The sequence below is a fragment of the Geotrypetes seraphini genome, chromosome 14 (assembly GCF_902459505.1).
Source record: "Geotrypetes seraphini chromosome 14, aGeoSer1.1, whole genome shotgun sequence".
In the NCBI taxonomy this organism is placed as follows: domain Eukaryota; kingdom Metazoa; phylum Chordata; class Amphibia; order Gymnophiona; family Dermophiidae; genus Geotrypetes; species Geotrypetes seraphini.
In genome coordinates this window covers 58,303,324-58,447,502 of record NC_047097.1, presented here as the reverse complement: position 1 = coordinate 58,447,502, position 144,179 = coordinate 58,303,324, and the positions used below count along the sequence as shown (strand labels likewise).

The 144,179-nt window shown below is 44.6% G+C and overlaps 1 protein-coding gene across 3 annotated transcripts; it reads right to left on the bottom strand.

Moving 5' to 3' along the window:
* Nucleotides 1-80,233: 80,233 nt before the first annotated feature.
* RTN4RL2 (reticulon 4 receptor like 2) lies at nucleotides 80,234-128,973 on the bottom strand. Of its 3 annotated transcripts, none has more exons than XM_033920033.1 (3): nucleotides 128,420-128,973; nucleotides 84,188-84,675; nucleotides 80,234-81,890 (listed from the first exon to the last, which is right to left on the bottom strand). In XM_033920033.1, exons 1-3 carry the CDS (start codon nucleotides 128,448-128,450, stop codon nucleotides 81,048-81,050), a joined length of 1,362 nt encoding a protein of 453 aa, XP_033775924.1. In that variant the 5' UTR covers nucleotides 128,451-128,973; the 3' UTR covers nucleotides 80,234-81,047. The 3 variants fall into 3 exon arrangements, with proteins under 3 accessions (XP_033775924.1, XP_033775923.1, XP_033775925.1); XM_033920032.1 differs by lacking the exon at nucleotides 128,420-128,973 and adding an exon at nucleotides 91,834-91,957; XM_033920034.1 differs by lacking the exon at nucleotides 128,420-128,973 and adding an exon at nucleotides 85,351-86,246.
* Between the last annotated feature and the right edge of the window lie 15,206 nt (nucleotides 128,974-144,179).

Here is a 144,179-nt window from a genome sequence, read left to right as displayed (position 1 = left end):
GGCCGAAACACGATCGTGTCGAGCCTTGAGATACAATACAGGTGATTGGACACCAGAGTCTCCTTTGCTGTTTGTTCTTTCTTTCCATTCTTTGGGAAGTTGTCAGCTCCGGTTTCTCTAAGACACATGCTAATGTTGTTGTTAGCATGTGGCCATTTTCAAAAATGAATGCATGAATCCTTACCATCAACGGCGTCTTAAGGGCAGGAGGCACCCGGCATCACCGCGCCATGCAACCCCTGCATTCTTTCCCATCACGCTTGCCCCCCCTGCATACCTCGCCAAAATCTTCGGTGACAGCGAGCAGCACCTCCTAGCCGCTGCTCGCACTGGCCTCAGCTTTTCCTCTGATGTCATTTCCTGGTCCTGCAACCTGAAAGTGACATCGGAAGGAGAACTGAGGCCGGCGCATCCTTTGCATCTCTAGTTGTTCACCACCGTGAGCAATAAGAACGTCAACGTGCCCCTCGCGATCCTGTCGGCTCTCCCTCTGACATCGCTTACTGTGCGCAGCACCCGGAAGTGACATCAGCGGGAGAGATGACCCGGTTGCAAGGAGCCACATTGAAGTTGTTGCTCGTGGCAGTGAACCATTAGAGGTATGGGGAAGGGAAGGGGGGGTGCACACGTGGCGAGGGGAAGAGGGGAGGAGGGATGCCGGCACCCTCACCAACATAGTGCCTGGGGCAGACTGCCCCCCCCCCCTCGGTACACCGACAAATCCATGCAGGACAATAGCACCCTGACAACGGCGCCCTGTCAGTTGTGGCCAGTGACTGAATCTGCCATAAGTGGATATCTGGAAGGACTGATTTGCTCAGACTCCTCAGGCCCCGTCCCTTGGGAGGGGCTTGAGGCGCCTCAAGCCCCTCCCAAGGGACGGGGCCTGAGGAGTCTGAGCAAATCAGGTCCTTCCAGATATCCACTTATGTAAAGTGTTTCCATAATCATATGTAAATCTTACCCTAACAGTAAATAGGAAGTGAATTTTTTAAGTGTAGGGGGGTCCCCGGTCCCCCCCTCTAAAAGACAAAATAGTATCCACTGTCGGGGCGCATTTGAAGGCTCATTCAGTGCGCACATTTCTCATGCGTGCAATTGTCGGGGTGCTATTGTGTGTGGATTTGATGGGTCACCGTCCCCCCTTAATACGCCACTGGGTGTCACAGGCGGGAGGTGGCTGTGGTCATCCTCCAAATGTGACATGATAGAGCTTAGCCACAGAATTTCCCCCTTCCTGCTCTTGTGACAGTAGGAGTTGTCCTTCCCTCCCCTTTTTACCTCCCTTTACTTTTTATTTTTCCATTTCGATGTATTTAATAATTTTCCTCTCCCCTTGTTTCCCTTCCGTATCATGTATGTATAAGCGCAAGTTTAAAAGTCTCCTAAAAAGTTGGCTTTTTAAGGACGCTTTTAACTGATTCATTTAAATTTTGTGATTTTACATTGGACTAGGAACACTGCCAAGTGAAAATTAAGTGGGTAACGTTCCCCAACCTCTTCTTTCATTACCTGTCCCTTTTTATTTGTTTTTGAATTGTATTTAAGCCACTTTTTTTTTCTCTTCCCTTTCTCAAACGTATTATTTTATTATAATTAGTACTAATTGTCCTGTTTTTTTTGAGTTTTATATTAACCTAATTTTTAACTAAATGTAAATCGCATTGGATTTGAATTTTGCAATTAAATCAAATATTTTAAATAAACTTGAAACTTCCCTTCTTTTAGCTTAAATGTTTTTGAGCCTATGTATGATTTTCTTGTACACTTGTTGAATGATTAAAAAGGAATAAGAATAGTGTTGAAAGGGAGGGTGGGTGAGGGGTTTATATATATATATATATACAATTGTTATTATGTTGATGGATTTATCAAGTGTTAATTTTGAGCTTCTGTATTACTTTTTATTGTACACTTGTTGAATGATTGAAAAGGAATAAAGAATTAAAAAAAAATAAATAAATTTTTATATTCTATTTTATTGTTAACCGTTTAGATTCTTGTATGATAAACGGTATATCAAATATAAAGAAAACTTGAAACTTGGTGGCGCCAGTAGCCCTTCCTGCCCATGTGGCAATAAGGAACGCTTAGGCCGGAGTCCTATTTCCATGCCCTTGTGACTGTAAAACCCTTTCTCCTGCTCATGGAAGCCCCTGTTTTCTCCTCATACTGCTCATGGGTGTCTGGTTAGCGCGAAGACTCCACCCCTCCCCCCCTCCACAGGTTGTTTGTGCCGTTTTTCATTTTTCTGCTCAGCTTCTTGTGGTTTCCTGCCTCAGCAGCAAGTTCTCATCTTCCTCTGATCCTGCATTTTGCTCAGCACATTAGCTTTTGCACGTACCGCGGCCACCCCCACAGCCCAGCTCTAAAGTGCCGAAAAACAATCCATACCTCACCCTCAACATAGTCTATTCAAGAAAAGGATAATTTAAAGAACCTATGAAAAGTGTGTCATCAGTGAGAAGGGACAGATGTTTAGCATTTCAAATAGTACAACTGCAGGACCTTCTACTTGCGATGTAAATAGTTGAGGGGGCTGGTGGACAGGCGAATTGCCTGGTGGAAAGGTGGCAGACTTTATACTTCATCTAAATAGGAACCCGAGGTACAACTATGCGATGGGAGGGATGTTATTAAATGAGAGTACCCAAGAAAGGGACTTGGGGGTAATGGTGGACATGACAATGAAGCCGATGGCACAGTGCACAGCGGCTGCTAAGAAGGCAAACAGAATGCTAGGCATAATCAAGAAGGGCATTACAACCAGAACGAAAGAAGTTATCCTGCTATTGTATCGGGCGATGGTGCGTCCGCATCTGGAGTACTGCGTCCAATATTGGTCGCTGTAGCTTAAGAAGGACATGGCGTTACTCGAGAGGGTTCAGAGGAGAGCAACGCGTCTGATAAAGGGGATGGAAAACCTTTCATACGCTGAGAGATTGGAGAAACTGGGTCTCTTTTCCCTGGAGAAGAGGAGACTTAGAGGGGATATGATAGAGACTTACAAGATCATGAAGGGCATAGAGAGAGTAGAGAGGGACAGAAAGAGAGAGAGAAAGGGAGACAGAGAGAAACAGAGAGAGAGAGATAGAAAGAAAGAGAGAGAGAAAGGGAGAGAGACAGAATAGAGAGAGATAGATAGAGAAAGATTGGAGAAACTGGGACTCTTTTCCCTGGAGAAGAGGAGTCTTAGAGGGGATATGATAGAGACTTACAAGATCATGAAGAGCATAGAGAGAGTAGAGAGGGACATATTCTTCAAACTTTCAGAAAATAAGAAAACAAGAGGGCATTCGGAAAAGTTGAAAGGGGACAGATTCAAAACAAATGCTAGAAAGTTCTTCTTTACCCAACGTGTGGAGGACACCTGGAATGCGCTTCCAGAGAGCATAACGGGGCAGAGTACGGTACTGGGGTTCAAGAAAGGATTGGACAATTTCCTGCTGGAAAAGGGGATAGAAGGGTATAGATAGAGGATTACCGCACAGGTCCTGGACCTGTTGGGCCACTGCGTGAGCAGACTGCTGGGCATGATGGACCTCAGGTCTGACCCAGCAGAGGCATTGCTTATGTTCTTATGAACCAGAGATAGGGTTACCAGAGGTATGGGTTTCCCTGGTCAGGTCCTTTTTTTGAGGGCTCCATTGGGCGTCCGGGTGGCTTTTTTATTTTTCTGCTTTTGTCCAGATTTCAGCAACAGCAAGAAGAAATACATGCGAAGCTGCACACGCACGTGATGTCATCACGGGGCAGCCGCGCATGCGCGGACTTCTTAACTGCCCCGGTCTCGCTGCCTGTTTCAGGGGCTGCAGAAGCCCTGGGGCAGAGGGGGGGGGGGGGGAGAGCAGTGACTGTGCGAATCGGACAGTTTTCAAGTGTTGGGGGTTCTCCAGTACTGCCTGGAAGATTCAGGAATGTTGTAGGACCGTCTTTGAAAAAATCTCTAAGGAGAGAGCTCCCAGTTCGCTATAAAGTAAACCTTGCGTGTTTCCAGTAAAGGGCAGCATGCGCCCGGAAGTTTCCAAACAATTATGCTGCATACATCTAGGGGCTGCCCAGACTGATCTCTGCTGCCTTCCCTGCAGTGCGAACCCGTGGGTTTAAAGCAGGGCTGCACGCCACAGTGCAGCCCTCCTTTAAACCCACGGGCTCGCACCGCAGGGAAGGAGGGAAGAGGCTTCCATTGCTGCCACCTCCAGGAAGAGGCTGCTGCCGGCAGAAATAGAAGCAGGAGAGTTGGGCCTGAAAAAAAACTCAGTTAAAAAAAAAAGGACATGTTTCCAGGCAGATTTTCTGGGACACCAGGCCGCTCAGTGGTATAAAATATTATCTAATTATTTGAATAAGAAGCCAAAAAAATGGTCTTAGGGATATTTGGAGCATTGAGATTAAGTATCAGATTAATGCATCTCAATGGCCACGTATTTGGTCTTGGAGAATGAATTGTACAATGTCTGCATCTATGAGACAAACATGGTATTTCCTGTTGCATAGAGCATTCTGGACCCCTTTTCATTTACAAAAATCGGATTGCTCTAAGTCAGGGGTGTCAAAGTCCCTCCTCGAGGGCCGCAATCCAGTCGGGTTTTCAGGATTTCCCCAATGAATATGCATGAGAGATCTATTATCATACAATGAAAGCAGTGCATGCAAATAGGTCTCATGCATATTCATTGGGGAAATCCTGAAACCCGACTGGATTGCAGCCCCCTAGGAGGGACTTTGACACCCCTGCTCTAAGTCTAATAGATGTTGGCATTGTCATATTGAAATTGGAATTTTAGATCATTTATTATTTTATTGTCCATGTATTAAGGCTTTTTGGTACTCAATATGGGACCAGGTTAATCTTATGATGGAAATTCATGTGGCAATGTCTTATGATACGATTTTGTTTGGAACACATATGAGAGTTAAGCCTCAAATATCTTCTGCTAATAATAAGCTCTTAATGATCCTTACGGGTGTGGCTATTCAACAAATAACGTTTAATTGGAAAAATTATCCTAGGTTAAACTATAACTTTTGGTGGAATTCAGTATGTCATCTATATAAAATGGAAAGATTGTTAGCAATACAGAAAGGTTCTTTTAATATGTTTAGGGATGTGTGGGGGCCATTAATAAGATACTGTAATGATTAGTAAGATATATATAGTTTTTACATTGAATACTGATTATTTAATATGTTTCCTTATGGAATATTATTGAAGGAGGGGAGGGGGGTATGATAATTTAAATATTAAAATGATTAATGTTATTGTATATGGTATATATTTGATGGGTAAGAAAATAGTTGGGGGGAGATAAAGTTCTTTTCTATTATTATTGAAATATTTCAAGTGATGTGATATATTAATATGTGATCTGTAGTACACTTGATTTTTGAAAATAAAATGAATAAAGATTTTTTTAAAAAAGGACCCAAAACGCATGTGCAGACCATCTGCAGGGAAAGCAGATGGTCTGCGCATGCACGGGGATCGCAGACCAGCGATCTGGGCAGGCAGATGGGGGTGTTCCTCCGATCGCCCCCATCTGCATATTTCACTTTTCTGAATTCGTCGGACCTGCCCGGATCGGGCCCGATCGGGCAGGTTCGTGAATCTAGCCCAAAGTGCCGAGTTTTGAAAAGCCGTCCGGACCCCCAGACATGTCCAGGAAAATCCGGACATCTGGTTCTTAGCATGGATTTTAGTGGCACCAGCTTCGGGCGTCATTAAATTAATCTGCCCCATTGTCCCTTGTCAAAGAGCATGTAATGGGTATCGTCACAGTTTACATGTGCATTTGTCAGGGGAGGAATCACTTCATGTAGAAAACACAGGGGTAAGAAACTTCTTGTGACCATCTGCACTTCTCACTAACATTTGAAGCTGTACGCTAAGGGGGCATATCAGAAATTATACTAATACGAAAGAGCAGCTAATGAATATCCTTCTGGTGGACTTTCTGGGTGAGATGTTTATCACTATTTCCACTTCAATTAGGGAACTCCCCTCGCCCCCATCACTTGGCGTTTTAAAGTCAGATTTCCATTTGGCACCCAATCTGCAGTCACAGAATTTTCTTGTCACTTTATTTTTTTTAAGTCTGTGCTAGATTATACTGTAATGTGAACAAGAGTTCCTCCTAATGGTAAGCTTTGAGAATGACACTGTGGATGGGCATTTTCAAAAGAATGTTTATGTCAGAATTGGTGTATTAAAATAGCCCAATGTTGTTTATGACGTTGTCTATGTAATATACACCATCAATCCACAACGGCATATAATGAACTTCAAAGTGCCTAATTTCTAAGTGATCTTTTTTTCAGATAATACCTTTCTAAATACCTCTATGGTCTTCAGTTCCAGCCAACCACCAGCCAAATTATTTGAAGGCTTGTTTCTCTTTCTGGCTTTTATTCATCATCAGACCTTAGTTTTTTTTTGGTTTTTTTTTTAAATGCTTGTGCTCTAAACCAGTTTTGCCCAAAGGCTTTTTCAAGAACGGGTCCCCCCTTTTGTTTTGCTCCACAGCATCCCGACGTGTGTTCTTCTATGTCAGAATTGGGACATTCTGCTGATAATGTCCAAAAAAACCTGTCCATCTCGCAGTTATTTTTGAACAGGAAAAAGGCTAGATTTCCTGAAGACATTCTTGTGTTGAAAAGGTCAAAAATGAACATCCATTTTCCCAAAACGAAATGTCCAAAATATGAACGCCAAAAAAGTAGGTACCAAATATCTTTTACTACATATTATTGTAAACTGTTTACATACCTGTATGATAAACGGTATATCAAAAATAAAGAAACTTGAAACTTGAAGGCGTCTGCACTAAAATCAGGTGCGATTCTGGAGGCCGTGCCAACCAGCGATCAACACGCGGTCAGTGCTTATTTTACAGGCACCTACCACGGCAGGCACTGTTTCCAGAATCAGGCCCAAAAAGCACACTAAGGGCCCCTTTTCCAAAGCCTTGAAAGGACTTTATTGCATTTCTCATGCGGGAATCTCTACCGTGGCTTTGCAAAAGGGGCCTAAGCTAGTATTCTAAAGATGTTGCATCATGTAGAATGGCCTTTATAGAACTTGTGCTTAGCACGGATCATTCTGGCGCCAAACTATTGGCGATCTATATAGAATCCCCCCAACAATGTCTAATTTTGCACTGAAAAAGTTTCTTATGGATAAAGGTTTGGGGTCATTTATAGAGGTGACAGAACATAATTCTTTAGCTGGGTCATTATGAAATTTTTTTCCTCTTATCTATATATTTTAATCCATTTTCACCAAGTGTTAACAATTATAAAGAGGGAATTAAAACATAACAAAGAAGGCCAAATCTCATATAAGGGTGTATGGGATGAAGTTAAGAGGCGATAGGTTCAGGAGTAATCTAAGGAAATACTTTATGCAGAAAGGGTTGTAGATGCCTGGAATAGTCTCCTAGTAGAGGTGGTGGAGACAAAGACTGTGTCCGAAGTCAAGACAGGCAGCTGTTGGCCATGAATTTAAGGGAGACTTAGGGGTCCTTTTATCAAGCCGCGCTAGCGGGGTTAGCGCGTCGGACATTTCATCACGCGTTAACCCCCGCGGCAAGCAAAAAAAACTAACGCCTGGTCAATGGAGGCGTTAGCGACTAGTGCGGCAGGCGGTTTAACGTGCGGTATTCCGCGCGTTAAACCCCCTACCGCGCCTTGATAAAAGGACCCCTTAGTCGCACCAAATTTATAGCGGTGAGGTGTCACTCCAGCAAAGGTTCATGGAATGGATAATATTCAAACAAAACAATGAATTTACAGTGTTTATAGTATACAGGTCACAGTATAGAATAAAAATTTACAAATTTGCATGTTTCTTAGTCCTAACCTATATGTCTTTGTCCGCTGATGCTGCAGAACTAAGCCGGAAGGATTCAAAGAAATTAGCTCATTAGCTCTCTAATAAAGGAGTTCCCGGGAAATAAGGAAGAGTTGGTCATCCTAGGACAGGGATGTGGTTAGGTGATGTATTTACTGCATGTCTTCTGATGCCTGATATGGCTGCCACTGGAATTTCTTTGTTCTGCCTAGAGAATGGCACAGGGACAAATTTTTCTACATCCCCCGTCCCGTCATCGCAAGTTTTGTTGCTGTCGCTGCCCCATTCCTGCAAGCTCCGCTTTAACTGCACAAGCCTCAAACACTTATGATTTTAAAGTGTTTGAGGCTTGTGCAGATGAGGATGGAGCTTAGGCATTGGTGGAATGAGGCATTATGACATCACAATCTGAGCTCTAGGATGTTGCTACTTATGATGTTAAAGTGTTTGAGACTAGTGCAGATGAGGACAGAGCTTAGGCATTGGTGGACTGAGGCATTATGACATCACAATCTGAGCTCTAGAATGTTGCTACTTATGATGTTAAAGTGTTTGAGACTTGTGCAGATGAGGACAGAGCTTAGGCATTGGTGGAATGAGGCATTATGACATCACAATCTGAGCTCTAAAATGTTGCTACTTATGATTTTAAAGTGTTTGAGGCTCGTGCAGATGAGGACGGAGCTTAGGCATTGGTGGAATGAGGCATTATGACATCACAATCTGAGCTCTAAAATGTTGCTACTTATGATTTTAAAGTGTTTGAGGCTCGTGCAGATGAGGACGGAGCTTAGGCATTGGTGGAATGAGGCATTATGACATCACAATCTGAGCTCTAGAATGTTGCTACTTATGATGTTAAAGTGTTTGAGACTTGTGCAGATGAGGACAGAGCTTAGGCATTGGTGGAATGAGGCATTATGACATCACAATCTGAGCTCTAAAATGTTGCTACTTATGATTTTAAAGTGTTTGAGGCTCGTGCAGATGAGGACGGAGCTTAGGCATTGATGGAATGAGGCATTATGACATCACAATCTGAGCTCTACTTATGATGTTAAAGTGTTTGAGGCTTGTGCAGATGAGGACAGAGTTTGCAGGGATGGGGAAGGGACAGGAAAAGAACTCGCCGGGATGGAAGAATGAAATCCCACGGGGACGGGGAAAAATTTGTCCCGTTGTCATTCTCTCGGTCTGACTCTGGGATGTATATTTTGGGAGCCAGCAGAGGGAGACACAACACCACAAACATTTACAAACCACACAGAAACAGCTGAGTGGGGCTTCTGTTGACTTTTCTTTCTCCTTCCATGCTTTTTTTTTCCTTTGACATTCTTTTGGGGAAAAGTCACATTAAAACTTCACAGTGAAAACTATGATATAAGCAAAACTCTCAACACTTATTTATTTATTACAGAATGTACTATATCACCTTTAACTGACGGCACAGAGAAAGGCGGTGAACAATTTAATAACACATGTAGGAAAAGGAACTAGAAATCCAAATAAAGCATTAATCACACAACGATCATACCACAATGTGACAGGACAAATAACAGTAAAGGAAAATGGGGAGAACCCTGGTATTGGACCCAGCAGCAGAACGGGGTCTGAAGAGCCATCCAAACTCAATCAATAAATGCCCGATTGAACAAACATGTTGTAACTGCTTGTCTGAACTTCTTTAAAGACGTTTTGCCTTGGATAGGCAGAGGAAGAGAATTCCAGTGACAAAGCCGTGAAGAAGAAGAAGGGCGCAGTGCCGAGTAGACTGCATGTGAGCATGCCAAGGGGAGGGCACTACCAACCGGTGATCATTCATAGAGGAAAGAGAGAGGGACGAGGAGGGGTCACAGGGAGTGCTAAAGGCAGTGTGTAGAGTTGGGAGGTATCATGGTGGGAGGAGTTAAATCACAGGGAGTGCCGAGAGCAGGTGCATTGGTCTTTGGGAGGTATCATGGAGGGTGAAGGGGGTAATTCATAGAGGTTGCTGATGACAGTACCAGGAAGGGGTTATTTCACATGGAACAACCACTGGAGATGAGGTGGTAAGGAAGATGGATATTTAGCAGGAGAGTGCCATGGTTAATGCAAGACTATTCCAGTACCAGTGCCAGTATTTGGACAACTATCCAGGCAAGTAATGGCAGAGATAATAGTCCTAATTTGCTCGGATAGTTGCTAGCACCCGGATAGCGTCCGACGGCCATGCACGATGGAATATTCCGTGCCGGTGTCCAGATTAGGCCCAGCATTAAAAATTCTGCCCACAGCAGTCAGCATCTTGAAAATGACTGACCACCATGGCTGAACACTGGGGCCAAGTTTTTTATATGGTTGACTGTATGGGGTGGGCAATTTTATTGATTTGTTGATGCTGTGATTTTTGCCTTATTGTATATTTCTTGTTTTATAGCTGAACATTGTATTGAATTGATGCAATATAATAGGATTCATAAAATATACATGGCATTATAGGGAAAGATAATTCACAGGGAGTGCCGGATGCGGTGCATGGAATTTGGGGGTTGGAACCGACATCCCAGCCAGGAGAATGCAGACCAGCAGGAGAGCCTCGTCTTCCGCATGGTCCTGATCCAGCCCCCAGAGACTTGGAGTGGAGATGATGGAAGGAGGTCTCTGCCCCAGAGGACGCTCTTTGTCCAGTGAGGGCTGTGTCCAGCATATATAAGGAAGTCAGCCCAGCACACCCTTACTGGTCAAACAAGTCTTCTGATTGGTCAGTCCTGTGCCTGGCTTGTGTCCAGCTCTGATTTTCCCTGGCTGCTACCTGCTTAAGATCTGCTTTCTAATCAGTCTTCTGTTCCGGGTTCCTGTTGTTTTTACCTCCTTGTCTTCTCTTTCCCATCCTGATTCCTGCTCCCAGTCTGCCTACCATTCCATCTCTACTCAGAACCGTGTCTACTACTGATTCACTCCACCATCCTAATCAGGGCTTCTGTTCATCAGCATCACACTCTGGTCCAGGGGAAGGGGTTATTTCTGACAGGATAGGGCAAGGGTTTAGTCATAGGGCGTGCTAATGGAAGCATGGGGAGGAGCTTATTTACAGGAAATACTCATGACAGAATAGGGGAGGGCTATATTACAGAGAGTGATGCAGTGCATAGTGTTGGGAGATATCAAGGTAGTACAGGGACAAATTACAGGGAGTTTTGATGGTAAGGTAGAGAGGGGCTAATCAAAAGGAGGGCTGATGGTAGGATAAGGGAAGGAATAAGTCACAAGGAGTGCTGATGGCAGTGGGGAGGGAGAAGAGTAGCATTCACAGAAGGTGTTGATGAGGGTGTGGGAGAAGGAAAATAATCACAGCGGTCAGTGGCATAACCAGGGCATGTGAGGGGGGTGCAGACGCCCCAAGTGGCATCTTGGCGGGGGCGCCGGCACCTCTCCTCCACTCCGCCCACCTACCTACCTCTTCAAATGTTTGCCAGCAGCAAGCAGCAACTCTTACCTGCTGCTTGTGCCGGCCTCGGCTCTCCCTATGCCAACACTTCCTGGACCCAGGACCAGGAAGTTGATGATAGATGGAGAGCTGAGGCTGGCGTGAGCAGGTTAGAGATGCTGCTCACTGCCAGTAATCATCTGAAGAAGGAGGGTGTGCAATAGGAAAGGAATATCGGGAAGGGGGGCGGGGATCCACCGAGCGATGATGTCGGGCGCCACTGCCCCAGGCACCTCCTTCCCTCGCTATGCCACTGGGAGTGCCAATGGCAGTTGGAGGAGGAGAAAGACTAGTATTCACAGGAGGTGCTGATGAGGGGCTACGGCAGTGGTCTCCAACTCCAACCCTTTGCAATGCCACATTTTGGATTTGTAGGTACTTGGAGGGCCTCAGAAAAAATAGTTAATGTCTTATTAAAGAAATGACAATTTTGCATGAGGTAAATCTCTTTAGAGTTTATAAATCTTTCCTTTTGGCTAAGTCTTAATAATAATATTGTCATTTATAGCTAAAGAGACATGATCAAGAAACTGTTTTATTTTACTTTTGTGATTATGATAAACATATTGAGAGCCTCAAAATAGGACCTGGCGGGCTGCGAGTTTGAGACCACTGCTATAGGCTAAGGCTCTTTACACCTGCATTGTGATGTCATAGAACTTTATGGTTATAGAAACACGATGGCCATCCACAGCATTCACTATCTCCTCCTCTCCTTATTGGCTAAGGCTCTTAACATTTGCATTTCCTTTCCCTATTGGCTAAGGCTCTTTACACCTGCATTGTGATGTCATAGAACTTTATGGTTATAGAAACACGATGGCCATCCACAGCATCCACTATCTCCTCCTCTCCCTATTGGCTAAGGCTCTTAACATTTGCATTGCCTCTTCCTATAGGCCAGTGGTCTCCAACTCAAACCCTTTACAGGGCCACATTTTGGATTTGTAGGTTCTTGGAGGGCCTCAGAAAAAATAGTTAATGTCTTATTAAAGAAATGTCAACTTTGCATGAGGTAAAACTCTTTATAGTTTATATATCTTTCCTTTTGGCTAAGTCTTAATAATAATATTGCAATTTATAGCTAAAGAGAGATATGATCAAGAAACGGTTTAATTTTACTTTTGTGATTAGGATACACATACCGAGGGCCTCAAAATAGGACCTGGCGGGCCGCATGTGGCCTCCGGGCCACAAGTTTGAGACCACTGCTCTACGGGGACTCTTCACCATTGGATTACATTGAACGTTGCCACTAAACAACTAGCCATTTCTTTAAGTGTCTGGCCTCTATTGGCTGCTAGAAGTGTCAATTAAATAGCTTTTCTGCTCATCAAATTTTTCCTTAATTAACAATTTCAGTGTACAAGTAGCAGAGAAAATACATAAATCATCCTCCGTAGCAGTTGGTTCTTCACTGCTTGGAGAAGCCAAGCTCTCATTTCAAACTGTTTTCATTTGTACTGCAGCCTTTTGGAAAGCTGTGAACATTTTGCTCATGGGGGTAATAGCCTGATGGCAGCAGATTACACTGTTATCTATCCTGAAGCTCTCGGGAGGCTTCAACCAAACTCAACCGTTCTCTTATGCTCTCATCTCTTCATAAACACACATCTGTAGAGAGCACAGTGACGCTGCATCTGTGCACACAACAGAGAGGAGAGACGCACCATTGCGTGACTCATGCACGCAGACGCAGGACTAGATTCACAAAACTTACCGATGGGTTTGCGATCGTTTCCCGACCCGAATGTTCCCTGACCCGATTCACTAAACAGCTGCGCGATCAATATCCAATCCGCACGTGCAAATGAGGGGAAATGCCATGCATAAGTAGGAAGCCATCGATTCACTAAACAGAAGAAGGAACACCGATTGGGTATGCCGATCCGAAATGAAGCGACTACTGAGGACCAGTCGCTACTGTCCTTGCCGACTCTCCCACTCTCTGCTGCTCTGAAAACAACCATCAACATAAAAAACAAAAAACTGTACATATGCATACTCCTCTCCCCCCCCCTTTTTATATATTGTGGAAAAATGTGAGCTCGTGGTTTTAACCCGCGGGTTTAAAGCGTGTTCTGTTTTGGCGGTGACGGGTCTTAAGCGCACGAGACAAACGCGCGCTGACAATTCAGCGCAAAACTTCAGCGCGCTGCAAAAAAACCTTCTTTTAAAGGGCTCAGACGGGGATGTATGGGGGGGAACCCCCCACTCTACCTAATAGGGATCGAGCTGCCTTGTTGAGGGGTGTGGGGGTGTAACCCCCCAGAAATAAATACTCAAGGATTAGGGCCCGAATATATCCCTTATTCACTCAAAAACAAGCCCCACACGGACAAACGATACACACACCCAGCAACACTACAAGGCCTTACTTACAACATTCACACTCCCCAAAGAGAAAGGGAAAAAGGAAAAAGAAAAGAAGTGGAGAAAAAGGCCTCAGTTCAGCTTTTCTTTTTCCTTTTTCCTTTCTCTTTGGGGAGTGTGAATGTTGTAAGTAAGGCCTTGTAGTGTTGCTGGGTGTGTGCATCGTTTGTCCGTGTGGGGCTTGTTTTTGAGTGAATAAGGGGTGTAACCCCCCCCCCCCCATTATACTGAAAACTTAACTTTTTCCCTAAAAAATAGAGGAAAAGTTAAGTTTCCAGTATAATGTGGGGTTACAACCCCCCAACCCCCCCCCCCCATGCCAGCGCGATCACTATTAAGTAAAGTGGGAGGGGGGGTTCCCCACCAACACCCCCTGTCGGAGCCCTTTAAAGGGTTTTTCTGCGGCGCGCTGAATTTTCGACGCTCGTTTGTCGGCGCGCATCTGTCTCGTGCGCTTAAGACTATGAACCGTTTTGGCTGCAAAGCGTGCTCTGTTCCATTCTGCGCTGTACCTATGCCACCCCTCCCCCTTTGTTTTGACCTCGCTTGTGTGGAGAGCAAGCGCACGTGCGGGTCGCATCTACAGCCAACCGGGATGGCCTGCACGTGCGTCGCGATCACTCTGCAACGATCTGTGGGGCGTGCGTCCGATCCAATCTGCACATGCAAATGAGGACTCTTTAGTGAATCAGTCGCCTGCCAGAACTTGGCCACAAATCGCCCAACAATGATCCAGAGCAATGAGTTTAGTGAAAGTAGCCCATAGTCTGGTCCTCATCCCTATCCATCCCAGCCAATTTTTTTCTGTCCCCACCCCGTCCCCATCATATAGCCACTGTCCCCTTACCATCCCCACAGTTTTCTTCCCCATCCCCGTACCCAACCCATATTTAAAAGATCTTGTAAATTCAAACAAAACATAAAACGTGTCCTATAATTTGCCTAAACTTAACACAAAACAATAGGTATAACTTTGTTAAAACCCCAAGAAAAAAACATTCTTATTAACATGGAATGCAAGAAAGCAATCATTTCAAATTATGTAAACAAACCCCCAAAAACCCAATATCCAAACAAACTGCAGCTCAGAGTCGAAAGACCAAAACAAAGGAAAAGCTGTAGATACGATGTACAAGGTGTAAAAACTGATCTTTATTAAGGAAAATTCAACGTAGCATTCAAAAATGAGCTCTCTCCAACTTTTCCGCAAACATCTGAAAACCTGGCATACTAAGCCCTCTAAATATTCTTCACACTTTGACCTTTAACCCTTCATTGGAGTTCCTTTCTCTCCCAATTCCTGTAAACCGTGCCGAACTCTACGATTGTAGAGAGGATGCGGTATACAAACCTAAGGTTTAGTTTAGTTAGTTTAATTTAAATGAGTAAAAGCAAATAAAAATATAGATAAAAATTATGGTTCTCAGGTGTGAGTCCACAGGACCCGCCACGGTCCGTGTTTCAGAAAACACTCCTTCCTCAGGGATCCGAAATATGCACATGAGAAAACAAGTGAAGCCTGGAAGGCATGTGAATTCTCTAATCCAGCAGCAGGTTCTCTGTGTCTTTACATATGCATATTTCATACCCCCTGGGTTTTTTTTCCTGTGCTTCATCCTTTTTGTCTGCCTTTGTCGCCCTGGACTTTTTCCCTCTTTCTGTCTGTCTTCCACTTGCCATGATGCCTCCCTCCTTTCTCTCCCAGTGATCACGTTTCCTCTGCTTTCTCCCGGTGCATGTGTCTTTCCCTTTCCAGCGTTGAGTCAGTGACAGTGACTGAGGCTTTTCCTCCCACTCCTCATTCTGTCTCCAAGAATTAACTCTTCAGTGATGCACCGTTGCTTTGCAGCTCCCACCTTATGTAAAAATGAGGCCCCGTCCATTTCAGGAGACGTGGAACGTTCCAGGACTTGCCTGGGGGTCCATCGACAGGAGAGTGAGGGAAAGGGATTTGATACTCTGCCTTTCTGTGGTACAGCCAAAGTGGTGTACACATTACATACAGGTCCTTTCTCTGTCGCTAGTGGGTTCTGCAACCTAGAACAACCAAGGGTTAAGTAACTTGCCCAGGGTCACAGGGGGCTGCAGTGGGAATCAAACTCGGTTCCCCAGGTTCTTAGTCCACTGCACTTGCCATTAAGCTACTGCTCCAGCGCATATGTGGACAGGAGAGACCAAATGAATAATAACTTTATTCTTTTATACCGTCATAACCAAAAGTTCCAGACAGTTTACATTAAAAAGAGTTGGACAATCAGCGAAATACAATAATACAGTAAAAAATACAAATATTAGTAAAATAGAATTTCAATAATAAAACTCACTAAGTAATAAACTTATTGAACAAAGTGGTCTTAATTAATTTCCGATAACATAGTTTGCTGAATACATTTACCTAACCCAGATTGTTGCCTACCAGCTTGAAATGCTAGGGGCCTATCTCCTTCTTAGCCCCAAGCTGCTCCTTCCCCCTCCCCCCCATTCCACACTTGTGTTCTCCCTCCCCTCTTAATCTTCACCAGCGTGAGTGGCTTCTGCACATGCTTCTCGCACCAGTGCTGAAGTTCCCTCTGATGTCACTTCCTGGCCCCGTGTCCCGGAAGAAGTGATTCAGAGGGGAACCAGGCTTGCACGAGCAACAGGCAGACTTTGCTCGTGTAAGCGAAGATAATACTTTACGGGGTGGGGGGGGGGGAGCGATGGCGCGAAGGTGGAATGATGTGGCAGGGCAGGGCGGAGATGTGCCAGCGCCACCACAAACTTGGCACCCAGGGTGCACTACTGAGCATATGGAATGACTCTCCTCTTACCCCCCGGAGAAAAGCCCCAGATGGTAAGAGCTGGGTTAGTTCTACTGGTGAAACCGAGAGTGTGAGTGAAGACAGAAGCCCGGGACTGAAGGAATAGACAGATTTCAGTCCGAGAATGTTGGTCCCCTCCATGGCCGTACTGGAGTACATTGGTGATCCAGTTTGGAGGTCAAAAAGGGAAGCCCAGCATGTGCTGGATGTACAGTCTTATTGACTCTGCCCTATGGAGACAGACTTCAACCTGGCAGGTGGAAAGAAGGAGTAGGTCTTCACAGGGTGACTAGAGACTGACTGTACCCCAGGGGAGATATGCAGGGCAGGGTGCAGTCTGCCAGGAGACTGCCTATCCCAGGTACCCTAGAGGAGGAGGGGAGTGAGAGTCAGGATGCAGTCTGTCATGGGGAAGACAGGAACAGACCTGGCCCTCACGTGCTTCAGGAAAAAGCGGGGTGAGGGTGCTGCCCCCTGCAGTGGAGTTTTCTGGGGGTGACTGTGCTGTGCCCCTGTTGAGAGCAGTTACTCCCAGTGCTGGGTGTCTTCATATGTTGCTTCTCCCCGGAGACCTCTTTAATTTGTGAGTTGTTTTTCCCCTGCGGTTGTTCGGCCCCCGCAGTTGCTTTGCCTTCACACCATCTGTTACTTGCTAAAGGAAAGAAGAAGAAGAAAAAAAATAATCCAGCAGGCTTTTTTATTCCCTTCTTAATGAGGCCTTTGAAACTATTTGCAAATCTTTTTTACGCTCTCCTGCCCCTGCTATTCTCCTACCCTCTCCACATCCATCTCCCAGTGGAAACAAGATGGCCAAAAGAGGGGTGTAAAGGGGTCTCACAAACTGACCATATTCAGACAGTATTTGCCTTCTTCTTAAGGCCCACTTAGAGAGCCCCTGTCATGAAAAGGGGGTCTGGGGGCAGTCTCTACGAGTCTTGTCTATGTGCAAAGTCCAGAGAGAACAGAAAGGGGAGTCTCGGAGTTGCAGAGCACACTTGTTGCACACAGATCCTCACAGACTGTCGGTGTCTATCACACACACAAATCTGGTGGTAATGGCAGCAGTGCTTTCTGCTTACAGATACACAGTCATTTGCCAGCAAGCTTGATCTCACCCACTGTCACTCTCTGATTTCCAGCACAGTGTCTTTCTCTCTCTCTGTGCTCCACGTTTCTCTGGACTTTGACAGATACTGGAAGCCGCTGTCTCTCTCTCTCCAACCTAGAACCAGATCCACATACCTGCCCCACGTCTCTTTGAATTCTCAGCGAGGAGTCGCTATCTTTTCCTTATTACTGCCCCAGGCCTGGGTGCTGGGCTCTCAGCAAGGAGTCCTCGTCATTTCTAAACTAAACGAAACCTTAAGTTTATATACCGCATCCTCTCGGCACGATTTACAGGAACTTTAATATAAGGAAGAAAATCCATAATAAGAGTTAGTGATTATAAAGAGGGTAGCGAGATTTACATTTTTGAGAATAGCCAAGTTTTCAGATGCTTTCGGAATAATTGAAGGAGCCCAGATTCCAAAGCTCAGTGATTTTGAAGAACAGAGATTTCCCTAATTTTCCAGCATACATGATGCTTTTTAACGAGGGTAAAGATAGTTTAAGTTTTTGGGTGGATCTGGTAGCATCAGGTCTCGCAGAATTCCAAGATAGTAGAATTAGAGGAGGAAGAGTGCCATGCAAGATCTTGAATGTTAGGCAGGCACACTTAAAGTGAACCCTAGAAATTACTGGAAGCCAGTGAAGTTTTGACAGAAGCGGGGAAACCTGTACTGTGTCCAGTACTGGTCGCCGTACCTCAAGAAGGACATTGCAGTATTTGAGGGGGTCCAGAGGAGAGCAACTAAACTGATAAAAGGTATGGAAAACTTTTCATATGCTGACAGGTTGAAAATGCTGGGGCTCTTCTCCCTGGAAAAGCGGAGACTTAGAGGAGACATGATAGAAACTTTCAAAATCCTGAGGGGCATAGAGAAAGTGGACAGGGACAGATTTTTCAGACTGTGGGGAACCACTAACACAAGGGGTCACTCGGAGAAATTGAGAGGGGACAGGTTTAGAACAAATGCTAGCAAGTTCTTTTTTACCCAGAGGGTGGTGGACACATGGAACGCGCTTCCGGAGGTTGTGATAGCCCAGAGCACATTGCAGGGTTTCAAGGAAGGTTTAGATAAGTTCCTAAAAGATAAGGGGATTGAGGGTTACAGATAAAGAGAAGAGGTAGGTTTACAGAAATGGACAGGAACCACATCACAGGTCATAGACCTGATGGGCCGCCACGGGAGCGGACCGCTGGGCGCGATGGACCTCTGGTCTGACCCAGTGGTGGCAACTTCTTATGTTCTTAATTTATTTTTTGCGAAGATCAACTTAGCCGCAGTATTCTGGATCTCAGACCTGGGTGGTTCTTCCAGAAAATCAGCTTTGATCTAGGTCAGTGCTTCTCAAGCTGGTCCTGAATTAACTCCTCCTCCAGTCTGTTGTTTTTTTTTGGATATTCACAATGGATAGGCATTGACTAGATTTGCGTGAGCAAACGGCTGGGCAGGATGGACCACCGGTCTGACTCAGCAGTGGCAATTCTTACGTTCTTCTGTTCTCTTCCCTACTCAGGCCCCCTGTCAGACTCCACCACTACCAGCACGTATGCTCAGGTTTTCAGTTATCTGTGAGATATTTCAGCCCTTGGGGCCCCTTAAGAAGACTTTGGGATAAAGATGCAGTTGGGCGCTGGCTTCCTAAGCATGACTGGCAGTGCTGGAAATAAAGGGCTTGGTCACTGCTGTCCTTGAGTTGAGGTACTATGATGTCATCAAACCAGTTGTGATAGAGCAACTCTGTTAAAAAAATGGACTTGGCTGCTGCTTATTGCAAGAGGGTTAGTCAGTGGCTTTTGTATCCGAGCCCCAGCTGAACAAAATTGAAAAAGAATGTCACAGCATTGTGTTTACCTGTCAGTGCTTTCATCTTTATTAAAATTCGATATGTGGGAACATAGGATGCAGTGCGAGTGAGGACACATTCCTGGGCCTGGGCCTTGATGAACCTTGCTAATTTGCAGCCCACTTACTTGGAGTTGTGCCTATGCAGCCGTCTCCATCATATGGCCAGATTTTTTGAGCAAATCCGGGGGTGAGATGTCAGGGAAAACATTTTTTAAAAAAAAGCGAGAGTCGAGCCGTGACCCAGCAGAGAAAAAGGTAGAAGCGCAGCCTCCTTCGCCCCCCAGAGTTTAAGGAGACTCAGTTATCACAGCTGACACATCAGGTGTCTTGGACACTGGAGCCTCAATTAGAAACATAGAAACATGATGGCAAATAAAGGCCAAATGGCCCATCCAGTCTGCCCGTCCACAGTAACCATTATCTCTTCCTCTAAGAGATCCCATATGCCTATCCCAGGCTTTTTTGAATTCAGACACAGTCTCTGTCTGCACCATCTCTTCCGGGAGGCTGTTCCACGCATTTACCACCTTTACCATATAAAAGTATTTCCTCAGATTACTCCGGAGCCTACCACCTCTTAACTTCATCCTATGCCCTCTCAATGCAGAGTTTCCTTTCAAATGAAAGAGACTCGACTCATGCGCATTTACATCACTCATTTATTTAAACGTCTCTATCACATCTCCCCTCTCCCGCCTTTACTCCAAAGTATACAGACTTAGATCTTTAAGTCTGTCCCCATACACCTTATGACGAAGACCACAAACCATTTTAGCAGCCTTCCTCTGGACTGACTTCTTCCTTTTTATATCTTTTTGAAGGTGCAGCCTCCAGAATTGTACAAATTCTAAATGAGGTCTCACCAGAGTCTTATACAGGGGCATCAATGCCTCCTTTTTCCTACTGGCCAAAGCTCTCCCTATGCACTCTAGCATCCTACTAGCTTTCGGTGTAGATGGGACATCTTGAATCTCTGCTGGCAGATACTATGTGGAGAACTGGGGAGCTGGAGAGCAGGGTGTTGGCTTTGGAAGACTCTTCTCAAGCAGTGTTGCCAGAGCTTACAGACATGAAATCGACACTTCTGGAACGTGCCACTAAGCTCGAAGACTCAGAGAACTGTTCCAGGAGGGGAAACCTGTGTTTAGTCAGCTTTCTTACACACCTTCATGAGCAGCAGCTGGGATCCCTCCTGGAGCAATGACTGCCAAAAGAACTCCTTGTAGATGCTGGCATGGGCCCTGTGTGCCTGGAAAGGATGCATTGGGTAGGCCGCCAAAATGGAGAAAGGCAACGGCCCAAAGTGATACATGTGGAATTTCACAATGACCTCCATAAAATTGAGCTTCTCAAGAGTTATAAGTCAGGAAATCTCTCTAATCCTACCTCTTTGATAAATTCCTCTAACCCCCGCCCTCCCTACCAAACTAATAATCCCAACCTCGCCTCCCTCCCTACCTTTCCTCCCCTTCTTCCCCGGTTGGCACCCCCCATGCAACAGCCATTGGATCATTTTGTAATTGTCACTGGTTTATACCATACACTTGTTAACTAATTCTCTGCACCTGCATTGCATAAATTGCTCTGAACTGTTTTGTGGTATTGCGGTATACAAAAATAAAGTTATTATTATTATTATTAAAGCGGGACACTTTAACCCATGAGAATAATCAGACTGAAATATTCCTAAATTATTCTCCTATTATGCAATTTAAGGCAGAGTTTAAAACATTTCTCTTTGAAGACACCTACATTTGAATATTCAATTTTATTCACTGATCCCTCCACCCAGTACTGAAGCCCAGTTATGGTCGGGGAACTGGCCTAAGAAGATGGAGAAATTATATCCCTCTATTCTTAAGCTTTCCTACTGACTATTGTTCAAATTTTTCTGCACCCTCTATGATCCTAGAGCACTCCCCTCCTTTATACAGTATACCCCCGACGTTTGCGGGGCTTGCGTGCCAGGAGCACCTGCGAACTTTGAAAAACTGCGATTATTGGATGTGGTTTAGGAGTGGGGATCAGAGGCGGGAGAGGGCTGCAGGGGCGGCGGTTGCTGCGAGTGCCGATATGGGCGGTGGCACTCGTGGCTCCGACCCGGGCCGGGATCGCTGGTCAGGCCGAGCAGATTGGGGGGGCCGGAGGATGCGCACGGCAGGGTCCCGGGTTGTGAAAGAGGCGGACGGAAGATATTTTTCTAAATAACTGCGGAGGGAAAAAACCCGCGAACGACTGGGGCCGCGAACACTGAACCACGACTGTATATAAATTTACAAGTCTAAACCGCTTAGATAAATATTGATAGGTGGTATTTCAAATAGTAAATAAACATGAAACCAGAATTTCGCCAGTTGTGTTCTATGGTCAACTAAAAAAGTACCGTAGTTATAAATCAGACATGCCTCAGACTCAAGGACACCCTCAATTACAACCTTAAAATCTGCAGGCCAAACTTCAATAGTTGGGAGGAAATAGCCTTGGATAAGATCAGACAGAAAGCAGCTCTGTCACTTAGCCGTCAAAAGCTTGGAAATGAAGCAAACGCAGACGCAAGAGGAAAATATGGAGAGGTGGATGGCCAGCTCCACATCGCCTGTGGTCTCCTCGGTGGATCAAAGACTGCAGTTATATCATGTTGGCAGACAGATGAATAAATGTAGTCCAAAGGGGTTGCTGACAGTTCAAGATATTAATTTGTCACTGAGGAGAGGTTCCACCATCATCGCAGAGGGAGGATTAAGGCCTGTGATTAAGGACTGTGACAGGATGCTAGGCCCCAGGCAATTGCAAATGGACAAACGGCAGTTTTTGACACTGTTTGTCTTGTGAAGATTATTAGAGGGTTCTAATATGAATGGAGCAATACTGAATTGTTCAAATCATTGCTAAAGGGCACAAAGCAATTAAAGGGGAGAGACCATTTTTATTACTTAACTAGCTGATGCCCCGGCGTTGCACGGGTATTTAATAATAGCAATAACACAGTAAACGGATTGAAATAAAGATACTTTATAGTGGTGAATGAAATTATTGTTTTACAGCTTAATAAAAAGTACAATATTCAAATTATAATGTGAAATATTTGACAAAATGAATACAATACAACTAACGCAAAACGTGATTATAAACAACAATTTTAGTTTCACCTCCTGGAGCAAGAACAAATAAATTCTTGGGTGAACCCACCCTTGAGCAAGCAACATAGAGTTGTGGGCCGTGAGACCCCCAGAACATATCACCCCAGGTAGTGAGGGATCTGCATACCAAGTTTCGTTCAAATCGGTCAAGCCGTTTTTGCGTGATCGCGGCACATACATACATCCATCCGATTTTATATAGATAGATTGTTAGAGTATGGAGTTCCACAGGGTGGCTGGTAAGACAGTTGCTGTCCCGTAGGAAAAGATGATCCTCAAAAAGCTTATTCCATGGGAAAAGGATATGGGTGTACCAAGATGTTCCAAAAAGTACCCAAGAACAGAGAAAGCAATTTTTGGCTTTAAGAACAGAAACCAAAAGGGAAAATTCTATAAGAAGCGGCCAAACGTTAGGCGCCGTTCAGCGCGATTCAAGCACAACTGGGCGCTGTTTAGTGAATCACCCTGAGCGGCACCTATTTTGGAGGCTGTAGAAAGAGACAGAAAGTAAGAAAGAGAGAGAGAAAGAAAAAGAGAGAGAATGAGAGAGAGAGAACATGTATGCTGCCTGTGCTGTATTTTATTGTGTGTGTGTGTGTGTGGGGGGGGGGTTATACATTGCCTGTGCTACGTCAGTGTGTATGTGTGTGTGTGAGGAAGCCTGCACTGCATCTGCCTGTTCTGTCCCTGTTCTTTGGAGATGCAGAGAGAGAAAGACCGCGTGCGCCGTCTGTGCTGTGTTTTGTTCTGTGGTGGGCCTGTGTGTTTGTGTGCGGGCTTGGGGGGGGGAGGGGGGCTTCTATTGCTGCCGCCTGTTCCACACGTTTTCTTTTGGTAGCTGCAGAACTTCTGCTTCATGTTGGCTTCCTTCACTTGTACTTATTAAAGTCAAATAAAAGGAGAAGAGCCAAAATATGATTCATCTATTCCGCCTCCGATGTATCTAAAAGCACCATGAAAATAATCTGTGTGATCGGAAGCATCGGCGGTTAGGATCGAAGCATGGGGGGGAGGGGGGGGCAGGGCTGTTATCACACCTGCTCAAAATTACATTTTCACCTTTCCTAGCAGTGGGGCTGCTTCACTTTAGGTCTAGGAAGAGACAAGCTACCTGTCAGGCCCCAGGTGTCCTGTCTGGCTCCCCTACGGTGGTCATTCTGTACAGGAAAGGGGTAAAACGCGGACCTCACGGACCTCGCGGATCTAAACCCGTACGGCCTTAAAAATCTGAGGTCTGTGTCGGTCCGTGTCCGTGGCGCTTGTAGTTTCTGTCGCTGACAGACCTTGATGAGATTTTTGCACTGACGGGGAGGTCCGCGTTTTACCCCTTCCCCTATGTCCCCGCTCTCTTGGCTTCTGCTCTGCCGCTCCAGCACTAGTCTCTGGCTCTGACAGACCTGGAAGAGATTTTTAGCGCTGACGGATCCTAACACTTTTCCCTCCCTATGCTGAGACAGATCCGTCAGTGCAAAAATCTCATCAAAGTCTGTCAGTGATAGAAACTACAAGCGCCACGGACACGGACCTCAGATTTTTAAGGCCATACGGGTTTAGATCCGCGAGGTCCGTCAGGTCCATGAGGTCCGCGTTTTACCCCTTCCTGGGACATAGGTTTTGGGCGGGAAGGGGTAAAACACGGACCTGAGCGACAGAAACTACAAGCGCCACGGATATGGACCGACATGGACCTCAGATTTTTAAGGCCGTACGGGTTTAGATCCGCGAGGTCCGTCAGGTCCATGAGGTCCGCGTTTTACCCCTTCCTGGGACATAGGTTTTGGGCGGGAAGGGGTAAAACACGGACCTGAGCGACAGAAACTACAAGTGCCATGGATATGGACCTCAGATTTTTAAGGCCATACGGGTTTAGATCCGCGAGGTCCGTCAGGTCCGCGTTTTACCCCTTCCCTTCTGTACAGCCTCACTCTAGCATGCTTCTTGTCAGCCTTTACCTCTGTTGTTCATCAGGCAGACATCAATCATATCCCCTCTCCTTACAGCCTTGCTATTTGACAGGAAGAGGAGCGCTTTGCTCTTCTCTCTATCCCGAGGCCTGTGGTTACCACTTCACAGTCCATGCTTTGAACCCAAGAAGCAAGACGTATAGTACAGGTCAGGAGGGCATCTGGATTTCCACTGTGACAGGCCACTGGACAGAGCCAAGTACAGGAATATTCTGCATGATTAGGGTTACCAGACTTTTTTTACTTTAGTAAAATCCAGACCTCTAGACCCACCCCCCAGGCCGCCCAGTTCTACCCATCCCTGTCCCATGACACCCCATCCCTGCACAAAGCCAATCTGGTTTTCAAGACAGCTACAATGAATATGAATGAGACAGATTTACATGCACTGCCTCCCTTGTAAGCAAATCTATCTCATGTATATTCATTGTGGGTATCATGAAAACCTGATTGGTTGGGTGCGTCCCAAGGTCTGGATTGAGAACCCCTGCCAAGCCTTCGAGCAGAAATTTTCAACCCAGTCCTAGGGACATACCCAGCCAGTCGTTGTGACTGGCTGGGTGTGTCCCGGGTACTGGGTTGGAAACCCCTGCCATGGAATAAGGAAACAGCGGACATCACCACAGCCACAAAAAAAAATGCTGCATGCAGTTACCCCACAGGCAAAGTCTTTACTATAGAATAAGTAGCTTGTGTGGTGCCATACTGTCAGAGGGGTGGGGCACCTCAGTCTAGGTGGCTTTTGTGTTGATACAGTGATTTAAAGGCAATATTTCGCTGGGGGTTGTGGGAGGCTCATGGGAGGATATGCAGGTTTGAAGTTTCTATCCTAGTAGGAATGCATCAACCATTTCGTGGGGCACGAGAAGCAGGAGGAAGCACTTCAATGTTTTCTTAAATAAAATAAAGCAACCTTGGTTTTTGGATTTTATTCAAGCCACCGCTCCATCACAGTTTGTTTAAGGAAATTGCCTTTTCTTTATACAGTAAAACCTTGGATTGCAAGTAACTTAGTATGCAAGGAAAGGGCCTGAAATAAAGATGGGCCTATTTTATCGCCCACCAGGGCAAACCAGAGATATCAATGAGGAAATGGAAGCCGAGATGAAGCGTGAATGCAAAAGCGGCAACACGGTTATTATGGGAGACTTCAACTACCCTGGGATAGACTGGAGGCTTGGAAGCTCAAAATGCGCTAGGGAGACAAAATTCCTGGAAGCTACACAGGATTGTTTCATGGAACAGCTTGTTAGAGAACCGACGAGAGGAAATGCCACTCTGGATCTAATCCTAAATGGGTTAAGGGGACCTGCAAAGGAAGTAGAAGTAGTGGGACCGTTGGGAAACAGCGATCATAATATGATCAAGTTCAAGGTTGAGGTAGGAGTGTCAAAAGGCAAGAGATCCATTGCGACAACTTTTAACTTCAGGAAAGGAAACTACGAAGCAATGAGGGAATTGGTAAGGAAGAAACTTAGGAACACTTCCAAAACATGGCTAACGGTAAATCATGCCTGGTCCTTCTTCAGGGACATGGTGAGCGAGGCGCAAAATCTGTATATCCCCAGATTAAGGAAGGGGTGTAAAAAGAATCGAACAAAAGACCCGGCATGGATAACCAAAACAGTGAAGGAAGCGATAGGCAATAAGAAAAAATCATTCAAGAAATGGAAAAAGGACAAAACTGAGGGGAACTGGAAAGAGCACAAGAAACATCAAAAAGAATGTCACTGTGAGGTTCGGAAAGCCAAAAGAGAGTATGAAGAGAGGCTAGCCAGGGAAGCAAGAAATTTCAAACCATTCTTCAGATATGTTAAAGGGAAGCAGCCGGCTAGAGAGGAAGTGGGACCGCTGGACGACGGAGACAGGAAGGGAGTGGTGAAGGAGGAGAAGGTAGTGGCAGAAAGGCTTAACATGTTCTTCTCGTCTGTATTTACAAACGAAAACACGTCCAACATACCGGAACCTGAGCAATTCTTCAACGGAAGTCAGGCAGAAAAATTAACATCCATAGAAGTGAGCCTTGAGGACGTTCGTAGGCAGATAGAAAAACTAAAACCTGACAAATCCCCGGGTCCGGATGGCATACATCCAAGGGTTCTGAAGGAATTAAAGGAGGAGATAGCGGAACTACTGCAGCAAATTTGCAACTTATCCCTGAAAACAGGCGAGATCCCGGAAGATTGGAAGATAGCCAACGTTACGCCCATCTTTAAAAAGGGATCAAGAGGTGACCCGGGAAACTACAGGCCGGTGAGCTTGACTTCGGTTCCGGGGAAAATGGCAGAAGCACTGATAAAAGAAAACATCGATCAACATTTTGAAAAACATGAACTTCTGATAACCAGCCAGCATGGTTTCTGCAAGGGAATATCTTGCCTAACGAACTTATTGCACTTCTTCGAAGGGATCAACAAACGGATGGACAAAGGAGACCCCATAGACATCATATATCTAGATTTCCAAAAAGCCTTTGACAAGGTGCCCCATGAACATCTACTCCGGAAACTGAAGAACCATGGGGTGGAAGGAGACGTACATAGATGGATCAGAAACTGGTTGGAGGGTAGAAAACAAAGGGTAGGAGTGAAGGGTCACTACTCCGACTGGAGGAGGGTTACGAGTGGTGTCCCGCAGGGCTCGGTGCTCGGGCCGCTGCTATTTAATATCTTCATAAATGATCTAGAAACAGGAACGAAGTGCGAGATAATAAAATTTGCGGACGACACCAAACTATTTAATGGAGCTCGGACTACAGAGGACTGCGAAAAGTTGCAAAGGGACTTGAACAAATTAGAAGAATGGGCGGCGAAATGGCAGATGAAGTTCAACATTGAAAAATGTAAAGCAGAAACTCGAGGTACAACTATACAATGGGAGGGATGTTATTGAATAAGAGTACCCAGGAAAGGGACTTGGGGGTAATGGTGGACATGACAATGAAGCCGTCTGCACAGTGTGCAGCGGCCGCTAAGAGAGCGAATAGAATGCTTGGTATAATCAAAAAGGGTATTACAGCCAGAACGAAAGAAGTTATCCTGCCGTTGTATCGGGCGATGGTGCGCCCGCATTTGGAGTACTGCGTCCAATATTGGTCGCCGTATCTTAAGAAGGATATGGCGTTAGTCGAGAGGGTTCAAAGGAGAGCAACACGTCTGATAATAGGTATGGAAAACCTGTCATATTCTGAGAGATTGGAGAAGCTGGGTCTCTTTTCCCTGGAGAAGAGGAGACTTAGAGGGGATATGATAGAGACTTACAAGATCATGAAGGGCATAGAGAGAGTAGAGAGGGACAGATTCTTCGAACTTTCGAAAAATAAGAGAACAAGAGGGCATTCGGAAAAGTTGAAAGGGGACAGATTCAAAACAAATGCTAGGAAGTTCTTCTTTACCCAACGTGTGGTGGACACCTGGAATGCGCTTCCAGAGGACGTTATAAGGCAGAGTACGGTACTGGGGTTCAAGAAAGGATTGGACAAATTCCTACTGGAAATGGGGATAGAGGGGTATAGATAGAAGATTACTGCACAGGTCCTGGACCTGTTGGGCCGCCGCGTGAGCGGACTGCTGGGCACGATGGACCTCGGGTCTGACCCAGCAGAGGCATTTCTTATGTTCTTATGTTCTTAAGACAAGCAAAACATTTTATTAAATTTTAACTTGATAAACAAGCAATGTCTTTCCATACAAGTACATATAGCACAGTTACTTACTGTAACAGGTGTTATCCAGGGACAGCAGGCAGATATTCTCTACATGTGAGCCCCGTCGCGGACAGCTTTTCAAGCAAACTTGATTGAAGATCTTAAAGTTTGCTAGTGCTGCACCATGCGTGTGCCTTCCTGCCCCCACTAGAGGGCGCATCTCCTCAACGTGGTCCTCAGTTCAGATAGCTAGCCAAGAAGCCAACCCGGGGAGGTGGGAGGGTTGCGAGAATATCTGCCTGCTGTCCCTGGATAACACTTGTTATGGTAAGTAACTGTGCTTTATCCCAGGACAAGCAGGCAGCATATTCTCTAAATGTGGGTGATCTCCAAGCTAACCAAGATGGGATGGTGGGAGAATTGGCATGTTAAGAGAACAGATTACGCAAAACCGACTGGCCGAAAAGCCGTCGCGTCTGGAAAAAGTATCCAGACAGTAGTTAGAGGTGAATGTATGAACCGAGGATCAAGTGGCAGCCTTGCAGATCTCCTCAATAGGCGTGGACCTGAGGAAAGCGACAGATGCCACCATCGCTCGGGCTTTATGCCCCATGACCTGACCCTGCAGCAAGAAACCAGCCTGAGCGTAGCAGAATGAAATACAAGCAGCTAACCAGTTAGACAAGGTGATCTTGGAAACAGGACGCCCCAACCTATTTGGATCGAAAGATATGAAGAGTTGAGGAGCCGTCCGATGAGATTGGGTGCGTTGGAGGTAAAAAGCCAACGCCCTCTTACAGTCAAAAGTGTGAAGCGCCACCTCTCCAGGATGAGAGTGGGTAGGGCTTAGGAAAAAACACCGGAAGAACAATGGACTGGTTGAGGTGGAAATCCGAAACCACCTTAGGCAAGAACTTAGGATGAGTACGAAGGACCACCTTGTCATGATGAAAAACAGTAAAAGGCGGGTCCGCAACTAGAGCTTGCAGCTCACTGACTCTGCGAGCAGACATGAGGGCAATCAGGAACAAGACCTTCCAAGTGAGATACGTCAGATGAGCCTTATCAATGGGTTCAAATGGAGGCTTCATCAATTGAGCCAGAACCACATTAAGATCCCAAACCACCGGGGAAGGCTTGAGTGGAGGATGAACATTGAAGAGGCCCTTCATAAATCGGGAAACCACCGGATGGACAGAGAGCGGTTTCCCATCAAGCGGCTGATGAAAGGCAGCAATCACACTGAGGTGGGCTCGAATAGATGTCGATTTGAGACCAGACCGAGACAAGTGCAACAGATAATCCAGCACGGAAGACAAGGAAGCCGACAGTGGCTCCAGGCGATGCTCAGCACACCATGCAGCAAATCTAGTCCATTTCTGGGAGTAGCTTTGTTGAGTAGAACCCTTCTGAGAGGCCTCGAGAACATCCCTCACCGACTGAGAAAAACCGAAGGAGGACGTCTTGTGGAAAGGAACCAAGCAGTTAAGTGCAGAGACAGCAGATTGGGATGCAGCAGTGACCCCCGACTCTGAGACAGCAGAGAAGGAAATACAGGCAGAAGTTGAGGCTCCCTGACACTGAGTTGGAGGAGAAGGGAGAACCATGGCTGCCTGGGCCACCGAGGAGCTATCAAAATCATGATGGCGTGAGTCTATTTGAGCTGCACGAGAGTCCTCAGAATCAGAGGAAAAGGAGGGAAGGTGTAGAGGAACCTGCCCGTCCAATCCAGAAGGAAAGCATCCGCTTCGAGACGATCCGGGGAGTAAATCCTGGAGCAGAAGTGAGGCAATTTGTGGTTGAGGGGTGAGGTGAACAGATCTATCTGCGGCGTCCCCCATCGAGCAAACACCTGACGCAGAGTCGCGGAAAGGAGCGACCATTCGTGCAGCTGGAGAAGGCGACTCAATTTGTCCGCAGGGCAGTTTTGCTCGCCCTGGATGTAAACCGCTCGAAGGAAGATGTTGTGGCGTATCGCTCACTCCCAGAGCCGAAGAGCCTCCCGGCAAAGAGACAGGGAACCCGTATCCCCCTGTTTGTTCACATAATGCCTCACCACCTGGTTGTCCATGCGTACCAGGACCAAGCAATCCTGAAGCAAATGCCGAAAGGCAACCAGCGTATTGAAAATGGCTCGAAGTTCCAGCAGGTTGATGTGGCAGAGACAGTCTGCACTCGACCAAAGACCCTGAGTCCGGAGGCCGTTGAGGTGAGCCCCCCAGGCATACGCGGAGGAGTCCGTTGTTAGGACCTTCTGTGGCGGGGGTGTGAGAAAGAGAACACCTCTGGAAAGATTGGAAGAGAGCATCCACCAACGGAGCGAACGCCGCAAGGAGGAAGTCACCGCAATGTGCTGAGAGGCGGGATCCCGGACTTGTCTCCACTGGGACGCCAGGGTCCACTAGGGTACCTGGAGATGAAGTCTGGCAAAAGGAGTCACATGAACGGTGGAGGCCATGTGTCCCAACCAGAATCATCATCTGCTTGGCCGAGGCCATGGGCTGAAGGGAGATCTGCTGGCACAAATGGATGAGGGCGGCCCGCTGAGGTTGAGGCAGAAATGAGCGGAGGCGAACCGTGTCCAGAATCGTCCCAGTGAACTGCAGAAACTGAGAGGGGCACAACTGGGACATGGGGAAGTTGACCTCGAAGCCCAGACGCTGAAGGAACGTAATAGTCCGTAGGGTCGCTGAAATAACCTCCCTCCGTGACGGTGCTTTGATAAGCCAGTCATCGAGGTACGGGAACACTTGAAGACCCTGCGACCGCAGGGCTGCCGCCACCATCACGAGGCACTTCATGAAGACTCGCGGGGATGAAGCGAGCCCGAATGGGAAGACTCGATACTGCAGGTGAAGGTCTCCCACCTGAAAGCGAAGGAACCTGCGAGAGGCCGGATGGATCGGGATGTGAGTGTAGGCCTCTTTCAGGTCCAGGGAACACAACCAATCTCCCTCGTCCATCAGGTGATACAACGTGGGAAGAGAGAGCATATGGAACTTCTCCTTGACCAGGAACTTGTTCAGCACTCGGAGGTCCAGGATAGGGCGCAGGTCCCCGGTCTTTTTGTGGACCAGAAAGTACCGGGAATAGAAGCCGGTGCCCTGATTGAAGGACACTCTCTTGGGCGCAGGTCCAGAGGAGGTGTCCGGAAATGAAGTGAATACCCCTCCCTGATGACCGAGAGGACACAGTTGTCCATAGTTATCAGTTCCCAGCGGTGACAAAAGGCCTGAGGTGGCCCCCTATAGGCAGGGGAGAAGGCTCGAGGATGGAGGGGGCCGGCCCGCTCCAACAGGGACAGTCAAAAGGACGGCGCAGGTTTAGCCGCCGTAGGGGTCTGAGGCTTCTGAGGAGCCTGTTGCTGCTGCGGATGCCAAGGAGGCGGCCGGGAAAAAGCCGGCGTGGACTTCTAGGGATAACGCCGGGGAGGCAACTTGTACGACTTAGGAGGAGCGGGCTTTGCCTTGGGTCTGATCAAGGAGGCAAAGGAGCGCTCATGCTCGGAGAGGCGTTTGGTGGCTGCCTCGATGGAGTCGTCAAACAGTTCGTTGCCCAAACACGAGAGATTCGCCAGCCGGTCCTGCAGATTCAGGTCCATGTCAACTATGCGGAGCCAGGCTAGGCGGCGCATGGCTACCGCAAAGGCAGAGACCCTCGAGGAGAGTTCAAAGGCATCATACATCGCCTGAAACAGATAAAAATGAATCTGCGACAGCGTATCCAGAAGCTGGCGAAATTCCGCCCGGCGATGAACAGGCAAAGAGGAGACTTACCCGAGGCCGAGGTCTTCAAAGCCAGAGCTGCTGAGGCCTTCGAAGCTGAGGGAGACTTGCTCGGGACCGAGGTCTTCGAGGCTGACGTCGAGGTCGAGGCCAAGGTCTTATCCGCTGATGGGTCCATGTTGAAGAGTTCCACAATCCTGGCCCGCCATCGACGAAGAGCCCGAGGCTGAAGGGTGGCACAGCGAGGGCAAGGGTCCGTAGGGTGATCAACACCGAGGCAAAGGATACACCAACGGTGCGGTCTGTGATGAAGATTACCCAACCGCACTGCGTGCACTTCTTAAACCCAGTAAGAGTCCGGGACATAAGGCAGGAAGGAATGCCATGGCCACTGTGAGGCATGGCGGCCAAGGAAAAACCGGGGTCCACCGGTCGCAAACAAAGAAAAAATGTATTTATTTATTTTTTTTATCGGTAAGAAAATAATAAAAGACATGGGGCACAGGGACTTCCGATAAAATAATACAAATAAAAGAAGCCGCGGTGCAAGAAAGGCACTTAGAGTCGCAGAGAAGAGAGACAGGGATTTCTGGCTCCGCGGAAAACTAAGAACTGAGGACCATGTTGAGGAGACGCGCCCTCTAGTGGGGCGGGAAGGCACACGCATGCCTGGTGCAGCACTAGCAAACTTTAAGATCTTCAATCAAGTTTGCCTGAAAAGCTGTCCGCGACGGGGCTCCGTGGATGACGTCACCCACATGTAGAGAATATGCTGCCTGCTTGTCCTGGGATAAAGTATGCACACATCACAACTGAGCCGATGGTTCTCTCTCTGATGCTGCGGGAGTGTAGTGACTGTTCTAAATGAGCGAGGTCTTGTAATACGAGTACGTATAGTATTTTGTATTAATGTTTTTGGGTTGTGGAGCGAATCGTCTGAGTCTCCTATGAGGAAATTCGCTTTGATATACGAGTGTTTTGGATTACAAGCATGTTTTCAGAACAAATTCTGCTTGCAAACCAAGGTTTTACTGTATTTTGCAAATAGTATTATCTTTCTCCACCCGCCCCGTCCCCCCAAAACCCTCTGTGAATATAGTCACTGCAAAACTTTTCAAAACTTATTCATCATTTCCTAACAAATCTCTGTAAACAGCTGACCGCAAAAAGGTGGACATGAAAGGAGGAAAAGGTTAACTATTTGTATCCAGGACCCCTTTTTTGATCATCGGCATTAAAACCTCCTTCCTTTCGTTTAACTTTGCTGTCCCAAAGAAATCATGCACTTATCTATTTTTATTTCTTTTCAGCAATTCTTTTTTGCAGCACTGTAGACTTATTTACCAAACTCAAACATGTATATGCTCATAGAACTTGTCTTCCTGAAGCATATGTCTCTCTGCAGTCTCAGTAATTCAGACGGGAAACATACTTCTTTCTTTTAGAGATTTTCAGACTTTCCAGTGCATCGCTCTGGCATTATCTACTTTGTAAACTTTCATTTTGTACCAGAGGAAGCCCATTATTAGAGTTCGTGAATCAATTACAACAGCGCCATCTAGTGGACTGACCATCACAGCCCTGAGGCAGGCCTCCGACTGGAGGCCGAAACATGAACCGTGTCATGTCATCAAGACAAAGCACATTATATTTGTGCACTTATATATATGTATTTGGTTTTAAATTTTAGTTTGTATAAATAAATATTGTTATCTCCAAGGTTGACGTGTACTGCCCCACACTCCACTCTGTTCATTTTTCTGTTTTGCTCTACGTGGGGTGGTTTTACCTATTTTTTTGTGTGTTCCAAACATACTTCTCTCAACAGGGCCTAACAGAATATAGTTATATTGTATGCTTCTGATGGATTAGGGAGGATTAAACGATAATTGTTTATGGAATGGAGAAATCGAGGTGGCAGCAGTAAAGTTAATCTAGCAAGATAGCCAGGTGTGAAGAGTCTTGTGAGTAAGGGTCAGGATTTTAAATTGTATCCTCTGTTCAACATGACCAAAGCAAAAGGAATGAACTTGTTAAAAACACAATTAAAGCATCTTATCACACAGTGAGGTACAAAGAAAAGGACAGTGGCAAGTTATCCAGCTCCAGGCTGGAGATTTTGACACTATCCTACATTTCTGACCACCCCATCCTGGTGCTTTTTAGGGCTTGCAGCACTGATTTTAATTCAAACAGAAGTAAAAAAAACAACAACACTCAATAGGTGTAATAGTGAAATTAATACTTCTAGAGCGCACACTTAGAATTCAAAAATATGCTCAGAGACATGAAGGCAACAACATGGAGCCGCAGCCCCAAGAGAAAATGGCCTCACCACCCAATCATTGCTTATTGTAAATTCCAGTGGAAAACAAAATGCATTGCTGCAAACTAGCATAGAAAAAGTTCTTATACTTTGAACTGTCACAAGCAAACACTTAGGGGCTCATAATCGAAAGAGAAAAACATCCAAAAACCAGCCTTAAGTTGCCACTTGGACGAACATTATCCAAATACGTCCAAGTGCCGATAATTAAAACGGGTTTTCGACGTATTTCTAAACGACCTAGGCCTTCATAGGGCCGCTGAACGACCAAAGATAAATGGGGCCTTTCAGGAGGAGTGTCGAGGGCGGGAGTTGGGTGGGACGTGGGCCGGCTTAGACTTAGTCGTACAGCATGTATAACCAAAAGTTATACAGGCCAGGATCGACAGAACTTGGCCGTTGTGACTTAGACCATGTAAAACATGGTCTAAGTTTTAAAAACCCACCTAAAGTTACCAGATAAGCACTGCAAACACATAAAACAGACACCCCCCCCTCATATTACCCAGTGATCAATGCTGTGTGCGCTAAAAACGCTAATGCAGCTTAGTTAAAGGAGCTCTTTGTCTCCGAATTGAGATTTGAGAACTGATCCATATCTGTTTTAGTGGTAGGTCCTTGTGGCTTTCAGACAAGTCTGGCTTTCATGATAACCGATGTGTGGAGATCTGGCTCATACATATTCATTGCGGGCATCTGAAAACCAGACCTGCTCTGACAATTCGGGCTGGCACTGCCAAACGCTGCTGCAGAAATTCTGATGCAGGTGCAGGTGACTGTAGGTTACCCCAGAGAGGCTGAGTAGGCAGATTGCATGGCTGGCCAGTGGCATGCCAATGAAAGGGAGGAGGAGGGAGAGTAAGTCGAGATGGGAAGATTGTGTTTTGGAACATCTGACACTATCAGAGAAAGCAATGAAATATTAAGAAGGGAAATAAAATGCCAGAGACCTCATCTGTCCATCCCTGCCTCAGGTTTCAAATGAGTTCAAATGCAGTAGCGCCTACTTCCCTGTCACTTGCCACTTAGGAAGCCAGTGATGTGAGCTTCCACAAAGCGGTGCCAGTCAGGACTCTGGTGTCGTCAGTTTTGCCCTGTCACCTGCCAGTCAGAACGCTGCTGATATGAACTTCCCATAATGCAGTTCTCTTGTGCGTGACAACCATCCAAGGATCCTACAGCAGTGAAAGAATGAAAGTAAAAAAGACAAAGGGGAAGAGAGAGAGTTGTAAGTACAGGACAGAATGAGAAGGAAGGTGCGGCCTTGTCTTCTTGGATGGGAGTGGCTTATGCAAATTTCCTTGCAGGAGACTGTTACCTAGCATAGGAAGCGCTCTCGCTGAATGGCTGGGAAATAGGTCGCAGGGATCCCAGGGTGTCATGCACATTTCAGAGCTGTGAACTACCGACTACTCATTTAACTGCTCCTCTTGCCTGTCTCCCCCAGGCTGTAAGAAATTAAATCTCTGCCAAAAATACACAACCGGCTATACTTGTGCAGCTCTAATATATGCAGGATATAACTGAAGTTCCTTTCTAACATAAACTGGAGTTCTCATACAAAGCAAATGCACAGCATGTCACACATATAGCTCCCTTATAACCCAGGAGTTCTTATAGTGCTCTAACACAAGCAGCATATCACCTGAAGCTCCTCTCTAGCACAGTACTGGAGTTCTCACAGCGTGCAAATATAAAGCATGTCACCTATAGCTCCTATATAACATCAATGCTCTTATAGGGTTCAAAAGCAAGCTGTGTATCACCTACAGATCCTCTCTAACAGTACTGGAGTTCTCACAGAGTGCAAATATAAAGCATGTCACCTATAGCTCCTATGTAACATCAAAGCCCTTACAGGTTTCAAAAACAAGCAACATATCACCTACAGCTCCTCTCTAATATAGCACTGGAGTTCTGATACAAAGCAAAAGCACACAGCATGTCATGATCTATAGAGCCTATATATTGATCATCCGGGTTTTACGTCCATTGAAAGTGATGGAAGTAAAACCCAGATGTCTCAATTTGTCCTCTTTACTTTCTATTCCTTTCAATGGATGTAAAACCCCGGATGACTCAATCCATTCTCCTTTTTCTGGAGCCATAAAGTAACCCTATATAACATAGGAATGTAGTCCTTATACAGCTCTAACACATGCAGTATATCAAGTCAAGTCAACACTCTAGCACCAGATGAACAGTCCCTTACTTGGTAGAGAAGTCCTACAGGTGCTATAGCACCTATGGCAATGCCCTTCATAGCAAGTCTCTTTCAAAGCAGTTGGTTCTAGTTAACTGCAGTACAATCCTCCAAGCTGAGAGGGCGCCGTTTTGCTTTAACCTCAATTAGCCTGTGCCAGGGCTTTCTTGGCCCACCTTTTACAACCTTCTGGCCAGGAGGCTGATGCTGTTGTAGTAACCATCTTGGGGGTTGTGATGCCTCCAATCACATGACCAAACCAGCAGAGGCACAATTGCTTTATATTTTCTTCCACTGTAGGTCATTTGTTGCAAATGGCAGGAATGTTTTCACTGTATCAGTGGTTGAGCAGTGAGATGCCAAGAACTGTGCACATGTAGTATCGCCAGCCGCTCTTTGACTTCTCTTATAAAGAACTGGAGTTCTCCACTAGTGGCCAAAATTGTGGAAATGAAAGGTCACTTTGGTCAGCCACAAAACTTAGAGATTTGAAGAAAGCACAGATTCAGCATATGCGACTCCTGAGCCCCCAAGCTGGCAGTGAGGACATGAAGACTGCCAAGCAAGTGGAGAAAGCTTCATCTAAGGCAAGACAAATCATAGGTTGTATACGTAGGAGTTTCGTCAGGCTTAAGCCCGAAGTCATTATGCCTTTGTATAGATCCATGGTGAGACCCCATCTGGAATACTGTGTTCAATTCTGGAGGCCGCATTACCGCAAAGATGTGCTGAGGCTTGAGTCGGTTCAGCGAATGGCCACCCGGATGGTCTCGGGACTCAAGGATCTCCCGTATGAGGAACGGCTGAATAAATTGCAGCTGTACTCACTTGAGGAACGCAGAGAAAGGGGTGACATGATCGAGACGTTCAAATATCTCACGGGCCGTATTGAGGTGGAAGAGGATATCTTCTTTTTCAAGGACCCCACGGCAACAAGAGGGCATCCGTGGAAAATCAGGGGCGGGAAACTACACGGTGACACCAGGAAATACTTCTTCACCGAAAGGGTGGTTGATCGCTGGAATAATCTTCCGCTACAGGTAATTGAGGCCAGCAGCGTGCCTGATTTTAAGACAAAATGGGATCGTCACGTGGGATTTCTTCGCAGGGAAAGGTAGGGGAGGGTTATTGCGGTGGGCAGACTTGATGGGCCGTGGCCCTTATCTGCCGTCTGTTTCTATGTTTCTATGTTTCTTCGGAAGTCCCGAAACCAGGAAGTTACAGTGATATTTGTCTTGTTAAAATGTTTATTTTATTTTTCCTCTAACTCTACTTTTCACTTCTCTATTACCCTCCAGGTACTTTAGTTAGATTGTGAGCCTTCGGGACAGTAAGGGAATTTTTCAAGTACCTTTCTTATTTCTAATCTTAATGTATATTTTCTGTAAACCGCTTAGAACCTAACGGATGTAGCGGTATATAAGAAATAAATTACATTACATTACATTACATATTTATACATTTTCTGGCTAAACAACTGAATGCTAGAAAAAAAACTTCTCATGTGTTACTTTTCTTAACAATCATTGGTCCTAAGCTCACACTAGCAGGTCACTTATCTAAGCCCTGCAGTCTTTCTGTTACATGTCCAGGAGAGCGAAATACAATACTGTGTATGCTGAGATAACCATAAGAAGCTAAAACGACCAAGCTACAACACCCAGTGCAGGCAGGCTAGAACATGAGATAAGTCAGGTCTTCAATTAAACATAATTCAGCATTTTATTAAGGAGAAAACTTAGTTCAAGACTCAGGAAAACCTGTCCCAGACTCCTTCAGAAACACTTTCAAGTTTTTCGAGATCGCAGAACGTTAGTCAAGCGTTGCTCCAGTTACTTATTTAACGCTGAAACATATGATATTTATAAACATTCTTTGATTGTTTATAAACATTACTGGTAATATTTGTGTGGCAATTTTGTTTATTTTGTGGTTAGGCCCGGATTCTGTATCCGGCACCGATATCAGCGGCTGCGCCACTGGACATGTAGGCCAAGGTTTTCCAGGCCTACATTTCCGGCACCTAACTTTGATGTAAATTGCACCTCTGTGGGCGTGTAGGCCGCCAAACGCCACTTCCAGCGTTAGCCACGCCCACAGTGGCGTTAGGCAGCCTAAAGCATCTAAGGAGACCCGATTCCAGGGCTGATCTTTTAGGTGCTGGGAGGCACCTTGAAACTAAAAAACATTGTTTAAAAGTCATTTTTTTCTGAGCTTGGGTGCCTATTTGTGCCTAAAAATCGGTGCCGGTTAGAGAACCCGGGCCTTAGTGATTTGTCATCAAAAAGGTAAGCAATCGGTCTTGTTTCTTTTGATATGTATTGCTTAGATTTTGACTGATATTTAAAGATGATGGACCTTAAACCACCCCTTAATTACCCTCAATTTCTCGTTTATGCAATAATCTTCAGACCCTCAGAAATGCCACCAGATGTTCAAAATCTTTCATGACAACTGGCTTTATGCATCCAATCTTCACCGGGTCACTTTTGACACTATTTTCATTCACTAATTTCACTAAATTCACTGTATTAAACCTTCAACTTAGCAAGTTTTTTTCGCTGCTTTATTCATACTTAACTTAGGTGGTACATGGTAAGGGATTAGTTCGCCGACATGTTTCACCCTTAAGGGGTTTCCTCAGGGCCACAAACAGAAAATCCAAACTTAGTGAAGATAAAATGAACTTATATCTAAAGCCTGACTGACTTGTTCTTACCTTAGCTGAAGTTTACATATCGCGACGTGACCACCAAATAACTGTTTCCAAGATGGCCACTGCTCACTCTTAAATACCGCCCGACTCAGCTGTCTGATGATGTCATGGGGCGGGGCTACACCTACCTCTCGAAATCAGCATTGGCAGATGAAATAGTCAGGAAGGTAACTTCAATACCCTATAATAACAATATTTAAACACTCCAAAATGTACATTATAATTGCTTAGATTTTGAGCACATAAGTAGGCTGTTATAGGAGAAAGCATCCCCCAGAGATTCAAGAAAAGGTTAGATAAGTTCCTGCTGAACCAGAATGTACACAGGTAAGGCTAGACTCAAGTAGGGCACTGGTCTTTGACCTAAGGGCCGCCACGTGAGCGGACTACTGGGCACGATGGACCACTGGTCTGACCCAGCAGTAGCAATTCTTATGTTCTTAAGCTCTGATCTTCAAAATGTGGTCCTGTTTCTTAGAACCTGTAGGATGGAAAACAGGTAAGCAGACCTCCTGATGAACATGAAACGCAAAAGTCGCCGTTGGCAGAAAAGAAAAGACAGAGCTGTTAAGGAAAGGCTTTCTCGAAGAAAGAGCCTGGAGCTTCGAAACTCGTTGCGCTGAGGGTACCACAACCAGAAAAACCACCTTCGGCGTCAAGACCAAGAGGGACGCTTTTGCCAGTGGCTCAAACGGAGCTTTGGTGAGACCTCACAGAACCAGGTTAAGATCCCATGAAGGGAATGGTGGCTTGATCAGTAGTTTGGGGCAAAGAGCACCCTTTAGAAATCTGGCAGTTCATCCCACACTTTTTTGAATTCTGTCACCATTTTTAGAGATGAAAACGATGGAGGAATCCAAAAAAGCATGGGGGTAAACACAGCGGATTTTAAATTACAAAATGAATGGTATATAAAATGAAGAACTAAAGCTAGTGCTAGGAAGACTTGCAGGTCTGTGCCCCATATAGAGCAGTTCGATTTAGGATGGGCTGGGGAGGGCGTTGATGGAAACTCCAGTAATTTGGTAGACAAGGATGGTGCTGAGCAAACATTTATGGTCTGTGTCCCGCAAACGACAGGATGGTTTAGATCAGGGATCTCAAAGTCCCTCCTTGAGGGCCGCAATCCAGTCGGGTTTTCAGGATTTCCCCAATGAATATGCATGAGATCTATGTGCATGCACTGCTTTCAGTGCATATTCATTGGGGAAATCCTGAAAACCCGACTGGATTGCGGCCCTCAAGGAGGGACTTTGAGACCCCTGGTTTAGATAAACTGGAGTGGGATCCAATGGCAATTCCAGTAGTCGGAATCTAAGGACAGTACTGGGCAGACTTCTATGGTTTATCGCCTAGAAATATCAAAGAAATAAAGAAAATTTATTAGTAGTTTTTTCAGTATATTATAGTAATGTATCATTAACAGGAAATAATAAAGAAAAGAAAAATCTAGAATAGATCAAAATTACATAATTTAACACGGCAGCCCACATAAATGAATTGAAGCTCCCTTAATTATTCAAGAAACACCAAAAGGAAAATAAATGGAATAATATAATTCAAATTTAGCTTGTCTTTACTAAATTAACCCCCTAAACCGCAACTATGTCTAAACATTCTTTGGGAGTGTTATCCGTCAGGAAATTTTCTAACTGAGGCGGATCAAAAAAGATATACTGCTTCCCTTGCCTCGAGATCATACATTTACAGGCGAACCTTAAAAAAAAGTACCCACTATGGCCAAAACTTTTTCGGAGGTGTTATTAATAAAAGAAGACGTTAAAGTTTATCCGTTACATTATCTTTCCCAAAGATCTCGTGTGGTGAATGAAAGGGAGGGAGCATTTGACCCCCCTGGAGGGGAGTAATTTCAATTTGACAGAATTTCCTGAATCCTCTGCGGATAATATTTCTGCTATGACTACCCTCTTTGTGACGTATGAAATCGTATTTCAAGAAGACAGAATATTCTTTTTGTGGTCAAAGGATTTGTGTGTTTCCTGACATGGCTTGTGCCACCCAGGCCAGGATGACTTTACTTCTACAATTAAAAAATAAATCATGAATTTATAATGCGTGTGACTATTGGACCATTCAGGCCTTTACCTGCTGTCATTTACTGTTGTTACAGAATTTGCACTTAGCACACGCCATTCCGACACCTAAATTTTGGCGTTTTCTTGAATCTGCCCTATAGTGTACAATATCGCTTCTCAATCTTTTTGTGCTTGTGACCCCATGATTGTGGACCAATAAATCTGTGGGGTTCATAGACAAAACCGCGGAAGACAAAGGTGCGCGCCGACAACTGAGCGCAAGATGGAGGCGCGCGCCGAAGAAAATGACAGTTTTTAGGGGGGGACTTTACTTAATACAGATCGCGGCGGCGTTGTGGGTGGTTTGGGGGGTTGTAACCCCCCTCATTATACTGTAAACTTAACTTTTTCCCTGTTTTTAGGGAAAAAGTGAAGTTTTCAGTAAAATGTGGGGATTACAACCCCCAAACCCCCACAATGCCCCCACAATGCGGCGCGATCTGTATAAAGTAAAGTGGGGGGGGGTTCCCCCCACACACCCCCGTCAGAGCCCCTAAAAACAGTTATTTTCTTCAGCACACGCCTTCGTGCTGCGCTCAGTTGTCGGCGCGCGCCTTTGTCTTCTGCGGTTTTGACCTGACACCAATCTGTGGAGATGCAGCAAGTCGTGACCCACCAAAACATAGAAACATGATGGCAGATAAAGGCCACATGGCCCATCTAGTCTGCCCATCCACAGTAACTATTATCTTTTCCTCTCTCTAGGCTAAGGCACTTTACACCTGCATTGTGAGGTCATAGAACTTTGTGATTATAGGCTCACGGCTCTCAATATTTGCATTGTGATGTCATAGAGCTTTATGGTTATGTAAACATAGAAACATGATGGCAGATAAAGGCCACATGGCCCATCTAGTCTGCCCATCCACAGTAACTATTATCTCTTCCTCTCTCTAGGCTAAGGCTCTTTAAATCTGCATTGTGAGGTCATAGAACTTTGTGATTATAGGCTCACGGCTCTCAATATTTGCATTGTGATGTCATAGAGCTTTATGGTTATGTAAACATAGAAACATGATGGCAGATAAAGGCCACATGGCCCATCTAGTCTGCCCATCCACAGTAACTATTATCTCTTCCTCTCTCTAGGCTAAGGCTCTTTACACCTGCATTGTGAGGTCATAGAACTTTGTGATTATAGGCTCACGGCTCTCAATATTTGCATTGTGATGTCATAGAGCTTTATGGTTATGTAAATATAGATTCACTATCATTGATCACCTAGAATTACTAAACCTTAGAGAATATTCATTTCATAAATGTAACTAGTGTAAAGTGAACATAGAAAACATGATGGCAGATAAAATGTAAACATAGAAACATGATGGCAGATAAAGGCCCATCCGCATTTAAGGTCTCAGTCTACAGTCTGGGAAGCTCTGGTGTAGAGTCTGTGTAACTAGAGTAATATGCCATGTATGCTTGGAAAGCACATATTGTTCTAATGTAACGCACCCTATGTGATGCACTGCTCAGACTTTTGGCAGAGCCGGAGATAGCAGGGTAGGAAACAAAAAAAAACTTCCTTAGCAACACACATCAAACTGCAGCACAAAAAAAGATGAGGGATCGCCAGATAAAATGGATTTATTTTGGAAATAAAGGCTTTGTCGGCAGCAGTTTGGGCTTTATCTGTATGAGTAAGGGATGCATTTCGTATCTCATAAATCCAGTGTGGAGCTGAAATGTAGAGGAAAACAAATGATCTCACTGGGCGGCAGTGCTCTAGTGCTTATTTGCTTGCCAGCAGCTGGTAAATGAGCCTCTACCAGTTCTTAGGACAGAACAAAAACAAGGTTGCATTTTGACCTTTTTAATCTTTTGACAAGTCCGTAGGTGAGATGACACCTTTGGGTGTCTGGTGACAACAGTAGGTGAGTGGAGGGATCATTATTCACCTTTTTGCCACCTTCTTGATTGGCAAAAGTAGACCCTCCGGCACTCTGGTGGTCCTTGACAGACCATGATGCCCAAAATACTGCCACTTTGAGATCGGTGGCAGGGAGAAGCCATGCAGAATTGATCTCTCTCCCACATCAGGGAATGACTTCCATCTTAACATTTTGGATCTGATAATAAAATAGCTTTGGTGCCTCTGGCTTGATTTCCTGGTTCTATTTCCTTTTCTCTCCTCTATTCCTTTTTTGTTTGTTTTCTCTCTGTCTGTCTCTTTCTGGTGTCCTCATTGCTTTTTTTTTTTGGTTTTCTGTTTCAGTTTTGTCTCTTTCTTCTTTGACTCGTTAATACCGTGTCTTCTTTAGCCTTTCACCCTTCCTGCATCTCTTTCTCCTATACTATGTCTCTTCAATTCTTCATTTTCTTCCTCCTGCCTTGTCACTTGGGATTCCTGCTCTCAGCCCTCCTGAACTCAGTCCACGCTCTATCTCCTGCCAACCCTGCTTCTCCCTTTCATTTAACCATAATATAACATTTTCTTTGCATACCGCAATACACCAAGAAGTTCGATGCGGTTAACTTCTCTGGTTCCACCAAATCATTTCTCCTTTTCTGCCTAGCTTCCACTTTCCTCTGTGCAGACTGGTAGCGGCCAATCCATGAAAGGGATAAAAACCTGAGGCAGCTGCGGCAGCTATCGTACTGTCTCCAGCCTCTGATTGGTTCTGGCCAGCAGCAAGAGGCAGGGGAGGAAGCGGGGAAAAGTAGAGCAGAGGGCAATAGTGTGACTGAATGAATTGGAACGAGGGCATGGAAAGAGGAGAACAAGAGTGCATATGTGAACGACAGAGAAGTCAAGGATGGGTGAATAAGGTGACTGAGGGGAGAGAGGGAGAGAGAGAGAAAAAGTATGGTAGTGGACATCTTAGATAAGTGAGGCCGAGGATGACGACCAAGGCCTACACTCGGACCTCTCATTCTTTTTTGCCCGAGCACCCCAACTGGTTAACCCTTTCAGGACCATAAGGATCGTAGGCCAATTTTTGTGGTTTTGACGACATTTTTATGGTAAAAAGGGCTTGCAGATGCCAAAAAATTGATTTTTTTTTGTGAAATATCATTATTTTTATTTAAAAAAATCACACTTCTGGCTTATGGACAGTGTGGCAAGTGAATCTTCTCGTCAATCTGGCAACGACGCTAATGAATGAATGTCGGAACCAGTTTGTTTACATAAAGGCAGTCTCATATGGAATCCGTACATATCAAATTTAGAACTGTAGACTATCCCAATCAAAATGGATAGGATTTTAAAGTTATGGGACAAATAGGTCCCTTGGTCCTGAAAGGGTTAAAGGTTCATCTGATGGTTATTTACTTAGAATGAAGGGCTCCTTTTACAAAGCTGCGTTAGCTAGAACTAATGCTACTAGCTACGCGGCTAGAACTAAAGCCAGCTCAATGCTGGCGTTAGCATCTAGCGCGCGCGTCAGTTTAGTGCACGCTATTCCGCGCGTTAATGCCCTAACGCGGCTTAGTAAAAGGAGCCCAAAGTCTCTAAAAGGCACTGAAATTACACGTTTAATTCATTTACTTAAATTTCCTATACCTTTCTCCCAAGGGAGCCCAAAACAGTTTACATTCATTTATTCAGGTATTCAAGCATTTTTCTCTGTGTGTCCCGGTGGGCTCATTATCTATTGGGGGGGGGGGGGAATTAAGTGACTTGACTACCAGCAAGTAAGATGAATTAGAAAACCAAACTAACAGCACAAGCTAAAGTGAAATTATGGCTTCTAATAACAAATAAAAGGTGTTTAATTTTATATGAGAGGAAAAGAAACTGAGTTAGAGAAAGCATTATTTTTATTTATTCATTCAATTTTCTATACTGTTCTCCCAGGGGAACTTAGAACGGTTTACATGAATTTATTCAGGTACTCAAGCATTTTTCCCTGTCTGTCCCGGTGGGCTCACAATCTATGTAATGTACCTGGGGCTATGGAGGATTAAGTGACTTGCCCAGGGTCACAAGGAGCAGCGCGGGTTTGAACCCGCCACCCCAGGGTGCTGAGGCTGTAGCTTTCACCACTGCGCCACTCTGGAAATCAAAATGTTTTAGAAGTGAGCCGAGTAAAGGACAATCAAGCCATTGTGACATCACTGATGAGGTTGGCTCTTATTGGAGGAATGAGGCATTGTGACATCACAGTATCAGCTCTGGTTGCCAGAAACTTTTCATACTATTTATTCAGTTTTCTATACTGATTCTCCCAGGGGAGCTCAGAATGGTTTACATGAGTTTATTCAGGTACTCAAGCATTTTCCCCTATCTGTCCTGGAGGGCTCCCACTCTATCTAATGTACCTGGGGCAATGGGTGGGATTAAGTGACTGAGGCTGTAGCTTTAACTACTGTGCCACAGGTACTTTTGAGTATGAATCAAACCACCATTGATTTTAATCCTTCCCAGGTGCCATAATATATACAGAGGAAGAATATGAAAATGAAACTTCATAAAAAAACGAAGTAAAGGAGTAGCCCAAAATATCAAAGATGTTCAAAGTGTTAACCGTTCAGGGCCTCTGAGACGTTATCAGGCCTCTACTGGACGGATCGCTTTCTTATTTATTTAGTTTTTTGAGTTTTACAGCCCATCTTCCCCAGGAGCCCAGAATGGGTTACAATGATAGCTTCATCAAATCAATCCAGAGAATTCTTGGATTAAGGCTTGGGGTTAACTCTGACCAGTGTTCACTGTGGCTTTCCCTCGCTGCTAGAATAAGGCATAGGTGGCCGATTAAAGACATCCACACATTTACAGGGGAACTTTATAAATAGTGATGAATGCCCTGAAGTGTATTTTGCTGAAATGGCTCGAGGGGGATGCACCGGACTATTCCATTTGGCATTGCCGGATGATCACTCTCCTGATGTGGGAGCGGCGTGATGTGAGGACTTTTCCTCCCTCCCAGGCCGTACATTTCAATGTGTTTGGGAACCATTTTGGACTACTATGACTCCTGTGGCTCGTAGCCGTTTGCTCAACTGTTGACTCCCTGTTTTTGTCACTTATGATGTACCTGGTATGCCTGTTTTCTTTGATACTTTTCTCTTTGCTATTGTTGTACTATGAAGGAGGACCCAAAAAGGGGGGGGGGGTTGGGGGGGTTGGGTTGGGTGGGGTGGTTTGGTGGGGGGGGGGTGCGGGACTTCGGATTTGTATTATCAAAAAGTTGAGCATATCAGCAGTTTGTTTTGTATCCTTGTTTGCTATTTTTTATGAGCTCAATAAAATATACAGTGGTGCCTCACACAACGAACTTAATTGGTTCCAGGAGCAAGTTTGTTATGCGAAAAGTTCGTTATGTGAAACGCGTTTTCCCATAACAATACATGTTAAAAAAAATAATTCGTTCTGTAGCATAAAATATGCTAAGATGACATAAAAAAAGATAAATTTTTGTTATTATTTTTATTTAGATACATCTAAAAACATAATTGTTTTTTAAAACAACACACATTTTTTAAATTTAAAGACAGACTAAGTAGAGTCTAATTTTACAGTGAGAGAGGGCAGAGTCTCAGCGGCAAAAACTGGGACTTAACTGTTCATTTTTTTTTTTTTTCTAGCATCGGGGAAGCAGCGAGAGTAGCTCCGCCCCCCCCCAACGCATCAGCAGTAGGCGCCGGGCCCCTGCGAGCCGACGGTCCGCCACTGCACAGGGAGCCAGGCGGAGAGAGGGCAGTTAAGCGCAGTGCCTGCGCGGAAGGATGCAGCTCGGGCGACTTCGTTGTGTGAAACGAAGTTCGTTGTAGGAAGCAAGACATGAAGTTCGTTGTGCGCAGCGTTCGCTGTGCGAGGCGTTCGTTATGCGAGGCACCACTGAATTTGAAATAAATAGTGATGAATGTTAGACACTGTTTTGACACTGAATTTTCTAATGGATGCAAGGCACAGAAATAAAGCAGAAACAGCAGATAACACACGTATGTGCCCATTTGTTAGAACAGTTCCTATCGTGTTTCCGCATGGATCTACAAAGGGGACACGGCCATAGGAGGGGCTTGGGCAGGTCAGAAATGTTCTCCTAAAATGTTTGCAGTGTTATAAGATAGAAAGGATCCTTGCCTGGACGTTCACTCACATCTGAAACAGCCCAGAAACGCCCTTATTCCCATAAAGGGGAGTGGGTGGTGCAGTGGTTAAAGCTACAGCCTCCGCACCCTGAGGTTGTGGGTTCAAACCCACGCTGCTCCGTGTGACCCTGGGCAAGTCACTTAGAGGCTCCTTTTACTAAGCTGTGTTAGGGCTTTAACGCACGGAATAGCGTGCGCTAGACCTTAACGCCAGCGTTGAGCTGGTGTTAGTTTTTCCGCGTAGCGCACGGTAATTTCCTGCGTGCGCTAAAAACGCTAGCACACCTTAGTAAAAGCAGCCCTTAATCCCCCCCCCCATTGCCCCAGGTACATTAGATAGATTGCGAGCCCACCGGGACAGACAGGGAAAATTGCTTGAGTACCTGAATAAATTAATATAAACCGTTCTGAGCTCCCTTGGGAGAACGGTATAGAAAATTGAATAAATAGTGTGAAAAGTTTCATAGCTAATAGTGTGACATCATAATGCCTACAAGCCAACCTCATCGGTGATGTCACAGTGGCTTCATGGCTCTATACTTGGCTCACTTCTACTACATTTTGATTTCTGGAGTGGTGCAGTGGTTAAAGCTACAGCCTCAGCACCCTGGGGTGGTGGGTTCAAACCCGTGCTGCTCCTTGTGACCCTGGGCAAGTCACTTAATCCCCCCATTGCCCCAGGTACATTAGATAGAGTGGGAGCCCTCCAGGACAGATAGGGGAAAATGCTTGAGTACCTGAATAAACTCATGTAAACCATTCTGATCTCCTCTGGGAGATCAGTATAGAAAACTGAATAAATAGTATGAAAAGTTTCTGGTAACCAGAGCTGAAACTGTGATGTCACAATGCCTCATTCCTCCAATAAGAGCCAACCTCATCAGTGATGTCACAATGGCTTGATTGTCCTTTACTCGGCTCACTTCTAAAACATTTTGATTTCCAGAGTGGCGCAGTGGTTAAAGCTACAGCCTCAGCACCCTGGGGTGGCGGGTTCAAACCCACGCTGCTCCCTGTGACCCTGGGAAAGTCACTTAATCCCCCCATTGTCCCAGGTACATTACATAGATTGCGAGCCCACCGGGACAGACAGGGAAAATTGCTTGAGTACCTGAATAAATTAATATAAACCGTTCTGAGCTCCCTTGGGAGAATCAGTATAGAAAACTGAATAAATAGTATGAAAAGTTTCTGGCAACCAGAGCTGATACTGTGATGTCACAATGCCTCATTCCTCCAATAAGAGCTAACCTCATCAGTGATGTCACAATGGCTTGATTGTCCTTTACTCGGCTCACTTCTAAAACATTTTGATTTCCAGAGTGGCACAATGGTGAAAGCTACAGCCTCAGCCCCCTGAGGTTGTGGGTTCGAGCCCACGCTGCTCCTTGTGACCCTGGGCAAGTCACTTAATCCCCACCATTGCCCCAGGACAAATAGGGAAATACTTGAGTACCTGAATAGACTCATGTGAACCATTCTGAGCTCTCCTGGGAGAACGGTATAGAAAACTGAATAAATAGTATGAAAAGTTTCTGGCAACCAGAGCTGATACTGTGATGTCACAATGCCTCATTCCTCCAATAAGAGCCAACCTCATCAGTGATGTCACAATGGCTTGATTGTCCTTTACTCGGCTCACTTCTAAAACATTTTGATTTCCAGAGTGGCGCAGTGGTTAAAGCTACAGCCTCAGCACCCTGGGGTTGCGGGTTCAAACCCACGCTGCTCCCTGTGACCCTGGGAAAGTCACTTAATCCCCCCATTGTGAGCCTACCGGGACAGACAGGGAAAATGCTTGAGTACCTGAATAAATTAATATAAACCGTTCTGAGCTCCCTTGGGAGAACGGTACGTAAAATTGAATAAATAAATAAATTTCATACCCATAATCCAGCACTACACTTTTCTGGGCACTTGTTTGTTCCTTTTAATGCTGTCTGTCATAAAACCTTATCTACCACGGACCGTGTCGGGTCCCCTGTTTGGTAATAAGGTTGTATATACCATTAAAGTTTGAAATAAACAGTGCCTGCCTCTTGTACATAGTCTGCAGTTGTTTTTGGGTTTTTTACTTTGCTATTTGGTTTGCTGCAGTTCCTGTTGGATTTTTCTTTTGTTTGCATACCCAGATTATGACACATCATCCCCTCCATCGTTAAACAGTCTATGGAACTTCAGGAGGGCCTTGAAACCCTTCCTGTTTGCCAACCCAGCTCCTTAGCTTACGTCTGCATCCCTGACTGACCCTTATGTCGGGACCACCGGACCAAAAAACCACCATACTTCAATGACGCTCAAACCTACAAAGCTATTTTACCTTATGTTCGGCCATGTCCTTACGGAAAATGATGTCATTTAAACCACAATAGGCTCGCGTCTTTTCAGAAAATGCTGCAATTTTAAAACACCCTATGTCCACTACGGGGTCCTTTTATCAAGCCGCGCTAGCGGGGTTAGCGCGTCAGACATTTCATCACGCACTAACCCCTGCGGCAAGCAAAAAAAAACTAACGCCTGGTCAATGGAGGCATTAGCAACTAGCGTGGTAGGCGGTTTAACTGCGCCTTGATAAAAGGACCCCTAAGTGTGTATTTCCAAATCTGTATGGTATGACTAGACTGTAAAAGCTGAAATTTATAGCTCTATGTACACCAAGATGATTGGATTCACCTGGACCGGAGCCATCTGGTCTCCTGGCTAGGGTTATCGGATTTGTTCATACCAAAAAGAGAACAAGTGGCCCCGCCCTGTTGCACCTTTAGCTCCACCTCATTCTACCCTTAGCCCCACCCACCCACAAACCTTGTCTATTCTTCCCCAAGTCCGGGCCGCATCTGGAGGGCCTCCGAGCACACGCGGATGTGAAGCAATGACATCACAGGCTTGCACGCACGCATGCGACATCATTGCATCGCATCTGTGCATGCTCGGTGGTTCTCCAGAACCCAGGGAGGCAGTTTGGATTTGAGGACCTGAAATGAAAATTATTTCAGGGGAAGAAAAAGGATTCCTGGCTTATGTATCGGTGAGGTTAAGTCTGCAGATCTGCAAAGCATGCCACATGTCAGACGGTATGGTGGCTTGCCTAATGGTAAAAGCCAGCCCTGCCTAGGATGGGGGAGCCCTGTGCTACGGCGGTGTCACTGCTGGGGAGAAAGCCAGGGAGAAGTGAACAGGGATTGCAAGGATGCACCAGCTATGTTTCTCCCTGTTTCTAGTCTTGCTTATGCTTTATTGCTTTCTCAAAATAGCAGCAGTTCTGAATGGGACATGAATTTTTTACGAGAACAAGCTATTTGACCTCAAATAGCTAATAACCTCCTCTCCTTCCCTCCTCTCTTCCACTCCCCATGCCCTCTCCAATTCAGACTGAGGAAACTTTATGGGCATGCCTACATGTCCAAGGACTGCCAAAATAATATGGATAGTGGTTTAAAAATAAAAGAGAAATAGGTAATGTTAACAGTAAAATAAAATTACAAGGTACAAAAAGGACATTAACAAGATAATGTTCACTGCAAGCAGATTATGTTTCTAGTCCCCTGACAAAATGTAATATTTTGCGGCCCTGGCTGCTGTTGTCTCCTGTTTCCCTGATTCTTCTTCTGTGGGATGTCGTAGTCTCTCTGTCAACTTTGTGAAATGTGCAGCTCTGATGTCTTTTCGTCAGGAGGAGATGCATTTCTGCTTCTTGTTTCCCAGTGTTGCACAGTAGAGAATGACACAGTGATAAAATTCATCACCGTTCCCGTCCCCGCGGATAACCGCGGGAAACCATCTTCATGTCATTCTTTAAGGAGAGAGGGAAGAATCAGAGTATGAATGGCCAAAACCACTGACCCGCAAGCTTTGCTTTGAAGAATGCTGAGATTGAGCAGCAACATTCCAGAGCAGATATTGTGATGTCATAATGCCTCATTCCACCAGTGCCTAAGAGCCAATCACATCAGTGATGTCACAATGGCTTCATTATCCTTGGCTCCCATAAGAATCAGAGTATGAATGGCCACAACCACTGATCCGCAAGCTTTGCTTTGAAGAATGCTGGTGTAGAAGGACTGAGGTTGAGATAGACACTAAAGAATGACAGTCTCTAGTATCCAGAGCAGATATTGTGATGTCATAATGCCTCATTCCACCAGTGCCTAAGAGCCAATCACATCAGTGATGTCACAATGGCTTCATTATCCTTGGCTCCCATAAGAATCAGAGTATGAATGGCCACAACCACTGACCCTCAAGCTTTGCTTTGAAGAATGCTGGTGTAGAAGGACCGAGGTTGAAATAGACACTAGAAAATGACATGGGATTATTTCCCGCGGTTATCCGCGGGGACGGGAACGGTGATGAATTTTGTCACCGTGTCATTCTCTATTGCACAGCCTAAGTCAGGGGCATAGCCAGGAGGTGATCTTGGGAGGGGGCAAGGGTAGACTGGGGGGGGGGCTAAGCAGTTTCTCTCAGTCTCACTTCTCCCTCCCCCTGCTGCCATCGCCTCCCCCCGCTGTCATTACCATCCACCTCCCCCCACTGTTGCAGACCCTCCCCATCCCGATTATACCTTTGCTGGAGTTTCCCTGCTGGAGCCCAGCCCACATTGCCTGAGCAGCTGAAGTTGTCCAGCTGCCCTGGCCTGTGACTCCCAGCACTTCTGCACATACTCAGATCATATGTGAACTGAGCATGTGCGGAAGTGCCGCATCAGCTGCCAGAGCACTCTGCCAACTTTCTGCTGCTCAGGCATTGGTGAGCCGGGCTAGGGTTACCAGATTTTCGGAAATGAAATCTGGACCCACGGCCCCGTCCCCCAGGCCCATCCGTTCTGCCCGAGTCACGCCCCATTCCTCCCCCCAGCCCCGCCCCTCAACCCATTTGCTTGTCAGGACGGCATCTGCGCTGGTGTGACGCGATGACCACGTTGTATCTGCACATGTCCAGATGCCATCCCGGCATCGCTCGTTGCTAGAAGCAGAAGTGTTAGAAGTTAGAGGAATGGTCTAATGCCTGGCAACTAAAATTCAATGCAAAGAAATGCAGAGTAATGCATTTGGGGATTAATAATAGGAAGGAACCGTATATGCTGGGAGGAGAGAAGCTGATATGCACGGACGGGGAGAGGGACCTTGGGGTGATAGTGTCCGAAGATCTAAAGGCGAAAAAACTGTGTGACAAGGCAGTGGCTGCTGCCAGAAGGATGCTGGGCTGTATAAAGAGAGGCGTAGTCAGTAGAAGGAAGAAGGTGTTGATGCCCCTGTACAGGTCATTGGTAAGGCCCCACTTGGAGTATTGTGTTCAGTTTTGGAGACCGTATCTGGCGAAGGACGTAAGAAGACTTGAGGTGGTCCAGAGGAGGGCGACGAAAATGATAGGAGGCTTGCGCCAGAAGACGTATGAGGAGAGACTGGAAGCCCTGAATATGTATACCCTAGAGGAAAGGAGGGACAGGGGAGATACGATTCAGACGTTCAAATACTTGAAGGGTATTAACGTAGAACAAAATCTTTTCCAGAGAAAGGAAAATGGTAAAACCAGAGGACATAATTTGAGGTTGAGGGGTGGTAGATTCAGGGGCAATGTTAGGAAATTCTACTTTACGGAGAGGGTAGTGGATGCCTGGAATGCGCTCCCGAGAGAGGTGGTGGAGAGTAAAACTGTGACTGAGTTCAAAGAAGCGTGGGATGAACACAGAAGATTTATAATCAGAAACTAATATTAAATATTGAACTAAGGCCAGTACTGGGCAGACTTGCACGGTCTGTGTCTGTATATGGCCATTTGGTAGAGGATGGGCTGGGGAGGGCTTCAATGGCTGGGAGGGTGTAGATGGGCTGGAGTAAGTCTTAACAGAGATTTTGGCAGTTCGAACCCAAGCACAGTACCGGGAAAAGCTTTGGATTCTTGCCCAGAAATAGCTAAGAAGAAAAAAATTTAAATTGAATCAGATTGGGCAGACTGGATGGACCATTCGGGTCTTTATCTGCTGTCATCTACTATGTTACTAAGTGTAGGACTCCGCGGCTCAGCTGATCCTGGCAAGGAGAATCCCCATCAGCCGAGCTGCCAGGAATCCCCGAAACTGGCTCAGTTGGTGGGTACGTCTACAAAACTTGCTTTTGTAAGTTTTTCACGTGGACGTTTTTATTTTTCAAAATGGGCAAAAAAGGTGGATATCGTAAGGCCCCAAATTTATACCTAGCTCATTTTCAAAAATAAAAGATAAGACGTTTGAAAATGGACATTTTTCCTTCTGGGTTTGTGGATGTCTTGCACAAAATGTCCAACCTCAGACTTAGGCACCCTTTCGATTATGCCCCTCCACTTGTATATAACAAATAAAAATACCAACAAAAATGTTTTCTAAGTATAAAATAAACAAAACCATGGAAGCCCATGAAGCAATTGAAAAATAATATATGACGTGTTTGTTTCTATTAATGAATTACAATGGTACCTCAGAATACGAACGTTCTAGAACTCGAACGATTTGGAATCCGAAATTTTTTTTTTCTTCATTTATGCCCCGGAATCCAAACGCTGCTTTGGAATCCGAACTGCAAGCAGTGCCCAGCCCAAAGCTTCCTCTCTGATGCAGCTTCCTGTTTCTGCCTGGGAGGGAAGCTTTGGGCTGAACACCACTTGCAGCTGCTGTTGCCGACAGGGCAGGATTAACCAATAGGCCCAGTAGGCAAGTGCCTAGGGCCCGAAATGGTCAGGGGGGCCCGATGAAGGAGGGCATCAACATTGTTTTTTCCAAATGGCGATGGGCCCCTCCAGCATCGATTGGCAATCCGTGCCCCCCCCCCAATCGGCAACGCGCACCCCCCCGATCAGCAACGAGCCCCCCCTCATCGACGGAAAGTAAGACAAGCAAGAAACACCGGTAAGAAAGGCAACGGGAACTGTAATTTTGCAAGTGGTGCTGCTTGCCCAAAGCTTCCTTCTGACGCAGCTTCCTGTTTCCACCTGGGCGCATGGTGGGGTGGGGTGGGGCTAGGGGCCCAGTGTACTTGTGTGCCTAGGGGCCTTCGACAAATTAATCCTGCCCTGGTTGCCGATCTTGCTGTCTTGCCGCTGGGGATCCTGATCTTGCTGCCTCTGCTGCTGGGGGGGTCTCGATCTTGCTGTTTCTGCCAGGTAGGCCCGATCTTGCAGAGTTTGTGGGACCAAGGAACGGATTAATCCAGTTTCTATTCTTTTCAATGGGAAAAATTGCCTTGGAATTCGAACGTTTTGGAACTCGAACAGGGTTCTGGAACGGACTAAGTTCGGATTCCAAGGTACCGCTGTATTTCTATTATTTCAAGCTGTACAGGTAGCAACGTGGCAAATACCCAGGAAGAGTCGCGCTTCAAAGAATGGTTTTCCTAGAGAGAGGCTGATGAAAAAAATCCCGTGTGTGCAGATTCTCAGACACTACTCTGCGCATTGAATTGCTTTTTGCTTTCTTGTATGGATTATGCCAGACGCAAATGTACAGTTTGCCAAATTGTTCTCCTGCATCAAGTAGCCCAGTAAACAGTTTAATTTAAAAACAACTCCATTAGAGTGATTGTATTTGTTTTTATATTTTACGGGAAGGTGCCAGCCAGTTTCCACAAGCCTAAGCATCTTGAAAGGCTATCTATTTCCCTAGACAGGAAAAGACTCAGGAGCATGGGTTATAGTTCCTCAAAGAGCCTCCGTGTGTGGACTGAGGATGGGTCAGGGGCTATAGACAGTTAATTTAGCAGTTTCAATTTAGCTTCTGCTTAACCATTGTAGAGTTCATGGCAGATTACGAGAAAAAGAACATTTTGGTTTACCTATTTTCTCCCCTCAAGCCCAGTGGATCTCAAACTGTGTGCCTCCTTAGATTCCAAGTGTGCCGCGGCACACTGAGAAGGAAAAGAGGCGCCTGCCAGCTGACTGCCCTACACGGCACAGCGCCAGCGCTGCCCAATTCACCGAAGGCCTGCATGTTTCCCCCTTCATTCTAGCATCGTCCGGCTTCCCCCCTGGCCTCCTGGTCTCATCTTTAAAGCTAATTACAGCAGCCTGCAGAGGATCGCTGGTAGATGAAATGATTTTATTTTCAATATAGTGAACGAAATCTGTCAGTTTTTAGAATTTATATCTGCTGTGTATATGGAAAAAAAATTGCATTACAATTAGGAAAGGGGATGGGATCTGGGGCAGAGCTTGGGTGGGCCTAGGGAGGTCTGTGGTTGGGGTACTCAGTTGATATATGTTAGACTTAGGGGGTACTTAGCTTGAAGTAGTTGAGAAACACTGCTGAAGGCAATCAGCTGGCGCCAGTGCCTCTCCTTCTTTCCGGCCCTCTTCCTTGCTGGCACCCCCTACTGGCGTCTCAGGGCCCATCTTCAGGGCCTCTGCACATGCGCGGATGTTGATGTGATGAGGTCACACATATGCATGATGTCATCATGACGACGTCCGCGTACTTCCGGGTCCCTCAAGCCGTGTCCACTATCTTTAGTGTGTCCCGGCTCGAGAAAGTTTGGTCTTGCCATCCCAAATTCTCTCTCCCCATCCCTCAGCCTTCCCTGGCCCCCCTTTACTCCTCCTAACTCTCCCCCTTCCATATGTCTTCACAAATGGGAAATGACTCTTCCTCTCTCTCATACAAACTTAACGGTATACTCTGGCTGTTCGGTCCCCATGTTTATGGAAGCAGGCTGTGGATTTAACAGTGCTTTTAATAATATATATACACTGCCTGTAGCAGGTCAATTTACGACGAGTTCCTCCAGCTACCCCTGTGTATTTTGGGGCGCTTTCTAGTGGTTGTTGACACCCTAACACTGGGGGCTGGCAGCTGTTTTTGTTATTCTCTACTGCTCTTCTTTGTCTAAATACTCTGTATGTTTTAGCAACCACATGGCTTATAGAAAGCACTGTCCCATTATAAATCTTTTCACCCTTAGTACTCTTAATCTCTAAAATCACAGCAAAATCCTCAGCAAGCAGCTGAAATACCCATCCCAGTCCCCAAGGCAGGGAATTACTCTGGTAGAGGTGGACATTGGCAAGAGCCATAATTCTGTACAAGCAACAAACTGTGAGTTCAAAGATTAGCTTGAAGAACTGAGTCCATCTGGTGATGTTCTGAGACTGCAGTGCAGAAAGGGTTTACCTGACGGTATTCCCAGGGAGAGACATAACGTTTGCTTTGTGTGCAGCTCTCATCTTCTGTATACCCCTTTGGAGTCAATTCACAAAATTTGAGGTCAGAAAGTAAGCCGTGATAAATAGCAATCGAGAGGGTTGGACAAATGGTTTAAATGTTATCCTGATATGGAAAATGTTGATCTTGGGAGCCTGAACAGCAGCAAATAGGCCATTAATGAACAAGTTATGAGACTTTTGGTTCTGAGCCAAGGGATGCATTAGGAGGAGGATTGCCTGCTATGTTCATTTTTTTTTTCTGGACAGGCTGATCCATTTCAGGTTTAACCCCACTATATGAATGGACTGAAGACATCCTTCTAGGAACATACCTGAATAAGATTTCTGCTTAATATACGTACCTGGATAAACTTACTCAGACAACTGTCTCTTATTTCTGCAGACTTACTTAGCCAGATAATTTTGTACACAGGGCCGGATTTTCCTATAGGCTAACTAGGCTTCAGCCTAGGGCCTCAAGATCAAGAGAGGCCTACATTCAAATTGTAAGCAAAATTAAAATTACACTATTCTAAAAACAGTGAACACTAAAACACTGAACCGAAAATAAGGAGAAATTCTACGCTTCGGGATCGGAACCGGCTCCGGCCGCAATGGGGCGCCGACTCGGCTTCTCCCTTTCTTTTTCTCGCCCTGGGAGGAGGATTGGGGAGGGAAAGATGGCAGTCCGAAAACAGCTGGGCAAAGCCCAGCCCCGCAGGGAGAGAGGCAAAACGTGGATCCGTTAGGACAGGGCGGCCCAGACTGGCATTGTAGGGGTGGGGTGGGGGGGTTTAATGGAAGGCAGGCAGGCAGGCAGGATGGCATGGGGGGGGGTGTTCAATGGAAGGGGGATGGGAGGCAGGCGGGCATCGGAGGGGGAGTGAGGTGAGGAAGGACGCACTGGGGACACTATGGACATAGGAAGGGGCAATGTTGTGTGTTATGTTTGATTAGTTATTGTTACAAGTACTATATATGGTGCTGAGAATAAATGTCCAAATAAGTGTTCTCAACTTTTTTTTATTTATTATCCGTGTCACATTTTTTATAAAGGTTAGTACCAATAACAACATGTTTCATTGAACATATTGATATATATCACAGTAATGATGTATTTTATTATCTCTCATGTAATTTACAAACTTAAAAATGGGTGGTGAAAGGGCCTCATAAGTGGAATAGCCTAGGGCCTCTTTTCATCTAAATCCAGCCCTGTTTGTACAGACAACGTTGAAATATGAAACTGCCTGGACAAAATGACATGATTGTTTGAAATGATACAGGAAGTACCAGCAAAATAGCCTATGTTGTGCTATTAAGAAATAGTGCTTATTATTGAAAATTAGTGCATGCTATTGATAAATTGTACTCACTACTGAAGAATAGTTCACTTCATTGAGAAATAGTGCTCGGTGCACTACCTCACTGAACCTGCACTACCTCACTAATACTGCAATTATACCACTGTACAGCAGGGGGTGCTAGCTCACAGGGGCAATGGCATACCTAGTATATTTGACACCTGGGGATGATCATTATTTAACGCCGCCTCCTACATATATAAAAAATTATTTTTAATAATAATCCATGAGTCACACAACAGGGGTGCACCTAGGAAAAGGCAGCATCTTAAACACTGCTGTGAGCACTAGAACATCAATACACCCATTGTAAAACCAAACAAGCCAGATTAATACAGATTAATCCTGCACAGTCAATGCTAAATAATGTCTTTTTTATATATACAGAACACAGATATACCCTCTCCCAGTAAGGAATAAGTAATCACAAATTAAAAATAGAAATATGTAGACAAAAGTTAAATTGAACCGCCAAGAAGCCAGACTCTGCGCATAATGGACCACCAAAGAAACAGTGACACGTCCCCTAATACTGTGAAAAATATAAAGATAGCAGATATAAATTTGTAAAAACTGACAAATAACAGTTACCGCTTTACAAATTCACCAATAGAAATAAAACAAAAAATGGAAAAGAAGAAAATTCCATTTTATTGGACTTATCCATTTTTCAATTAGCTTTCAGAGGCTAAAACCTCCTTCTTCAGGTCAGTACAGTATACTGCTGTTATGGTATCCTATCCTGGCCTGAGGAAGGGGGTTTTGGTCTCTGAAAGTTAGTAAAAAATGTATTAAAAGTAGTCCAATAAAAAGATGACCTTATTTCTATTTTCTATTTATAAACGTTTATCAATACAGCTATAATACTACTTTATTCTAAAGTAACAAGAAAAATCTTTTCTACCTTTTGTCATTTTTGCTTTTATCATCTTCTCTTCATTCTCTTTTTTTCCATCTAGCGTCTGTCCTCTCTCTTCCTTCCATGCAGCATCTGCCCTCTCTCTGCCCCTTCCATCCACTGTCTGTCCTCTCTCTCTGCCTCTTCCATCCAGCCTCTGCCCTCTCTCTGTCCCTTCTAGCCACTTTCCGTCCTCTTTTTCCCCATCCACTGTCCACTCTTTCCCTTCCATCTGGTGTCCGCCCTCTCCCCCTTCCATGTGGCATCTTCCCTCTTTCTATGCCCCTTCCATAAACTGTTTATCCTGTGTCCCTTCTCTCCTTTGTACATGATTCATTTCAGCTTTACTCCCTCTCCATTTTTATCTCTCTATCTCTACCCCCTCTCCCATGCTCTGGCATCTCTTCCTTCCTTTCTTACTACTCCACCCCATGGTCTAGCATCTCTGTCTTCTTACCTTCCCTCCCCCTATGCCCTAGCACCTCCACCAATCTGATATCTCTACCCCTTCCCCAGCCCCAAATTAAAGTCAAACCATACCTGTAGTATTCTTCCTTGTGTAGTTGGTATACACTAGGGTTACCAGATTTTACTTCAGTAAAATATGGACCCCCCTAGACCCGTCCCCCAGGCCCGCCCAGTTCTACCTATCCCCGCCTTGTTATGCCCCAGCTCCGCCCCTGCTGCCTGTTCATCGGGCAGGAAGGCATCCATGCATGCACAGATGTGTCGCAATGATGTCACGCGCATGTGTGCATGTGCGTGATGTCACCACGTTGCATCCACTCATGCACAGATGCCTCCTCCCGACGCAATTTCTATTCAAAACCCGGACAAAGTGCCGGGTTTTGAAAAGTCATCCAGACCCGCGGACATGTCCTCAAAAGAATGTCATGTCCAGGGAAATCCGTACATCTGGTAACCCTAGTATACACCTTCTCAGAACTCACGTTGAACTGCAGTCCGTTCTCGTTATTTGCAGTCTATGGTTCCCGAAAATGTTCATGAACTGCAAAACTGCGAATATAGGTCAGGTTCCAGCAGTACATGTTGTGCCCCAAAGTTATGTAAAGTGGATCCTATTGGGCAGTACTTGAGGGAGTCCAGAGAAGAGCGACTAAACTGATAAAAGGTATGGAAAACTTTTCATACGCTGACAGGTTGGAAATGCTGGGGCTATTCTCCCTGGAAAAGTGGAGACTTAGAGGAGACATGATAGAAACCTTCAAAATCCTGAGGGGCATAGAGAAGGTAGACAGGGACAGATTCTTCAGACTGTGGGAAACCACAAGTACAAGGGGGCACTCGGAGAAATTGAAAGGGAACAGGTTTAGAACAAACGCTAGGAAGTTCTTTTTTACCCAGAGGGTGGTGGACACATGGAACGCGCTTCCGGAGGTTGTGATAAGCCAGGGCACATACAAGGGTTTTAGGAAGATTTAGATAGATTCCTAAAGGATAAGGGGATTGAGGGGTATAGATAGAAGTAGAGGTAGGTTATAGGAATAGTCAGGGACCACTTCACAGGTCATAGGCTTGATGGGCCGCTGCGGGAGCGGACCGCTGGGCGCGATGGACCTCTGGTCTGACCCAGTGGAGGCAACTTCTTATGTTCTTCTTATGTTCCTGCATGGGACAGCATTTGGAGGACCTGTTGATGCTTGTAACTCACTCTCTGAACGCTTGGAGACCATATCTGGAAGCAAATGCTAGACCCACAAAGTGAAAGTAAAAGCAAAGAAAGTTGTTTTTTTTTTTTAATGAGCAGTCTGTGAATACACAAACACAGCGTCAAGAATGAGGCCTATCGGTCACAATAGATGCAACCGCAGATATGCAAAATCGCGCATCAGGAATGCATGAATAACGAGAACGCACTGTACTCATGAAAAAAAAAGCAAGCACTAAGCCCCGTTCCCTGTCCTTTCTCCTCTATTCTCACGTGCGTGGTATCCCTCGTTCTCATCTTCGCACAGCTTGGTTCATTTTATTCCAAGATTTTCTTGTGGGCTCTGTAAGATTGCAACTGTATTACTAATTGTTGCACATACTGATCTTGCTAATTAGCTACCTCATAATCTAAAGCTAATTAGCACAGATAGATATCATCTAGAGCTAGAATCTTATTGAGGTCTCTTCATCAGATACTAGGGGGCTTTCCATCAGTCCAAGTAATATCACCATGAACAGAAGGCCAAGGCAATTTGTTTATACTTAATGAAGGTTTGGCTTGCAACATGTTGGGCGACTACTTCTCTGTTTATTTCTGTTAACCCTTTCGCTCCTTCAGGGTGGCGTGCAAGATCTCACTGAAGATTTATAGAGAGAGATATTGCATCTGCTGGTTGTAACGGACCCTGGCATTTCTCTCGATTGGTTTATTGCAATAGGAGTCCTTTTACAAAAGCTGCGGCAAAAGGTGGCCCTAGCGCCCCCTTACAGGTCATTTTTACTGCAGCCAAAATAAAATAGCCTATTATCTATTTTTAATATTAATGGCCATGTGCTATTGTTGTCTTTTTAAAAAAACTGTTTATTCAAGACAATAACTGCAGAAGCATACAAAACAGGTGCAAGCTTTTCAAATTTTAAGAATACAATTAGAACAATCACAGCCAATGGCCACACAGAGAAAGAAAACAAAGAAAAAGAAGAATCTGGGTCTTGGCTCTTATGACCCGGATCCAAAGGCCATAGCATTACCCTACTGAGCCTCCTCCCTTTCACCCCCTTCTCTCAGCAAACCACCTCTGGTAACAATGGGAGCACTGGCTTCTGCAATCTATTTAACATTTGACTCCTCAGTGTTGGGGGAAGAGTAGATGGATAGGAAGACCGCACTGCGAAGAAAGTTTTACTCCGGCTCCTGGAGAAAGGTGCAGCCGTGGATTCCCATAACATCAAAGTATGAAATGTATTCCTCCAATACCAAATGGTAGGTGGGGGGAATCTTGCAACCAATGATTTAGAATACACTTCTTCCCCCAGGATATAGTTTTTGCTCAGTAGTAGGCTCTCTCCTGAAGACTGCCCCCCCCCGTGACCCCTAGAGAGGAAAATAATGCCTTCCAAATGACAGAGAAGGGCGTATCCCAACAGGGACTGGAAATAGTTCTGTAGGTCTAGCCAAAAGGTTCTAATTTTAGGACAGAGCCAACTGCTATGACAGAAGGCGTTATCTGCCCTCTGACATCTGAGACACACAGAGGTAGGTGCACCCCCAAAGTGGAAGGCCTGCTTTTGAGATATGTATCTCCTACGTATAACACAAAACTGGCATTCCTGGAGCTCCGCACTTTGGACCCTACTTGGAATAGCAGCCATTAGAGAAGATAGGCTAATGTTGCCTTTAATGCATGGCCATTAAAAAGAAGTTACCGGTACCTGCTGAGCACATACCACAGGTTTGTAGATGATAAAGGTTCACGCAGTATCCCTAAACGAACCAGTTAGTGAACGGCAATATAGATTTAGAAACATAGAAACATGAAGGCAGATAAAGGCCATATGGCCCATCTAGTCTGCCCATCCGCAGTAACCATTATCTCTTTCTCTAACTAATTAGCACAGGAACACCTGCTCTCCACCCTTGACACACTTCCACAAAAAAGTTTGAAATATTTTGTAGCAGTGTCTGCTCTCTTTTTCAGTGGCATTGTTCTTCGCATGATTTACGGTCGTCAGATAGTTCGAGATTAGAAATTCTGTCATTGGCGGCCTGAGTGCATCCCATGGTATTTCATTTTTTAGCTATATTCAGGCATGCATTTGCGCCTAACACGACTTAGTACATGGTGTCTCATGATTAGCATAAGATTATCATAAGAACTTAACAAATGTCATACCGGGACAGACCAAAGGTTCATCAAGCCCAGTATCCTGCTTCCAACAGTGGCCAACCCAGGTCCCAAGTACCTGGCAGAAACCCAAAGAGTAGCAACATTCCAGAGCTGAGATTGTGATGTCATAAAGCCTCATTCCACCAATGCCTAAGAGCCAATCTCATCAGTGATGTCACAATGGCTTGACTGCCCTATACGTAAGAACATAAGAGTTGCCATATTGGGACAGATTGAAAGTCCATCAAGCCCAGTGTCCTGTTTCCAACAGTGGCCAACCCAGGTCCCAAGTACCTAGCAAGATCCCAAGAAGTAAAACAGATTTTATGCTGCTTATCCTAGGAATAAGCAGTGGATTTCCCCAAGCCATCTCAATAATGGCCTATAGACGTCTTATTCAAACCTTTTTTAAAACCCTGCTGAGCAAACTAATTTCACCACATTCCCTGCCAACAAATTCCAGAGCTTAATTATACGTTGAGCGAAGAAATATTTTCTCCAGTTTGTTTTAAATCTACTATTTAGTAGCTTCACCGCATGCCCCCTAGGCCTAGTATTTTTGGAACGAGTAAACAAGCGATTCACATCTATTCCGCTCAGAATTTTATATACCTCTATCATATCACTCCTGAGCGGTCTCTTCTTCAAGCTGAAGAGCCCTATCCGCTTTTACCTTTCCTCATAGGGAAGTCTTCCCACCCTTTTATCATTTTCGTTGCCCTTCTCTATATCTTTTCTAATTTCGCTATATCTTTTTTGAGATATGGCGACCAGAACTGCACATAATATTTGAGGTGCAGCCGTACCATAGAGCGATACAAGGGCATTATAACATTTGCATCTTTGTTTTCCATTCCTTTCCTGATAATTCCTAGCATTCTATTTCCTTTCTTAGCTGCCGCCGCACATTGAGCTGAGGGTTTCAACGTATCCTCAGCGATGACACCTAGATCCTTTTCCTGGGCAGTTATTTGTAATACAGAACCCAGCATCAAATAGCTATAGTTTGAGTTCCTCTTTTCCAGATGCATCACTTTGCACTTGCTCACATTAAACATCATTTGCCATTTTGACGTCCAGTCTTCCACTCTCACAAGGTCCTCTTGTGATTTAACAACTTTGTGTCATCAGCCAATTTAATTCTCTCACTAGTTATTCCCATCTCTAGATCATTGATAAATATGTTAAAAAGCAGTGATCCCGGAACAGATCCCTGGGGAAGTAAATCTTATGACAAATAACCCACACCGCTAAGATTCAATCAACAAAAAAGCTGTGAAAAATCTTAATAGTGAAAACCAGCTATAGCAAGTTCAGGAGGAAAAGCTTCAGAGTCCCATTAGGGAGGAAGCCCTCTTCTAGCTGGAAAGGGCAAATAACCTCACAGGCATAAAAACCTCCGTTTGACCACAAGGACAAGTGAAATAGGTGCACACACAGTTAGTAGAACAGTTGACTGTTTCACAGGCACTGTTCCTTGAGGGCAGTCACCGTGGCAAACATTAAGGAAGTAGCAATAAACTTATCTTGAAATGCATGGAAAGGCAGCCAGGCTCCTATTCTCCTCACCGATGATGGCCAAGCGTTTCGCCTCGCGGCTGCGTCAAGGACTGAGGAGAGCAGAGCTTTTCAATCGGCACACCTGGCCATTTAGAGAATCCTGGCCAGGGTGAATAGTTAAAAGCCTTCAAAAAAAAAAAAAGGAAGCATTTGGTTTCAAGTTTATTAGGATTTTATATACCGCCTATCAAGGTTATCTAAGCAGTTTTTACAATCAGGTACTCAAGCATTTTCCCTCTCTGTCCCGGTGGGCTCACAATCTTTCTAATGTACCTGGGGCTATGGAGGATTAAGTGACTTGCCCAGGGTCACAAGGAGCAGCGTGGGGTTTGAACCCACAACCCCAGGGTGCTGAGGCTGTAGATCCAACCACTGCGCCACACAATTGAGCATCCTAGCAAGGGAGGTGGTGGAGAAAATAGGAGCAAAGTTCAAGGAGGCATGGAAGATCCTCAATCACACAGAACCGAAGGGGAAACCAGGGAAGAGCCAGCGCACTGCAAAAAGAGGTCTCCAGGGCAGATGCCAGTCAGGACTTCAAGGCCTACCTTGCATTCTATTCTCTGTTTCCATGATCACTGGAGCCCTAGTAACCTCCTTCTATGACATCACAAGCCCTTTTCTCATTCGTAAGATCCTGCATCATCGTTTTCCATGTGGGCTCTGATGCCAGTCCCTGAGGAGCATCATGAAAGGATCCCAGCATCTTCTGGTCTCCCTGCTCCAGCCACTATGTAGTAGTTGATTAAAATCTCTCACCAGCAACACTGCCCTTTCATTGCCTCCAAATAAACCCGCTTCAGTCTCTAGTGCTGTCACTGCCTTGCACAGGGACATATAGGATGAGCCTGTCTCCATCACTGTAAGTACCTTCTCTGTAGTCAGTACTTTTCGCCCACCCTGTCCCTGTGCTAGGGATGACTCGTAAGCTGTTCTTTTCCTGTCTTTTTGATTGTAGTGACTCTCAATTCTGGCTCGTTGTACTGAGCTCTTGGCCTGCTCTTTAGTATACCTCTACACCAGCGACGGTCCTTTCCCCCACCCCCCCCCTTCCACCTGGTCTGGCAGGGAACAGAATTTACTGTCAGCAAAATCTCTGGAAAACAAGCCAGGACAAGCGCTCTCCATGGGGAGGCTGAGGAGGCAGGGCAAGAGCTGAAGAAGCCCTCCAGCACCTGCTCAGTGCTATGCATACGTGGCAGAGCAGTTGGGAGGAGGGAGGTCTTTGTGTGTGCAGGATAAAAAAAAAAAATCCCATGCAGAGCTGAAATGCCCTGAGTAGCAGTAATAGACCCATTAGTACCCATTGATGGTGGTTTTCTGTTTCTTTGTGATGTGATTGTTTTTAATATGTAAGGTTTTAGGCGGTGTGCCACAAATTTAAAAATAGATTTTAAAAAAATCGTTTCATCTCATAACAACTTGATTGTTAATGGAATTAGAGAATGACACAGGGTCAAATTTTTCCCCATCGTCACAGGAACTCAATTTTCCCTTCCCGTCCCCGCGAGTTTTGTCATGGTCCCTGTCCCTGCCCCATTACTGTAAGCTCTGCTTTAACCGCACAAGCCTCGAACAGTTATGATTTTAAAGTGTTTGAGGGTTGGGTAGATGAGGACGGAGCTTAGGCATTGGTGGAATGAGGCATTATGACATCACAATCTGAGCTCTAGAATGTTGCTACTTATGTTGTTAAAGTGTCTGAGGCTTGTGCAGATGAGGACGGAGCTTAGGCATTGGTGGAATGAGGCATTATGATATCACAATCTGAGCTCTAGAATGTTGCTACTTATGTTGTTAAAGTGTCTGAGGCTTGTGCAGATGAGGACGGAGCTTAGGCATTGGTGGAATGAGGCATTATGACATCACAAGCTGAGCTCTAGAATGTTGCTACTTATGATGTTAAAGTGTTTGAGGCTTGTGCAGATGAGGACGGAGCTTAGGCATTGGTGGACTGAGGCATTATGACATCACAATCTGAGCTCTAGAATGTTGCTACTTAGGATGTTAAAGTGTTTGAGGCTTGTGCAGATGAGGACGGAGCTTAGGCATTGGTGGAATGAGACATTATGACATCACAATCTGAGCTCTAGAATGTTGCTACTTATGTTGTTAAAGTGTTTGAGGCTTGTGCAGATGAGGACGGAGCTTAGGCATTGGTGGAATGAGGCATTATGACATCACAATCTGAGCTCTAGAATGTTGCTACTTATGTTGTTAAAGTGTTTGAGGCTTGTGCAGATGAGGACGGAGCTTAGGCATTGGTGGAATGAGGCATTATGACATCACAAGCTGAGCTCTAGAATGTTGCTACTTATGATGTTAAAGTGTTTGAGGCTTGTGCAGATGAGGACGGAGCTTAGGCATTGGTGGAATGAGGCATTATGACATCACAATCTGAGCTCTAGAATGTTGCTACTTATGATGTTAAAGTGTTTGAAACTTGTGCTGATGAGGACAGAGCTTTCAGGAATGGGGCAGGAACAGGAAAAGAACTCACGGGGATGGGACGGGAAAATGAGTTCCCACGGGGATGAGGAAAAATCTGTCCCCGTGTCATTCTCTAGATGGAATGAAACAGGGTTTAAATCTGCCGCCTGTTAGTAGCAAGGAGTGTCTCCCTCCCCCTTCCACTGATGGTAAAAAAAGGAAAGAACCATTTCCCCATTAACCTCTTTCACCTCGTGCTTCTCTCAGAAACATTCATAATTCAATAATCTTGAAATGACAATATTTTTGCTGAAGATAATTGGATTAAGAATGTTTCTGAGACACGCATAAATGGACGGCAGCCAGGGTTGAAACCTGCTTGCATACAAATGCAGCCCCTTTCTGAGCCTGCTAGCATGTGTTCAGTCATCTGCCTGCTTTGGTTTATCTTTTGGCTGATTCCAGTCACTTTGGAAGGGCATTGGAAGTGTTTTTGTTAGTTAGCACTTTTGGCGGAAAGGTCTTGCTTAATGACGTTTCTGTCTGTTCATTTGGATTTTAGTTTTAGTCAAGGTTTGTCTTTCATGTCTCTGTTAAGCTTTTATATTTATTGAGCTGTATTTTAATATTTATATTTGGATACTTGTCATACTCTATTGGGAATGATCTTTGGAGCAGGTTTGGAATGCTTGAAATAAAATAGATGTATACACAGTTATTTATCCAGAGAAGGCTCTAATTATGGAATAGATCAGAGAAGACCGATGGGGGCATTATTGAATGCGTCCTCGGTGCTGAATCAGATCCTGCTAGTGTCGGTATTAACAAATTAATTACAACTGCGGTGAGTTGCGTAGCCTTGAAAAAGACGGCTGGGAAACAGTGATTTTCAATCCAGTCCTTGAGGCACACCCAGCCAATCCAATGAATATGCATGAGATAGATTTGCATCCCAAAGAGGCAGTGCATGCAAATCTATCTCATGCATATGCATTGTGGATAGGGTTACCATATGGCTCCAGCAAAAGGAGGATGGATTAAGACATCCGGGTTTTACTTCCATTGCTTTCGATGGATGTAAAACCCAGATGTTCCAACTTGTCCTACTTAATTCCCTATTATGAGGCCAACTGAGGCGGAGGCCTCAGACGGCACTCTTTCGTGAGCAGCATCCTGCGGCCTGCCAGCCTTCCTGTTCATCTGTTACTTCTATCGCAATCTTTCCCCAGCATCTCTCCCCCTCAGCAGGGATCTCCCCTCTTCCTTCCTCAGCCCCCACAATTCTACCTTTAATTGTTCCAAAGGTTAGCAATGCACACACGCTGCCCGTCTGAGACCAGCCTGACGTCTTCTCTCTACTGCAGCCCGCCCTCTATGATATAACTTCCTGTTTCCGCTGGGGTGGGCCGCAGTAAAGAGAAGACGTCGGACTGGCCTCAGACGGGCAGCATATGTGAATCCCCAACTTTTGGAACAATTAAAGGTAGGATTGGGGGGGGTCATGCCCTCTCATCATTTGCCTCAGGTAGCAGATTACCTGGGACTGCCCCTGCTTCCATTACTTTCAATGGAAGTAAAACCCGGATCTCAATCTGGAGCCATAATGGTAACCCTAATTGTGGATATCCTGAAATCTGACTGGCTGGGTGTGTCCCAAGGACTGAGTTGAGAAACGCTTGGATAACCTATATAGAATGTTCTCAGGTCTTTTTTCGTAAACTCAGTGCTCTCCCAGTTAGAGCTCTTAATGATAACCCGTGCTCCTGAAATCTGCCCCGTGGTATCTCTCTATTCTTCAGCTAACTCAGTGCTTGTTAAACCTGTCCTGGGGGACCTCCAGCCAGTCGGGTTTTCAAGATATCCCTAATGACTATGCATTATCATTCACACTAGGAGTACACTGCTATTCAATATGCGTGAGTGAGATTTGCCTCTAAAGTAGGTAGAAGGCATGCAAATTTCTCTCATGCATATTCATTAACTCAAATTCTTAAAACCAGCTATTAAATCTTTAATACTAACAAGTATTATCTTACTCAATTCAATTTTAATATTATCTCCCACAATTCATTTCATTACAGTACAATTTATCAATACCTAATTTATTAATAAATATTAGAATAATTTAGTCAGTGAACCTAATCCCCATCAACTCACACTCACTTCCCAACTTTCACACACATACTACAGTCATTGTGATTACTTTTATCCAAAACTGGATCTTGGTTAGTTCATGAGTTCATTAGTCCGTGATCATCTGCACAACAGTCTAGCACAAGGGTAGGGAACTCTGGTCCTCGAGAGCCGTAATCCAGTCGGGTTTTCAGGATTTCCCCAATGAATATGTATTGAAAGCAGTGCATGCAAATAGATCTCATGCATATTCATTGGGGAAATCCTGAAAACCCGACTGGAATACGGCTCTCGAGGACCGGAGTTCCCTACCCCTGGTCTAGCACATGAGAATCACAGTTTCTTAAACCCAACCAGCAGGCCTCTCTGTCCTCATGATGGTCCCGTTCTTCAATTCATAAACCATTCAGCTCATATTCATTAGGGTTATCTTGAAAGCCTGTCTCCCAGGACAGGTTTAAGAACCATTGAGCTAGCTTCGTTGATTTTCTACCCTCTTCTAGGGTAAGACATAAAGATATCCAAAAGAATTTATGGGATTACAGGGCCGGTGTTAGACATGCTGGGGCCCAGGGCAGAAATTAAGGAGGGTCCTCCCCATTTTTCTCCTCACTGCCCCTCCACCAGTTTCCCCACCCACCTAACACCATTGTAGGCATGGTTCATGCCGCAAGTGGAATTAAACGTTGTAAAATTAGGGTTGCCAGATGTCCTCCTTTAGAGGACATGTCCAGGGGTCTGGACGGCTTTTCAAAACCCGGCGTGCGCATGACATCATCGCGTTGCATCTGTGGATGCGTGGATGCCCTCCTGCCCAATGAGAGCAGGCAGTGGAGGGCGGGACTAGGGCAGAACTGGGGGCGGGATTGGGCCCTAACAGGCCGTGGAACTGGGCGGGCCTGGGGGCAGGTCTAGGGCTCTGGATTTCCCTTTTGGAAAATCTGGTAACCCTATGTAAAATGCTTAAGTAGACGCAATTCCCATGGAAGATAGGCGCCGGAAATTTAGGCCTTTAAAGTCCTGCCTATATTTCTGGCGTCTATCTTCCATTTAGCCATGATTCTGTAAACAGTGGTGTTGCATGATTGACACAAGATCGGCGGCCATTTTTAAGGCGGCTGCCAATGATGGCGCTGTTTGCAGAATCCAGGCCTCGATATCCATTTTTATCGGTGACGGATTTGAGCGTCAGTTATAGCATTCTCCCCCCCCCCACACACACACTGGGTACAAAGCGGCAGCAAACGTGAAACTAAACCTCACGCCTGTTAATTTTGCTGATGTCAAGCAAAGTGTCTTGAATTTGAGCCTGTCTCATCCAGGAGCCAGCGTAGCTCCTTCAAAACGGGTTTCATGTGGTTAATGGATCTAGCCTTTGGCATATGTAAAGAAAAGAATCCTGTGCTAACCATAGATCATAATGGTCTGGAAATACTTGATAGGTTTCTGGTAAGAAAACTTTGAGTGAATACTCCTCAAGAGGCGGTTTTCAACCCACTCACCCTACTGTGTGCATATCCTTCCCTTTGAAAATTGCCACAGGTACAAGGATAATACGAGAGGATGCTGTAAAGTTCTCTGTCCTACCAACCAACTTCCTAAATTCTGAGCCACTGTAGCTGAAAAGAGTGTCATCGTATTTTGTTAAGTGCCAATATGCAGAAACATCAAAAATTCTATGTTTTTGATATTGTTTCAGATCATTGATCGAACCATATCCACATCATTCTCTTCTTGGTTGGGCTGAGAACTTTTCAGCATCCCCTCATAGCAACATTTCAGAGCTGAGATTGTGATGTCATAATGCCTCATTCCACCAATAAGAGCCAACCTCATCAGTGATGTCACAATGGCTTTGATTGTCCTAGACTTGGCTCACTTTTATTACATACGAGGGGGTGCTGAAAAGTTCTCAGCCCAACCAACCAACTTCCTAAATTCTGAGCATTATTTTGCCACTGTAGCTAAAAAGAGGGTTATCTTGTTTCATTAAGGGCCAATTTGCAGAAACAAAATTCTAGGTTTTGACATGGTTTCAGATCATCGATTGAACCATAGCCACGTCATTCTTTCTTGGTTGGGCTGAGAACTTTACAGGTTTACGAGGTTGGGGTAGAGACAGTGGCATAGTGAGGGTGAGAGGTGCCCCTCCCCCGCCCTCTTCTCCGCCCCCCACCACACATTCCTTCCCCGCCCCTCCTGCCACACATGTGCTGCTTCCCTTCCCCCGTACCTCTGTAACGTTCCTGGCATGAGCAGCAACCCCCAACTGTTGCACCAGCATCAGCTCTTCCTCTGACGTCACTTCCTAGGTGCGGTTCCATAGGGATACAGTAGGCAACCCAAGGAAACATTCCAGAAAACACATACCAGCAAATCATAGGTTATTCAGAATCTGACTGCGACCTATCGGGGACATAACATTCAGATGAGGAGCCCACACTTGAATGAAAGCTTGGCATCGCTTCCGGGAACCTGCTACAGCTCTCGCCTCCCACCGCATCAAGTGAACCCGCGATTAACTGCAGGGCGGTGATGAAGACAGAACTCGCAGGGATGGGGACAGGGTCTATGGGAACAGGGACAGAGCCCATGGGGATAGGGACAAACTTTGTCGCTGTGTCATTCTCTAAAAACTTGAGACTGGTATCAATATGTAAACATATCTTAGATAATTAGCAACTGAATTCAATGATTACAAAGAAAAACTGCAGAAGCTGCTTTTGGACATCATTCTCTGACCCCACTTCAACCTGATGAACTTGCAAAACACTTCCAGATAAACCTGACTAAACTTAATATGCCAATGTAATTTCGAAATTTCTCTGTAATGTCGCTGTCTGAATACAGTTTCTTCCCTTGTAAACCACTTAGAACTGTTTGTGGTATGGCGGTATATAAAAATAAAGTTATTATTATTATTATTTGGTCTGATCTGCCTTTAATCTTCACTGGCTCCCTGTACTTTCCAGAATTCACTTCAAATGTTCCTGTCTGGCTTTCAAGATAATTCATGGCATCCTTCCACCACTAATCCCTCTATCCTTCCTCGCCCAAACGCCTGCTACCACCAGATCCGCCCACAGACATAAACTATCCTTCCCCTCTCTACATGGCATCCCCCACGCAGGCAAACTGGGAAGATCCCTCCTCTCCAAAATCACGGGCCTTTGGAACGATCTCACTATCCCGCTGCGGAACCTGGGCTCCCTCCAACTGTTCCGGAAACAACTGAAAACCTGGCTTTTCTCTAATATATAACATCTCCTTCTTACTTCCCCTCTTTTCATATGCCCTTGTAAACTCTCTCTTCCCTCTCTTCTTGTATTTTTTTAAGCTTTGTAAACCGTGTCGAGCTCCGCTTCCGTGGAGATGATGCGGTATATAAACTTAAGGCTTAGTTTAGTTTAGTTTAGTTTAATGTGGAGATAAGAGTCTTGTCTGCTGATCAGACTCCTACCATCTGTAACGTCCTTCCATCTTGTACCCAGTTGCTCAAGCATCTTACTGTTACTGCAACAGATTCATCCATTGTTGCTGGCATCAAGGAGCATTTCCAGAATCTAATAGCCTCTTATTTTCCCGTTCATTCACTTCTACACCCATGTCTGAAAGACAATCCAATTACCTTCCCAGATGATGTACAAACATAGGCAACTGAATCTTTGGGAAGGTTGTACCAAAACCAGATCAAAATGGAAGGCTCTATTTGTGATTTATAAACATTGTCTCTTTTTATACTTTAATAAAAAAGATTTAAATATAAAATCATAAGTGTTCGAGGCTTGTGCAAATGAGGGCAGAGTCGGGACTAGAACAGAGCCTGTGGGAATGGGGTGGGGACGAGGACAGAGTCTGCGGGGACAGGCAGGGATGGGGACAGATTTTGTCCCCATGTCATTGTCTAGGTTGAGACACTTCAGCTTGGAAAAGAGACAGCTGAGGAGGGATATGATTGAGGTCTGCAAAATCGTGAGTGGTGTAGAAAGGTTAAAAGTGAATTAATTTTTCACCCTTTCAAAAAGTACAAAAATCAGGCGACAGTAAATGAAATTACATAAGAATAATTTTAAAATAAATAGGGGGAAATAGTTTATTACTCAAAGAATAGTTAAGCTCTGGAACTCATTGCCAAAGGATATGGTTACATTGGTTAGTGTAGCTGGGTTTAAGAAAGGTTTGGACAAGTTCCTGGAGGAAAAGTCTATAGACGCGGGAGAAGCCACCGCTTGCTCTGGATCAGTAGTGTGGAATGTTGCTACTGTTTGCATTTTTGCTAGGTACTGTGACCTGGATTGGCCATTTTTAGAAACAGGAGACTGGGCTAAATGGGGCTCCTGGATTCACAGATTTACATGTGTCATTTTTCAAACCTGTCCAAACTGCAGCCCCAGCACTGCCAGGTGCCCAATGCAGCTAAGCCTAGATATGATTAGGAACCCCCCACCTGTACTCACAGCCAGACCTAGGGAAAGTCGATTTCGGTCCACTCATTTACTCGGCTAAATGGCTTGGAAAATTTCTCTTTATGACATACATATTTTGTCTGGTACCCAAGGAGAAAGGTAGAGCTCTATTCATAGCCCTGGATGCTGAGAAAGCATTTGACAGAGCGGAATGGAGAGATCCATTTACCCTCCTGGAAAACTTTATTATGGGCTGCAAATTGTGAGCTGGATTTAGTAGTAGCTGAAAGACAGCACTCTGGACACAAATATAAGGAATTTAGGGATCCTTTTACTAAGGTGTGCTAAGGCTTTAATGTGCATAATAGCGCGTGCTAGACCTTAACCCAAGCTGGCGTTAGTTACATAAGAACATAAGCAGTGCCTCCGCCGGGTCAGACCATAGGTCCATCACGCCCAGCAGTCCGCTCCCGCGGCGGCCCAAACAGGTCATGACTCATGACCTGTCTAAATCACTAGAAGGGGCCCCCATGCCACCTTGGTTTCCTGATGAGTCTTATCTTCCCATCGAAGTCCTAGCCCTCCGGTCTTGCACATGCACGACCTGGTTGGGTTTCTATACTTTCTCAGTATCCCACGATCCCTTTATCCCCCAGGAATTTGTCCAGTCTCTGTTTGAATCCCTGTACCGTACTCTGCCCGATCACTTCCTCCGGTAGCGCATTCCAAGTGTCCACGACCCTTTGGGTGAAGAAAAACTTCCTTGCATTTGTTCTGAACCTATCTCCCTTCAGTTTCTCCGAATGCCCCCTCGTACCTGTTGTCCCCTTCAGCCTGAAGAATCTGTCCCTATCCACCCTCTCTATGCCCCTCATGATCTTGAAGGTCTCTATCATATCACCCCTGAGCCTCCTTTTTTCCAGAGAGAAGAGCCCCAGCCTATCCAACCTCTCGGCGTATGGGCAGTGTTCCAGCCCTCTTACCAGTTTCGTTACTCTCCTTTGGACTCTCTCAAGTACCGCCATGTCTTTCTTGAGGTACGGCGACCAATATTGAACGCAGTATTCCAGATGAGGACGCACCATCGATCGATACAATGGCATGATGACTTCCCTCGTCCTGGTTGTTATGCCCCTCTTCTAGAAGCGCGGTAATTTCCTGTGTGCGCTAAAAACACTAGCGCACCTTAGTAAAAGGAGCCCTTAGAGTTTTCTGAGGTGCCAGCCAGGGATGTCCTTAGATACACCCATATGTCAGCAGGACATTTTGCAAAGAGAGTGCAACAACCCAGGGGAATGGGTGAAATGGATCTTTAGATGAATGTTTCATTTCATTTCATTTTATTTCTTATATACCGCTATACCGTTAGGTTCGAAGCGGTTTACAGAAAATATACATTAAGGATATAATAAAAATAAGATAAGTAAAGATAGGTACTTAGAAATTCCCTTACAGTCCCGAAGGCTCACAATCTAGCTAAAGTACCTGGGAAAAACAATGAATGAATAGTAAAGATGTAAAAATAAAGACAGAGATAAAAACAAGATTTGAAACATCCCAGGAATGCATTGATCTCTGTAAGGCCACATTCTTTTTAAAGCAAAGTGTACATCCCAACAATAATATAGTGGATAAATTACATTAAATTAAAATTTTTTAAATTAGAACTAAAATATAGAAATATAAAAGAAAATATATGGACTTTGGAAGTGTGGAAAAAGGTATAGAGAAGGAATATGAATAGAAGGCGAAACCGCTAAACAATGGAATTTTTAAAGACGCTTTTAGTGATTAATTGAATTCTTGTTATTTTTAATATTTTATATTAAATTTCTTCCCCTTTTCCCAATGTTATTTTACCTTAATTGTTTCTTTTATACTGAATTGTATTTCTTCCTACAACTTTCCCTTTTTTGGATCATGTATGTTAAACAGTCTTGTAGGTTATGTTTAGTCATGTTATTTTACGTTATGTATTTTTACGATATTTTAATATGTTTAATATTTTATTAGTTATGTATGTTTACCCTAACTCTGTAATTTTTAGCTGTACATTGCTTAGAATTTGGAATAGGCGATTAATCAAATCCTATAATAAACTTGGAAACTTGCGTATGCAATGATGATTCTATAAGGACTGTTTGTATGTACCCTTCCTATTTATTAAATTAGTTTCCATACGCACTGGGGTGCAAAGTCATTGCGTTAGCTATTCATTTTGGGCATCCACATTTTCCTAGTGGATTTCTATGTCAGAAATTGCCGTGCTTAGACTCACGCTGCCATCTGAGAGATCGACTTTCCAAGTTTAATTTGTATTTGCTATATTTATTGATTTGGTTTTATATCCTGCCCTCCCCAAAGAGCTCAGATCAGGTTACGGTTTACATTCACAGTGTTACAAGTACTGCCCACTGGCAAAGCCATCTGAATAGTTCACAATCTAATCAGTGGTACCTGGGGCAGTGGAGGGTTAGGTGACTTGCCCAGGGTTACAGGGGGGTGGCACTGCGCTTGAACCCACAATTTCAGGGTGTTGAGGCAGCAGCTTTCACCACGAGGCCGTTTCGCCACTGGGAGGCTCTTCCTATTTCACTCAGAAAATTGCACAGAAACATGAGTCAGTATTGAAAGAGCTTTAACCAATCAAGAGAGGCTCTTCGCTGGTTAAATTGCTTGTATGGGGTAGAGACTGACAGAGGGACAAATTTTTCCTTGTCCCTGTGAGTTCTTTTCCTGTCCCTGCCCCTTTCCTGCAAGCTCCGTCCTCATCTGCACAAGCCTCAAACACTTTACAATCATAAGTAGCAACATTCTAGAGCAGTGTTTTTCAACCTTTTTACACCTATGGACCGGCAGAAATAAAATAATTATTCTGTGGACCGGCATCGGTCCGTGGACCGGCGGTTGAAGAACACTGGGCTAAGTCGTGAGCCAGACCCCGCCCATCTCTACCCAATCTCCACCCCAGACCCCGCCCCCATAATAGTACTGATTGCACCTTGCACGTCCCATGCCTCATCTGGAAGCCTTCCCTCTGACGTTGCAACGTCAGAGCGAAGGCTTCCGGTTCAGGCGCAGGATGCCCGTAGGAGCCACTGCCCGTGGCTTTGTGCGCTGAATCAGTTAGGAAGAGGGAGCTGGCTCAAATATAACGCCGCATCGATCGCACCGTGGGCCGGCAGTTGAAGAACACTGTTTTGGGCCTGATGCACGTGCTGGCGCTGTGGACCGGCACTGGTCCATGGAACGGCGGTTGAAGAACACTGTTCTAGAGCTCAGATTGTGATGTCATAATGCCTCATTCCACCAATGCCTAAGCTTCGTCCTCATCTGCCCAAGCCTCAAACACTTTCAAATCATAAGTGTTCGAGGCTTGTGTGGTTAAGGCAGAGCTTACAGGAATGGGGCAGGGACAGAGCCAAAACTTGCAGGGACGAGGAAATTGAGTTTCTGTGGGGACAGGCAAAAATTTGTTCCCATGTCATTCTCTAGTGTGGGGCTTCCCACTGATATTCAGCAGCACTTAAAGATGCCCTAAATAGTGCTGGGTTGAATCTGGGTTTAATACGCAGGATGTCCTGTGTTAAGATCAGGGATGGCTTAACCTATAGATGAGGTGAGGCTCTGGCCCAGGGTGCCGGTGCAAAAGGGCATCGAATGCCCACGCCCATGATGTCACCAGCCTATATGCTAAGCTACCCATGTGGCTTGAATACTTCCCTCCCCCTCCTCCCTCTTCCGATGCTGCTGCCTGGTCCCTGCAGGGTGCGACTTCACAGGCCAGCTGCTGTGAGGGGGAGGGGCCAGCATCAGCAGAGGAAAGTGCAGCCCTTCCCTCCTCTCTCCTCTGACGCTACTGGTTGACTGTGACGCTGGCCCTCTCTCCTCGCAGCAGCTGGCCTATGAAATCGCATCCTGCCGCATCAGAGGAGGGAGCGGGAACTGCCTGGGGCATGGGGCATAGACCGGGGTAGAGCAGGGCATGGGGTGGGGGCACCGATCTGGGGGGCGGGGCACGGATCAGGAGGTAGGGTCACAGGCTGGGGCGTCGCAATCTCTTGAGCCGGCCCTAGTTAAGATGCGCTAAGCCCAGATTCTAAGTGAAAGGGCCCCTTAGACTGTAAGCTCTCCAGGGTCAGGGAAATATGTCATGGTAACTTACCTTGAGCAACTACTGAAACGATGTGAGCTACATCCAAAATCCCTTCCACCTCCCCCTCCCCATTGAGGTCCGTTGCAGGTACATCCCAACCAGCATTCTGGTGGTGTTACATTTGCATATATATTTAATGTAAAAGTATACAATAGACGATCTCATTAGAGTAGAAGAAATAACTCAGTATAGCATCAGGGCTCTCTTTTATTGTTCTTCGCATGATTGTATATTCTGAGTAATTGTTGAGACTGAAATGGTAGAATTTGTCGACTCTGTATTCCCTATGACTATATCACTACGCATTGCAGTTCTTAATAACAACATATATATAATTTAAGAGTCATTAGGCAGTTTAAGAGATGAAAGGCTATGAAAACGAGGGAAAGAGCAGACTGAGAACCTTCAAAGGGAAGGTCTTGGAGCATGTAGTTTTCCTACACAATATCCTATGTCCAGAAATCCTACACCTTGGGCTCCTTTTATTAAGCCGCGCTAGCGGGGTTAACGCGCGCGACTTTTCATCACGCGCCAACCCCTCGCGCTGGCCTAAAAACTACCGCCTGCTCAAGAGGAGGCGGTAGCGGCTAGCAGTTTAGCGTGCGGTATTACGCGCGTTAAACCGCTGGCGAGTCTTTGTAAAAGGAGCCCCTTGTTTTGGAAAATATAGGGAGCCTTTTACTAAGGGGCACTAACCTATTTAGCACATGCTAAAGATTAGCACGCCCTTAAAGGCTAAGGTGCCCATAGACTATAATGGATGCCTTAGCATTTAGTGTGCGCTAAATCAGTTGGCGCGCCTTAGTAAAAGGACCCCATAAAAAGCTAATGTTTCACCCCAATCATTAGGGCACACTGAGGTACGTTTTCAAAGGGAGGCAGTTGGGATTTTAGGCATCAGAAAATAGGGCAGATACTCAGTAGCTAGAAGACTTCTATAATGACTCTAAAATATGGAGTTTGATACTAGAGAATGACATGGTGACAAAATTCATCACCGTTCCTGTCCCCACGGGAAACCATCTTCATGTCATTCTTTAAGGAGAGAGGGAAGAATCAGAGTATGAATGGCCACAACCACTGCCCCGCAAGCTTTGCTTTGAAGAATGCCGGTGTAGAAGGACTGAGGTTGAGATAAGACACTAAAGAATGACAGTCTTTGGTATCCAGAGCAGATATTGTGATGTCATAATACCTCATTCCATCAATGCCTAAGAGCCAGCCTCATCAGTGATGTCACAATGACTTCATCATCCTATAGTTGGCTCACATAAGAATCAGAGTATGAATGGCCACAACCACTGACCCTCAAGCTTTGCTTTGAAGAATGCTGGTGTAGAAGGACTGAGGCTGAAATAAACACTAAAAAATGAAATGGGATTATTTCCCGCGGTTATCCACGGGGACGGGAACGGTGATGAATTTTGTCACCGTGTCATTCTCTATTTGATACCTGTTACCATGGTCAAAACTGATGCATCCAAAATTATTCTACTCTAAAAAGCCTTTCCTGTCTTATCAAGCAGCGCAATATTTGAAATTCAGTCATGATCTATCATTTTTGGATGCTGTTTATTGGTTTCATTTCTGTAATTCCCGATGTTTGATTGGTTTTCTTCTATCTTGTTATCCGCATGGGACTTAATGGTATATGCAAACTATAAGACCATTTTGTATTGTATTGTGCTGTACAAATTAGCTGAGTGGAGGAGCAGCCTGGAGGTGGAGCGTGAGTGCACACGATAGGACCTGGAAGATGGCGAACTATGCCTGGGCAGGGTGAAGCCAGAGGAAACTCTGGTGGAGCTTCGTGGCGGATCTTGCCATACAAATCGGTCATCTGACCTGCCGGGTTTTGAAAAGCCGTCCAGACCCCCAGACCCCCTTTTGAGGACATGTCCGGGTAAATCCGAACATCTGTTAACCCTAACCTGGACTATCCTCTAAAAAGAGGACATGTCTGGGTTTTCTCAGACATCTGGTAACCCTAAGTCCTGTGCCCTCCTTGCTCTCATTCTTTTCTCTTCTCCTCTGTGAACTGTTTCCCTGTTCTTCTTTGCATATTTTATCACTGTTTACCCTTCACATCGTTATCCAGAGAGTCAATAAATCTAGAAATGTGTGTTCTCTCACCACCATAAGAACATAAGAATTGCCGCTGCTAGGTCAGACCAGTGGTCCATCATGCCCAGCAGTCCGCTCACGCGACGGCCCGCAAGTCAAAGACCAGTGCTCTAAATGTGTCCAGCCTCACCTGCGTACGTTCCAGTTTAGCAGGAACTTGTCCAACTTTGTCTTGAATCCCTGGAGGGTGTTTTCCCATATAACAGACTCTAGAAGAGCGTTCCAGTTTTCTACCACTCTCTGGGTGAAGAAGAACTTCCTTACGTTCCTACCTAATCTATCCCCTTTCAGCTTTAGAGAATGCCCTCTCATTCTCCCTACCTTGGAGAGGGTGAACAACCTGTCTATCTACTTTGTCTTGAGTCCCTGGAGGATGTTTTCCCCTATGACAGCCTCCAGAAGAGCGTTCCAGCTTTCTACCACTCTCTGGGTGAAGAAGAACTTCCTTACGTTCCTACGGAATCTATTCCCTTTCAACTTTAGAGAGTGCCCTCTCGTTCTCCCTACCTTGGAGAGGGTAAACAATCTCTCTTTATCTACTAAGTCTGTTCCCTTCAGTATCTTGAATGTTTCGATCATGTCCCCTCTTTAAGGGAGAAGAGGCCCAGTTTCTCTAATCTCTTTCCCCCTTGTGGTCCAAAATGGCTTCCATAATAGAGTCCTCATAATAGGGCACAGTCAGTGAATGAGGTGGACCATTGGGCTGGGCCTGACCAATATTTTGCCCAGTACAATATCAGCAACTAGAGAGCTGCTTGGGAGCCTTTGTCCTTGCCTCAGGGAAGTTAAGCAAATAAATCACTTTGAACCCAGGAACCAGCCAAATAAAGGGAAAACTAAAACAAATCACTGCTCAGAAGTTAAAAATGAAACCAAACGTGATATTTTATTAGTAACAGCATTTCCAGTCACTGCAGGTTAAAGTGCACACCTTTTTTTTTTTTTTTTTTTTAACTAACAAGGGCTCCTGAGTGAGAGGGAAAGAGATACAATGAGGTACTGGTAATAAAGGGGGAGTGAGGGGAAGAGCCCTTCCAATATTCAGGGGGTCCCAGTAGAATTATGGCATTTCCCTATCAACAAAGGATTCTATAAACAGGTCTCTATTACAGAGATTTTTCTGCAATTGTAGTCTGTTCCTCTTATAGAGGTTTCTGTAATCAGAGGTTTATCTCTATAAGAAAAGGTTCATAAAATGATGGGCTGCCCCTATAAGAGGTTCCTGCAATCAAGGGGATTCCATGAGAGGTTAAGCAGTTCATAGGTGTTTAAAGAGCCTATTTGATCAGAATCCGTTTAAACAAAAATGCAAAGAATATTGGCTTACAGAAAAGTGCCTGAAACAGAATTATAATTTTTTTTAAATATTTATATATGTACTTAATTTTGCTTCTTTTCTTGGTTTATAGAAAATATTTGCTTTCGTTTAAAACTTTGCTTTGATTCCACAGATGAAGGCAGAGCACTCCTGTCCTTCCATCCCCAGAGCGCCCATTTTGTGCTGTGTCAATTCTACAGTGCTGGCTCTGAGAATTGCGCACGGATCCATCCAGATCTAAGGTCCATGGTCTCTAAGCTCCGCCTCTTCCATGGTCTCTAAGCTCCGCCTCTTCCATCATCCAACTAGTATCCAGAGGGAAAAGGGGGTAGCAGTCACTGGGTGTTTTAAAAAGGTCAAAGGCCCTGAGGCTGCAGAAGGAGGAGCCAGATATGAAGCAACACTGCTAGAGAGAGGCATCTGGGGCCCAGGCCCTGAGAGGCCCCATCTGTGCCAGCATTGAGGGGACAGTCCAGTCCAATACAGTTCTCCCTCAATCGTCCATCCTCACTGCCATAACTAGCCCAATAATCTTCTTCCTCTGTTGGGGAGTCATACTTGGGGCTGTAAATATCATTTGACTGGAGGTCTTTATAGAAGGAGGAAGGGTTGGGCTCCCCAGTGCCCATTTTGCCATCTGCCAGGCCATAGAGATTGTTCAATGAGCTGTTGCTGCTTCCCCTAAGAACCTCGTTGCTGTTCCCATTATTCGGCCCCACTGGTTTCCACCTGGTTTTGGTGCTGAAGGTGCTGGTTCGGACCTGGTTGGGGTTGCTCAAGGGGCAGGCGAGGAAGTCGGACTCGGGCAGAAAGCGCAGATCCATTCCCTTGCGGTCAGCAGGCATCACACAGGAGACCTCGGAACTGGAGACCCGGAACTGCTGGAACCAGCGCCAGAGGGATCGTGCCCGGCAGTCACAAACCCAAGGGTTATTGTTGAGGCGCAGGAACTCCAGGGCGGGCAGGTCAGACATGGTCTCCCCAGACAGGGCTGGCAGGGAGTTGTTGAAGAGGTACAGGATGGTGACCTTGTAGAGGTCACGGAAGGCCCAGCGGTGGATCTGATGGATGCGGTTCATGTGGAGCAAAAGGCGATCCAGGCCTGTCAGACCCCGGAATACATTCTCAGAGAGAACCCGGATTCGGTTACCGTGCAGAAAGAGGTGGGTCAGATTCGAGAGATCCACAAAGAGGTCGTCCTGCATGAGAAAGTGAGACAGAGAAAGCGCAATGAGAAAATCTGGCAGGGGAGGATGTGGTACAAGAGAAATGGAGTGAGAGGGAAAGAATGACTTCAGGGAAGCAAAGAGGAAATGAGAAATGTACAAAAGAGAAAATTGGAAAGAAAGACAGTGACAGATAGACAAAAGGATAGAACGGGAGAACAGAGCATGTGAGAAACTCACAGAAAGAAATTGCATCAAAGAAAGTCAGGGAACGAAAGTGAGATGGAGAGAGTTAAACACTTCCTGCATTTCAGCTCTTACATTATTAAAGGCTCTCTCTGAATAAGCTCAGATATTGGGGGTATGAAATGATGACATGGAGGTGGGGGCTTGTCTTATTAAATGTGAAGCAGCCAGGGCCTCTTCGATCGCTCATTATCTGCTTTTAAGTGCTCGGCCTGAGCTGGATTGAAGTGAGTGTTTGGGAAGAAGGTAAAAGCTGCAATCTGTCCACAAGCAATTAAAAGAGAGAATTATTAGGAAGAAAAAAGCTGCTCAGTTCTCAGTACTAGGAGAGCAGATACCGGGTGGGACTGAGGTACACTGGTAGATCTGTGTGGGAGCTTCAGTACTAGGAGAGCAGAGGGTGGTGTAGGGTATATGACTGAGGTTCATTGGCAGAGCTGTGTGATAATCTCAGTACTAGGAGAGCAGGGGTGGTATGGGGCAGACTGAGGTATCTTGGAAGAGATTTGTGGAAGTCTCAGTATTAGGAGAGCAGGGATTGGTGCAGGGCAGAACTGAGGTTCATTGGCAGAGCTGTGTGATGATCTCAGTACTAGGAGAGCAGGGGTGGTATGGGGCAGGCTGAGGTATCTTGGAAGAGATTTGTGGAAGTCTCAGTATTAGGAGAGCAGGGATTGGTGCAGGGCAGAACTGAGGTTCATTGGCAGAGCTGTGTGATAATCTCAGTACTAGGAGAGCAGGGGTGGTATGGGGCAGACTGAGGTATCTTGGAAGAGATTTGTGGAAGTCTCAGTATTAGGAGAGCAGGGATTGGTGCAGGGCAGAACTGAGGTTCATTGGCAGAGCTGTGTGATAATCTCAGTACTAGGAGAGCAGGGGTGGTATGGGGCAGACTGAGGTATCTTGGAAGAGATTTGTGGAAGTCTCAGTATTAGGAGAGCAGGGATTGGTGCAGGGCAGAACTGAGGTTCATTGGCAGAGCTGTGTGATGATCTCAGTACTAGGAGAGCAGGGGTGGTATGGGGCAGACTGAGGTATCTTGGAAGAGATTTGTGGAAGTCTCAGTATTAGGAGAGCAGGGATTGGTGCAGGGCAGAACTGAGGTTCATTGGCAGAGCTGTGTGATGATCTCAGTACTAGGAGAGCAGGGGTGGTATGGGGCAGACTGAGGTATCTTGGAAGAGATTTGTGGAAGTCTCAGTATTAGGAGAGCAGGGATTGGTGCAGGGCAGAACTGAGGTTCATTGGCAGAGCTGTGTGATGATCTCAGTACTAGGAGAGCAGGGGTGGTATGGGGCAGACTGAGGTATCTTGGAAGAGATTTGTGGAAGTCTCAGTATTAGGAGAGCAGGGATTGGTGCAGGGCAGAACTGAGGTTCATTGGCAGAGCTGTGTGATGATCTCAGTACTAGGAGAGCAGGGGTGGTATGGGGCAGACTGAGGTATCTTGGAAGAGATTTGTGGAAGTCTCAGTATTAGGAGAGCAGGGATTGGTGCAGGGCAGAACTGAGGTTCATTGGCAGAGCTGTGTGATGATCTCAGTACTAGGAGAGCAGGGGTGGTATGGGGCAGACTGAGGTATCTTGGAAGAGATTTGTGGAAGTCTCAGTATTAGGAGAGCAGGGATTGGTGCAGGGCAGAACTGAGGTTCATTGGCAGAGCTGTGTGATGATCTCAGTACTAGGAGAGCAGGGGTGGTATGGGGCAGACTGAGGTATCTTGGAAGAGATTTGTGGAAGTCTCAGTATTAGGAGAGCAGGGATTGGTGCAGGGCAGAACTGAGGTTCATTGGCAGAGCTGTGTGATGATCTCAGTACTAGGAGAGCAGGGGTGGTATGGGGCAGACTGAGGTATCTTGGAAGAGATTTGTGGGAGTGATGCAAATCAAGCCTAAGTGATTATCATAGCTGTAAGAGATTATATACTAGCCATTTTTAACAGATATGAGCCACAGAAAGCCTGGTTTCTGATCACACTTCTCACCACGGTCTCTTATTTGGGTGTCTTGTTTTTGATGGAAGGATATATTGAATTGTAACAGTAAAGTCCATTAAATTTAAGACCAAAATGATGCTTCCTCTTACCTGCAGGTAGAGGAGGTGGTTGTCCTGCAGGTAAAGGTATTGTAGGCTGAAGAGGTGTCGGAAGAGTGTGCTGGGCAGGCTGCTGAGCTGGCAGCGGTAGAGGTGCAGCGACTGGAGCTTCACCAGGCCTTGGAAGGTCTCGGGGTCCAGCGTGCGCAGGTGACGATTGTCGCCCAGGTCCAGCTCTTCCAGCTTGCGCAGCTCCCGGAAGGTGCCAGGCTGGATGGATGAGATGTTGTTGGAATAGAGCCAGAGCATGGCAACATGGGGGCTGAAGGTGCCCACCCGCAGGTCCCTGATCAGGTTGTTCTGCAAGAAAATGCGCTGTGCGTTGGCAGGGATCCCCAGCGGTACACGGGAGAAATTGTGAGACTGGCAGCTGACGGTGGGAGGGGAGAAGTAGCAGGTGCAGAGGCTGGGGCAGCTTGTGGACCCTTGTTGGCAGGAGAGGAGAAGAAGCAGCAGGTGGAGAGCATCTCGAGTGGAGCCTGAAGAAAGAGAGAGAGAAAGGAAATGTGAGAAGGCAGTTTAGCTACATGAGAGAGCTGCCACCCAAGCCAGGTCAAGATTCACAATGATCCTGAACCTGTCCTTGCTTTTCCCAACGCCTAGCTCCAAGTTGTCTGAGAAAACAACTACACTTCCCAGAATGCTTTAAGACAGAGGCTCACTGATCAGGAATCTTAATGCTGCTCTTGTATCACAAGTAGGGATTCTCTAATTTCAGTGGTAACTTTTATACCTAAACATAGAATGGTGATGGTTAAAAAAAAAAAGTCACCAGTTCTGGAAAGCTATCTGAAAAAGAAAAAAAAAAATCATTTTGCCAATAATATCATCAGGGTTATCAACCATCTCTATAATTTTACTGCTCTGAACTATATAGACTTCTTATTCTGATTTTTGTTTCAAGTTTTATTTAAAATCTGAAAAATCGCTTAATCACATTTCAGAGCGATGAATCACAAAATGTCCAGTGGATTAAAACAAGGACTAGGATCAGATGATTATAAAAACTAAGGATCTAGGTGTCAGTCTTAAAAAAATAACAAACCCTTGGATGCATCCGGTCCTGTCCCTAGCAGCAGAATCAGAGCTGTTGAATCACCCAGTTCTAGGAGGGAGAATTTGGGGCCAATCCTGCTTTTGAACGGACAACTTACATCAGTGTATTGTACACTGTGTGCCTCCTGAGATTTCAGGTGTGCCGCGATACACTGGAGAAGAGAACTGCCGGCGCCAGATGACGGGCTACAGGACGTGCCTCTCGCGAAGAGATGCATGTCATGTATGCAATCTCCCTACGCCGGCACCTCTTCTGTCTGCTGGTCCTTCTCTCCAGCGCAGGTTCTTCTCTCGGCTCAAGGCCCATTTGAAGGGCCTTTGCGCATGCGCTGACATCATGCATGTATGTGACATCATCATGCCCACACCAGCGCACTTCCAGGTGTCTCAAGCCGGGGCCACCACGTTTAGTGTGCCCTGGCTTGAAAAAGATTATGAGACACTGACTTACACCCTGAAGCAGTATGGGCTTTATAGTTCCTGAATCTACCCATTGAAATTGATGCTGCAGGTCCTATAACGCCCCTTGATAGGGTAGTCAGAAAAGCCAGGAGTACTCTATAATCTCCCTCTTAGAACTGAGTAACGATAGCTCTACAATAGTGAGGCCAGTAGCTTATTTGCTCCCTGTAGGAGCGCAAGGACTGGGTCCAGTCACATGGTAGAGACAGTTGCCAGACAGGCTGATCTAGTCCTGGTTTTCCTTTACTGCGTTTTTATTTCAATTCTGGTTTTCTTAAGACAGTAGTTTTCAAATCTGTTCTGGTGACTCCCCTTAGCCAGCTGGATTTTCTAGATATTGTAATGAAAATACTTGAGATATATTTGCACACACTGGAGACCTAGTACACTACATGCAAATTCAGAGATGCCGAGCTACCAAGTTTCAGGATGGAAATTTTAGGCCAGTGCTAGATTTCTGACCAACCCATCCTGGTGCATTATGGGATTTGCAGCACTGATTTCAATGGGCAAAAGTAAGTATGTGTGTGTTAGGGCAGTGTTTCTCAACTCGGTGACGGAGTGCCCCCTTGCCAGTCTGGTTTTCAAGTATCCACCATGAAATACATTTGCATATAATGGAGGCAGTGTATGCAAATCAAGTTTACGCAAATTCATTGTGGATATTCTGAAAACCTGACTGGCCAGGGGGTACTCCAGGACCGTGTTGAGAAACATATGTATACCATATGGCTCCAGAAAAAAGAGGACGGATTGAGACATCCGGGTTTTACTTCCATTGAAGAGCTTAACCTGAAGGTTGTATGCTGTGAGAGCTCGCCCTGCATGAGACAATATCCTCTTATTCATGTATTACTAGAGCACAAAATTATTTTTCTTACATGTACAGCTTCCTTAATACCTGTAGTTTGATGATGGCTGAAAATAAAACACCAAAAACAGACTTGCAATATAATATTCCTTCTGGACTCAAGAGACACAAATTCTCACAACCCACATCAGACAAAGGCCCTAATTCTATAAAAAGCGCTTAACTTGGGCCCTTTTTTTTTACTAAGCTGCAGTAGAGGTTTCTACCGTGTCTGGAGCGCTAAATGCGCCGATGCGCCAATGCTCATAGGAATTCTATGAGTGTCGGAGCATTTAGCCCTCTGGGCCATGGTAGAAACTTCCACTGCAGCTTAGTAAAAGGGGAAATTAATTTTTTAATTGAACAGTGCCATTAAAAAACAATTTAAGAAAATAAATTTTGGGGTAGGTACTTAACTTGGTAGTATGTGCTCTGTAGGCATTTACACGGAGGCATCTACCCTCACTTACCCGAAAAGTAGGCCTAGTTAAGAGCATGGAAAGAGTTAGGTATCAGTATTTTAGGCCAAGAAAACCCTAGGTCTAGCTTAATATACTGGTGCTTAAGTTGGAGATGCCAAGAGGTGCTTAACTCAAGTTTCTACAAATGGTACCTAACTTTGAATGGCATGCGATAGGTGCTATTTTCAACGGCACCTACTGATTTGGGTAATGTTTATAGAACCGGGCCCAAAATGTCTAAAGAGGAAAAAGGTAAACCTCACGATACGATTCTATCTGAAATTCATACTTTAAAGGGTATGCTAAAAACACAACTTGAATTAACAAGAGAAAATTTAAACAACAAGTTTAATCTCTCTTAACAACTATTAGAAGATCTAGAAGAGCAAACAAACCAACTCGAATCAGTGCTGACCTTGAAGATTTATCTAATAGGAGTGGGAGATCTAATATAAGAATTCTGGCCAGAGAAGAGCGACTAAGATGGTTAAGGGTTTGGAGGAGTTACCGTACAGTGAAATATTAGAGAAACTGGGCCTTTTCTCCCTCGAACAGAGGAGATTGAGAGGGGACATGATCAAAACATTCAAGGTACTGAAGGGAATAGACTTAGTAGATAAGGACAAGTTGTTCACCTTCTCCAAGGTAGGGAGAACGAGAGGGCACTCTCTAAAACTGAAAGGGGATAGATTCCGTACGAACGTAGGGAAGTTCTTCTTCACCCAGAGAGTGGTAGAAAACTGAAACGCTCTTCGGAGTCTGTCGTAGGGGAAAACACCCTCCAGGGATTCAAGACAAAGCTGGAAAAGTTCCTGCTGAACCGGAATGTACTCAAGTAGGGCTAGTCTCAGTTAGGGCGCTGGTATTTGACCAGAGGGCCGCCGCGTGAGTGGACTGCTGGGCACGATGGACCACTGGTCTGACCCAGCAGCGGCAATTCTTATGTTCTTATGTTCTTACCAGAGGGACAAGATATGATTTTCTTCCTAGCTGCATGGATCCCAAAACTGAGATGTTTCATTTGAGCTGCCATTTGAAAGAGCCCACAGTGCCAGTAGTAGCCAACCTACTGAGATACCAATATGCTGTTCTCATTTTGAATGCTGCAAGACAACAAAAACAACCCATCTACCAAGGTTAACCCCCCCCCCCATCATACCCGATCTTGCCACAACCACCACAACAAAGAAGAAATGATCTGGAAACTAAATATGGATTACCGTATTCTGCACAAATGCTTGCTACCTTCGCTAACAAAGCCATCTCTTACATACCCTGTTTCCCCGATGGTAAGACACTGTCTTATTTTTTTTGGAAGGCCAAACTATGCTCTAGGGCTTATTTTCGGGGGGATGCCTTATTTACCCATGAAGAAGACTACAGTACACAGTTATTGTTGAAAAAAACCAGAATTTTATTACGTTCGCGATAGGTACGTTCGCAATGCGTTCATTGGAGGAAGAAAACGGTCGGCTGAAGAATCGGTCGGCCGAAAAATCGTACCGTGTATGGCCAGCTTTATCCATCATACCATATATTGTACCATTTAATGTCCCCAATGTTCTCCATCAGGGAAACACAGTAAAGAGATTATTCTGTAGTGCAGCATCAGAGGGGACTTGACAATGTGAAACCATTGTTTATATACCGTATGCATTTTAAACAGGCTTTATATACAGTAAGTGGTGTTGCTCACAGCAAAAGAAACCTGTCTGCGTGTCTCACTTTTGGATGTTCTGGCCGTGAACAAACTCCTGCAGTCTCCGTTAGGGAGGGATGAGGGAAGCTGCCTGTGTTTCCTTGCGCGGAGTCACGTGCGCGTGCTGCAGTCCTGTCACTTCCTCCTCTTCACTTCATGACGAGGCGCGGCACGCAGCCATGGAGGCAAATACGGTAGACGGAGGGACCACACGGAGTCACCCACCGTACCACCCGATTCGGGTAAGCGCAGGTATCGGTGGGTGGCTTATTTGCGGGGGGGGGGGGGGGTGCCTTATTTTACATTTTTTTCTAAAAAGGGGGGGCTGTCTTATTTGATGGCCCTGCCTTATCATCGGGGAAACACGGTAGATCCAAACGCTCTCCAGAAATGTATCAATGCAGTGCTCCAGGTGACTTATTGTAAACAGACTTGATTAACATCCAGATTTGTTCTCAATTCTTTCATATGCTCATTAAATCAAAACCAGGCAGTACAGATCCCATACTGCTTTAGAATTTAAACCAGGAATGTCCTAAAATCTCTAGTCTGGATCCATATTTGCGCTACACAGTTAATCCAGTCCTTGGTTTACCCCCATTGCATGCAGGGGCTTGTAGTTCTGATTTCCCTAGGGCCTAGGAAAAACAAGACTACAAATCTCTGCCTGCAATAGGATAAACCCAGGACTGGTTCAATCCGTTGAGAGGCTCTAGATCCAGTCAGCAAATTTATATCTCATACATATTTGTTGTGAATCCTGGAAACCCAGCCGACTGTCGGATCAGTGACGCAGGCTTGGGAACTACTGACTTGGAAAAAGGAATGCTATATAACTACCGTGTTAAAATCAGGACTGAAACAGCTTGGTCAGAGAGAGAGAAAAAAAGAGCCAGCTGCCAACCCTAAAACTGCTCTTTCTGCTGGGCCTACACTGGGCTTGCCCAAGAGCTCAATTCTCAGGCTGGTTTGTTTGGCAGCCGGTTCTTGAAAGTGGGATCCAGGCAGGAAGCCATCCTGCCCTGGCTGGACCCCAGGACTGCCTGCCGCCAACGCAGAAAAGCTGCCTCTCCAACATTACTCGGATCAGGAGATGCTTGAAAGGAGTGATACCTTAAATAAAGAAAAGCTATCAGAGTTTTTAGCAGCAGGAAAATTATTAGATGTCAACCTCAAGCGAAAAGATGTCCGACAGCTCCCAGCAGCACAAGTGTCAGGAAATCCCTGACAAAAGCAGAAATAGTGTACAAAAAGTAAAAAATAAAATAAAATAAATTAGTAAATGATAAACAGAACATTTCACATAAAATCCTAGACAGTGCCCAAGGGTACTGGTATATTTTCAAAACTTTCATTTCTACTGTGCAGCCAGAGGCATACAAAGGCAGTCATATACATTAGAACAGAAGTCTGGCTGGGGGGGCGCTGTTGAGCCCGACTAAGATGGTCGTCTGAACACTCGGCTCCGGCAACCCTTACTGTTTTCTTTATCTTCTGCTGCACTCTACTCGATTCTGATTCCTGAATTCTACACTAATTACTATCTAAACGATGGCTACAGCCAAAACTGGCAAAAGACATAAGCCCGAACCTCAATCACCGGCAAAAGGGTGGCTAAACTCTCAAGGATTTTCAATGCACATTCTGCTACAAAGGAGGCTTACCCCCTCTTTTCCTAAGGTGCGCTAATCGATTAGCATGTGCTAAACGCTAACGCAGGGATCTCAAAGTCCATCCTTGAGGGCCGCAATCCAGTCGGGTTTTCAGGATTTCCCCAATGAATATGCATTGAAAGTAGTGCATGCACATAGATCTCATGCATACTCATTGGGGCAATCTTGAAAACCCGACTGGATTGCGGCCCTCAAGGAGGGACTTTGAGACCCCTGCGCTAACGCGTCCATAGACTAACATGCATGCGTTAGCATTTCGTGCACCTTAGTGAAAGAGGGCCTAAGTTTGCTTCTGATTGAAACTGCTTAGGCCAGGGGTAGGGAACTCCGGTCCTCGAGAGCCATATGCCAGTCAGGTTTTCAGGATTTCCCCAATGAATATGCATGAGATCTATTTGCATGCATTGCTTTCAATCCATATTCATTGGGGAAATCCTGAAAACCCGACCGGAATACAGCTCTCAAGGACCGGAGTTCCCTACCCCTGGCTTAGGTAATAATCTCTGAAAAATCCCATGTTTTGCCAGTTTCACTAATCCAAATAACTATGTCTGTTGTCTCTTTGTAAAAAGTTGAAATACAAATGGAGAAGTAAAGCCCTATGGTCTGAGCACAGTGTATGTTTATGGTTATTAAAAAAATTTGATATACCGCTCCCGCATTTTCATGAATATTCAGATAGGAAACGCCATTGAACATATTCAGATAGGAAAAGTAAAGATAAGGAAAGAGATATATACATATTCTAACAAGTATTCCCTACAAAAATAAAAATTACTTTAAAAAAAATAAAAATAAAGTAACCTTAAGCAAATTAGACATTTTAAAACAGAGAAATTAGACTGAAGTAAAATAAAGGTCCAATTAAATAAAGGCTCAAATCACATTCAAGGCAACAGCAGGCCATAATGGTAGAAGAGACAGGAGGGTCTGTGCGTGAATATTACGATCCCCTCAGAAATCTTCCTGGCTCTGTATCGAACGGCAGTAAAACCAGTTGGTACACAGTGAAAGAGATCTTCAAGCAAGACCTAGGAGAAAAGCCCAGACTAGAAAAAGTACGATTTCCTTAATAGTAGCAGACAGCTTTCATCACAGTGTTAAGAGGTACCCAAATCATGAAAGGAAGGGTAGCAAAGGCAGTCCCTGGCAGTTGAAGCACAGGTCGCACTCATGTCCGTGCACGCCTCGTCTACGCTGTTCATGTCTGGGACCCTGCAGAAAGACAACCCAGCCTCCCTCCGTTAGTGTACTGAGAGTTACCAACTCATACTCGTAGAGTTGAACCCCAAGGCAATGAGCCAGCCCTGCCTGTATCAGGCATGTAGCCAGACACCCAATTTTGGGTGGTCCTGAGCCCAAAGTGGATGGGCACGAGAACCCCTCCCTTGCAAGGCAACTGGGCATCTCTTAACTCTACCTTCCCTACCCGTTACCTTTTAAAGCCTTAAAATCCTGGTTCATACCAGTCCCAAGCCTTCCCTCTGACCTGGTCCAGCTTATGCAGAAAGAGGAAGTTGCATCACTGGGAAAACTCAGGGCCAGCATGCATGAGCCATTTGAGCTGCTGCTTACTGCCAGCAAAGAAATGAAGGTTTTAAAAGGTTTGGAGGAGGGAGGGGGGATAGAGTTGATTGAGGCCCAAACACCTGCAGGGGAGGGGAGAGAGAGATGCTGGGTGTCTTCAGCTGGCGGGGCTTGGGGAGCCCTGCCAGCCGCATCAAAGATGTGCTGCTGCTGAGTGAGCCTGAGCTCAAAACAGGTGGGCCTGTGTTCACCTGGGCCAACCAATGGCTATGCCCAATTGCTCTGATTTCCCTAAAGATTTCCTTTTATTAAGGTGCACTAATCGATTTAGCGTGGGCTAAATGCTAAGAGGCCCATAGGAATACAATGGATGTCTTAGCATTTAGCACACTTAATAAAAGGACCCCTATATACTTTACTGCCTCCTTATCTTTCTGGGCTAGGTTTTATTTTTAATTATTTGTATTCTGCTCAATCTAAAAACAATTCATGGCGGATTCCACTTTCAAACATACATAAAAATTCAGTAACATATACAAAACAACTTTATAAAAATTACAGATATAAAAAATACAATCAGTAGACTTAACCAAAACCCATCAAACACCTACTAAAAACTGACTCACATAAAATAACGCAAACAGTTCTGCGGAGAGTTAATAAAATCTTATGAACCTTTCCTTAGACCAGGGGTAGGCAATTCTGGTCCTCGAGAGCCGGAGCCAGGTCAGGATTTCAGGATATCTACAATGAATACGTATGAGATGGATTTGCATGTACTGCCTCCTTGAGATGCAAATCTATCTCATGCATATTTATTGTGGATATCCTGAAAACCTGACCCGGCTCCGGCTCTCGAGGACCGGAATTGCCTACCCCTGGCTTAGAGGCTTAGACTAAATTCCATCATATGTCTGAACAAAAAGATTTATAACATTATATAAGGTAAATGTGAAGTATTCGGGACAGAGAATCTGGTTTTTGGCTATCTGTCTCCCAGTGCAGACAAAATAAAACGCATCCACATATTGCTATGATAACTGGTTATTGGTGGATGGAAATCTTAGAGACCTTGAACTGGGCTGTTTCAGATTGCCCAGAGATACTGGTTATAGCTTGGTAAGAAATTTATTCTTACTCCGGTATGACTGGGTCTTTCAGTCTGGCCCCTTCAGTGCCTCTGAATATTTATTTTATTTTCCTTCTGTTAATGCAAAGGCACTCTGGCATTATAGAAACTTTGAAAGTGATTTATTTGACTGAATAAGTAACTTGGCCAAGTACTTCTGATATTTCTGTTTCACAGCTGGGAATATTTCCGTTTTAATCTCAGTATTTCACTCTGTGAGTTAGTTTGGGGATATTCTTCTTTCCTATCTGAAGGATGTCAGATGAAATTGAATGTGGACAAATGCAAAATGATGCACTTGGGAAGAATAACCTGAATCACAGTTACCGGATGCTAGGGTCCCCCTTGGGGATTAGCGCCCACGAAAAAGATCTGGGTATCATCGTAGACATGGTAGGCGCCTTGTTGCAGAATCGCTGCTCTTAAGCGCTCCGCTAGGCGCCTCACTTGTAGTTGTTCCTAGAGCTGGCCTATTTCTTGGGCGTCTCCAAAATTGGTTCCGCTCAGCGTGATTCATTAAACAGGACCCAATTTTACATGAATCGCGCTGAACAGTGCCTAACTTTTGGGCGCTTCTTTTCGAATTTGCCCTTATTTGGGAGCCATTAACAAGATACTGTAAAGATTGAAATTAATGCATAGAATAAATATGAATTCCCTTTTGTTCATACACGTCCAGGGTGGGGTGGGGGGTGGGTAGGAATATTTTATGATTTCTTTTGATTATGATTAATTGTTGGGTAGAAGGGAGGGGGGATATTTGATGAGAGTGATAATTTGATGATATAATAAGTAATGTTAAAGTATAAAATGATTGTATTTTGTGTTATACTTAAAAAAAAGAGAAGAATTTGGCCTTAAGTGTATGCTAAAACTGTATTCCCTCAATACGAGTATTCAACCGATAGTGGTCGCTTTTTTAAAACTGCTGATTGTCACTGGTTAAATTATCCCCTGATATTCAGTGCCAGTGCCATCAAAAAGATGAAAAATTGCCCCCGCATATGTTAAAGAAGCATTCAGGTGCAATAATATTAACATAAGACAGGGGGCACAGGCACTGACCCTTAAGCCTTGCATTGAAAAATGCTGGTGTAGAAGGACTGAGGTTGAGATAGACATTAAAGAATGCCAGTCTCTGGTATCCAGAGCAGATATTGTGATGTCATAATGCCTCATTCCACCAGTGCCTAAGAGCAAATCACATCAGTGATGTCACAATGGCTTCATTATCCTTGGCTCCCATAAGAATCAGAGTATGAATGGCCACAACCACTGACCCGCAAGCTTTGCTTTGAAGAATGCTGGTGTAGAAGGACCGAGGTTGAAACAGACACTACAGAATGACAGTCTCTGGTATCCAGAGCAGATATTGTGATGTCATAATGCCTCATTCCACCAATGTCTTAAGAGCCAATCACATAGTGATGTCACAATGGGTTCATTATCCTATTCTTGGCTCACATAAGAATCAGAGTATGAATGGGCCCAGCCTCTGACCCTCAAGCCTTGCATTGAAGAATGCTGGTGTAGAAGGACTGAGGTTGAGATAGACACTAAAGAATGACATGGGATGGTTTCCCGTGGTTATCCGTGGTTAACAGTGATAAATTATGTCACCGTGTCATTCTCTACCCAAGACGTTCTACTGCAGCAGAAACATTTGCCTGAAATTCGAGACATTTCTGGGTATTTTATTTTTTGACAGGCTGGAGCTCAGCACATTAAGCTCACAATACAGCTGAGATTTTAATGAATAAAACCCCCAGAATTTCATGAGCCAACAGCTCAATGGTGTCGAAGGCTTCGTGAACGTGTCAAGGTTGAAGGGCACTTGTGAATTAACTAAGAACCACCCCCTCATTATACGAATGTATTTTGAAAGGTCATACTAAATGTTTAAACCAGTGTTTTCCCAATTTGGTTCTGGAGTACCCCCTTGCCAGTAAGGCTATCCAGAGTGAATATATAAGAGATTGACTTCATACACTGCCTCCAATGTATGCAAATCTTTTTCATTTTTTCAGTTCCAAGCGATTACTCTGTGAATCATGAAGAGAGAGAAAAGATCCTCAACTACCAAGAAATGGAGTCCGAGACCAAGAAAATTAGGTAGGAAGACACAGAAATATTTCCCATTGTGTTGGGAGCTAACAGGCTTAATTAAAAAAAAGAATTTTTAAGCACATCTGAATAAGTTGCCTATAAATGTTACATCTTATGACCTCCAGAAGGAAGGTCTCTTTTGGCATGATGCAAGTAATACAGCGAGCACTGGCAATAATTTTGAGACACTAAGATCCACATACCCTGGCTTAGGAGTGCTGTTCATTACCGTCATGGCATGCCCATTTGGAGACATTGCCCCTAAGAGAGACCTGGCAGACTGAAAAAATCAATTGGTCAGGCAGACAGACTTAACACCACAATGGCTAATAACATGGGGAAAAAAAATTCTTCTTCCAAAGGGAAATCCAACTAAGATTCCTATAAATTATAGACCACTAATTTGTTTACCTACAATCTATAAGCTTTTCACTGCAATAGATATTTACAGAATATGCAATCATATCCATTCCAATAACATTATGGCAATAAATTCATGTAAACTCCTAGGAGAATGGTATAGAAAATTGAATAAATAAATAAATAAAAGCAGAAGGACTATGAGAGAGGAGCAAATAGAACAAAAGTTCAGTTAATGCCGAATAAAGCCAATGCTAAGAAAAGCAGAAATCTCAGCATGTATATAGCATGGTTGAGTATAAGAAAGCCTTTGATAGCATCTCACATTTCTGCATAATAAATTGCCTTAAAATGCAATATTAACAATCCTGGATTTATTTTTCACAAGTTCATCATGAAAATATGGCAGATCCCTCTCCATCTGAAAAATGGACATTTTGTCATTATTATCAAGATTTAGCAAGGGAGATTCCCTGTCACTACTTTTGTTCTGTATGGCACTTAATCCACTGAGCACTCATTAATTCTATGGGCTCTGAGAATATGCTTGCCTTGGATCGGTAGCATAGAATGTTGCTGCTCCTTGGGTTTTGGCCACCGTGAGAACAGGCTACTGGGCTTGATGGACCATTGGTCTGACCCAATAAGGCTATTCTTATGTTCTTATGTGAGCCAAGTATAGGACAATTAAGCCATTGTAACATGACTGATGAGGTTGGCTCTGAGGCACTTGGAATGAGGCATTATGACATCACAATCTCAGTTCTGGAATGTTGCTATCATTGGGGTTCCAGAATCTTGCTATTCTTTGAGATGCTGGTATGTTGCTACTCCTTGGGTTTTGGTCAGGTACTAGGGACCTGGATTGGCCACCATGAGAGCAGGCTACTCGGCTTGATGGATCATTGGTCTAGCTTAGTAAGGCTATTCTTATAAAAATACCCTTACTGGTTATATCACACCTCTTGTTTCAAGTTTATTATACATAGTAACATACATAGTAGATTATGGCAGATAAAGACCCGAGTGGTCCATCCAGTCTGCCCAACCTGATTCAATCTAAATATTTGTTGGGGTTTTTTTTTTCTTCTCCTTAGCTATTTCTGGGCAAGAATCCAAAGCTCTACCAGGTTCTGTTCTTAGGTTCCAACTACTGAAGTCTCCATCAAAGCTCACTCCAGTCCATCTACACTATCCTAGCCATTGAAGCCCTCCCCAGCCCATCCTCCACCAAACGGCCATATACAGTCACAGACCATGCAAGTCTGCCCAGTACTGGCCTTAGTTCTTCAATATTTACTATTATTTTCTGATTCTAGATCCTCTGTGTTCATCCCACGCTTTTTTGAACTCCGTCACCGTTTTCATCTCCACCACCTCTCTCGGGAGCACATTCCAGGCATCCACCACTCTCTCCGTAAAGAAGAATTTCCTTACATTGCTCTTGAGTCTCCCACCCTTCAACCTTAAATTAAGTTCTCTGGTTTTACCATTTTCCTTTCTCTGGAAAATATTTTGTTCTACGTTAATACTTTTCAAGTATTTGAACGTCTGAATCATATTTCCCCTGTCCTTCCTTTCCTCTAAGGTATACATATTCAGAGCTCGATATACTACCCTTTAGAATAGCTTTCAGAGTGGTTTAAATTAACACATTATCTAGTGTGTTACAGATAGAAAGGAGCTACATTATATTATAGGACAGGTGGAGAACAGAGAAAAGTTGCAGAATTAGACTGAACAACCCGGTTGTTCAGTGTGAATATTACCTTAGGGTAAGAGAAGGCAAATGTTAGATGAAAGCATCTTGAAAGAAAAAAGTCTTCAGTCCAGTTTTTCAAAGGATTTCTCCAAATGGAGGTGAGTTGAAAGAGCATTCCAAAATGATGGGCCGGATACACTGAAAATCCGGCTTCTAATAGAGTCAAAACAGATGTGTGTAAAGGACAGGATCACCCATTGGTTGAGTTGGGAAGACCGTAAGGCTCTGGTGTGGGAACAGGAAATCAGAAACTGAGAAAAGTAGAGGGGAATCCCTGAATAGTAAAATTTATTCACCAGAGAAAGAATCTTATAGGACAGCCTATGATGCACTGATAACCAATGTTTGGAGTGCAGGAGAGGGATAACATGGTCAGGTCCTTTAGTACCTCTCACAAGTTGCACTGCCAAATCTGAACCAGTTGGATTCTGTGTATGTATTTGCCTAGATACCATAGAGGAGAGAGTTACAGTAGTTTAAGTTAGAAATCATAAAATAGTGAACCAGGATACTTGAGGCGAGTTCAGTGGAACTCTAAGGGGACATGCCTGCCTGTGTAATGGGAATGTGCATGGTCAAAAAAAATCTGTTTCTCAATTCATTAGACCTTTCCACAAATTTTTGGATGTGTTTTCAGTTTGTTTCACACATTAATTTTAATTTTTTTTTTTTTTTAATTCATGGTAGACTTTTTTATAAGTGCAAATCAATTCTATGCATGCTAATTTATAGGTTAATGTACATACAGTATGTATAACCAATTTTGTATGTACTGAAATTTTTAAGGCACCCGTTGAACAAAATGCATTCACTTCCTTATCAGGCAATTAAAATCAAAGCAAGGCAGTACCACTCCAGTATTAGGAACAGAAATAGCAGACTCCTGTAGATCTTGAATGGAACATTGTAAATATACTATGGTCCAAGAGAGCTGACCTTGACATCTTAATCAAAAAGAAGGATGAGTAAGACTAATAAGACCATAACCTGCATAAAGGAATCATCTATTGTCTAGCGTACCAAGGGTGGGGCAGTGGGAGTGATCTGCCCCAGGTGCAGGAAGTATGGGGAGGGGGTTAAGCAGTCATAGGGCTACGGTCTACATGGCGTGGCCATCAACTCTGCTGGCCCCACCCCCTCTGACATCAATTCCCTGTTCCAGGGCAGGGACTAGCAGAGCCAACAACCATGTGCTTTTGCAGACTGTGCCTCTCCATGCACCCCCCTCCTGCCTGGAGGAGGGGGTACAACACTGCATCTATTGATATCACAGCAATAAATTGAGTATAACATTGTGCAACAAAAATCATTAAAAAGGAGAGTCTTACCAATAAACGCTAAAGGCCAGAAGACAGAAGAAAAAGATAACAACTTCTCTTTGGAAAAAACATAGAAGGAAAAAAAATTAAACCTCTATATGCAGAGATGCCACTCTAGCTTAAAGACCCCCCATACCAATATGGCAGATTCAAAATCTTAGGTTGATGCAAGCTGCGCTAATAGGAGAAGATGCTAAATTCATTTCCTTCCATAACAAATTGAAAATAACAGCAGAAGCACAAAAATTTATGTTAAGGTTTATTCAGTTCTTGGTATAACCACCTTTCAGGGCAAGAATCAAAGTGGTTGACATAATAGGAGAAAAAGAAACGAACCATAGTTCAATGATAGACTCACAGAGGAGGAAAAAATACTTGGAAGAGATAAACGCTGATCACCCGCCAAGAGTTCCAGCCTACACACCCTTGGCAAAGGCTAGGGAAAACAAGTGGGCCTTGACAAGGGTTCTTAATCGGGGATATAAGACTGTTCAGTCTTAATTTCCAAGGGAAGGGAGTTCTAGAGGGACAGGTCAAGGCAGAAAACAGCTCAGTGGCCTGTAGCCTTAGAGCAGAAGAATGATGGACTAGTGAAATGGTGATCGGAAGCAGATCAGAGTAATCATGAAGGCCTGTAAGGGGTGTTCAAGGAGGCAAGATAAGAAGGAACACCCTGATGAAGAGTTTTAAACATAATGTAACATTAAAACTCACATGTAAACTGCAACTACCGTTAAAAAAATACAAATGAATAAGCAACCAGTGTCTAGCTACCAAAAATTCTATAAAGAGATGCATTTTTAGAGCACGTCAAAACTGTTGATAGGAGATAGAAAATGTGAATATATGATTCAGGTCCCTAATCTATGAAGCTGCCTGAAAGGACAATAGATGCTCCTGGAATTTTTAATATTTACATCCCTTTGAAGAAGGAAACAAGAATAACGCATGAGAGTACCTGGAATGTTTGGAGTTTGTAATGATAAAAGATTCCATAAAATACTCTGGGATTAAATCTGTTAGTGCTTTAAAGCAAATCCAGCCAAACTTAAATTTAATCCGTGCTTCAACCGGAAGCCAGTGCAATGACGATAGAAGTAGGTAACATGATCGTACTTCTTTTAACCGCTGCGTTCTGTATTAGGCGTAGTCTTTGGAGATTTTTTTTGAGCTCCAGCAAGGTGAACGATGTTACAATAATTGAGCTGACTGAGAACCAATGATTGAACTAGTAATGGAAACGAATTAATATCAAAATATGCTCTGATGGTTCTTAATATCCATAAAACATGAAAGCCCTTTCGGACCATTGAATCAACCTGATTTTTCATAGTAAGAGTTTGGTCTTTATGGTTGGTTGGATACTGTATGTTTTAGAATGTTAAATGATGGATATAACGTCTTCCTTTAAATTCGGAGATGTATTAATTTTCAGTTTGAATTCCACCATCCAAGATTCAATTGCCAGTAGAATTTCTACAACAGTTTGATTAATTTGAGAGAAGGAAGAAGGTATAGGGATTAATATATGATGTCATCTGCATAACTGAATAATTTGATCTTGAGAAGCACATAAGCATTGCCTCTGCCGAGTCAGACCATAGGTCCATCATGCCCTGCAGTCTGCTCCCACAGCGGCCCCCCAGGTCAATGACCTGTAGTGATCTATTACTCAAGAGCATTTTGTCTTGTATAGTAACCCTCTAATTGTACCCCTGGATTCCCTTTCCCTTCAGGAACTCGTCCAATCCCTTTTTGAAACCCAAAACCGTACTCTGCTCAACCACCCCCTCTGGAAGCGCATTCCAGGTGTCCACCACCCTCTGGGTGAAGAAGAACTTCCTAGCATTTGTTCTGAACCAATCTCCCTTCAATTTTTATTTTTGAGTGCCCTCTAGTTTTTGTTTCCCCCCCCCGATAATCTATTACCTAAGAAGGCCAAATAGATATTAAAAAGTAAAGGAGACAAGGGAGACCCCTGGGGTACTCCGCAGGGGTTATTCCAATTTTTTTGAAAACTTGTTGTTAAACTTACTTGGTACGTTCTAAACTTTAAGAAACCTTCAAACCATGCCTTTTAAAATCCTAAATTAAGATGAATTTTCAGCTCAAACTTTAGGCTTCTAAGGTTGGCTGGAATTAGGGCACAAATTTGGAAACCTAACTTATGGAGAACCTTTCAAATGCCGAACGGTTAGACAGGCTGGGGCTCTTTACCCTGGAGAAGCGGAGACTGAGAGGGGACATGATAGAGACTTATAAAATCATGAAAGGCATAGAGAAGGTGGAGAGGGACAGATTCTTTAGACTAGCAGGGACAACTAAAACAAGAGGTCATTCAGAAAAAACTGAGAGGAGACAAATTCATAACGAATGCAAGGAAGTTCTTCTCCACTCAGCGGGTGGTGGACACCTGGAACGCGCTTCCTGGAGAGGTGATAAGACAGAGTACAATTCTGGGGTTCAAAAAGGGACTGGATGACTTCCTGGAAGCGAAGGGGATAACAGGGTACGGATAGAGGTTTACCTTACAGGACATTGGGCGAATAGGGTATGGATATTTTAGGTTAGGTAGGGAACACTTTCAGGTCATGGACCTGGAGGGCCGCCGCGGGAGTGGACTGCTGGGCGCGATGGACCCCTGGTCTGACCCGGCAGAGGCAACGCTTATGTTCTTATGAGCATATATTTAGGAGCTCAGCCTTTTTTGAAAATCAGATCCTTTGTTTTAAATTTGGTTTCCATTTCTATTTACCGTATTTATTTATCATTTTCTTACTTTACACACGTAAATGCATGTTAACATACATAACTTCAGATTAATAGAATCCATTTTTTTGTGCAGAAACACAATTTTACGCATGAAAAAATAGGTACATGCAAGTCTCTATGTTGTAGCACAGCTTGTTGCAAGCTCACACATCTGTACCCTTAAAACAGCTGGCAAGCCAAAACAGAAGCTTTTACAAAGCTACTTTTGAACGTGTGCCGGCAGCCGGCCTGGCCAGATAAAAACCAGTCAGGCTGGCTAATTATGGGCGTATTCAAATTCGCCTGTTTTTGCTACAAAACAATATTTGGTTTATCCCCAAGCTACATCACCCCTCACTTTACCCTAAACCACAACTATAAGACCTCCCACAAAATTCAACTCTTCGCCTACCCCTCCCTAAAAATATGCCACTCAAATAAATTCCTTGACAAAACCTATGCCTTCCAAGCCGCCAAACTAAACCCTTGGCTGGCCCAAATGGTCCTCAAAGCCCACAACTACCTTGACTTCAGAAAAACACTTAAAACCCACCTATTCTGAGAGCAAGACCTTTCCTTCAATGCCCCTTCCTTCAATCCTCCTCCTCCCTCCTACCGAAACTTCTCCCCCCCATCACCCTCCTCTCCCCCCTTCTTCCTCCTTGTAGTTCGTAATTCTATGATCAATTTGGATTGTAACCACTTGTAACTACTTTCTCCTTGCTATTCGCAACTCTATGATCAATTTTGGTATGTACCCATGTGTAACTTCTTTCTCCTTGCTGTTCACAACTCTATGTTCAATTTGGCATGTAACCTCTTGTAATTTGTTCTAACCAATGTGAACCGCCTAGAACTCTTCTGGGTATGGCGGTATACAAAAATAAAGTTATTATTATTATTATTAAGACCCCTACTGTGTCTCTTCCAGGTCAAGGATAAGGTTATTCTGGGCTCCTTTCAGAAGGAGGAAACACCTCTAGCAAAGAGAAGGTTGTAGTGGTGATAAATGATAGCTGCTGACAAAAGGGGTGTGGTCCATGATTGCTACACTCTTGCCTAGGAGAAATTCTCACTTCCTTTTTTTTTCGGTTTACCATATCTCTATTAGATCTTGCAAAGCATGGTCACAGCATAGACAGAACCAATGTTCCCTCTAAGCTGAGCGCATGAGCAATCGCTCATTATTTTCATTGGCGTCGCTCATAATTTTTCTCGTATCGCTCACTAAAATACGCAGTGGGCGCGACTGGAATCGAGTGCAGGCGGAGGTGAGAGGAAGTGGCGGCGGCGGCTCAGGCCAAGCGCCGGCGCGGCACTGCATCTTGAATGATCAGAGTATGGGGAAATGAGGTCAAAAGTAGACAGTTCTGATTTGCGGGATTGTGATGATCTCCTCGGGCGACGCCGTGCCTGCGCGTCCTCCTCGGAGCCTTGTTTTTTCCATCCGCCGTTCCGCACCGCCGCCTGAAATGTTTTTTGAAGCAACTAACTCATTAATTTTTTCCCTTTTGTTCATACATGTCCAGGGTGGGGTGGGGGTGGGTGGGAATATGTTATGATTTCTTTTGCTTATGAATAGCTGTTGGGTATAAGGGAGGGGGGTATTTGATGCGAGAATTTGAAGAGTTATTAAGTGATAAGAACATAAGAACATAAGCAATGCCTCCACTGGGTCAGACCTGAGGTCCATTGTGCCCAGCAGTCGGGACACGCGGTGGCCCAACAGGTCCAGGACCTGTGCAGTAATCCTCTATCTATACCCCTCTATCCCCTTTTCCAGCAGGAAATTGTCCAATCCCTTCTTGAACCCCAGTACCATACTCTGCCCTATTACGCTCTCTGGAAGCGCATTCCAGGTGTCTACCACACGTTGGGTAAAGAAGAACTTCCTAGCATTCGTTTTGAATCTGTCCCTTTTCAACTTTTCTGAATGCCCTCTTGTTCTTTTATTTTTTGAAAGTTTGAAGAATCTGTCCCTCTGTGCCCTTCATGATCTTGTAAGTCTCTATCATATCCCCTCTAAGTCTCCTCTTCTCCAGGGAAAAGAGACCCAGTTTCTCCACTCTCTCAGCGTATGAAAGATTTTCCATCCCTTTTATCAGACGTGTCGCTCTCCTCTGAACCCTCTCGAGTAACGCCATATCCTTCTTAAGGTACGGCGACCAATATTGGACGCAGTACTCCAGATGCGGACGCACCATCGCCCGATACAACGGCAGGATAACTTCGTTCTGGTAGTAATACCCTTCTTGATTATACCTAGCATTCTATTTGCTCTCTTAGCGGCCGCTGCGCATTGTCATGTCCACCATTACCCCCAAGTCCCTTTCTTGGGTACTCTCATTCAATAACATCCTTCCCATCGTATAGTTGTGCCTCGGGTTTCTGCTTCCCACTTATTGTAAGCTTTAAAAATGAAATGGAACACTCTTGCCACTGTTGAAATGATATGGAGACCTGTGTACTGCCAAATGTTTGCGGGTTAGTACCCATTTCTGAAAATGTTTGCTAGGAGATGCAAATACGTATTTGGCTTATTTACATCAGAAGCTAAATTTAGCACAATAATTGCGCATTACCATAGCCAGGGGCAATTCTGCTCTCCTTAAAAATGTATTTATGCAAGCAGGCTTTTGAAGAAAACTAGAGGGAACAATGTTTTACTTGTAACCCAATATTTCTTCTGGCATAGGAGCTAGCTCTGTGGGTGCTTGAGCACCCCTAATATTGAACAGAGAAAGGTCGCTTACTTTGGATCGGCCAGCCCAGTCGGTGTTGCTTTTTTATTTTTATTTTAGTGAATCGCTTCCTGTCTGCATTTGAATGCCGATCCCCCTCATTTGAATGCACGGATCGGAGGATGATCGGGACAGAGGTTAGTGAATCGGGTCGGAGTGAAATCGGTTTGCTTAGTGAATCTAGCCCTTAGTGTGTCTAGCAGCGCCTAATGGAGGCATCCTGTGTATAGAATCGGGGACCAAAATATCTCCAGAATGTCTATTTCTGTCCAGTCGAATTTCCGAAGTTGCTTGTGCATGAAGAGGAGCAGCCACTGACCTGCTCACGGGCTGAGTTATGTGCGTGAACTTGATTTTTACCCAAAGGCCTCATATACTTCAGATTTTTTTTTTTTTCCTCCTTGTGGTATCTAGGTGAAAATGTTTTGTATATGGGCTCTTACGTCTTCACAAATTTACTGTTACACATCTGCAATAAAAATGCATGCTTTGTCAGCAAGATGCAGTGCTGTGATCATAGGTCTCAGCTCAGAGCTGCCAAGTTTGTGGACCTTATAATATAAGAGTGAAATAATATAGCTTAAAAAAAGCTAGAGAAGTTTCATGGGCCTGAGTCTATTAAGTTATATAGCAGGGTTTGTTTGTTTTTTTTAATTTGAAGCAGGATGGTTAAGAGAAAAAGTAAAATATAATTTATCCAGCTTTGTATCCATTTCATCCTACAGCAGTGGGGAAAATTCCTTTTATTGTATGGTTTGTCTGTTTGCAGAGGATTCCACAATCTTCAATAGGTGTGGATAACATGAGGAGGGATCTAGCAAAGCTTGAAGAATGGTCTAGACTAGGGGTAGGCAATTCCGGTCCGCGAGAGCCACAGGCAGGTCAGGTTTTCAGGATGTCCACAATGAATATGTATGAGATGGATTTGCATGCACTGCCTTCTTGAGATGCAAATCTATCTTATGCATATTTATTGTGGACATCCTGAAAACCTGTCCTGCCTGTGGCTCTCGAGGACCGGAATTGCCTACCCCTGGTCTAGACTTTAGCTGCTAAGATTTAATGCAGGGTCATACATTTGGGCTGCAAGAACACAATAGAAAAGTACAATTTAAAGGGCAAAGTACTTTTGTTCTCATAAGAGGTGCAGGACTTGGGATTGATCGTATGTGATGATCTTAAGGTGATAACCCTGCTGGATATGGATTTCTACAGGACCCAGTGATCCATACTATTTTTATATTATGTTAAATTAGTACCATATCTTATTAGTGGTGGGGGGAGGGGGGGGAAGACCTCAAGCACCTGCAGCTTGTTGTTGTTAGAACTTGTCTTGATAAGTCAGCTGATAGAGGGCTATCACCAGTCAGAAACCCCCTATTTTTTAAATTCATTTTTAAATTAATATCTTCTGTGATTCTTTTTTACTTTTATCATTCTTTTTTAATTCAAATATCCGTTATAGGAACCCTTAACCCTAAAGGATTATACGTAGCTTGGGATATTTATTGCCCAGCTGGGAGTCCTCCAGCTGCATTGATGCCACTGGGAGGTGCTGCTTCAATATTGTGTCTTCAGTCGCTAGGGACAGGCAAGTTCCCTGGTGGGCTGCAGAGCTTTCCAGTTCCTCACTATTAAAAATGAGTCAGTGAAAGTGAGACAGCACCCCCTATTGGCAGGAATAGAGGTAGAAGACTCTCGCTCAGCTTCAAGCAGGGGTCTCAAAGTTCCTCCTTGAGGGCCGCAATCCAGTTGGGTTTTCAGGATTTCCCCAATGAATATGCATGAGATCTATGTGCATGCACTGCTTTCAATGCATATTCATTGGGGAAATCCTGAAAACCCGACTGGATTGCGGCCCTCATGGAGGGACTTTGAGATCCCTGAGGGAACAGTGGTTATGAGGTGTATTTTTTTGCTTCCATGCACTGCATTTTCTAAATAAATATAAATATATTTGGTCTGATAAACAATTTCTCCCTTGAACTGACCGTTGTTTGAGCTGAGTATGTGTGGCCCAGTTGTTTGGTCAACCTGCTATTTTCACTTTACTTTAGATCAGGGATCTCAAAGTCCCTCCTTGAGGGCCGCAATCCAGTCGGGTTTTCAGGATTTCCCCAATGAATATGCATTGAAAGCAGTGCATGCACATAGATCGCATGCATATTCATTGGGGAAATCCTGAAAACCCGACTGGATTGCGGCCCTCAAGGAGGGACTTTGAGACCCCTGCTTTAGACGCTCAATGCGTGTGATGAAAAGTCTTGTACCCTATGACCAACTATGATGCACTGCTAACATCTTTTCCAGCAGACATTTAAAAATCACCCTCATGATTGATAACATTTCCAGCGCCATGACTCAAATACTTTCAGGTGGCAGCAGGCATGAGAGAGCTCCCACTGGGTGGGCAGATGTCTGCATTAATTATTTGTGACCCCATTCGCTTTCCTTTCAGAGTTTCATACGTGAAGCCCATTTAGTGAAACAAGCTAAATTGGTCAATCTGGTTCCTTGGTTCAGCCCCCCCCTAGCAAAGCTCTAATATTCAGCTGAAGAATTTGAATTGGATCCCCTATGACAAAGAGAGACTCAAAAGAAGACACTCCCTTGCCATAACAAGAGGGTGGTATAACCAAGGCCTGGAAGGGGTCAGAATACCCCACGAGAAGGCATGGCGTCAGGAGTGCATTTATGTATTTGTCCAGATAATAATCAATTAATCCCTCATGAATTTAGCTTGTGTGTGAGACTTTATATTGGTTTTATGTTAATCTGTGAAAACACATTGCATAAAAAATTTATTTATAATTGAGCAGTATGCACATATCTTAAAGCTGTTTAAAGAGACCCTATAAACAGCTTTAAGATAAGTGCACACTGTTCAGTTATAAAGAAAGTTTGTATTAAAGAATGACACGGTGACAAAATTCATCACCGTTCCCGTCCCCGCGGATACCGCAGGAAATAATCCCATGTCATTTTCTAGTGTCTATTTCAACCTCAGTCCTTCCACACCAGCATTCTGAAATGCAAGGCTTGTGGGTCAGTGGTTGTGGCCATTCATACTCTGATTCTTATGGGAGCCAAGGATAATGAAGCCATTGTGACATCACTGATGTGATTGGCTCTTAGGCACTGGTGGAATGAGGCATTATGACATCACAATATCTGCTCTGGAATGTTGCTGCTCAATCTCAGCATTCTTCAAAGCAAAGCTTGCGGGTCAGTGGTTGTGGCCATTCATACTCTGATTCTTCCCTCTCTCCTTAAAGAATGACATGAAGATGGTTTCCCGCGGTTATCTGTGGGGACGGGAACGGTGATGAATTTTGTCACCGTGTCATTCTCTAGTGTCTATTTCATTGAGTTCAAGGGAGATTCCATACAAAGAGACCAGATGCGCAATTCTGGGATTGTACAAAAGAGCACATCAAACTTAAAATATACACAATAAAAAGTTGACCTTCAACTCCACTAAGTAGAGATTCCCCATTTTCTACACATCATTATTGGGGTGTCTAACTGGAGGTGTCCTGAATGGTTTTATTGGACGTTTACGAGATATATGTTAAATGTAAGGAGATTATGGTCTCTTTTTACAAAGCCATGCTAGCGGTTTTAACGCACGCACCGGATTAACGCGCGCTAGCTGGAAATCTACCGTCTGCTCCAAAGGAGACAGTAGTGAGGCAGTTTAGCGTGTGAGGCAGTTTAGCGTGCGCTATTCCGCGCGTTAAGGCCCTAGCGCGGCTTTGTAAAAGGAGCCCTATATATCCATTCCTCATATTATTATAAACTAGTCTTTAAGCCCGTTACATTAACGGGTGCTAGAATAAATGTGTCTGTCTGTCTGTGTTTCTTTATCTCTCTCTCCTTGGCCGCTGTCTGTGTCCTTCTGTCTTCCCCCCCCCCCGAGCAAAGCTGTATCCCCCCACCACCTCCCTCCCCCCAAAGCAGCCCCCTTTCCCTCTCCCCCTGGGCCCCCTGTATTGATTCCCTTCTTACCCTCCCTCCATCCCGGCGTCTTCTGGCCTGCTCCTCTTCAAAGCAGCCTGCAATCATGGTGGCCGGCTTTAGCGAACCTCGCAGGCCGATCTCCAGCTCGGTAGCACGTTGCCTCTGACGCGATCCCGTGCGTCAGAGGGAACATGCTACTGAGGTTGGAGAGCAGCCTGTGAGGTTCTTTAAAGCCGGCCACAATCGCAGGCTGCTCTGAAGAGAAGGATCAGCGGCGGCGGTGAGCGAGGGCGGGAGGTATGTTCCCTGCCGAGGACACAGGCAGGGAGAGAGCTTGCCTGCGCTTCCGGTTGGTGAGTGAGGGTGAGAGGAGGGGAGTGGCCAGAATATTCCCTGCCGCCGGGTTCTAAAATGGAACATGGCCACGGATCACACACCACAGCGGCAGGGATCACGCTGTTTTAACAGCGCATGCGCCGGTAAGGTTTTATTATATAGGATAGGCTTGCAAGCCAGCCAAGGTCACTAGTGCCCCATGACTAAGCTTGTTCTGAGTGACCTTGATGAGGCCAAGGCTAATTAATATACCTTGTGATTTTGCTGCAAGTGAAGTGCACGGAGCTCAATTTACCAGGCTTTAAGCACATTTCTTTGGTGTTTATGCATTGTAATCACATTTATTTAAAACCAAATGGCTTTGAAGGGTTGCCTAAAAATAATACAAAGAATAAACTCACAGGTATACCATAATAAACATTTCTTGGAATCTGTGATGTTATTATCTGCTTTAGTACTATTGATTATTATCTGACTTCAGTCAAAATATATAATCAGGGAAAGCTTCTCTCCAAAAAGCAGGGGATATAATCAAAGATCAAAAGTATTTATCAATTAGGGGAAGGGGTAAAACGCGGACCTGACGGACCTGGCGGATCTAAACCCGCACGTCCTTAAAAATCTGAGGTCCGTGCCACCTGTAGTTAGTTTCTGGTTCTGACAGACCTCGGTGACAATTTAGTGCTGACAGATCCGTCTCAGCATAGGGAGGGGAAAGTATTAGGATCCGTCAGCGCTAAAATGTCACCGAGGTCTGTCAGAGCCAGAAACTAACTACAGGTGGCACGGACCTCAGATTTTTAAGGACGTGCGGGTTTAGATCCGTCAGGTCCGCGTTTTACCCCTTCCCATCAATTAGTCCCTCATGAATTTAGCTTGTGTGTGAGACTTTATATTGGTTTTATTAGTCTTTACCATATGCTCAGAGACATGAAGCCCCTAGAATGCTCGTTCCTTTTTTTTTTTTTATAATTATCTTTATTAGACTTTCACAACAAATCACAAGAATATTCTTGTTCCAAGTAACACAGGAAGGAAACCATTTTACCATTCAAAACCAAAAATCAAATACAGAAATATTATTTATCCCTTTCTTAGACCACAATGATAGGGGGCATGGAAATATTTAAAAGTTTGGAGATATTAAAGTGGTATTAAATTCTGCAGAAAAGGCTTAATGTGAAACCGGTTACTATCTTTACTCATAATCCATCATATAATCAGTCCTTGATGATATTTTTGACTTTTAGGAACTCCCTCAAGTGGTCTGGAGAAAAAAAAGTATACTTAATTCCCAAATACCTCACCAAACACTTGCAGGGATAAGCTAATAGAAACGTAGCCCCCAACTTAAGAGTTTCTTTACGCAGAGATAGGAAATCCTTTCTTCGTTCTTGTGACACGCGGGTTTTGATGGAGCAGGAGGGGATAAACTTTTCATTTTGGTGGGCCAGTTTATGTTTAGGTTATAAATACGAAAAGATAAATGCTGATATGTTGGGGCAAAGTACTTAAATTGGTGTGGGGCCTGTTAACATCCTTTGTTAATTCAACATAATTGTCTTTATTTAATTTTTTGTTTATCTATATACATATCCAGGATGGGGTGGGTGGGGGGCATATTTTTCTAGTTTATTTCTTGATTGAATTGCTGGAAGGAAGGGGAGGGATATTTTTCTTCTGTATTGTTATTGATGGAATTTAAGTGCTTATGTTGATTATTAAATATGTTTGTATAATTCATGGCACTTTGTATTAGTTTTGAAAATTAATAAAGATTAAAAAAAAGAAAAAAAAAGAAATAGGCAACATATAAGGAATGGATAATGTAATGGAAAGCACAATAGGAGCAGACAGACAGCAGGCAGACAGCAGTCCTGGCTGGACAACTACATAAACAGAGCCAGTGTGACCTACGGCACGTTCCGAAAATCAATCAAATCCTAAACAGAAGCCTCCAAATGATATATTCTCCCCCTCTCTACCTCGATGTAATTTCGCTGTTTATTTTTACTGTCCCTTTACCTAGTTCTTATGTAACCCTCTCTTCTTACTTCCTGTATCTCGTTGATTGTCCAGCCTTCTTCGAATGTGAACCGCCTAGAAGTCTCTCGACTATGGCGGTTTAGAAGAATAAAGTTATTATTATATTTTGTAATGATGCCTGTCTTTATAGAATACTAGCATAATATAGCATTGGTATGTGTAATATTTACACTAGACCCGTATTGTAGGCAGACCTTTCATTTATGGTGGGCCTAAAGTTACGTTGAAAGATAGAAAACGTAGAATAGGGTTAAATGATCAATTTTCTCAGTAGAGAGGGGTAAATGGTGGGGGTTCACCATTTCTAACTCTCTTGTCAAATACATAGGCCCTCTGCTATCAAACCGCGATAGTAGTTTTTAGCGCTGGGAGCCGCGCTGAACGGCTTGTGCTGCTCCCGACGCTCACTGAGTTCCTATGAGCATCGGGAAAAGTGGGGGCCACTCCCCGCGCTAAAAAACTGCTAGCGCAGTGTGATAGAAGAGGGTCTTTAAACCAGCTCAAAATATGAAGAACTGTAATTTTCACTGTGACTGTCTGAAATGTATCTAACATTCATACAGCAGATTATAGTGCACACCTTAAGGCGGTCAGTCGATCTTCAGGAATCATCAAAGTACCAGCCAGGTAGTATAACCTTTGCTGGGGCAATCGTCATTGATTCCACTTCATTTTTATAAATTTTTAAAATTATACGCTATTTTTCTAAGCAGCTAAATAAATACGTGTTGAACAGTTTTTCTTTTTTTTAAAAAAAATCTTTATTCATTTTTAAATCTTATAATAAGTGTGACATCAAATAATAACATTTTAACTTAAATACAACACTTAATATTCTTCAATAATTCAACATAAAACTTATCTCCCCTTCCCACCCCCCCATTCCATAACAGTTTTAAAAACATATAAACTCATATATTAATAAAGTTTTTCTTCTTAATATTAAGGATTACTTATCTTTAACACTTACACCTCCTCCAACGTGTATCACGTTTCAGATACTTTCTTACAAAAACTCTGAACATGGAACATGATGAAGATCTCCCAAAAATGGTGGTGGAGACAGAGACTGTCTGAATTTTTACGTAATGAGCAAGACTTGGTAAAATTTAAAAGTAATTTGAAAACGTTTCTTTTTAATGATGCGTTTAATACTTAAGTTAATAATTTTTTTAAATTAGTAATTTTAATAGTTTATACCTTAATACTTAAATGTTTTCCCTATTGTGCCTTCCCTTTGTTCTGCTTTCACTTAACAAATGTATTTCAAATACCCCTCTTACCTTATGTAATGTAATATGTATTACCCATTGTAAGTATTTATAGTTTGTACTGTTTGTTTTTTATTATTATCTTTTAATATGTACATCGCTTTGAATTTGATTAAGCGATTAATCAAGAAAAATAATAAACTTGAAACTTGAATTCAAGAAAGCTTGGGATCTCTTAGAGACAGGAAGAGAAAATGATTACTGGGTATGGGTAGATTGGACGGGCCATTTGGCCTTTATCTGCCGTCATGTTTCTTAAGATTTTGAGCGTGAAGGCAATAGAATATAAGTTGTAAAGGATTTCAATCTCCTGGGTTCTTTTGTAAACAAAGAATCAACTAACAGGGAAGAAATGCCCCACAGAATTGCACTTGGTCGCTCTTCAATGAAGACTCTCGACAAAGTATTCAAAGGCAAGGAAATAACACTCCAAAAGAAGATCAGACTTGTCCATGCACTCATTTTCTCAGTGGTCAATTATCGATGCGAAAGCTAGACCCTATGGAAACTAGACAGAAAGAAAATTGACTCATTTGAGCATTGGTACTGAAGATGGATTTTTATGCATGCCGTGGTCCACCAGAAGAACTAAAAAATCAATTCTGGAAAAGATCAAACCGGCTATGCCCAAATGATGAAGTTGCAATTAACTTATTTTGGTTACACTGTCAGAAGAGAAAGATCATTGGAGAAGGACATCATGTTTGGGAAGATCGAAGGAACCAGACGAAGAGGGCGACCTGAAATCATATGGTTGGACAAGTTGAAAAACAACCATGAGGATAATGCTGGAGGACCTTGCCGGACTAACACAAAACCAATTCATTTTTAGATCTGTAATTCATCAGGTCGCTAGGACTCGAACACGAGTCGATGGCACCTAAATAACTAATCGGTCCAGAGGATAGCTACTAAAATGGTATGTGCTATTCGTCATAGGCGTATGGGGAAGATCTCAAATGGATACTTTGAAGGAAAGGCAGGAGAGGGGAGATATGAGGGAGACGTTATAAATATAAATGCACATGAGTTGAGTCTCTTTCATTTGAAAGGAAGCTTTGGAATGAGAGGGCATAGGATGAAGTTAAGAGGTGATAGGCTCCGGAGTAATCAAAGGAAATACTTTTATACAGAAAGGGAAGTAGATGCCTGGAACAGTCTCCCAGAAGTGGTGGAGACAGAGACTATCTGAATTCAAGAAAGCCAGGGATAGGCACAGGGGATCTGTTAGAGAGGAAGAGTTAATATTTACTGTGGATGAGCAGACTGGATGGGCCATTTTGGCCTTTATCTGCCATCATGTTTCTATGTTAATCTCTTCTTAGATATGAACAGAAAAGGAGGCATCTCTGTGAGTGACTTAAAAGCCAACCGAAATGTACAAAACTTAGATTGTGAGCTCACTGGAGAAAAGTACCACTTTGGTTGTACCTCAGAGAGACGGCTTATCAAATGCATGAACCAAACCCAATGCTTTGGATTAAAAATGCAGGAATGCAGCAGCCGAGGGGGGTGTGTGCCTGTGGGCGGGTCATGATGGGACATGGGCGTGGCTTCTAGTTACATACATAACTTGTACAATACTGTACATTATATATGCCCTTGCCGCATTTGAGCACATAGAATCATACCAGGTCTATGGCTGGCTATAAATGTGAAGTGTAAGATGAACTGATACGGGATTACACTAGTATTCTAGAACAGAATCTGGGAGCCCAAATGCTATTACAGAATTGGCTCTCAGCATATGGTATTGGAGCCAAACTAGCCTGAAACAGTCATAATTAGCAGATAGTTAAATTTCTCTATTAACAAGATGATATTAAGAGAAGGAATTTTTGGATTTAGTTCTTGCCTTTTTTCCGTAGTAGCTCAAGGAAAGTTACTTAAACATAAGAACATAAGCAGTGCCTCTGCTGGGTCAAACCAGAGGTCCATCATGCCTAGCAGTCTGCTCACGCGGCGGCCCATCAGGTCCAGGACCTGTATAGTAATTCTCTATCTATACCCTTCTCCTTTAGGAAATTATCCAGTCCCTTCTTGAACCCCAATACCGTACTCCAGGGGTCCCCAAAGTCCCTCCTTGAGGGCCGAATCCAGTCGGGTTTTCAGGATTTCCCAAATGAATATGCATTGAAAGCAGTGCATGCACATAGATCTCATGCATATTCATTGGGCAAATCCTGAAAACCCGACTGGATTCGGCCCTCAAGGAGGGACTTTGGGGACCCCTGCCGTACTCTGTCCTATCACACCTTCCGGAAGCGCATTCCAGGTGTCCACCACCCTTTGGGTGAAGAAGAATTTCCTAGCATTTTGAGTCAGTGGAGGGTTAAGTGGCTTACTCCAAATAACAAGGAGCAACAGTGAAGTGGAACCTGACGTCCCCATTCTCCACCCACTTCTCTTTTACATAGGGTCACAATATGGCTCCAGAAAAAAGGAGGTCGGACTGAGACATCCTGGTTTTACTTCTGTTGAAAGCAATGGCAGCAAAACCCGGATGTCTCAATCCATCCTCCTTTTTCGGGAGCCATATGCTAACCCTACGTTATAGATAGTATCTCACTCAAGGGTAAAGGGACTTGGTTTTAGCTCATGCTTTTTGTTTTTTTAGCAGTTCAAGGTGCAGCACTTCAGGGAATATATGGCATATGCTGTCTGTTAGATGTGGAGTTGATCTGCATTGTTCATTCATAAGCAGGGTGTCTATTTCTAGGTATTCATAAATGATAAATGAAGATGTTTATTTTCCTGCAAATTAGGAGTTTGGGGAGTGTTTTATCAATATGTTCCTCTCACTCTCTGACAGATCATTTAAAGGTTAACTGAAAAAAATTCATTTTCCTCTCCTCGATCTTTGCCATGTGGTGTCCTCCGGGGTTCTGCCCTGGCACCTTTTTTGTTACATGTTTTCCTGACTCCTTTGGCACTGTTCATCCAATCTCTTGGATTCTCTTTTCCTTAAATTCAAATTTTAGATTTGAAAACTTATCTATTTAAACAATGCAATATTTAATTGATTTCAAAATTATTATGATAAGCAGATTTTTAAAATTATTTTTATGGAATAATGTTTACAGTTGCTTATCTATTTTAGTATAAATAATCTGTATTGTGCATATTTTACTTTGAATAAGTTAGGGTTGTATTTTGTTAGTCAGTATCTTTTATTGAACTGTTATTTTCTTTTATAAGACATTATTTGGATCTGTATTTTAATTACTTGTTGTAATTACTATTGTGTAAACCGCCAAGAACTGATGGTTTGGCAGTATATAAAAATAAACTATTATTATTATTACTGCATGGTCTATAAAGTAAGTGGTCATGACATGGGGTCCACAGGGATCCTCATTTTAACGCCCGCACATCTCATGGATCCCACTCACCCCCCTCCAGCAGGATCCTTGAGGCCCATAGGAGTTAAAACAAGGATCTGGAAAGTGAAAGGGATCTGTGAGGTCTGCGGGAGTTACAAAATGAGGATCTCTGTGGACCCCATGCCACGGACGCTTTCTTTTTAAGGCCATGCGCTTTCAGTTCTGTGGGGTCCGTGAGATCCTCTTTTTAACTTTTGTCTGGCTTCTTTTCTGTTACTGATTGGGATTGCTGGGACTAAATACTGGAGTCTCACCCTAGTTCTCCCTTTGGTTGTGCCCAGCTTTTCTGCACCCCAGTGGCACCTGGAGGCCCCAAGATCCTACGGAGCTAAAGTGCGTGGCCTTAAAAAGAAAGTGTCAGTGACGTGGGGTCTGCAGAGATCCTTGTTTTAACTCCTGCGGACTTCACAGATCCCACTGACTCCCAAGGTGAGCAGATTTTTAAGGGCTTGCGGTTAACATCTGTGGGGTCGGCGAGGTCTGCATATAACCCAGCCCCAAATTCCTCTCATTATCTGCTGAGCTCTACTGGTTTGCTCATTGGATCACTAGTAATGGCTTGAAATTAAACTCCGAGAAGACGGAGGGTGTTATTTTTACCTGGCATGAGCTCCCCCCAAATTCGTGGGGGTTATGTTCTCGATGTGACTGCGAAATGTGAAAAACCGTGAAAAGTGGATGTGGTACAAAAATGCCTAACTTCGTTTAGGGCCCCCCCTCCCCGCTCTGTTTTTGGCTTCTCATTGCCATGGTGACGGTGTGTCATTCTCAGCCGAGCAGCTACTGCCATTGGTCGCCATCGGCTGGAAGGCTCCATTGCGCGTGCGCTCTCTACCGCTGCAACCGCCACTGATCTCCTCTCTCTCCCCCCTCCCCAATCTCCCTCGCAGCGGCCGCGCGGGCACCGGAAGTAGCAGATGCCACTGCAGCAGCTGGCGGGCCAGATTCCATGGCGCGAGGGGTGGTGGTGGGGCAGATGAGCACCGTGCACTGGGAACCATGTCCTCTGAGTCACCTCCCATACGGATGCAAGCTGCTTCTTCTCCTCACAGGTCCTTCACCTGACCGCCAGCCCTTCTCCCCCCCCCCTCCAAACGAGGGCTACAGACTCACTAAAAAAAAAGAAAAAGCTCCTAATAATCGACAGGATGAGGTGATGGTGTGTGCATGGAACGAAAGCAGCAGGAGGAAGAAGAAAAAAAACCCCTCCGCGAATGACTGAGGCCGCGAGCTCTGAACCGCGAATTCGCGGGGGAGTAATGTAAAAAAAATTGAATGACTGAATGAATAAATAAATATACTTCATCAATGAACCCTTGCCTATGCTATCAAAGGAAGTGCAATGTTTCTTAAGGTGTCCAGTAAAGTACTGGGCACAATTTTTGATAGGCATCTAATCATCAATGCACAAATCTCTAGCCTAGTAAAAAATAAAAAAATCATAACCCACAAGTGCTATTGCTGGGCACATTTACTAGTTTAACCCTTTATTTGGCATGGTTGCTCAGAAGCAACATTGGGAGCTCTGCATCCCCAAATGCCTGTTACTTGGCATTGTTGCTCTCGGTAAAGCAGTCGTTTTCACCATCTGCCAATTAAAGGGTTAAAAAAAAAAAAAATCGAATGTGTTTTTCTTACTTAGGAATCAGCCCAGGATGAAAGAAGCAGGGGAGCCTCGAGGGAGTATTAGGGAAGTGGTATTTTCCAGTATTTATATATTTTTAAATATATATATATTTTTTGTTATTTTGGGGTGTTTTATCAATTTTAAATCCAACTCCCTCTTCATAACCTACTATGTGCCCACCCCTCATTCACCAGCAGTAAAAATAAACCTTTTTCTCATGGACAAGGCACTGTGTGTTCTCTGAATATCTATGTGCAAGTTTTACTGACGCTGTAACGCCGCTGATGATGTTCTCAGATGTTTTCTCACTTTCTTTCCTGGAGGTGGTGAGAAAAAATAACACTCTGTATTTATCAACGCTTCTTCCCCCCCCCCGCCCAACTTTCCCCCGTCCCCTGCTTCCGCTCACCTTCCCCTTCTACTGTAAAGCAATTACTCCAGGTTTCTGTTCTAAAGGAGCTCCACATCAGGGCATTCCCTGGCCAACTGACACTAGAAGGATGCTACTACTTGAGAAATTTCAGCAGTTAATCTTTCTGGTCCCTTGAAGAACCGCACTCCTGGAGTTTCAGATGTACTTTTTAGTTTTTGTACCCTGCAGGAGAGGAGGAAAGGGAAGAAGAAAGCTGGAATGTCTGATCTACCTAACATGACCATTTATTTTTTCCTTCAAAATGGGATGGGACACTCCGACCCTCCCCAGGATCCTGGAACACCCTCTCCTCCCCGGAACCTGTTACATATAGTGCAAAATATAAACAGCAGATATAAATTCTCAAAACTGACACATTTTGATCACTAAATTGAAAATAAAATAATTTTTCCTACTTTCGTTGTCTAGTGGTTTCATGAGTCTCTGGTTGCACTTCCTTCTGACTGTGCATCCCTTCTTTTTCTTTCTCTCCCGCTCCCCTTTCTTTCTGTTTTTCCTTCTGTCTCCCACCCCCCCCACCCCTCTTCTGTCTTTCATTCTTTCTCCCGGCACGGCCCCCCCAAGCTGCCGCCGCCTATTTCTCCAAGCCACCGCCGCACTAACATCATTGATGTTGAGGGGGAAGGCTTGTGCGGTTGCTGCACGAAGATGATGTTAGTGCAGGGTGGCTTGGAGAAATAGGCGACAGCGGCCCATTTCTAGCTCGCCTGTCCCACTCCTTCTGAAAACTGGACATTATGATGTCCCGAAGCTGTGTGTGGGGACAACGGGACAGGCGAGCTAAGAATGGGCCGGTCCCATTCAAAACGGGACGTATGGTCACCTTAAAACTACCCCACTCAGGTTTTCAACCACATCCCTCTTTCTCTCTCTCCCCCTTTCTCCTTTTCCCCCTCCCCCTAAGGCTGTGTCTTTTGTTTTGTTTCTATCTGTCGCTTTTTGCTCTCCCCCTTTCCCCTTTATTAGAAATACTGTACAAACACACTGGGGTCCTTTTTCACACAAGCACTGCAACCTCTCTGTGTCAGGAAGATTAACAGCCCTGCATCTCTTCTGACCCAGATAAACTCCTCACATAGCTTGGAAGCAGCTTATTGTGGCTGTGGGAACATCCATATAGATTTGTAGCAACTATAAAGTGACACGGTTTGTCGCCTCTGCCTAACCCCGGCTCGATGCTGTCTCTTGCTTCACAGAGCTCTCTCTGGAACCCCAGACGGAAACTGTCTCTTGCATCACAGAGCTCTTTCTCTTCCTGATGTCAGACTGAAGTGCTAAGCGCCGGGTTTGTCCCCTCTGTCAGCGATACAGTCTCTTCTAGCACGAACTGCTCATGTTTCATTTTTCTAATATGGAAGTATAGAATCTCCAGTTGGCTCTGTATTTAGCCAGAGTAGGTTAGGTGTTGTCACAGTCTCTGAGATTTATAGCTAGTTTTCTTTGGTCGTAAAGCTTCCATTGCTCCTGAAGTGAGCTTCCTTCTGGCAGTCATAACTAGAGCATGACAACATGGGGACAAACTTGCCCCAGTCCTTGCGGGATCTGTCTCCATCCTCGCAAGTTCTGTCCTTGTTCTTGCCCCATCCCTGCAAATTCTGTTCTCATCTGCACAAGCCTCGACACTTATGATTTTAAAGCGTTTGAGGCTTGTGCAGATGAGGACGGAGCTTAGGCATTGGTGGAATGAGGCATTATGACATCACAATCTGAGCTCTAGAATGTTGCTACTTATGATTTTAAAGTGTTTGAGGCTTGTGCAGCTGAGGACAGAGCTTGCAGGGATGGGACAGGGACAGAACTCATGGAGATGGGATGGGGATGGAGATAGATCCCGCAGGGATGGAGATAAATTTGCCCCATGTCATCCTCTATAACTACGCAGGTGAGCCTATTTGCATACTCCTCCCCCATTCCTCTCTCTCTCTCAATACCCTTGCTGACTTCCCCTCGCTTTCCCTCCACCTTTCTCTCTCCCTATCCTCTTTCTCTGTTGCCCCTCCACCTTTCTATTTCTCCCTCTCTCCTTCCCTCCCCTCCCTCCCTCCCTCCTCCACTTCCCTCCCTTTCTTCTCTCTCTTTCTTCACTCTCATTTATTTATTCAATTTTTTAGCCTGTCCCTCATCCCTGATCTTCCCCCCACTTCCCTCCTTACCTGAATAATAAAAACAGCGGCACATTTCCTGCCTTTACACCTGCGGCCATCTCACATTTTGCAGTTCTATCCTTTTCTAATCATCATCGGGTTTTGCCCACTTCCAGCCCTGCTCCCTGAAGTTGATAAAACCATAATGGAGGAAATTCGATATATGATGCCTAAAAATTGGTGTACACAAAGCGCTATTCTATAAGCTGTGCTTAAATGTAGGTGCTTATAGCCCGTACGCCTGGGAATCATGCCTAACTTTAGGTGCAGAACCAAAGGAAAAGGGAGGTCCAATCTTGTCTACAGCGAGATTTCACAATAATCGGTGACCCTCGGCGATACATACAATCCGTTTTTTTCTACTGCAATTTTTTGTGACACATTTTTCTTTCCTTTTCTACCATGGACCCCTGATGAAGGTTGTCCAAAACACGGACCGTGTTGGGTCCCCTGTTTGGTAAAAAGGTTTTTAGATATACTTTGGTTGTCACAATAAATTTTGCCTACATCGTTGTACATATCTGCAGTTTTGGTAACTTTAGGTGCAGCCATTCGCACCCAAAAAATGTGGTGCAAATGCCCATGTCTAAAGTTAGACGTGGTTGCCCTTCGTCTATAATTACATGTGTGATTTAAAGGAATGGCTCTGATCCACCATGACCTGCCCACTTTCACTCCCCCCCCTTTTTTTTTTTTACTTGGTGGTAAAATGTAGGCGCGGATACAGTACTTAAATTGACATGCATAACTTGTAATTGATTCTAATTAGTGCCAATAATTCTTGTGTAAATGTCAATTATTGGTGCAATTGGCTTGTTGTTCAATACATGCAAATTGAGACACACCCAAATTTTTCATTGAATTGGGGGGCAATATGTAAGATCAGACTGCTGCTGTCTCTAGAATGTCCTGCTGCCCTTAGCGGCATCCTGCCTGTGGGAATGGATGGCAATCCAGGCTCTTTTTCTAATCCTGGATGGGTTAAGCTCACTCTAATGCTGTGATTGAATTGGCACCAAGTGTGCCACCTTTCTCACACCGTATCTTGGGTGCTATTGTATAAATGTGCCCCCCCCCCCAAAGTGCTGAAATCACATCATTCCATCTTGCAGACCCAGGAACTTATTACTGCTCTTGTAAAATATTCTGTGACCACCCCTAAAACCCACCCCACCCCAATTTTGCTTTTAAAGTACAAACCAAATGTTTCAACTATATAACTGTTCCATGAATTTAGTTGAAATTTCTGTGAGGCTAGCGATGTCATAAATAGTAGACATCCTGGGCAAACATTCAGCCTTCTCAATTAACTTTCAGGCCCAAACCTGCAGTTTCCCCCCCATCCAAGATTTTTATACTTTAACTCAACAGTCATGATCAAACATAAATATCCTCTAAGAATATAAGATCAAAGTATATCTGTTGGCTCTTTGAGTTTGTGTGGTTGTCAGGATCTATTGGGTTTCTCTGACTGAAGCTGTTCTTTGACACCCCCAAGTAGCTATCGCCCCAAGCAGTGGCATAGTGAGGGGGCAGGGGTGCAGACTGCCCCAGATGCCATCTTGACAAAGGCCCACCCTCCTCTTCAAGTGACCACAGGTAGCAAGCAGCATCTCTAACCTGCTGCTTGCGCCAGCCTCAGCTCTCCTTCTGACATCACTTCCTGGTTGTAGGACCAGGAAGTGATGTCAGAGGGAGAACTAAGGGTGGCGTGAGCAGCAGATTAGAGATGCTGTTCACTGCCAGTGATCATCTGAAGAGGTACGCTGGGGGGGCGGGAGCATGGCAGGGAAGGAATATGGGGGAGGAGTATTCACAGTGGGGAAGAGTGCGGGGTGGGGAGGGAGGGCACACAGCACAGTGATGTCGGGTACCACCGCCTGGGCACTTCCTTCCCGCGCTACACTGCTGACTCCCAGGTAACCACCTAGTTGTGTCTAATGTTTGGAACGTCCCTGCTCATGAAGAGTGGCCTAGTGGTTAGGGCTGCAGCCTCAGCACACTGAAGTTGCAGGGTCAAGCCCAGCATTGCTCCTTGTGACCCTGGGCAAGCCATTTATCACTCCGTTGCCCCAGGTATTGCTTACCACAACAGGTAGGCAGAAATACTCAAGTACCTGAATGTAAACCACTTTAGGCTATAAGCGATGAACAAATCCTAATAGTAAATGCCATAATGTATTGTAATTGTATAATGCAGGGGTAGGCAATTCCGGTCCTCGAGAGCCGGAGCCAGGTCAGGTTTTCAGGATAGCCACAATGTAATATGTATGAGATGGATTTGCATGCACTGCCTCCTTGAGATGCAAATCTATCTCATGCATATTTATTGTGGATATCCTGAAAACCTGACCTGGCTCCGGCTCTCAAGGACCGGAATTGCCTACCCCTGGTATAGTGCAATGATTTCCTGATGTGTAAAAATTGCGGTACAGTACATTTATTTTGTCATTGATCAGATAGACTTGACATAAGGATGAAAAGTTCTTGTTTTTAATACATGGATATGTAACTGGCATCATTTACAGCAGGGCTGCCCAAGTCCGGTCCTGGAGATCTACTGGCAGGCCAGGTTTTCAGGATATCCACAATGAATATGCATGAGAGAGATTTGCATACCATGAAGGCAGTGCAGGCAAATCTTTCTCATGCATATTCATTGTGGATATCATGAAAACCTGGCCTGCCAGTAGATCTCCAGGACCGGACTTGGGCAGCCCTGATTTACAGTGTTTTCGCTCTTTCTCTCCTATTTTCTAACCTAAGCTTCCCTTGTCCAAATGTAGGCGCATCAAATGATGTTCACAATATTTTTTTTTTTTTTTAAACTTTTTTTGCATTTCTCATTCTAAAATTACATATAGAGGTTGATTGATGACTGCTTGGCAGTAGTTATGGGATAGTGAGCTAGTTAAATATGATGATAGGTCTCCCCCCCCCTCAAACTCCCCCCCTACTGTATTTGCTCTTGTGGGTTTAATGATATTATATTGAACTGCATTTCTTATATGTCACGGTACACTAATGACGACGTAAATATGACCACACTTTTATAGTGTTATGTAGTTAATTGCCTATTTTGCTTACTTTTGAATACATAAAGTATTTTAAACAATATTTAGACAAAAATGTGGGCTTATTAACCATCATATGAAAACATTTATATTAACATCAAAACCCTTTCCTTAGCTCTGGAACTGGAATACAATAAATGTAACAACATTTCTAACCAATTGGGTGTGACTGATGTCATAGAAACAAATGATGTCATAGTGATTTATGACATCACAATGGCACTTTTAGAGTTACAGTGAGAGCATAATAATCTGAACCTGGCACAAGGAGACCTCGATTCATTAAGGCTTTTCTGCCATTCTCTGTCTATGGCGGAAGAGCACAATAGATCAGGTCCTTAGGGGTTAATTTAATAACTTTTTAAACAAAAAGTGCTGCTTTATGGCCCACGAAAAAAAATGGCAGCTGTCCAGAAAGAAAAGGGTTCCGCTGACTCATAAAGAGATGGATATGTTGATTTCACCTCTCATGAGTTATAGAAACCCCTCCTGTCGCTGATGAATGGTAAAAATATAGTCACTGCAAAAGGTGCAGAGGCTAAAATATAACCTGAACATCTTTGGCTCTTGCATATGGCTGAAGTACCAGCACAGCAATGACTATAATTTTGCATTGCGATGTAGAAGCCAGCTGATTGCCCCAGGGGTGGTTGAATAAATCTATTTAATATCTCTTTCCTACTTATGAATCCAGCATTGGGTTATTAAATATTCCATAGACTGTGCCTGATAGCTACTATCAAATTCCAGTGAAGATCTTAATTTCCATTTATGTATGAGGTAACTATCTACTGTGGCCTGTACAAAGATGGCTTAGGTTCACAGCCCACATAGAAGATCAAATCCAGGGACCTTTTCTGTTGGGTCGTCCACAATAAATGCCTGTTAAATTGCATTCAGCTCTCCAGACCTCATTAATGGTAAAACCTGGTTTGTATCAGTTTGAAAGCAGAGGTCCTGGGCTGCAAGACTTTAAGCTTTGATAAACAATGCTGGCAAAATCTTGGTGGACAGGAAGACATTTATCAAACCTCCATGTGTGGGTATCATCAGAGGATGGAAAGCATTAGGATACACGCATAGAGAAGAAGTGGTACTGGAGTGTATATAAGGGGGGGACCAGAGATTAATCACACCATAGTGCTCAAATGGATATTGACTAGTCCAGTTTGGCTACTTTCAGTCTTTAATGTCTTGGGTGACCTCTGGTCTTTGTTTCTTGGTTTACAAATGATATTTATTTATTCAGTTTTCTATACTGTTTTCCCAGAGGAGCTCAGAATGGTTTACATGAATTTATTCAGGTACTCAAGCATTTTTCCTTGTCTGTCCTGGCAGGTTCACAATCTATCTAATGTACCTGGGACGATGGGGGTATTAAGTGATTTGCCCAAGGTCACAAGCAGCAGCCTGGGTTTGAACCCACAACCTTATAAGACTAACAATTTCACATTATGACAGTACACACTATCCGATGATGTGTATCTGGAAGGACATATTGTGTGCCATGTTGACCCTGATGGCACATTGTATATTTTTTCTATTGGGGGGAGGCGATTTAGCAGTTTCTTTCTGCTTTGTTCTTTTCTGCCTCAGTCCGGGTACCCGGGAGGCTCTTGCTGTGTTTAAGTCCTCGTCCGTCTAGCCTGTGGTACTCAAATGGGTTCTTTGGGACCTCAGCCAGTCCGTTTTTCAAGATATTTCTCATGAATATGCATAAGAGAGATTTGAACATATTAAAGGGAATATTAAACTTATGGCATGCAACTATATCTCATGCATATGTATAAATATCCTAAAAAAACAGACTGGTTGGAACAGGGAGCCAAAGACCAAGTTTCCAAGTTTATTTGGGATGTTATCCCATTTATTGCAAAAACGTCTAAGCAGCTTACAATCTTTGCTAAAAAAAAAAAAAAAAGGGGTGGGGTGGGGTGGGGGGTGGGATGTGCAATTTCAAGACATTACAGTGGCAGGAAAAAGGGGATGAACCGCAATAATTCATAGGCTAGAGTGCCAGGGTGTCAAAATCCCTCCTCGAGGGCCGGAATCCAGTCGGGTTTTCTGGATTTCCCCAATGAATATGCATTGAAAGCAGTGCATGCAAATAGATCTTATGCAGATTCATTGGGGAAATCCTGAAAACCCGACTGGATTCTGGCCCTCGAGGACCGACTTTGACACCTGTGGTGCTAGACCATCTTGATAGTCTAGCCATCACTTTGCAGGTGCTCACCCAGAGGCATACACTCCTAAAACTGCAAGGCTTGAATCTGACCAGCAATAGATGGGGCTCCCTCTCTTTACCCAAAGCTGTGAAGGCTGCCACTACAGCAAGGATGGCTCTACCATGTAAGCAACGGACAAAGAAGGGGAGTATGTGGCTCAGTGGTTAAAGCTACAGCCTCAGCACCCTGGGGTTGTGGTTTCAAACCCATGCTGCTCCCTATGACCCTGGGTAAGTCACTTAATCGCCCCATTGCCCCAGGTACATTACATAGATTGTGAGCCCGCTAGGACAAACCATTCTAAGCTCCCCTGGGAGAATAGTATAGAAATGGGATAAATAAGTAGTGTGAAAAGTTTCAGCCTCTGATAACCAGAGCTGGTCTTGTGACATCATAATGCCTCATTCCACCAATGCCTAAGAGCCAACCTCATCAGTGATGTCACAATGGCTTGACTGTCCTACACTTGACTCCCTTCTACTACATTTTGATTTCTAGAGTGGCCAATGGTTAGAGCTTCAGCCTCAACACCTCTAAGGTTGTGGGTTCAAACCCATGCTGCTCCTTAATCCCTCCCCCCCCCCCATTGCCCCAGGTACATTAGATAGATTGTGAGCCCACTGGGACAGACAGGGAAAAATGTTTTGAGTACCTGAATAAACTCATGTAAACTGTTCGGAGCTCTCCTGGGAGAACGTTATAGAAAAATAAAGAAAGAAAAGAAAGGTACTGCAGACAAGTGCACAAGATCTCTTAGAGAGAGGAAGAGATAATGGTTACTGCAGATGGGCAGACTGGATGGGCCGTTTGGCCTTTATCTGTCATCAGGTATCTATAACCATAAAATTCTATGACCTCACAATGCAAGTGTTAAGAGTCTTAGCCTATAACAATAATGCTCTATGACATCACAATGCAGGTGTAAAAGCCTCAGCCTATAGGAAGAGGAGGCGATAGTGGATGTTGTGGATGGGCAGACCGGATGGGCCATTTGGCCTTTATCTGTCATCATGTTTCTAAGTGTTTGCTCCTTGGGGCATCAAGAGCCTTCTGCCATCACCAACAACAGTGCAGTCTAGCTCAGTCTCCATAATAGCCTCAAAGGTCACATGCTCAGGCCTGGATAGCCAATACGGTTGCTGAAAGCAGGTGGCACCTAGGAACCCATGATAGAGATATGTTGGATGGTGAGAGGAGGTGCTGAAGGTAGAGGTTGTGAGCAGAGGCAAAGGCAGGGATCTGAAGATGTGCAGGGTGGGAACGGATGGTCAAGGCTTATTTTGGAGGACCTAATATGACAATAAATTTAACACTGAGCATGCTTTATAGTATCCCCAGTCCCAGCCAGCATGAGGAGCAGAGGAAGCTGGGCTTGGGAAATGCAGTTGGATCTCCTACATTGCAACACACGGGAGCACTACTCAGCCACTGGGCCATTCATTTCTCGTGTTATTGTTGGCTGCACAGACCTGTCCTGTGCTATTCTTGACAGGCTGAGTTTTGCACCATTGTCAGTAATTCTTTTCTCTTTGAAAGCTGTCAAGGCTCATGTAATATTTAGGCTCTGTGGCTTGAAATGGAACTTTGAGCCTTGAGAAGCTCTGAATAGGTCTGGGATGAAATGAACAGATGAGGGAGGGCACGTGAGCTGCGTCCAGCTCCACATGGCCAGGCTGTACCATTCTCAGGGGCTGCCAGGTGCTGTGCCTTTCTGCATTTTTAACAAGGTTTGGCTGAGAAAACCTGATCTTTGTGCGCAGTTTCGTTTCTGTTGAACCAACACAATATTTATTAGATCCCATAATCCCGAGGAGAGGCAAGGGAAGACAATAACCCATTCTTAATCCCTCCTTTTCCCTGATTAGAGTCATGTTAAACATGTGGCCTACAGGTCAACTTGTAGATGGAATTCTAGATCTTTCCAATGCAGCTGTGACGAGACAATTAGAAAATCACTGTCTTTTGATACTGTATAAGAAGACATTAAAAGACAGTGACTTTCTAATTGTCTCGTCACAGCTGCATTGGAAAGATCTAGAATTCCATCTACAAGTTAACTTGTAGGTCTTTTGCTTATACCCTTTTGCCCTCTGGTCAGGGCACCTGGGATCGGGGCATGGAAGGATGGGGTAAGACTACTCATTGTATAAGCTGGCTGACACCATTCTTCCACGGGCTGGTCCCAGTGCACTGATCAGAGGGCAAAAGGGTATAAGCAAAGAGATGCCTTCCTCCAGAGCAACAGAAAGTAGTAACATAGTAGATGACGGCAGATGAAAACCTGAATGGTCCATCCAATCTGCCCAACCTTACCCACTCTTTAAATTACTGATTTAATTTACATTTTTTCCTTCTTCTTAGCTATTGCTGGGCCAGAACCCAAAGCCCAGTATTCCATCAAAGCCCTCCCCAGCCCATCCTCAACCAAATATCTGGACACACACCACGCAAGTCTGCCCCGTTCTGGCCTTAATTTTTTCTGATTCGAGATCCTCTGTGTTCATCCCATGCTTTTTTGAACTCTCACCGTTTTCCTTTCCACCACTTCCCTCGGGAGCGGATTCCAGGCATCCACCACCCTCTCCGTAAAGTAGAATTTCCTAACATTGCTTTTGAGTCTACCACCCCTCAACCTCAATAGAAGTGTGCATGACAATGCTAAAAGTCATATAGCATTGTCATGTATATTAATTATTTGAGTTAAGCGCATTTTGTATGCCGCATGCACTCTATGAAATGTTTCAGAAAGTGCAAACAGCAAATCAACGATAAGGTGTTAGGTGCTGAAAAGTTCTCAGCCCAAGAAGAGAATGGCGTGGATATGGTTCAAATCCATGATCTGAAACAATGTCAACCCCCCCCCCCCCGAATTTCGTTTCTGCAAATTGACACTTAATGAAATAAGATAATACTCTTTTCAGTGGCAAAATAGGGGCTCAGAATTTAGGGGGTTGGTTGGTTGGGTTGAGAACTTTTCAGCACCCCCTGGCGGGAAGGGGTAAAACACGGACCTGACGGACCTCGCGGATCTAAACCCGCAGGTCCTTAAAAATCTGAGGTCCGTGCTGTTTGTAGTTAGTTTCTGGCTCTGACAGACCTCGGTGACAATTTAGCGCTGACGGATCCGTCTCAGCATAGGGAGGAAAAGTATTAGGATCCGTCAGCGCTAAAATGTCACCGAGGTCTGTCGGAGCCAGAGACTAGTGCTGGAGCGGCTCTAAAACGAATCCTTTAAACTGGTTTCCTGCAGCCCCAGTAAATCGACTCTGACAGACCTCGATGGCATCGTAGCGCTGACGGATCCTAATACTTTTCCCTCCCTATGCTGAGACGGATCCGTCAGCGCTAAATTGTCACCGAGGTCTGTCAGAGCCAGAAACTTAACTACAGGCGGCACGGACCTCAGATTTTTAAGGGCGTGCGGGTTTAGATCCGCGAGGTCTGTCAGGTCCATGTTTTATCCCTCCCCCCCCCCGGCACATATCTCACTGTGCTTATCTTTCTCCTTTTCTCTGTCATTTTTTTCCCCACCTGGCCTTTCTTTCCCCTCTCTTGCAATCTAGCACCTGCACAGAGAAAAGGACGAATGTAACTTAGACAAAAGAAAAGGATTTAATTATCTCTTGGATTTAAAAAAAAAAAAAAAAAAAATACAATGTAGCGTCAAGCAGAAGATAAAAAATAAAAAAAAACAAACCCACAGGGAAAGTTTGTTAGCAGGAAAGAGAAGGGGAAAGGAACAAGTGTGAGAGAGAAGAAGATGCTCCCGAGGTGGAGGAGGGAGGGCAGGCGAGGGAAGGGTGGGGAAGGGACGGGAGCTCTTACCTGTCAGGCGTCCTTTCAGCTGCGTGAGCATTTTTTTTTTCAAGGTGAGGAGAGCAGGATCCAGGATGAAATGGTTAAAAAAAAAGAAAAAGAGATCCACCAAGAAGAGGTCCCGGTCCCTCAAGTCCGAATCCTGCTGGGTTTTGCGGTTATGCCGCTGCTGGTCTGGAATCGACCGCTACCGATCCTAATACCGGGGCTGGGGTCCCGGCCCTAGCGCTGCAGCCCCTGCGGGACCCGGGAGCGCCCGTCCCGGTGCTGCGGCTTCTGCGGAGCTCAGGGGTTTGGGGGGAAAAGTGCGGCATCCGGAGCGACCCCCCTTCTTCCCGGAACTCCGGACGTCCGTAGCCGGCCGGTAACGGATTAGCAAGAAGATCCGACGTCTGTTTCCCCGCCTGCCACGGGGATGTGGCAGCCCCGGGGAGAGGAAACGGGAACCGCAGCCGCTCCGATCCCTCTTTCTCTCTTCTGATCTCTACTTGCAGCAATTCTTTTCTTCCTCCTTCCTGCAGTGCCTCTCTCCCACTTTCTCTCTGGCTCTCTCTCCTTACCTCTATCTATTTCTCTTCTTACTCCTCCCCTCAGCACCGACATCCTTCATTTAACCCTTTCTAGCAATTCACCCTAAGGTTAGATATTGCATATTGTAACTTTCCTCTGTCTTGTGCTCTGTGTGGCCTGGAAGAACCTGGCTGAGTGCAAGCAGGTCCTTACTAGCCCAGCCCGTCTTTAGGATCTTATATAATTAGGATTTGGATGGCCTGGGCAAGTGTTCCCTCCTCATACTTAAGAAACAGAAGCCCAGATTGCTCTAAAATCGCTGTTAAAATCCTGTGGGCCGCTGTGGTGCCGGTAAATTGTCCGATTTGAAAACAACGACCAATGTTCAAACAACTTGGCTAGAGTCGCTGAAGATAGCGAGTGACACATGCACAGAATAGTCCATAGAAAGGGATGAATGTGGACGTGAACATGAGCATCTTTCATAGATGTGCCTTATAGGATCGCATCATAGGTGCAAGTCATAGGGGGAGGGCAAAATGTGAAAATATTTTTTTTATACTGCATGGGTGGGACAAGTGCTCCCCTAATTGCAATTGGTAGTCACCCCCCCCCCCTCCAAATATGATGAACTTCTACCTCCCATGCAGTGGGAAACTTAAGCTTTGAGTGAGAGGGAAAGAGACATGGTACAATTGGAGAAATGAAGAAAGAGAATTGTTGGGCATAGGGAGGGAGAAAGAAAAATCGGACATGGTGGTGGGAGAGGAGTGAGGTACAGATGCATGGGGAAGAGAGAGATGAGAGGGAGAAATGTTGGATGTGGTGGTGGAGAGGGAACAGTAAGACTGATGAAGAACAAAAGTTAGTGTAAACCTTCTATCTTTTCTTTCTATTTAAACAACAGTACTTTATTGAGGACTGTTTCTTTAATGTTTTTTTATAGACTGTGTACTGTATAGGTTGAGTTACATAGGGAAGGGGTAAAACGCGGACCTCACGGACCTGACGGACCTCGCAGATCTAAACCCGTACGGCCTTAAAAATCTGAGGTCCGTGTCGGTCCGTGTCTGTGGCGCTTGTAGTTTCTATCGCTGACAGACCTTGATGAGATTTTTGCCCTGACGGATCCGTCTCAGCATAGGGAGGGAAAAGTGTTAGGATCCATCAGCGCTAAAATCTCTTCGAGGTCGGTCAGAGCCAGAGACTAGTGCTGGAACGGCAGAACAGAAGCCAAGAGAGGTTTGGGACGTGCGTTATGGAAAAGAAGTCTCCAAACTCCAGCACGAGTCTCTGGCTCTGACAGACCTGGAAGAGATTTTTAGCGCTGACGGATCCTAACACTTTTCCCTCCCTATGCTGAGACGGATCGTCAGTGCAAAAATCTCATCAAAGTCTGTCAGTGATAGAAACTACAAGCGCCACGGACACGGACCGACACGGACCTCAGATTTTTAAGGCCGTATGGGTTTAGATCCGTGAGGTCCATCAGGTCCGTGTTTTACCCCTTCCCAGTTACATACAAATTCAACTTAAGAATGGTTTAAAAAACGGAAGTCGTTCTTAACCCGGGAACTGCCTGTACTATACAATGGATAAGGTGACCATTTATTTTTTCCATCAAAAGGGGACATCTATTAATTATCAGTCCCGCCCCCAATCCTGTCCTAGCCCCACCCCAATCTTTCCCTAGCCCCGCCCCAATCCCACCCTAGCCCCGCCCTCAATCCCATCCCCAATTTCTTCCATTCATTTTTCATGTACACATAATATCTTATTAATTCATAATGGTAACCATAAATTTTTTTAAAAACTACAAAGCTCACTATATGCAGAGAAAATGTTAATTATCACTTATATTTGGGGGGGTGGGTTTCAAAGATGTCAAGGCAGATGACTTTAAAATATGCAATGTCACCTCAGTAACTATAGAAAAATAGACAAATATAGTGCAAAATATAGACAGCAGATATAAATTCTCAAAACTGACATGTTTTGATCACTAAATTGAAAATAAAATCATTTTTCCTACCTTTGCTGTCTGGTGATTTCATGAGTCTCTGGTTGAGTTTCCTTCTGACTGTGCATCCTTTCTTTCATTTCTTTCTTTCTGCACTCAATTGTCCCTTTCTATTCCCTCCCTCCTTCCTTCCTATGTCCTTAGTGCCCCCCAGTGCTCCTTCCCATGTCCTTAGTGCCCCCAGTGCCTCCTTCCCATGTCCTTAGTGCTCCCAGTGCTCCTTCCTATGTCCTTAGTGCCCCCAGTGCCTCCTTCCCATGTCCTTAGTGCCACCAGTGCTCCTTCCTATGTCCTTAGTGCCCCCAGTCCTTCTTCCCATGTCCTTAGTGCCCCCAGTGCTCCTTCCCATGTTCTTAGTACCCCTTCCTATGTCCTTAGTGCCCCCAGTCCTTCTTCCTATGTCCTTAGTGCCCCCAGTGCTCCTTCCCATGTCCTTAGTGCCCCGTTCTATGTCTTTAGTGCCCCAGTGCCTCCTTCCCATGTCTTTAGTGCCCCTAGTGCCTCCTTCCTATGTCCCTCTCACTGCCTTCCAGACTTTGTCCCACCCCACCCCTGAAGCCAGCCTGCCAGCCTGACTACCTACCTCCCTCCCTGGCCAAAGCCTGCCTGCTTGCCTGCTTACCGCCTTCCCTCCCTGCCGCGCAAAAAAAAAAATTGATGTCGGAAAGAAGATTTCGTGTTGGCGATTAACAGCAGCAGGGAGGTAAGATAGCAGTGGACCGGGGGAAAGGAAGGAGGGATGCTTTTTTTTTTTTTTCCGCGGCAGGTAGTTACAGGAAGTGATCGCCTGTCCTGTTGTCCCTGAGAACAGCTTTGGGACGCTGTCCCTGAAAATAGGACATTATGGTGTTCCAAAGCTGTGTGTGGGGACAACGGGACAGGGGGGTCTGAAAATGGGACGGTCCCATTCAAAACGGGACGTAGGGTCACCTTAACAATGGAGGTAGTGATTCAGATGTTCAAATACTTGAAGGGTATTAACGTAGAACAAAATCTCTTCCAGAGAAAGGAAAATGGTAAAACCAGAGGACATAATTTGAGGTTGAGGGGTGGTAGATTCAAGAGCAATGTTAGGAAATTCTACTTTACGGAGAGGGTGGTGGATGCCTGGAATGCGCTCCTGAGAGAGGTGGTGGAGAGGAAAACGGTGACTGAGTTCAAAGAAGCGTAGGATGAACACAGAGGATCTAGAATCAGAAAATAATAGTAAATATTGAACTAAGGCCAGTACTGGACAGACTTGCATGGCCTGAATATGGCTGTTTGGGGGAGGATGGGCTGGGGAGGGCTTCAATGGCTGGGAGGGTGTAGATGGGATGGAATAGGTTTTGACAGAGATTTCGGCAGTTGGGTAGAGCTTTGGATTCTTGCCCAGAAATAGCTAAGAAGATAAAATTTAAATTGAATCAGTTTGGACAGACTGGATGGACCATTTGGGTCTTTATCTGCCGTCATCTACTATGTTACTATGTTAGTGCATGCAAATTTCTTTCATGCAAATTAACTGCGACTATCCTGAAAACTCAACTGGCTAGGTGTGTCCCAAGAACTGGGTGAGAGCCCCTCTTTCTAGACTGATAAAAACTTACAGGCTGTTGTAGGGTTATCGGTGGACTACATTAGAGAGTGAACGTTTGGTGTACGAATGGAATCCTGAAACCAATCCTGGAGAGGGGGTGAGATGAGCTCTTTTTGTTTTGTTTTTTAATCAAGGGGCAATGCTATGATGGGAGCTCATGTTGAGCTATTTTATTTAAACAAAGAATACCTCTCCATCTGGACTAGAGCTGATAAGAGCCCCTAAGCAAAAAATCGGAGCAAGTCACTGGCTGAAGAAATATCAGAGACAAGTAAGGAAGGCCGTTCTGTGAATTCAGGGACCTGCCATTCAAAGCAGTAGTGAAACCTCTGGTTTGAAACCACAGGATTAAGATCAAATATCCTAGGAATTCAAATTGATGAAATAAACTGGTGGAACCCCCATCCTATGCTTGGTGAGGTCACTTTGAATCTTGTCAGCAAAAATAATGTTTTCTAATCTTTTCCTACTTCCAAGGCTGCCTTACTATTCCCTCCCCACTTCAGCATCTCTTTCCTTCACTTCCTCCACTCTTCCATCCTATGTCCCAAGTTCATGCTCCCCTCCCTCATTCCATTTTGTCTCCCATGTTCATCCTCCCTCCCTCCTTTCCTCCATTCTTTGTCCAAAATTATGCCCCCTCCCTTCCTTCTGTATCCCAATGTGACCCTCCTCCTCCCTTCTGTGTCCTCCTCTTGCCAGCTCCCTCCTCCCAGCCACACTTCTGTTGTCAAAGCCGCAAGTGGCAGCTCCAGCATGTGGCCCCCTGGTCTTGCACAGCCACGATTGGCGACTCGTGTATGCGGCCCGCTGACCCGGAAGCCTTCCCTGTGATGCAGGGTCAGTGGGCAGCATGCACGAGCTGCCAATCGCGGCTTTGGAAGACCAGGGAATCATGTGCTGGAGTCGCCGCTTGCGGCTTTGAGAACAGAAGTACAGCTGGGAGGAGGGAGCCAGCAACAGGAGGTAAATGCGGGAACCACATATTTGGGGCAGGGAAAAGGTGGGTCGCGTTTGGACAGGAAGGGAGGAAGAAGGGGCGCGTTGGCACAGGAAGGGAGAGGCATAAGTCGAGCATTCTTAAACCGGGGACTGCCTGTATGCAACTCTATCTCATCCACATTGGTTATGGATATCCTGAAAACCTGACCTGGAGTGTCCTGAGTAGTGGATTGAGAACCATTGCCGTAGGGCCAGATTCTATAAATGGCACCTAGATCATAGGCACTAGAAAAAATGGTGTCTACTGCATGTAAATCAAATCTAGAGAGTGGCATAGTAAGGGTGAGCAGAGCCAGGGGTGGTGCTGCCCCTCCCTTGCCCTCTTCACCGCCCCCCCCTTCCCTTTCCCCATACCTTTTTAACTTCTCTGGCATGAGCAGCATGACCATGTCGGTGTTGGCTCGCCCTTTGACATAAGAACACAATAGCCTTACTGGATCAGACCAATGGCCCATCAAACCCAGTAGCCCCTTCTTATGGTGGCCATTCCAGGTCACCAAAACCCAAGGAGTAGCAACATTCCATTATCTCAGCATAAGCAAGATTCCAGAACTCCAAATAGTAGCAACATTCCATACAGAATCCCCAAAGAGTAGCAACATTCCAGAGTCCCTAAGAGCAAAAGATTCTAGAACCCCAGAGAGTATCAAGATTCCATGCAGAATCTCAAAGAATAACAAGATTCTGGAACCCCAAAGAGTAGCAACATTCTACGCTACCGATCTAGGGCACGCAGTGGCTTCCCCCATGTCTTTCTCAATAACAGACTCTGGACTTTTCTTCTGGGAACTTGTCCAAACATTTCTTAAAACCAGCTACGCTATTCGTTCTTACAACATCCTCTGGCAACGCGTTCCAGGCGCAGGTCCCGGAAGTGATGTCAGAGAGAGCACCAATGCTGACGCGGGCAGTAACCTGACGCTGGGGAAGTAAAAAAGGTACGAGGGAAGGCAAGGGGTGGACTTGTGCGGCAAGGAGAGGAAGAGGAATGCCGCAACCTTAGGAAGACCGCGCCAGGGGTGGACCCCCCCTGCGCTCCAGCCCCTTACTAGGCCACTGAATCTAGGCGCCATTTATAGTAAATATTAGTTAGGCACCTTAAGCACCTATAACAGCGTCTCTCGGTGTGCCATGGCACAGTGGTGTGCCCCACAGAGATTCCGAGTGTGCCACGAGCGATTCCAGAATTTTACTTTATTTATAAAAATTCCCTTCATAAGTATACACTAGAACAGATGACGTGTACATCGCATACGCAAGAGTCTGTCAATGTTATGAGCGTCTGTGCGTAAGGATGCAACCGCCCAGACAGGCATCATTCTTTGACGTGATTGGTCCTTGAAAACTAATGACAAGTAATTTTATTTTTGTTTAACTTGATCAAATCAAGATTTTGGGCTCCTTTTACAAAGGTGCGGTAGCGGTTTAACGCACGCTACACCGCTGGCCGCACTAGCCGCTATCGCCTCCTCTTGAGCAGGCGGTAGTTTTTTGGCTAGCATGGTGATTAAAAGTCATGTGCGTTAAAGCCGCTACCGCGGCTTCGTAAAAGGATTCCTTTGTTACCCTTTGGACCTTCTTATCTTTGTGAAATTAGATTTTCAGCTCTGACACAAATTAAATAAAAAAAAAAAAAAAAAAAGAGAACGAAATGAGTGTTTGCTTGTTGACTATCGAGCAGTGTTTTGAATTCAAAAACAAGCACATCCATCACATTGATTAGCGATTCTATTCTAACTACTTTAGTTTCACCATTACTACAATTACACATACATAGCTTAAAGAACTTTAAATAAATAACTCTCAAATGTAATTTTTTTGTTGGTTTTTGCAATTTTATAATTTCAATTATAATGTGCCACAAAATCATTTGCTCCATTTGGTGTGTCAGAGCTAAATAAGTTTGAAAGACACTGGCCTACAATGTAGGTGCTCTAATGTAAGCCAGGGTTTTTTGGGCCTACAATACAGATGCCTAATTTAAACCAAGGCTATACTCTGCTCCTAGTCACATCTACTTTTCAGTTAGGCATCAGGCATGGCTTGGCGCCTGGGTATAGGCCTCACCAAGTACCTAGCAATGCCTAACTGAAATTCAGGCAGAACTTTAATTAATGTTTTACTAATCGAGTTTCAATGACATAAGAACATAAGCAATGCCTCCGCTGGGTCAGACCTGCGGTCCATCGTGCCCAGCAGTCCGCTCACGTGGCGGCCCAACAGGTCCAGGACCTGAGCAGTAATCCTCTATTTATACCCTTCTATTCCCTTTTCCAGCAGGAAACTGTCCAATCCTTTCTTAAATCCCAGTACCGTACTCTGCCTTATAACGTCCTCTGGAAGCACATTCCAGGTGTCCACCACACGTTGGGTAAAGAAGAACTTCCTGGCATTTGTATTGAATCTGTCACCTTTCAACTTTTACGAGTGCCCTCTTGTTCTTTTATTTTTTGAAAGTTTGAAGAATCTGTCCCTCTCTACTCTCTCTATGCCCTTCATGATTTTGTAGGTCTCTTATATCCCCTCTAAGTCTCCTCTTCTCCAGTTTTCCATCCCTTTTACCAGACGTGTCGCTCTTCTCTGAACCCTCTCGAGTAACGCCATGTCCTTCTTAAGGTACGGCGACCAAAACTGGACGCAGTATTCCAGGTGTGGGCGCACCATCGCCCGATACAGCGGCAGGATAACTTCTTTCGTCCTGGTTGTAATACCCTTCTTGATTATACCTAGCATTCTATTCGCTCTCTTAGCGGCCGCTGCGCACTGTGCCTTCGGCTTCATTGACGTGTCCACCATTACCCCCAAGTCCCTCTCTTGGGTACTCTCATTCAATAACATCCCTCCCATCGTATAGTTGTACCTCGGGTTTCTGCTTCCCACATGCAATACTTTACATTTCTCAACGTTGAACTTTATTTGCCATTTTGTCGCACATTCCCCTAATTTGTTCAAATCTCTTTGCAATTCCTCACAGTCCTCTTTAGTCCGAGCTCCCCTAAATAATTTGGTGTCGTCTGCAAATTTTATTATCTCACACTTCGTCCCTGTTTCTAGATCATTTATGAATATATTAAATAGCTGCGGCCCGAGCACCGAACCCTGCGGAACACCACTCGTGACCCTCCTCCAGTTCAATTAAAATACCAGTTAAGTTCAATTAAAACAAATTAACTTCCATGCAAATTTCAGTTAGGCACCGCCAATCTGGGCACATAATAGACCCCGACTTAGAGAATCTGGCCCTCAGAGTGACGATTTGGATTTACAGGGCGGAAATTTTTTTTCTGATTCATCAGTTTTTGCATTAATCTCTACAAAATATCTTTGTCCAGATCAAGGCCCTGATGCTCTAAGCCAGAGGTGTCAAACTCAAATCACATAAGGGGCCGAAATCTAAAACACAGGCTAAGTCACGGGCTGGAATTTTTTTTTATTACGATACTTATCCCCTGCTTTGCAGACACACAGCATGGGTCCCAGCGCCGACGGCTGCTCTGACGCTCACAAGACTTTTGTGAACATCAGATCAATCGCCGTCGCCATCGTCTTAGTAGAAGTATAGGGATACAACCTTTCCTCTCTTTTAGGTCCTAGTTCACGCTCGCCATCTAACACCAGCTCTGGCAGGAAACACATTTCAAATCTGACATATTGTAATCACAAAATAGAAAATAAAATTATTTTTTTCTACCTTTTGCTGTCTGGTCATTTTGCTTTTGGTCCCAGTTTCACTTTCTGATTTTGTCTGTCTTCTAATTCTCTTTCCAGTCCATTTTTTTTCTCCTCTTCTCTCTTGCTCCAGTCCCTGTCTCCAACATATTGATTTTTCCCTTTCAACTTTTCTCCTTTTTTTTTTCTGCCTCTGTCCACTCAAATCTCGCCCTCTTTCTCACCCTTCTCCTTTTTAAACTTTCAGCTACCTATCAATTTTCCATCTCGAGATCCAACTTCTCTCCCTTTCTCTTCCCAACTGCCCCCCATCCCATCTCTTCCCCTGTCTGCCTGCCTCCCCCCAGGTCCACCATTTCTCCCTTTCTCTTCCCAACGGTTCTCCCTTTAACCCTTTCAGGACCAAGGGACATATTTGTCCCATAACTTTAAAATCCTATCAATTTTGATTGGGATAGTCTACAGTTCTAAATTTGATATGTACGGATTCCATATGATACTGCCTTTATGTAAACAAACTGGTTCCGACATTCATTCATTAGCGTCGTTGCCAGATTGACGAGAAGATTCACTTGCCACACTGTCCGTAAGCCAGAAGTGTGATTTTTTAAATAAAAATAATGATATTTCACAAAAAAAAATCAATTTTTTGGCATCTGCAAGCCCTTTTTACCATAAAAATGTCGTCAAAACCACAAAAATTGGCCTACGATCCTTATGGTCCTGAAAGGGTTAAGTATCTTTTCCCCACTTCCTCCACACTACCCCTGGTCCAACCTCTCTCCCTTTATGTCGCTCTCTTCACAGCCTAGCATGCCTTTCCCTCCAGCGCCGGTCCCTCTCTCCTCACAGCCCAGCTTACCTTTACCTCCAGCTCAGGGTTAAAAATGGCTGCTGCAATCTCTGGCAACAGTGAAAGATTGTGGAACGGGGAAAGATTGTGTGCGAAGAGGGTTTGGAAAGGTAACATTGTTTGTGGGGGTAAACATTTGTGAGGCGAGGAGTTTAGGGGAAGGGGAAGTGGACATAGCAGATCATTTGGGATGGGGAATCAGAATCGGAAGGAAGGATCTGACAAGTCCCCTTATGTAGATTTCAGCTGATATTCAGTTGGGACTCACATAAGTGTCAGTGGCCAATACATGGCTGGTCACACTTGCAAAATCAATGCTGGTGCCCAGATATGGCTTGGAATCGAATATCAAGGTCTAATTTAGTCAGCAATGGTCAGCGCTTAAAAAAGCCATTGACCAATGCCAGCTGAACATTGACTGGAGATTTTCTCTTAAATTCTGGGCTGGAGAAATCCACTACTATCCATGTGTATATTAAATTAGAGAGAAGCTCTCAGCCCAGGGGATTTACCCAGGTAACTATTTAGGGCTTGCTATTTACAAAATAAAGCAGAGCTTCTTAAATGTATATTCTTAAGTTATGTTCCTAACCCCCTCCTTCACTAACGCGGGTTTTAGCGCCGGCAGCAGAATTCCTATGAGTCTCGGAGCAGTTACCGCCGCTGCTGGCGTTAAGGGGTACATTTGTGTCCTATTGTTCAGCTAAACTTAAGAAGATACGTTGTGGACCGAAAATTCATCTTAACATAGGAGCTTAAAAATCACGCTTATAAATTTCAGCCCGCCAGTCATTTGCTTAGATTTGTGAGCCTAATTCATGTGTCTGTTGCTGAAAACCAGCGTTCAAGCTCCTAACTTGCGTTGCTGAAGAGCTTCAGATGTTTTCTCGCCATCGCTCTGAAGAGCTGCCTTTATTTGGGCACTGGATTATTTCTGTCACCGTGCTGTACCCAGTAGTAAGGGAACTGATACATCTTTTCATTTAGCAAGATTAATTATGCACATGGGGATCATTATACCTCGCCAATTGTCTCTTCCTTGAAGAAAAATTATCGTCCGTGTATAAAGAATTTATGAAAGGACATTTAATTTTCTGTCTAACTCCCGTTACTCTGTCTTATCTGTCTATATGTTCCACCTCCGCTTACACCCTATGCTGTCTATTAAGATGTTTTATTGTATATTGTGTTGACATTGTAAGGAACATGCTGTGTGGTAATATGTACTGTTATTTGAATATTTTTCTGTGGAAATCGTCTATTCCCTATGTTCAAATTCTTCTTGTTGTACAACCCCTTAGGTGAATTTCTTCAAAAAGGGGGGTAAATAAATCTTAATAAGTTAACAGTACAGTATGGGTCAGATACTATAGATATAGTAATGTTGCAATGGATCAAATATACAAGAAAGCTGCCAAGAGCTTTCGAGGAATTATACGATTCATTCAGAATAAGTGGGGCCTTAGTAGAGAAATGCACTCAGCACGCATTCAGTTCATAGTGCTAAATATATTTACGATATATTAGAACATAAGAACATAAGAATAGCCTTACTGGGTCAGACCAATGGCCCATCAAGCCCTGTAGCCCGTTCTCACGGTGGCCAATCCAGGTCCCTAGTACCTGGCCAAAACCCAAGCAGTAGCAACATTCCATTATCTCAGAGTAAGCAAGAATCCGGAATCCCAAAGAGTAACAAGATTCCATGCTACCGATCCAGGGCATGGCTGTCTCAATAACAGACTATGGACTTTTCCTCCAGGAAATTATCCAAACCTTTCTTTAAACAAACTACGCTATCCGCTCTTACCACAACCTCTGGCAACGGGTTCCAGAGCTTAACTATTCTCTGAGTGGAAAAAAAAAATTTCCTCCTACTGGTTTTTAAAAGTATTTCCCTGTAACTTCATCGAGTGTCCCCTAGTCTTTGTAATTTTTGATGGAGTGAAAAATCGATCCACTTGTACCCGTTCTACTCCACTCCACAAAATCTATTTACCGCACAGTACGTTAACATTTCAAAAATTATAACAGAGATGTGAAAAACTGAAAAGTCCAAAAATTAGGAAAAGATACCAAAGGAACCAAAATGGTGGCCCTATGCACATTGTTAGACCTTTACCAAACGTAAGAAAGAGCTAATTTTAAATTCACATAATGACGAAGGGAAATATTCTTTGCATCGTGAATTTATCAAAGTAGAAACAAAGATCCAATAGAAGTATTCAGGAATCAATCAGGCTATGCAAAGTATTCTAATAGACAAATATTTTGAACTTGACATGGATTTGTAGCTATGCTTAAGAAAGTGTAGCATGCACTTGCCATGTGGCTCACTCTAATATCTGTTATTGTATTGAACAGATCGGAGAAGGTTATCATACCGCTGTACAGGGCCATGGTGCGCCCTCACCTGGAGTACTGTGTCCAGCACTGGTCACCGTACATGAAGAAGGACACGGTACTAATCGAAAGGGTCCAGAGAAGAGCGATTAAGATGGTTAAGGGGCTGGAGGAGTTGCCGTACAGTGAAAGATTAGAGACACTGGGCCTTTTCTCCCTCGAATAGAGGAGATTGAGAGGCGACATGATCAAAACATTCAAGGCACTGAAGGACAGGTTGTTCACTCTCTCCAAGGTAGGGAGAATGAGAGGGCACTCTCTAAAGTTGAAAGGGGATAGATTCTGTACGAATGTAAGGAAGTTCTTCTTCACTCAGAGAGTGGTAGGAAACTGGAACGCTCTTCCGGAGTCTGTTGAAGGGGAAAACACCCTCCAGGGACTCAAGACAAAGTAGATAGACAGGTTGTTCACCCTCTCCAAGGTAGGGAGAATGAGAGGGCACTCTCTAAAGTTGAAAGGGGATAGATTCCGTACGAATGTAAGGAAGTTCTTCTTCACTCAGAGAGTGGTAGGAAACTGGAACGCTCTTCCGGAGTCTGTTGAAGGGGAAAACACCCTCCAGGGATTCAAGATAAAGTTAGACAAGTTCCTGCTGAACCAAAACGTACACAGGTAGGGCTAGTCTCAGTTAGGGTGCTGGACTTGGACCAAGTGCCGCCGCGTGAGCGGACTGCTGGGCACGATGGACCACTGGTCTGACCCAACAGCGGCAATTCTTATGTTCTTAAGCAGAGCTTAATTGTGGACAAAAAAGAAGTTGAACTATGGAGCAACGCTAGGAATGGATGGACTAGGTGTGTTAGGTGCCATCAACTCTTGTTCGACTTCTAGCGACTTGATGGGCTTGGAACAGGAGCTAAACATACACCAACCCCTACATGACCGCTAACAATACCCCCCCCCTCAGCCACCCTCTTAGCAAATCACTTCAAGAATAAAATTACAAACGCCAGAGCCATCCTCAATTTTACCCCATCCCACCTAAACGAACTCACAATTCATCCCACAGAAAAAGAATCAACTGCAGCAGACAGAACATGGTCTCAATTCCCCAACATACAATGGTTCGATCTCAATAAACTCTACAAAAATATACAGCCACGCCTCCTGTGACCTCAACCACTGCCCATCATATCTCCTTACTACCTCCAGTATAAAATTCCGCACTCAACTTTTGCAATGGATACAAACCATGCTCACAGACGGCATTTTCCCTACTGACCTCAGTGAAATAATTATCACCCCAATCCTAAAAGACCCAAAAGGACCAACAGACCAACCATCCAACTACAGACCCATTGCCTCAAGCTTACTGAAGGCCTAGTAGCCAAACTCCTGAACAACTATCTAGATGACCATAACTTACTCAACCCCTTGCAATCTGGCTTCAGAACTAACTTCAGCACGGAGACTTTACTAGGATCCCTTATCGACACAACCAGACAACACCTCAGCACTGGGAAAAAAATGCTTCTCATACAACTGGACCTGATCGCAGCATTTGACCTAGTAGACCATAACATCCTCCTGCAAATCTTGGATGCAATAATGTATACTCTTGGTTTGAAGGATTCCTAAAATCTAGATCATACAGAGTTAAATCAGACAAAGAAAAATCTGAATCTTGGACAAACCCCTATGGCGTACTACAGGGATCCCCACTATCTCCCACTCTCTTCAACCTATACACTGCATCTCTCGGAACATATCTGCATAACCTAGGAATAACCACCTATAGTTATGCGGACGACATTACCATTCTCATACCATTTGGTCAGCCAAAGGCCACCTTGATAAATATACTACATCAAACACTAGAAGCAGTCAAGACTTGGATGAAAGATCACAAACTGAAACTCAACCCAGACAAAACTAAATTCATCCTCCTCGAAAATGACAAAGTCCCAACCATAACCAATATAGAACTCAACTCAATAATCTATCCCATACAAACCACCATAAAACTTCTAAGAATGACAATAGACAGAAGCTGTACCATGCAACCAAAAATAAATAAAACAATACAGAAATCCTTCACAGTCATGAGAAACCTGAGACAAGTCCGGAAATTATTTGAAAGAACACAATTCCAGCTCATAGTGCAATCCCTAATCCTTGGAATGCTAGACTACTGCAACATCCTCTACCTCCCATGCCCCGCTACTATGATCAAGCAACTACAAACAATCCAAAACACAGCTCTGAGACTCATCTACTCACTGAGAAAACATTACCATGTCACAGAAGCTTACATCAACTCACAATGGCTACCAATCCAAGAAAGAATACTATTTAAATTCTACTGCATGTTATTTAAAACTCTAAATGGAGACAGCCCATCCAAGCATCCTCAACCAGACATAGAAAAATGCACTCCCCTTTCACACCCCTCCCCCGATCAAAGAAGTAAAACGGACAAAATTATTTGATGGCCTCCTAGCCACTCAAGCCGCAAAACTAAATCTCCAACCTTCTGATAACCACCCCAAACTATAAGATATTCAGAAAAGAAATAAAAACTATACTCTTCATGAAATTCCTGAAACAGCCCTAACTTCACTTACTCCGCCACTCCTCCCCTCCCGGCACAGACCTTCTCTATACAACCTGAGAAATGACAAATGATCTTTCTTTGTCACCCTCCATTCATATATATCTATCTACTCTACACCACTTTTTACCACTTGACAAATGACCTTACTGCTTACTACTCTAGAAATGACAAATGATCTACTCTTCACAGCTCTAGAAATGACAATTGTTCTTCCATTGTAACCCCCATTAATAAATCTTATGTAATCCGCCTTGAACCGCAAGGTAATGGTGGAATAGAAATCTCTAATGTAATGTAATGTAAAAGATTAGAGAATTGAGCAGCCATTCTCAACCTTTTATTCAGTCAGTACACACCTGATGGATGATGTTTGCATATGTAGCATAGTAAATGACAGCAAATAAAAACCTGAATGGTCCATCCAGCCTGCCCATAAGTTATACCCATTAAAAAAAATACATGATTAAATTAACTTGTCTCTTCTTTTATATTTGTAGGCCACACACTGTAAAGTCCACCTGGTATTGTTCTAGGATACAAATTCTGAAGTTGCCATCTAATCAAGCCTTTGTGACTGCTGAGGTTGGCTTTTAAGCATTGATGGAATGAGGCATTATGACATCACAATCTCAGCTCTGGAATGTTGCTAACTCTTTGGGTTTCTGCCAGGTAACATAGTAACATAGTAAATGATGGCAGATAAAGACCTGAACGGTCCATCCAGTCTGCCCATAACTTATTCCCATTATAAAATACATGATTAAATTAAAATACATGATTAAGTTAACTTGTCTCTTCTTTGATATTTAGTCTGGTATTGTCCTAGGTTCCAAATGCTGAAGTTGCCGTCCAGGCTCACTCCAGCCTATACAGGATATCTACCATAAAGTCTGGCCAGTAACATCCTCATGTTCCAAGTTAGTGGAGTTCCCATCGATGCCCTCCCCAGCCCATCCTACATCGAATCACCATATATGGGACACAGACTGGGCAAGTCTGCCCAGTACCAGCCTTAGTTCTTTCATTTACATCCTTCAATTTCTAATTAGAGATTCTCTATTTTTATCCCACGCTTTTTTTGAATTCCATCACCGTTTTGCTCTCCACCACTTTCCTCGGGAGGGCATTCCAGGCATCTACCACCCTCTCCGTGAAGAAGAATTTTCTAACATTGCTCCT

Excerpts from the sequence above, each read along its gene's own strand:
- RTN4RL2 (XM_033920032.1), bottom strand. The coding sequence starts at position 91,945 with ATGCTGGCCCTGAGTTTTCCCAGTGATGCAACTTCCTCTTTCTGCATA. Across the intron at positions 84,676-91,833 it reads GGATTTTAAGGCTTTAAAAG|GCTCCACTCGAGATGCTCTC; the intron begins GTAACGGGTAGG and ends CTCTTTCTTCAG. Across the intron at positions 81,891-84,187 it reads ACCACCTCCTCTACCTGCAG|GACGACCTCTTTGTGGATCT; the intron begins GTAAGAGGAAGC and ends TTTCTCATGCAG.